Consider the following 144,179-nt stretch of genomic DNA (forward strand, 5'->3'; position numbering starts at 1 on the left):
GAACTATAGACCTACTTTGAAGTTCAAGTATAGAGCTTCCGGATATATTAGTGGATTCCTTTGACATGAGTGGAACATTGATCTCATTCAATGATTGTTTTAACTGTGGTACATTCAAACGTCTGGCCGTAACTGGAGATTATAAAGGATGTTTCCCGGTTACTTCATGAGTTGAGTGGGAGCTTTGGTTGCCATAAGATTGGATTGAGTCTACCTATTTAATTAGGAATGTGTCTTGGCTCCTTGAAGAGGGAGAATTTAGAAAATGCATGACCGTGCTCAAATGGATTACATTGTAACCATTTGTTTTGTAATTCTAACTCAGATTTCAAGAAAAGATTTGTAGATTAATATGATCACGACATAAGATGCAATCATATTATCAAATCGACACACATTGACTTAAGGAATTTGAATATTGCGCACTTGTCTCAGACAAGTGAGAGATTGAAGGAGTTATGTCTTCGATAAGTGCAATTACTAGATATATCAAGGATCACTATTATGGAGATAATAAGTTCGTTCTTTTGGGGTGTCATCCTCTGTTGCTAGACTATGAGAGATGATCTTTGGACTAGTCAAATAGTCCAAAGCCCTTTAGAATGGATCCTATGAGGTCACACAACAAGGGTATTGGGTTAAACAAGTAAGAGGCCCATTAATGGGCCTCATGAGATTATGACATACCATGTAGAGTGTTGGGCTAGAGTAGTGTGTTTTGGATAAGGGTTTTGGGCTTTTGACATGGGCTCTTATTTAGAGATATGATCTATAAGTAAGATCCATGCCTAGGGTTTGTAGCAAGCAGTCATAATTCACACACTGTGAATTTTGACATCAAGGCAACCAATCCCAAAACCCTAAAACACTCTCCTCTCTCACGGCCCTCCCCTCTCCCTTTCACGTCCGTACGTGCGGCGCCCCTCATGGTGGCTCGTGGTGTTCGTCGTGGTGGTTCATGGTTAGCTCGTGTCTCTCTTCTCCGTTGAAGGTTGATTGAAGCGTTCAGTCACGACTAACTAGCATTAGTGGAGGTTTAACTTGTGCCCGTGGACCAAGTAGAGGAATCACGCTTGGGGTTCTTTATCTCCCTTTGTTCTTGCTCGATCGCACGTGGAATCACGCTTCAAAGGTACAATTATTTGTTCTTTATGTTTTATGCATTAGATCCTTGGATTAGGTACTGTATGAATATGATTCATGTTATTTCCGCTGCGTAGTACCTATAAACTCCTACAATTAATATTGGAAGCAATTCAACAATAATAACGTTAGTCAAATCAGATAATAATAAACCTAATCATGATAATAGCAACAAGAATAAAATTAAAAGTAATTAAATGATAAATTACTCACTTTCCGCGTTTCCTTGAATTGCTACATCATTAATAAACTGTAAGTAACTTCAATAAAAATAAATCAAATAATTGAAATTAAATTAAATTAAAAGTAGAGTTGATTTAGTCCAAACCCTCAGTTAATTATACCTTCCACGCCTTGGTTTAAGTATAGAAATTCGGGTCAAGTATGGACTCCTTGGAGTGCTTAAGGGATGTATTATGAGAGAATAGGGAAGGCTAGAATTTAGGCTAAAGAGGGAGAAGAGAATGATCTTTGGTGTAGGGAGAGAGAGAATGATTTTTTGTGTAGAAGAGAGGAGGAGAGAATGATTTGATGATTAAGATTGTTGATGATTAAAAAAGGGGTGATATGACCTCTATTTATAGGGAAAAAAAAAGGGTTGAAGAATCAAGATCGATCTGAATTTAATCGGAATAAAAACTCGATAAACAGCAGTTTTTGCGGTTTTTGTTTTATCATATCTTTTGATTCATAAATTGGAATAAGATAAATAATATTTCGTTGGAAAGCTGTTGAAGTCTAATTTCTAACCCAATTAGAATCAGGTTAAAATATGGTGTAGAACAAACGATATGGGCGAAATAGTGGGACGGTGTCAGTTTTGTATTTCATTCATATCTTTTTCGTTATAGCTCAGAATTAATAATATAATACATCATTAAAAAGATAATTTCAAGGGATATCTAAATATCTGAAATTTAGATAAAAACTATGAGGCACAAAAATAATATCTGACTATCTTTGAACGTCTTTCAATTCGAATAGAGTTAGGACTTTCAAAAAGAGGAGTTTTATTCAAATTCAAACTCTTTAATCTTATCTTTTCAAAAAGGATAATTAAAATCTTTTAGAAACTTATAGAAGCTTCCAATTAATCCTAATTGTTTTAGGAATGGGATTAAATCCTTTGACTCTCCACATGATCATTGGGTAGTAGGTAAGGTGGGCTTAGGTTCGGTTTAGACTGAGTTTAGTATTTTGACCATAACTTATTCGTTATAACTCAGATTTGGGTTTATAATATACCGTTGGAAAGCTCTTTTCAAACCCCATCCAAATATTTAAAAATTGGACCCATATTATGGACCAAAATAAACTGGTACAAACGTTTTTGTAAAAAGGACACGAAATGAATTATTTTGGGTTTGAAGGCACGAAAAGAGGAAAACAAGTTATGGTTTGGGAAAATGGGCTATGAATTGGGTTGGCTTATAAAATGTATTGAATGGAACATGGATTACTCCAAAGATTAAATTCTCAACCCGACCAATAATGGCGGTAAAAGGTTGTTCATCATCGAGTTTGGTTTTGGGGAGACATTTTTAAGTATCTACACATGGCGGATTCCAAGAACTCCTTTCATCCGGACTTTACCATGTCAAATATCAAAAACAACATTCCCATAACCCTTGAAATGGAGAATGTTGAATATGCTTGGGCGGAACTATTCAATATTAACGCTCGATCTCACAAAGTTCTACACCATATTATTGCTCTAAAGAAGAAGTGGTTGCACCTTTGACCGATGAGGAAAAGGAGCTATGGTCACCTTTGACCGATGAGGAAAAGGAGCTATGGTCGACATTGGATGCAACGGTTCTTGGGTGGATTTATCAAACGATTTCGAAGGACCTTATGCACACCATTATGGAACTTGATTCAACGGCAATGGAGGCTTGGGATAGGTTGGGTAACATATTCCAAGACAATCAAAATTTTCGTGGCGTAACTCTTGTATATGAGTTCTCTAACATTGATATGGAATATTTCCCTAACATCTCGACGTACTGTCAGTGACTCAAAAGTCTCTTCGATCAATTGTAGAATGTAGGGGCACCAATGGATAACAACCGCCTTTTCCTTCAATTGATTTCCTGTCTCACGGAACCATACAATGGGGTTGCGACTTTAATTAGGCAAAGCAACCCGCTTCCTCAATTTTACTAAGCCCGCTCAATGCTCACGTTGGAGGAGGTATGCTTGGCAAAAAGCTGGCGGCTGCGGCGTCGGCCTCGGCCGCGGCTATGGTGGCGAGTGCTCCTCGAGATTCTGCAAATTCAGGAGGTGATTCGAGGGTGTCTTGCAGCAAAAATAAAAACCAGAAAAAACAGGGGGTCGCAATCAATCTAGTAGTGGTGGTGGTCAAGGAACCAGTACCGGCGGTGGTGGAGGCCAGAATTTCGGTGGTCAAAACTCCAGCCGCGGTGGGCAGCGGCAGCAGTAGCAAGGCTAGTTTGCTCCTCCCCCGTAGCAGCTGCCGTTCCAGCAGTTCCAGCCTTGGGGTTAGGCTCCTCAATGGGCAGCCCCACCTTGCCCATACCCCAACCAAGGCTTGGCTCGACCTCAGGGCCTAGTGAAGGAGCAGCCCGGTGTATTGGGTCCCCGTCAACAGCATGCCTATGCGGCTTCACAACAGCCCATGCCTTATGTTCCGACGGATATTGAATTGGCTATGCACGCCATGACATTGAGCCAACCCGATCCCTCATGGTACATGGACACCGGTGCAACCTCCCACATGACATCCTCCAATGGTAATCTCTCGTCTTATTTTAATTTGAGCAATCATCATAATGGTATCGTTGTTGTAGTGGTCATACAATTCAATTCATGGTTGTGGTCATACTACATCGCCTTCCCGAAACCCGCCTTTATCCCTCACTATTGTCCTCCATGCCCCCAAAATTATTAAAAATTTGATTTCTATTAGGAAGTTTACAACTGATAACTGTGTGACCATTGAGTTTGACCCTTATGGTTTTTCTATGAAAGATTATAAGATGGGGATGCCAATAATGAGATGTGATAGCCAAGGAGATCTTTATCCTCTCACTACCACTTTCAAAAATTCAACTCCATCAACCTTCACAGTTTTAGCTTCTTCTCTTTAGCATGATCGATTGGGACACCCGGGATCTTCTGTTTTAAAGGCTCTTAGTAGTAATAAAAGCATTGAATGTACTCATAATTCTATTGCTAGTGTTTTCCATTCTTGTGTACTTGGAAAACACATTAAAATTGTCTTAATTTCATCGAATTCTATCTAGCACTTCTATGCCTTTTGATATTATTCATAGTGATTTATGGACATTTCCTGTTTTAAGCTCATCGGGTCATCGTTATTATATGCTTTTATTGGATGATTATTCTAAATTTTGTGGACTTTTCCCTTGGCTAAAAAGTCGGATGTGTTTGACAAAAGCTTAGCTTTCGAAGCATTTATTCGTATCCAATTTGAAAGACGTATTAAAACTTCTCAATGTGATAATGGGAGGGAATATGATAACGGTCCTTTTTGGGCTTTGTGTGAGTACGTCTAATGGCATGTTATTCCGTCTTTCATGTCCCCAACATCTTCACAAAATGGAAAGGCCGAGAGAAAAATAAGATCCTTGAATAATATCATTCGCACTCTTCTTGCTCATGCTTCCTTACCTCCGTTATTTTGGCACCGTGCTTTGCAAATGGCAACATATCTTTATAATTTTCTACCAAGTAAATAAATTGCTAGAATATAAGTCTCCTATCCAAGTTCTATACCAAAAGGAACCTTCTTACTCTCACTTACGTGTCTTTAAGTGTTTGTGTTATCCCTTATTTCCATCCACCACCATTAACAAGCTTCAACCTCGATAAACACCATGTTTTTTTGGGGTATCCGCCGAATCATAGGGGTTACAAATGCTTTGATTTGTCTTCTAATAAGATAATTATTAGCCGGCATGTTACCTTTGCGAAATTGCATACTCCCCCTTCCAATGCATATGATTTCTTAGATGATGGATTCACCCCTTATGTTGTTCACCATTTGCACTCCTCTGGGCAGCCCTCTACGGCCCAATCCCCCTAACCTAGCTCTACCCAAACTGAGCCGCACACACCTCCCTCCCCTCCTAGCCCAGTTTGCTACCCAAGTCCTGGTCCCCCTTCTCCCTTTCCAAGCACGTAGGTCTCTAGTGGGCAGAATAGGGCCCCGCTGGACCGTGGGCCTATTCAATCAGCCACGGCCCAGTTGGTTCCTACCCAACCAGACGACCTAGCTGAGCTGCTTCCACAGCTCCAAACCCATCTTCTTCTAATCCACAGCCCCTGGCCTCCTCCTACTGTTGTCACCCAAAGTCAAAATGGTATATTCAAGCCAGAAATATAAAAATTTCAGTTCTATGACGACTAATGTTATGAAATACCCTTTGCCCCGTAACCCCATTTCTGCTCTTCGTGACCCAAATTAGAAATTGGCCATGGATGATGGATATGATGCTCTTATTATAATAAGACGTAGGAGTTGGTGCCCCGTCCGCCTAATGATAATGTTATTCGTTCTATGTGGATTTTTACTCATAAGGTGAAATCGAACGGTGATTTTGAGCGGCATAAAGCCTGTTTTTTAGGTGATTGCAAAACACAACAGGTTGGCATTGATTGTGGGGAGACTTTTAGTCCAGTTGTGAAACTGGCTACCATTCGTACGATTCTTAGCCTTGCTTTATCAAAGTCTTGGCCTATACATCAACCTCATGTCAAGAACGCTTTTTTACATGGTGAGCTTAATGAGACAGTATATATGCATCAACCCCTTGGTTTCTGTGATCGTACTCACCCTGATTATGTATGTTTGTTGCGGAAGTCGTTATATGGTCTTAAGCAGGCACCCCGAGCATGGTACAAGAGGTTTGCAGATTTTATTGCTGCTATTAGTTTTACTAATAGTAAGAGTGACAATTCTCGCTTTATTTATCGTTTGGGGACGAACGTGGCTTATTTGTTATTGTATTTTGATGACATTATTCTTACTGCTTCATCTGATACTCTGCGGTGTTCTATTATGTCCCTTCTTAGCTCGGAAATTGCTATGAAGGACATGGATCCTCTTAATTATTTTCTTGGCATAGTAGTGACAAGACATAAGGGTGGATTATATTTGTCACAACGCAAATATGCAAAGGAAATTATTAAACGAGCTAGGATGGCTTCGTGCAAACCTTCGGCAACACCGGTTGAGGCAAAACCGAAGGTTAGTTTGTCGGGACCCCCTTGTGCCGATCCTACATTGTACCATAATCTTGCAGGAGCCTTGCAATACCTAACATTCACCCGACCGGATATCATATGTGGTCCAACAGGTGTGCTTACATATACATGATCCGAAAGAGAGTCATATGGATGCTCTTAAACGGGTTATTCAATACACAGAGCACTATTGATCTGAGCATGGTTTGCATCTTTATCCGTCATCTCTTTCGACACTTATCTCATATACAGATGCTGATTGGGGTGGGTTTCGACACTTATCTCATATACAGATGCTGATTGGGGTGGGTGTCCCGATATGAGACACTCTACATCCAGATATTATTGTGTGTTTTTGGGTGGTAATTTGATTTCATGGTCCTCAAAACGCCAAGCTACTCTTTCTAAGTCTAGTGCCGAGGCAGAGTACAAGGGTGTTGCTAGTGTAGTTTCCGAGTCGTGTTGGATTCGTAATCTACTTTTAGAGTTACATTGTCCGATTAAAAAGACGACATTGGTGTATTGTGACAATGTAAGTGCAATTTATCTTTCTAGCAATCCGGTGCAACATCAACGTACAAAGCACATAGTGATGGATATTTAGTTTGTTCGAGAAAAGGTGGCACATGGTGATGTTCATGTCCTCCATGTTCCTTCTAGGCACCAAATTGCAGATATTTTTACAAAGGGACTCCCTCGTGTGCTCTTCGAAGATTTTAGGGATAGTCTAGGCGTCCGTGTTCCTCTCATTTAGACTAAGAGGGTGTGTTAAGATATATTAGTCAGAATATATCTTTGGTCTTTGTAAATAAATTAGTTACCTTGTTTATAGCCTAGGATCTTTTGTAATTAGCTATTTCTTTTTTAGTAGCTTAATTGGTGGCTTATGATAAGCTTGTATATTATTGTATACATATATACATATACATATATATATATATACATATACATATACATATACATATATTGACGAGATATTGTATATATATCCTGGACTATGGAATGAGAAAGGTTCGGAATACATTTCTTTCAAGAAGGTTCAATCCTTAGTTTCTTACCACCATATCAAATTTTGCTTGATTCGACAAACTTAGATTACATATTCATTTATTTATTTTTAGGAAATATTACATATTCGTTTAAATACATATCCAAAATGTGAAAGATTAGAATGTAATAGTACTAGCATTATAAGATGAATGGGTCAAAAGGGTTCAAACATTTGACGGTTGAGGTCTTGTCTTAAGGGTCCAACTGTTAAAGCACTTCCCCTAATCTCTATTGTACAATTATGTACATAGTAAATTCCTTTTTTTAATTTTTAAACATAGTAAATTTCATTTAATAAATAATAAAAAAGGCACTTTATTTTATTAGAAAAAATTGACTTTTGCTGTCAGTCAACCTTTTTGCTGTAATTTTGCGTTACCAGCAGCAACTCTATCAAGTTTCTAAGGACTTTTTTTTTTTTTTTTTTTTTTGATGCAAAAAGTTTTTTAGGGACATCGATTCATTTTAAGGATGTAAAGTTGAGTTTTGCAAGAAAATAAGTTCTCACTCAACTAGATACTAGGATTATGCATAAAAATCGTTGTTTTCTAGGACAGAAGCCAAGTCTTATTAGAACTATGAGTAAAGTCAACTGTCAAATGGTCAAACATTTCAAAGTATCACCGCCACTTTTCCTAAAGTGCCTATTAATTACTTCATTTGTTTTATTTTAGTTCATACATGTTAATTTTACACCAATTAAACATGTTATTAAATGTAATTTATGAAGTACAGAGTATATTTTTCTAAACATACACATTTCTTAATTTTATTTAACTAGGGTAGCTAACGCGCGCGATGCGCGCACATAGTTAGTCATATCTAGAGACTCTTTCGGCTTGGTCTTAAAATCATAAATTTAGTTGTTGACAGATTTAATGACAAAAAAAAATATGTAAACAACTATGTTTATGAGTATATAAATGTCCAAGACAACTAACATTAAAGCATGAGAGCAAATAAGTACATAATTAAATATTTTAGAGGGTATAATTGTCCAAACACTATTCATTAAAAAAAACTTGTATACATTAATGAGGGTATATATGTAAATAACATTTTAAAAGGTATACTTGTCATTACACTATTCATAAGAGTAATTTTCTACTTTTTATAAGGTAGGGAAGATACTTCAAGATATTAATGTTTGAATTTAGATCTTTTAAGGAACGATTGTAAGTGTCAAATGACTATTATTATTTATTGAATCATCCCTTTATTCCTATTCCTTTCTTTTAAAAAAAAAATATTAATATTTGAAATCATGCATTAGTAAATGTAAAGTATGTTAACTGAAATTTAAAAAGAAGAATATATTGTTCTAGATAAGATCCTGTTGACTTCAACTAAAATAATATTTTGTAAATGTAATTTATTTTGGTGAATGATATGCATTAAATAAAAATACATTATGTTCAGTAAATAAGTTAAGTAAAAAAATCAATAATTTTAAAGAAGGTATATAATAGAAAAATATAGTTTAAATCTCTAAAAAAAATTTAACTTCGGTAAAAATAATATCCGTTCAACAAAATAATTTTATATTATCGATAAAAAAAAATTATGATCCAGCAAAAATAATTTAAGTTAAGCAAAATAAAGTTGAAGAGAATATAGCGTAAATTAGTTAAATTATGTCGTCAATAAAAGATAAATTTATACATCTATGGCATGACATTTTCATTTTTAGCTTTGTTAATTTCAATTTTTTTTTTATACTCGCATATATAATTATCATTTCCCTTCATTTTTCAATTCATATGCATAATATAATCATCTTCTTATTTGTTCAAAAACAAAATATCATCATCTTCAATTCTTTCAACTCAATCTATTCTCATTTAATGATCCATTATTATAACATTCAATTTGGATATCTAAGCACAAAGTGACAAACTTAGTGTCAATCAAAGACTTTTCAAAATTCAAATATCATAATTATTTACTGTTTATATTAATGTATTCATTTTTAATTTAATGCACAAAATTTCCCTCAAAAAAATTTAATGCACAAAATGAAACATATACTGTCTTTGTTTTTTTAAGTATTAGTTTTGCACTTAAGCCTTGTTCATGTCACCTCTTATTTTTTCTAAGCTGAAAGTATTTTTACTAAACTTAAATTATTATTAATGAACATTAATCACTTTTACTGAACTGAAATTACTTTTACTAAAGCTATGCCCCCCAAATTACTTTTTCTAAGTTATTCTTCCCAAATTACTTTTTAAGCTATGCCGCCAAATTATTGAATTTCTAAGTTATGCCCCCCAAATTACTTATTTTTACTGAACTGAAATTACTTTTATTGAATTGTGTAAACACCCGATTGTGTCTCCCTAAAACCAAACCCAGTGATGAATATCTTTCATGTCGTATGATTTTCGAACGAAGTGAAAGTGTGAAAAGTCTAGTGATGCGGTTGTTTTTATTAAAACTCCGTCTTTCTGTTTTCGAAAACCTGCTCTAGTTATGAAAATAGCCAGTCCAGTTTAGTTTGGTTCATGATAAGGGTCCAATAATATTGTATTTGGATTGGTCTCGAAAAGAGTTTTCCACGATATATTATAAGCCTAATTCCGATGAATAATGAGGAAGTTATGGCCAAAATATTAAATTGGGCCCGATTTGGTTCTTACATGCGGCCCAATGATCTAGAGGAGTTATCATTCCTAAAGTTATTAAGATTGATTATAGTTTTCTAAAATAATCTACAAGGTTCTCTTAAATCCTAATGGAATTAGGATTGATAATTATGTTTAAAAGAGTTTTACTTGGAATAAAACAAATCTTTTTATGAAAACCCGATTTTAATTGATAAACACAGAATTTACGACTTAATCATATTAAGGAGGGGATTCCGCGTACAAAACATGTTTAAACTCTTAACCAGCGCGAGACGCTAGGCTCTGTCGTCTGGCGCTAACCCCTGTCGTCTAAGGTCTTTTATTCCGAATGAAACTCATGTCTTTTCTATCGGTTTCCGGACTATTTTTCTATAAATAGGGTCCTTGGACCTCCGATTTCAATCATCCACAACCATCAACAATCACCTAATTCTATACTTCTCTCTCTCGAGCAATATAGCTTTCTTTCTCCCTCTAGAAAACTAGCCTTTTTAAAATACACCATACCGCACTCATTAGTTCTAGACACACCGAGCCAAGTTCGAAGTTGCATTCGCCCCAGACGTGAAAGGTTGATACCTTCTGAGGGTAAGAAATAGGAGAAGGTACTATAAAAAATTTTTGTTTGGACCCAAAATCCAATCTAAACTTCTTAACTCTTTATTTCAATTATTTGATTTAATTATTTGATTTATTATATTTCATTGAAGTTTACTAACGCGTGTATTTTGTTATTAGAAAGAGGTACGAGAAATCAAAGTATGTAATCTTATTACTCTATTCTTGTAGAAAGCAGGCTTATTATTTATTAATTCCTAGTACATGTTAGGATGTTATTTAATGCTTTCTAGAATCATGTTTAGGGTGCCTCTTATATATTATTTCTAATATCATGTCAATATCATGTTAGTATAATATTAGAGCTAAACCTTTGATCTTTATATGTTTAGCGACATGCTACGGTTTGTTATTAATCTTGTTAGTATCATGCCTATAATCTTGCTATTAATATTATGTTTTGATGAGAATATGATTTTGATTGTAAATATGATGGTGGTTATTCTTGTGTTGCTTGATAAATATTATTATTGTTATTGCTGATCACGCCTTTTCTGCAGGTTTTTAAGAGAATTTGTACTTGAAATCACGCCTAATAAGATATTTAATAATTTGATTTAAGTTAATATAATTTTAATTCAAGTGATCGCCAATAATAGATTTGTCTATGCATTAATATTCAACCAACCTAGATTAAACATGTTTGGGGTTAATTTAATGATTGCATGTTAGTTAGAAAGCACACATGAATGTGAGCAGATCAGAATAAAGTAGAGGCCTATTTTTATAGGGCGGGTTCTTTCTCTTTTAGGTTGAATTCGTACCCTCATCTCCGAATATTCAGTCATGGGTCCAGACCTATGGAGTTAGCGATCTCATGGATCGTGAAGGGGTTTAACCTTCACCCTGTGAACGGTTTACAAGTTCCTAAAACTTGTTGGCGACTCTTTTGCTCTTGTTTCCTTTCCTTTGGACGCCACCATGCTTAAGTGTATGATCACTGTGGGGTTCAAGTTTGGGATGCTTGAAATTATTCCCTACAAATTGGAATTATTTTTGTTGAACTTAAATTATTTTTACAAAGGCCCTGTTCATTTCGCCTTAAGAAAATAATATTAAGTAATAAAAACTTTAGTTCAGTATTTCAGTTTAGTAAAAATAAGTTCAGTTTCGTAAAAATAATTTCATGCAGTTCAGTAAAATTCAGTTGCTATAAAGAAAAAATATAATAGAAAATAAGTAAAAGAAAAAAATTTCAGTTTAGCAAAAAATTTTTTCAGTTCAGCAAAATTAATTTCTGTTCAGTAAAATTTATTTAAGTTCAGTAAAAATAATTTTAGTTTAGTAAAATAACTTCAGTTCAACAAAAATAAGGTGAAGTGAACGGGGCCTAATTTTCAATTATATTTCTGCTTTGAAGTTAAGGCCTGTTCTGATTGACTGAACTAAGCTAAACTGAACTGAAATCATTGGAGCTGAACTTAACTGAACTGAATATTTTATGAGAGAAGGAAGTTAAGATAAGAACTGGACTGAACTGAACTGAAATAAGCTGAAGAGAACATGCCATTACTGATTTTTACTGAGCTGAACTTATTTTTACTGAACTGCACTAAGGCCTCGTAAGCTAGAGCAATAAAACGTTTACCAATTGGATGTTGGTATAGTGATGAATGAGAATACACTTGATAGGGAGGACCTATGTTTAATCCCCCGCAAAAACAATTGGGAGGGGAGTGGAACATAACCACCCAGAATTGATCCCCAAACAAGATTAGCCCAAAGGGTAAATCGGGTGGAACACAAAAAAATAAAACTTTCCTCTCACTTGCCCCTATGACGTAGCTAATGCATAGTTTTTTTTTTTTTTTTTTTTTTTTTTTTGTTTTGTTTTTCTGACATGAGCTAATGCATAGTTTAATTTGGTGAACCACACAAACTTTGAGTGGGTTCTTTATTGATTTCCATTTCTTTCCGCATATTTATTATAACAATTAAAATTTATATGAATTCAATCAACTTACGATATTACTTATTACAACAATTAAAATTTATATGAATTCAATCAACTTACGATATTACTTATTTCTTTTATTTTTTATTTAGTTTTGAGAAAAATTAATTACCAAATTTCAGCTTACCAAACACTTATCACTTTAAATTTTAAACATTTTTATAAATATTTCTAGCTAGATTCCATATAAGTATTCACATTTCACAATAATAATTAACCAATATTTATATACTCTATCAGAATACACTTATAAAATAAACAAATCTAATAAATCAAATTCTCAATCTATATGGAACAATGCAAACAAGATGAAACGGAGCACGAAAGTGACGAAACATCGTTGGTACATAATAAATAATTAAAATACATGTTCATCATCTTTCGTCATTCATTGAGTCATGTGCACAATTCCAATCTTTAATTTCTAAACCTTAAACTAAACGATATATATAGCACAAGCATCATCAACTCACTAAAATACAAAGTCACACCGAGACACTTGTTGCTAAACAACTCCTGGATAGTCAAACTAAGTTAACATTTCTTAATTACACCTTAATTATTTCTTAACATCTAAATTGCCACTTCTTCAAAGGAATCAATTAATTAATTCAATTATAGGCACTTGTACATTATCTTCAAATAAGCTTTAATAGTGCAAAACTATTTGAACAAACGTGTTATAAGATTATTAATAGTAATAATTAAAGTACAAGATGATTACTTTTATTGTATTACTGTTTGCAACGTCATTTATAATAGTTAATTATTGAGTTTAATTGCTTAAAGTTAGTTATCACTGTGTTTAACGTGGCACTTTTTGTTAGAAAAGACTAAAGAGCAAGTATACTTCCCACCCACCCCTAATTTTGAACACATTTAGACCGTGCGTGCTCTAGTTTATCAAATTTTTGGGGGGACAAATTTACATAAGATGAGTTTAATAAGTTTTCAATGTTTTGATAATTTGCTACAAGAAAAAACACCTTTAATATTTTAATTTTATAAAAGTATATGTTTTTGGCCATATTCCATCATTTCCACAATTTATTAAGTTATTATGACTTTTTTTTTTGTAAGATTGTCCATTTTTTAATAGAAAAAGGAGAAGATTAGTGTACATTCTTTAACAAGATTAACTAAAAAGGTTGAAATAGCTATAGGACACAAAGTACGAAAATATCACAACTTCCCTTTATTTTATTTTTATAAAAATCAAACCTTGAAATGAAAAAATAAATATCAAAATCAAAAAAATTAAAAAAGTTGCTTTGGACCGTTATTCTCTTTCAAAAAACTATATAGTTACGACAACAAATCTAATTAAGAACTTTATTACTCCATTTATTTCTTTTTCTTTTTTCTTATCTTTGTTCCTTTTTATTATTTGTCTCATATTGTAGAAAAATTCAATTAATACATGAAACATGAATGCATCTGATTAATAATTCATTGTCAACTAGTCCTATAACTTTTAGAAAGTTGGAATAGAACCCACTCCCCCATCAACCTTCGTTTGTTTGTAGGGGAATTCAATCCTTTGCTTCTTTGATTTCCATAAAAAATAGAAGCAATTCATTTAAATAATAAACTCTTTACTTGAGCTTACTTACTTTATAATATTACAATACATGCTCTTCTTTGATCAATTTTTGTAGTTTTATATATAAGAAAAAATAAATTCATGTGGAATTTTATCAAATTTGTCTTGCTATATACTATTTGTATGTTGATAATTTTTTGTTATATTTACTTATAAAGAGATAAAGTTATCTATGGTGACCTAATGTGTTCTTTTCATCTGATTTTCATTTATTGTCTGAACTTAGTTGAACTTAACTGAACTGAACAAACTTATACAATGATCTACGATTTTTTTTATTTTTGTCAAAATGATACAGAAATATATTACAAATTACAAACTACCTATTAAAGAGGATTCAAAACTTTGTAACTTATCTACACAACTATACGTGTATTCAGCTTATACCATTAGCCCATTAGGCCAAGAGTCCAAAAATTCATCACCTCAGCCTTGAAAACTATGTTTATGATTAAGGGTCTATTCACATTTACTGTATTGAGCTGAACTGAACTGATTGGAGTTTAATTGAACTGAACTGAACTGAATTGAGCTGAAATGAATATTTTATGAGACAGAAAAATTAAGAGCTGAACTGAACTGAACTGAACTGAACAGATTAGAGTTGAACTGAATTGAACTGTACTGTACTAAACTAAACTAAAATTAAGTAAATGTGAACAGGCTCTAAGTAAATCACTTATTTTAAATAATTGTATCTGAATAAGTGCATTATTTGCTTTATATATTACGTAATATTTCTCTATATTTTATACTTCTCTTTCCTTACACTAATTTTACTTGTTATTCTTTATCGTTTCTCTCTCTTCCTTTGGCCCTAAAAATACTTATTCACATTATCATTTTTCTAAAAAAATAAGATAAACTCTCACTCATCTTTTGATTAACTAATCAATTCTCAACTTCATTCATTTAACCATTAATATATGCACTTTATTTCACTACTATAAAAATTTGTAGATAATCTAGTGATGCACTTAAATAAATACGAGGCAGTAATTATGGAATACTTCCTCCGTGTTTTTTTAAGTGTTACAGTTTGATCGGCACATAATTTTAGGCAATTTAATTGACTTAAATAAAATAAGAGGTAAGTGGGGTAATTGAAGTATTAAAAAATTGTAAAAGAAAAATAATGGGGTTAATAATTTATTGAAAAGTAATGAATGTGAGAGAAAAGATATAATAAAAAAAATAGTAGTGAGTTTGGGTGGGGACCATGAGATGAGAAAAATATATGTAGCTTTTTACCAAAAAAGAAAGTGTAACACTTAATAAAAGACGATCGAAAATAAAAAGTGTAACACTTAACAAAAACACGAGGAGAGTAACACGAAATGTTATCGTACGGAAGCTGGTAGAAGGATAAGTGCATCATTTCCCCAAAGACCGGAAATTTTTTAAGGTAAAGCCTAAAAAGCAAATCGGTTGAAAAGTGACAAATAAAGTATATATCCTCCCTACTTGGTTACGCTCTAGCAAGCTTATCGCTTATAATTCATATATGATGATGGGACCATTTCAACTAGGCTTCATGAAAACTCAAATTCACGAAAGCTTTTGTAACTGTTTCCTTCGTCTCTGTTTGTGTACTTCAACTTTTGTAAACAAAACCATTATCTAAACATAAACAAGTTGTAAGTCATACCCTTTTCTTAGAAGGCATTAGGAAAAATTGTAAAGAAAGGTCCTACTTCTTTATTGCCACAAATCCACAATAGTTGCTCCTTGGTATCCATTGATAATTTGATAGTTGTTTTGATCATCATTTGTCAACAGATTTAGGGTCTGTTCTGATTTATTGAACTGAATTGAACTGAATAGAGTTGAATTGAATTGTTTATGAGAGAAAGAAATTAGAAATTGAACTGATTGGAGCTAAAGTGAACTGAACTGAACTGAAATTAAGTTGAAGAGAACTGATCCTTAGTATTAATTTATGATTATGATTTATTCAAAAAGATTAAAAAATTGTGGCAAGGAGAAATAGAAAATAAAACACATAATGTATAATAGGATGGTTATTTTTAATTTAGTTCATTTATTTACAATCCACGATAAACCATAGGTGGAACAATGTATCAAGCTGTCAACTAATCAATTGGAGAGTATTGAACATTTAATTAAAACTTAGTATATATTTTGACTATAAAATAGTAATCATAAACAATGGAATGTATTTTTTTACCTTTTTTATAAAAAATAAAAAATCATAATCAGTGTAATTAATAGCGTAACGTAATTTTTATAAGGTGTTTTAATATATGTAAGGGGGTGTTTGGTTCGATCATTATATTGGAATGGATTGGAATGAAATCTCATACTAGAGAGGTATAGATTCTAAAACCCATATAGCCTAAAGTTGTTTGGTTTAATGTTGAAATGGATTGTATTTCTTCATTAATAGAACGGATTGTGAATCTTAGGGGGGGGGGGGAAGTGTGATAAATGCGGGCGTGGGTCACACCCGCAAACCAAAAGAGAGTCCACTTCACAAGATCAAAGCAGGTTCCATCCCAAAACCATATGGCAATAGGAGGAGTAGCCCCTTAGCCTTATAACACTACTAGAAAAATGCTGATTTCCGACGGAATTGTTCGGACGGACACGAAATTCCGTCGTAAACTTCGAAATTTCCGACGGATTTTTATTCCGTCGTTTATTTTCGACGGATTTTAACATTCCGTCGGAATTTACAACGGAAAATAAATATGTCAGTATAAATACACTTTCCGACGGAAAATTTCGTTGGAAAATTAAATTTCCGACGGAATTAAAATCCGTCGGAAATTTCCGACGAAATATTCCGTTGGAATATATAATTATATATAAAAAAAAACCGGCCTTTTAAAAACCCCTAGGGTTTTCTCCTCCCCCATTCATTTCATCCGCCCTTCTCTCCTCACTCTCTCTCTAGCTTCTCTTTCTCTCTCTTCCGCTTCTTCTCTTTCTCTGTTTCTCTCTCTCCTCCGCTTCTTCTCTTCCTCTCTCCTCCTCCATCTTCTCTTTCTTTCTTCTCTTTCTTTCTTCTCTTTCCTTATTTCTCTTCTATTTCTTAGTGTTTTTATGGTCGAAAATCGGAATTAATGGTTTCTTTGGTCAAATTCGACCATGAAAAGTGTAGATCTAGTCTTTTCATGGTCGAATTTGGCCTATTTAAACCAAATTTCAAGAATTCGAAGCCAATTTTAGTAAATAGGTAAGTTTTTCGAGTCTTTAATTTTTTTTTGTTTTGGTTTCGTGGTGGCTTGTGTGGTGACTTGGTGCCGTGGTGGTTTCGTTTTATGGGTTAGGTGGGTGGTCGGATCTGGTGGTTTGGTCGAATGTGGTGGGTTTTATGGGTTAGGTGGGTTATAGTTAAATGGGTTAAGGTGGTGTTAGATCTGGGTTATTGGGTTAAGATCGTGGTGGGTGGGTTAGTTCGGGTTAGGTGGGTTAGGGTTGAATGGGCTAAGGTGGTGGTGGCGGCTTAGAGTTTGGCTTAGGGCTTGTGGGGTGGTAGTGGGGGTTGGACGTGGTGGTGTGGGGGTGGGGTGGGTTTTTTTTTATTTTTGACTTGTGGGGTGGCAGTGGGGGTTGGACGTGGTGGTGGGTGGTGGTGTGGGGTGGGTTTTTATTTTATTTATTTTTTTTGGTAGAAGTTTTCGATGGAATTTTCCGACTTACGACGGACTTTTTCAGGCCCCAACATGTCTTCCGATGCATGATTTCCGTCGAAAATGTGTTTCCGACGGAAATTCCGTCGGAATAGGCCATTTTTCCTACGAAGGGTTTTCCAACGACATGTTCTGACGAAATTCCGTTGGAAACCCTATTTCCGACGGAAAACAGGGTGTTTCCGAGGAATTTTTTCCGTTGGAAAATGGCACTTTTCTAGTAGTGTAAAGTGATTAACTCTCTCATCTTAAACCAATATGGGACACTTACATGTGGTGATACACTTCAACACTCCCCCTCACATGTAAGGTCCCCTTAGTTTACTCAAGGATCACTTGATCTAATTTAACTTGGCCCAGAATACTTAATGTCATTAAAGGTCCCAAACCATGGGCTTGGCAATATACTCAAGCCATTAAAGGTCCCAAACCATGGGTCTGACTCTGATACCATGATAAACCCGGGCCTAGGCCACACCCGCAAACCAAGAGAGAGTCCACTTCACAAGATCAAAGGAGGTTCCATCCCAAAACCATATGGCAATAGGAGGAGTAGCCCCTTTGCCTTATAAAGTGATAAACTCTCTCATCTTAAACCAATGTGGAACACTTACATGTGGTGATACACTTCAACAAGGTGGGTATGGGATTCCATAGGTATGAGTTGGATTTGGAATCCCTTGAGTATGAGATTCCATTACTAAAAAAACTCAACCAAACAAAAAAAATAGATGAAACATATTCTAACTCCTTTCTAATCCATTCCAAATGATCCAGCCAAACGATCCTCACATCGATAAATCTCCAATCTCATGCTCCCATTGAGCGGAGTTCCTTATTACTTCCTCAGATCATATCATATCAATAACCCAACTCCACCTAGATTTATTTTATGTCTTTCGTCCTTTTAACAACATGTTCCATTTCAGATCACTTATATCCCTCTTTTTTTAAAAACTTGCTCCACTTTCCATTTTTGGTCGTTCTTAAATACTTGCTCCATTTCCTTATTTGAAAAGCTTTTACAAAATTCAATCAATTTCTTTCATCTAATATAATGGACCAAACATAAATCATATTTTATTAATTTCATATTCTCTGTCCTCCAATTCTCTCAACTACACAAATTTTTATTCTCCCAACTACCCCACTACCTCCCTATTTTATTACTTTCTTTAATTTCTCCTAAAAGTCCGCGCATGGAGAAATGGAGCAAGTATTTAAAAACAGTGGGAGTACTTATCTTTTTAGTGACATTACAAATTCTTTAATAACGACACACATCATGCATGTATACTCTTTTTATACTTAAAATTATCACAAATTCTTATATGTGGCTGGCCACACCGTGTGGCTGGCCATTATAGGGGTTACTTTGGTAGTATTATATAGAGGACTTACTTCTTATTATATAGAGGACTTACTTCATCAATTTTGTAAGGGTTACTTGATCTATGTTATAGGGTAACCTGGTACAGTCAGTGTTACATGGATTACTTTGTTAATCTACAAGCGGCTTAATGCGGATCAAGCATCAAAAAGTTCAGAGTCAAGATTTATTTTATCGTATTCATATGATTTACTTAGAATAATATTTATCTTTTAGAAGATATTGTTAGAGTGTTAGGATTTTATTTTATCTTTTAGGTTTGTTTATCTTATTAGGCATGGGATTGTATGCCTATAAATATTTGTTTTCATTAATGAGAAGAGAGATATTGATTGAGTTTATGAAAATATGAAAGTTGTGAGTTAGTTTGAGTGAATCGATGAATTGATTTCAAAACGTTGGTTTCATTCGAAAATATCAAAATTTACGTTACTTTTCTTCTTGTTTTAGTCGAAAAGATCAAAACTTTATTAAATTAAGTTTACCCTAATTGCTAATATCCCTTTCTGTAGTTTAATCCACATCACGGCCGCATACACAAGATGCGCTAAAATATTATTCCCCATTCGCTTGGAATTTTTTTTATTTAAGATTATAATGCTTTAATTTATTTGTAGTTAAATACTTAAATTGCATAATCCCCACAACTAGTCTATGAATCCTCTTCCCCTACCATGCACACTGAAAGACATCATTATATTATATCCACTTGGGTAAAACTCTTGAAAAAGTAATTAGATCAAAGTACTTTTACAATAAAATAATAATTTTTCGCTAGTTTAAACTAATATATAACGAATAAAGTATCTTAGGATATGCTACAACTCAACAATGAAATGAAAAACTTTACCAACTTATTACCACACTTGTACAAGATAAAAAGTGGAGTTAAAAAAACACTAGTACTATGTAGATAGAACTAAAGAGGAATAAATAAAAGAAAAGGAATTCAAGTTTGAAACGATGATCATCTCTTTATAGTTTCACCGACAAACTCATAATAAGAGCAAACCCTCTTCGTTCTTTTTTTATTTTTAAGTGTGAACACATTTTTTAGTCGGCAACTGTTTTATCAATTTATTTGCTTCATTTTTATTATATCACATGTTCAATTTACATGAAACCATTTACGAACTATATATTATTAATTTTAATTCTTCTTTCTATTTATTTATTTTCTTATAAATTATTTATGAGAAAATAAATATAATTAAAAAGGTTCTGATAAAGCAGGACCAGATTCAGAGTAACAACTCTGTTTATTTTTCGGCACTACCAATCCGTGCGTGGGTGTTACCGTATATAATCCCACTCTTTTCTCAAATACATATTCTTCTGAAAATACTACAAAGAAATTATATAGGAAATTAAACTATTTATTTCCTTACTAATTTTGGATAGTTTCTTTTTTTAGTCTTTTTATTTAAATAAAAGTGGTGGAAACAAATTGCTGGTATATAAATAAGTTGTAATAATAATAACGTGTTTGTTAGTTATACATGTGTGTATCAAAGGTGGCGAACCAAAGGGAGTACGAGGGCTTTCAATCAAGCGGTGGAGGTGATGAAGAGAGAGCTAACACCGTAGGCAGCGGAGAAGAAGTAGCGGCCGAGGCGGAGGCGGAAGCGCCCGTGTTACGGACTAATTGGGAGACTTCGGCTATGGTTATGGCTTTGACCGACGTGGTTTCCGGCCGTGGTGGATATACTACTATGAGTACTAGTGGCGGTGTTGGCGGTAGTGGTGGTGGATGGAGTGAGTCATTTTATGGATACCCGATTACGACACCGTGGGTGGGGCAAAAGCGAGGGAGGGACGATAGCGAAAGTGGTGGCGCTAGTGGTAGCGGTGGTGGTGGTGAATTAGGGGATATCCCTTTGATGTTTGGAGAGTCAGCATCTACTGTAAGTGGTGGTAAGTACATATCTATCTATATTTTCCGATATCTCATATATCTAATAAGTAGTAATTTAATTTGTCCTTTTTCTAATACCACTATTATTGATTATATGTCCTATTTTTATTATAGAACATGGTATATTGGTATATGTAAGTTGTTAGATACGCATATTACATGTGCTCTTGCCTCTTGCATAAAATCAACCATAAAGTTATGTCTTTTTTCTTGGACTTGTTAAATAAACACATGTAAAATTCTATATTCCTAATTCTTATTCTTTGTAAATGATACTATAGTGGCGGCCCATAAAGCGCAAATTATACCGCTAAAAAGATTTAATTTGAAACGTTGTTGTCTCTTTTAAATGTGATTAATTATAATGACTAGTTAATAGTAGATTACGTTAAAGCGACTATTGTATAGAATAATTATTTTAAAGTAAAGATTGATTTTAGTAAGAGAAGATTTTTCATAGGTTAGATAACTTGTCAAACATTACATATTAGCACTGCACATACGTAGTGCATAAAATGTGAGTTAGCTTGAATATACTTTATAATAGAATAGTATTTTTTTTTTTCATAACAATTCTTTTTTTTTTTTTTTGAAATAATTTTTCATAATAATTCTTTTATTACTTTCTAAGAAATAGGAGTATATTTAATATAAATTGACATGACAATGAATGAAACTAGTCATCATATATTCATATGATTAAGGTTTATTATTAATTAGCTGATTAATTATGTAGGTCATATTTTATGTGATAAGTTAGTTTTTGTTTTCTTACAATTATTTTATTATTTTTTATTTCTTTTATTTTAGGTTGGATTAGTTTTATCCAAATCACCGAGGAGTTAATCTTCTTATCTAAATGATGACCAAGTCTACTTGTTCATTCAACTAGTTATACGTAGTAAATTATTATGTCGTGTTGTTATTTTCTTCCTTTTTATTTAATTCATGATTATTAATACATTGTTATACTTGATACATTATTGCATGTCGAGGAAAAAAAAAAATATTTGCTGAGAAAATATAAGAAACAATTTGTGCGTTATAAGAATTTAAAATACTCGTGCATGTTTGTTTTTTCTTTTATTTTTTTCTTTTTTTGTTGACCATCTTCAATTCAGTAGTTCAAATTTAAGTGCATGTTTCTTTTTTCTTATTGACCAGCAAGAGCAATAAGAGCATGTATTGCTAGATTCATGAATCAACAATTTAAGTGCATGTACTTGATATACATATGCATACAAAGCACTTCATATTATTTCCCGAACAGATTGATCGATCTTACGTAACACGTATTGAGTATTATCCATAAGACTTTACCAATTAAATAAATCTCTATATTTAAAGTCGAGTTAAGTCATGGATCAGGGCATTTTTAAATTTTTCGAAAATCGAAATTCTACAATAATACACTAGATAACAGTCCTTACGTAATAGGAAGTATATATAAGAACAAAGAAGCAACAATGTTTACGTACCTAAGGATGCCACTGGTCATGACCTCGTTCTTTGTCTATGATTATTATTGTAGAATAATCCTTTCAACTATAGCTAGGTGTCGTTAAGACGTTAAGTGGATACTTTTTGTTATAAAGAATTATTGTGAATTATGTAGAATAATATAAGCTCCTAATTATTATGACAAGATGTTTATTGCATGTGTTTCTTGATTTTTATGTATGGGTAAGAATTCATTGTTTAAGAACCAAAGATTAAACTATTTTCTAGTAATGTGATACTAATGAGGTATTTCCTTTTTTTGTCGCTTTTGCTTTTCAATATCTAACTATCTTAAACGTTTAAAAAAAAAACATAAATTAGTATAAGTCACATTAAATAAAATACTTCGTAATATTTTTCATTAATAAACTCGTGTTATATATCCTGTTAAACTGTTAGACCAAACATTTTTTATTGACTTTTCTTATGACTTATATTACTTATTCCATATAAATATTGAGTTTCCATTTTTATACTTAGTTTGCCAACAATTTGTGTTTATAAAGAATTTGAGTTGTAAGCTTGTAACTTTATCTTGGTTCTATAAGTAGGTACTAAATTTGCTATGTTCTTTGTTATCTGCAGTAAAAGAAGAAATGCAAACACCAAGTTCCATGCAACAAATACAATCCCATTCTCATTCAAGCTCAATAATGAGTACCACTGCCACACTAACCTCAGTAGAACAACAACCGCAAACAACCACTAACACCACCCCCTCAACCTATGAAGAAGCCCAAGGAGGAGAAAGGAAACGTCGATACAGGGGAGTTCGACAAAGACCTTGGGGCAAATGGGCTGCCGAAATACGTGATCCACACAAAGCAGCTCGGGTTTGGCTCGGCACATTCGACACCGCCGAGTCTGCCGCTCGTGCCTACGACGAGGCGGCCCTCCGCTTCCGTGGCAACCGCGCCAAGCTCAACTTCCCCGAATTCGTCCAATCCGTCCCCACACCCGCTCGTCCTACTCCGGCAACCACCGCCACCATCTCGACGGCGCCGGCGCCGGAATCTTATTTTCCGGCGAGCAGGATGTCTCAAACAATCCATTTCCAACCACCACAACAACAACCGCAACAGAGTACCATCGACGTGGCACGAGACTACTGGGAATATTCTCAACTATTACAAAGTTCCGGTGACTTCAACTTTCCTGGCTTAGAGCATATACTTTACCCTTCAATTTCCCGGCAATTAATGGGTCCTCCTTCTCTTTCCTTTTCCTCGCCGCCATTATCATCATCGTCGTCATCATCGTCTTTTAGTCCGGCTAATTATCAATTTCCTCAAAATTTCACCGATGATCAAACAACTTTCCGGCCACCGTCACAAGGTGGTAGCAGTGGCGGCACCACCGATGATTCGGGTGGTTATTGGTCTCAACCCGGTCCTTACCACCCTCCATCCTCCTCTGGCTAAATTTTAAATTCTTTGGTTGATTAATACTTTTATGATTTTCTGTTTTTAGGGGCAAAATAATAATTTCAATTTTTTTTTTTTCTTTTTACAATGGATGATTTGTATTACTTCACAAATGTTTCAAAATCACCACGTCATTGAGATATTGTTATGGTAGGTGATGTAGGTGCATAAATAGTAGATGTGGTGGTGATTTTGAATTTCTTTTTTATAAGTTCTTTGATACTTGAAATAGATAGGCTTTGATCACAATCAAGAAAACTTTGAAAGTTATTCAATGTAAATTTGGATGATGTTGTAAACAAAACCAAAGTTATTGATATAAAGAATCTTTAGTTCCGGAGTTTATACAAGTTGTCCCTCTAATTTCTTATGCTAGTAATTTTTTTATTTTCTATGTTGTATTTTTATTTCTAAAATTATACGAAATATAAGTATGTTATTATCTTAAATTGGGGGAAAAAAATTAATTATTAGGATAAAACCTTTACGTCAGTTCACTACAAATGAAAATGTTTGGATGATGCACTATCCTTTATTTCAAGCCTAGCAAATTATTAGGCATACAAAATTGACATGAATTTTTGTTTATCATTGATAAAAATTATGAAAAAGTTAGGATGATGCATTACCCTCTATTTCAAGCCTAGCAAAATAATTAGGTATACATTTATTGACATGAATTTTTGTTTGTCATTGATAAAAATTGTCATTAAATTAATCATTGAAGACACCAAGTGACATAACAAGCTAAGATACTAAATTACTAATTAAAGAAACAAAGACAATTCTAGTGATGTTTTTGTATCAATTATTTATATTAATTTGATTACAATGACAAGTTATTGTCATGAATGGTTGTAATTAATTTTGTAGTTGAGTAATAGTTCATGTCAATTGGTGTTGAAATTTTTTAATTAATTTTAATAAATTACTCTATAAAAATAATGTTATAAATTTGGACTACTATTAAACTTAATTAATTTTCAACAATTTTAAGTCATTAATAAAAGTCCAAAGTCATTATTCACATCATTTATTTGAAGAACCGAAATTTAGAATTCTCATTTTGACAAATTAAACACACGATAACATTCAGGCGGCAAGCTAGAAGAGCATCATACATAACTATTCTTATACTTCATGTAAAAGATAAAAAAGTATATAACAGAATATTTAAAAAGGACGACAAAATAAGAATATAAAAAAAAAACACCCAAACACGTATGTACTCCCTATAAAAAAGATCATTTGAATGGAATTTATGATATAACAAAATTAGAGAAATAGAATGAGAGACTTTTAACTTGGAAAGGACAAAGTAAGACGTCAAAATATCAATAGATTTTTGATAGTAACGTTTGTAAAATTGAATAATCTATAAACCCCCACAAATGATGATTGGATAAAGGAAGAGAGTTTAATGTGTTACTCATGGAATGCTACTACTTGCCTTTTCGAGAATCTAGGAATTTTGGATATTATTCTCATTGCTTTTTTATTATGGGATATCAATCAAATTATATCCACAATTTATTTACGAAGTAATTTTTTACAACCTTTTTTTGGTTTCTTTTTAGTATGAGATATCAAGTTGTAGTCTTTATTACTTACAAGTGTGTGTGTATTCAAAGGTTGAACGTTGATTTTCCGTACAAGTGGGCGCTTCAATTGAAAACTACTTATTTTGACAAAACTTTGTTTTGCTCTTTCGAATGTTGACCACCGTATTATATCTTTCGGCTAGTTTTGCTTACACATTGGATTAGCCGATCAGGGTGAACATACCTTGTACGAGTAGCAATTAGGGTTGTTGCATTGGTATGAGCTTTTATCGAATAGTAGTGTTCGCAAATTCGATAGTTGTTGGCTATGGTACCTTTAACGACTTTCAAACGATTAAAATGTGAAGTTGAATTAGGTTGACTTGTTAATACAATTTGCTAAAAGAATTTTTAAAAAATTGTCACTTTAATTAATTTAAAGTTTTTATATAAAGACAAATAAAAGCACCAGTAATTAAAGTATTAAATTAACTAACAAGTGTGCCACTTGCCCCGAAAAATATTTATGTTGGCGAGTAGGAATTTAGTTCTAAATCCTCCCAATATAAGAATAATTAGTCTAACTCAATTAGGTTTAAGATAGATTAAGTCCGATTTAGTAAGATCCCATATTCCCAATCGGATTTTAATTGGCATGGTCCATTCTGAACATTACTTGACAATTCTCAACTAAACTCAAGTTAGGTCACATGGATCAATTTGATTTGATCTCTAACAACTATAGAGGAGAACTATCAATTTTATAGCAATTATGATTATAATTTGTTTCCATTTCGATCTCTAATAAATGGTTGCTAGAGCTCCTCAACCCCTCTCTCTCTTACCGAGCTTTCGATAATGCCACAAGCTTCGTCATCATCGCCATCAGCTTCTCAAATTTATGGCAGGCGATATAATTTCTCACATATTTTCCGATATAATTTAATCTCATTCTAACAAGTTATGATCATTATTATGTTTAACCATAATATATTTATATACTCACCAATTCTCACTCAATACTAGTAAATTAAATGAAAATGTTAGAATACGCATTTAATCAATTAGCCCCCTTCAAAATTTGTTATGTGTGCTTTTAGTTTCTGTTTTTTTTTTATTCATTGGTATCTTCAGCCTATTTTGTTACTAGTTTTGGGAGTACTATATAAGCTATTTATGGTTTAACATATCCACTATTCTGCAATTTGTACAATTTTCAAGATCCATAAACACTATCTACTCACCAATTCATGGACGTAGCTAACTTATCATTAGCAAACCACATACAAAAATGTTTTCTTGTTTGTCGATTTGCTAATCTTTTGTGTCTTTAGCATAACAACAATCTTTACCTTTAATAATTTATTGATGAAGTCTTAAGGAGATCAACCCATCTATGTGGGGATAGAACCAATAGATATCCACTAGAAATTAAAGAGGATTAGCTATTTACCTAATAATTAATATCCTTTTTAGGCATAGATTTGGACAAGTGGATGTAAAGAATTGCTTTAAGCTTTGTTTTATTTTAAGTAATTAATAGAGACATAAGCCTAACGCTAATAATAATACTTACCAAATGAGAGAAACAATACAAAAATTGGTCTAACCTTATTACCTAAGGTTCTACGAGAAATGACCTAAACCAAACCTATACTTAGAATTTGTACAGATGAAGTGAACCATGGCTAAAACCTACCTTTGAGTTGGCAACTTCTCTTTCGATTCATGATTCTTTATAGTCCCTACACATTGATTGTGTGTAAAGTCTATCCGTTTTTGAGGGAATTTCTTGGCCTTTTTGGGTAAAAAAATAATTAATAAAACAAAAAAGTATTTTAATTTCTATTCTAGAAGGTTAAATGAACAAGGTAAATAACCAAGATAAGTATTATACATAGAACAAACACGATAACTAATAAAATGTGTCCATCTCCCCTCCCCCCCAAGTGATTCAAATCCTTATAGCCCCCAATCCTGTGATAAGATGGGGATCCCTCCCCTAATTTACCTTGTAACAACCTTTAATACTACCTGATGTATGTCCTAATAGTATTACTGATGAGATGTTTCTTAAAGTACTACTTAGAGTATATTTTATACTACATAAAGCATATATAGTACTATTGAGAATGTTAAAGCTGACAATATATTGAGGTTCTTCATAACAAATTACACTATAAATTCATGATCAATATTATAAATTTCTTTTTTTTAAGAGTTGTACCCAGTTAATTCCCCAGAGGGTTATAATCATCTTTTTAAGTATCAGTGGAGGGGTACATGTGTCTTTTCATGTACTAGTTTAGGGGTACATGTGTAATTTCCAAAATGCGGGTTGCAAACAGTAATAAAGCTCACCAAAAGTACTGAATAAACAACCACGCTTTTTCAATATATTTACCAAAATGCCACCAGATTAACAAAAATTTGTTTATCTGGCAGATAAAGTTGTATTTGCCGGGGGAAAAAAAAAATGCCACAGACAGGACTTGAACATCAATATTATGTACTCCATACTTCGTACGAAATATCATTTAATACTGTCTACCAAATGAATTAATTGTTCTGTATTTCGTATTTGCATACCTTTATTTTTTTTTTGGCCTAGAGCTTATAAGCCTAGAGTTCAAAATCTTTTTCTTTGATTGTTTCTTTATTCTTTTTGTATGGGAGACTACCTAACAAACAAATGTCATATTTGCCATTTCATTTGTAAGAATAATGCACAATGTGGCAAAATACTTACCAAAGGCTTTGGCTGCCTATAACTAAAGTGGGGCACTTGTCGGGCCATGCCTAGTGTCATACTGTCATGTCAAGTACATGCCCAAGTTTCATAAGCGGGCCAAATATATTTTAGCCCACATGTCATACCAACATGCCGGAAAATAATTTTGGCACATCATAAGTTGATTTTGACACACCTCTATATGAGAGTACAGTTTAGTCCTCTCACATAGAGGTGTGTCAAAATCAATTTTTCAACGAGGAACATGAAATAGAGGAAAGTTATGCATTTGTAAATGCATAACATTGATTAAAATATTTTAAAAACACATGGTAGAGAGAGAAAAGAGGAGAGAGATAGGAAGAGAGAGACTCGTAGGTGGGCCCCACCTATTTTTTGGTCGGATTGTATCACGTGATGGGGGACCACATGCTGGTTGTTCCACTGAAAGTTTGTATAGTACCATTGAATCTTCAGTGGTACTTTTTACGCATAAATTTAGTACAACTGAATGCATATATAATACCATTATGCGCATATATAGTATCACTGTGTATTCAGTGGTACCATTTGTTTATCAATGATACCAGAATATTTATTCGTTTGTACATATGCATAATTACATGAATACCCCATATTATGTATTTCTAAATGCCTAACATTCCTCCCTTTAAAATTCCTCTTTTCCAACATACCTCCTTAATAGTCGATAACTGTTTTGTTAATTTAATTGGATTAAATTGGGTAGGATGGAACATAAGCCAGCCTATCATGCTAGTGCTAGACTTGTGTCAAAATTCGAAAATAATGTCTATCACGTTTTTCTTTTTTTTTAGGAATAATGTCCATCACGTTGAATGACCCACAATTGCGTTTCTAGACGTACATTAGACCAGGTATTATAAGGTTTTACCGTTTTAGGCCCTAGTACCTTATTTTTGCTATAATTTATACAGCTCCCTTTGTTTTTGTTATTTGCAACATTTTTGTTTTCACGCAAGTCGATATTATTTTAATCGTAATATTTTTAATTATTTACATGTAAAATTATAAACATTTGATATTAAAATAGTATAAATCGAAATGAATTTAATACGATCACATATGATTATATGTTTGCTTATTTATAAATCACTGAAGCTAGGCAAAGTGGAGCATATAAATATTGTAAAAATAAAATTGTTACAAGTATAAAAAAAACATAGGAACTTGTATGCTACCTCCGCTAGCAAGAGAAGATTCAAATCACTATAAGCTAGTAATGGGACTCTTTACAGAAGAATCATCGCCTCACTGGTAGTAGTATGGCCCCGACAGGTATATCTGGCCAATCTGGGACTATTTACGGAAGAATCATCGCCTTGCCGGATGCCAGTAGTAATATGGCCCCGACAAGTTTATCTGGGGTAGGAAGCGTGATGGCAAAAAATGGAAAATGATTTTGACACACCTTTATGTGAGACTACAATTATCTATGCTATTTTCATATAAAGGTGTACCAAATTTTATTAATGGTGTGCCAAAATTACTTTCTCAAAAAATATAAGTAGTTTTTTTTAAAAAGAAAAAAAGAAGTCAGATAACAGTATTCTCCAGTTTGATCAATTTAGTTAATCTATGGCACTCCTCTGGCTACAACTAGCCAGCTGCTGCTACAAATATAATAATAATGCTTCGACCGCAAACATTTACTTCCTCTGTGTTTTTTTAAGTGTTACATTTTGACCGGCACATAATTTTAGGCAATTTAATTGACTTAAATAAAATAAGAGGAAAGTGGGGTAGTTGGAGTTTTAAAAAATTCTAAAAGGAAGCTAGTGGGGTATATAGTTCATTGAAAAGTAATGAATGTAATATGAAAGATATAATAAAAAAAAAATAGTAGTGGGTATGAATAGGGACCATGAGAGGAGAGATAGATAATATTTTAATGTAGGTTTTTTGTTAAAAAAAAAAAGTGCAACACTTAATAAAACACGACTGAAGTTAGTAAGTGTAACACTTATTAAAACACGGAGGGAGTAAAAAAAGTACAGAGCATGGAGGTCGCATACCAATTACAAAATTTCATCCAACAAATTCGTATTTACAAAAGAATTACCAGCAAGGCCGATATGATCCCAGTTAAGGTAACAGACCATGTCAAACTATATCTTTCTAGATCTCACACACGATCCTATTCACTACTGCTTCGGATATAATGTCAAAAAAATTGATGCAATAAGATACAACTTGGAGGATGAAATCCCTAGGCTGAGACTGAGGGGCAGGGGCTGTGCTATAAGAGACACCAACCAAATGGGGGTCAGATTGTTAAATCCCAGAGATCAAATGTACAAAACTACATCAACTTCCATCAATCACGATTCATATTAGAAGCAGCAGCATTATCCTTCATGTGCATGTCTTGCTGAGACATCAGGTGCAATTTCCCAGCTCTCACTTCTACCCCAACTAGAGTGTCTGATATCAGCGCGAATCGGAGCAGTATGATAATCCGAATGGACTGAACCCGCATAAGATTCACCCTCTGAACTATTATGAAGTACGTGGTTTCCTCCACTACGTATAGTATCCTCTATATCTTCAACATTACGGCGCTGTGAAATCTTTAGCAGATCTCCCCCGAAGTCCAAGTCATCTTCTACCTTGGTACGCAGGTCACCTGTATCATCCACAGGTTCATTTTCTGGCGTTGTACGCAAAGGTGGTGGCCGTGGTACCTCTTCCTCAACAAAAGCCCGAAACTTGTTTCTTGATGGTTTGATCTTTGAGAATAACACTTCAGCAAAATTATTGAAACACCCTCTATTATAGACATTGAGCCTGCTGTCAGTTCTATAACGGAAGTTCTCATATGTCGTCTGATGGAGGAATGAATAAAAGTACATCAGGTGACAAGAAGCAGTGACCATTTGATAAGGGGGGAAAACAAACGAACGAACGAAGTACCAATATTGAGAAAAGCAAGATAATATATGCATCTTAAACAAAGTCGAAAAATACAGATGGCATAGCTGATCTACAAGATAAATCACAAAAACCAATCAGACATATTGCTCACATTTGAACATTATATTTTAATGATCAGCAAAACACTAATATAATACTTTTTTTAAGTCGAGTAAATCTCCAACATTAGAGCCCTCAATCTTTACTTAATTATTATAGATCAGTAGAGAAAGAAAGTTATGTGCTATACTGCTATTGGTACATATGAAGTACCCCACATGTTAATCATTATCCGGTTTTTTCCCACCATATTACCAAGAATCTTAATTTGGTGGAATTTTTTAATAAAGAGTTCATTGCTTATTAAACAGCAAACATCCTTCTCCCTCAACCTAATCAAGTATAAGCTTCTTTGTAGCTCAAAAGTTGACTATTCACTCTAAATTCAGAACCTTCAGGACATCAAACTCATTAACTAGGAGATGAACATAACGATCAAGTAGCAGGACGACACTAATCAGTAATCACGACTAAAGGCAGTGAGTCCTATCATCTATCATCTTCTAATTATTCTTGCTCAAATATAACTCAAAACACCAGCTCAAAGTTGTTCCTTTCATGCTTATTGGCTTCTTTAACAAAAATGAAACTCATGTTTTAAAAGAGCAGTCACTTCAATACTCACCCCCTACACCCCAAAATAATATTGAGCTTATTCATTCGAACAAAAAATTAAATTGGAATAAAAGGACTTTGTTACTCGACTCTTTGATTTGCCTCATCATACATGATACACACAACTTTACGAAGCATCAAATACACTAAGACAAACCCTTTTGTAACAAAATTTGTTGTTCAGTTATTTTTTTATCAAATTAAAGAAGAAACAAATGAACCAAAAATGGTCTAGTAAACCAATAACAAATCTTTGTCATACACTTCAGAGCAACATCTAAGTTTTAGGTATCCAGAAAAACATGCATACAGTTAATGACTTCAAAGCTACTGAAAAACATTGGTGAAAAGATAAGGAACCAAAATGAGACAACACAATGCATATCTTTCCCAAAACCCATGCATGTATACCAAAAATTTCACCTAATATCTTTTTAAGTTTCAAGAAAAGATTGCAGCAAGAATATGCTTTCTCATAATCATCTCTAAACATTACTATGGATTATACAGATAGCCTCTAAGAAAAACCCACATAGCCAATGTAACTAGTATGACAGAGCTTAGTTGGCTACACCTAAACAATTGAAGGGGCTTGGGGATGAATAAGCAGCACTTCAAACTGACAACATTAAGAGTTAAACTGACAGAATATAAAAACAACCAATGACTAGAACATTTAAAATATATTAAGAAAAATATGAATTTGGGTGGGGAAAGGGTGAATGAAAAGAAACACAAATGTATTACTCCAAATAAAATACTCAGCTAACATGACGGACCTGATTTGTGCTGATAAGGTACAAATGGAAGCCAGTGAGTCCACCGACAAACCATAAAGATATGAAACAATAAGCCATAAGGACTACTGATGCTGGAGAATCTTTCATTGCTTTCCAAACAGTATAATGGTTGTCATTCATCAGAACCTTCATATAGAAGGCTGAAATGGCAAACACATAAATGCACAGTAGAGTAGCTGACGACACAAAGAGAAAGAAAAACCGGTAGTTGCGCTGCAAGAAAAACAAATTTATCAAAGGTAACCAAATTAGGTATGTATAAGGTAAATTACATCCGCCAGTATACCAAGAAGCAAGACAGTAGCAAAAAAATTACCAGACCAATACATTGGCCAACCCAAGGGCAATGGTGGTCAAAACGCTCCACACAGTTGTTGCATATCGAGCAATGAGAGCAACGCGGTGGTCGATAAAGCATACATGTGTCGCAATACTTTACCCTCACTGGAATTCCATTAACCATAACTTCTTTCGTCCGAGGAAACTGAAGGCCTGGTGTTTGTCTTCCACCAGTCTCAACAACAGAAGAGTCATAACGGAATTCTTCCTCTGGTGGATGTGAATTACGTGGCACAATCCCTGGATCCCTCGTCGAAGTACGCAACAGAAGAAGTAATACCTTTTATAAATAGCAACAAATATAACACAAGTAACGCATCAATAAACAGAAAAAACAGAAATAATAGGCCATAAATAAATTGAAGAAATACAGACTGTGAGACAGGCAAAAGTCTGGCAAAAGCAAAACATAATTTTGATGGTAAGCAATCTATTTTAAAATTTTCAATCTAACCAAGAATATGAAGACTTGGGCAACATGTAAAAGTTATATATGCAAACAATAAACATAAAAACCAAAAATAAGGTCCATCAAAAGTCTTACACATATTGTAAAAATAATGGCTACCACCATGATTGCATATCCAGCATTATACGAAGCAAATTGGTGACGGAGGTGCCATGCTACAAATATACAAAAGATGACACTTGGAACAGTGATCAGCAATACGGTGATAAGTAGTGATTTAGCATCTGGCCCTAGGATTACTCGTCCATTGCAAAGAAATATCTGCAAATGTCAGTAGAAGATTAAAACACTAAAATTTTCACTAAATACCACCAGTTAAAGCTGGAAAACAAACAGGAAGTCAGGAATCACAAGTAACCATAGAAGTAATAGAACATACTTTTTTAACCCCCGAGAGGGGGGGGGGGGGGGTGGTTAAGGAAACGGAAAAATAAACACATTAGATCATCAAATGCAAGAAAAAAAAAGGTTAAATGACCCAACAAAATGCCTCTGGAGGACAGGCAAGTAGGCAACCATATTTAGGTTCTATAAGGAGCGTATACAAAAACAGATAAAATCAAATAAAATATATCCATTTCCAAGCTAGGGATTTAGTTTCATTCTATTCGTTATCTGTTAGCAGTCAGATTGAACCTAGGGGTTCTGCTACATTCTATTCACTGATACATTGTACAAAATATCTCTTGTCCAAACTCCCAAACATCCTTTACAATATCATTTGGTATTTAATGACATATTTCTTATTCAGTCACGAAGAATGCTTTAATAAGTAGGCACCAAATTTGTGGGAAAACATAAAGCAGCTCAACTATCGACCATTAAGTGCACTCCATCCAACTAACAAGTTACTCTGCTGGACAAAAGTAAGATCATTTGTATAGGACCTTTGCATACTTCAATGGGTGATTACGTATCAGGCTATCAGCCACAGCATGCTTATACTATTTACTGACTAAAGCATTTCTTAAAATCAAATTTTTCAAAAAGATTGGACTATATTGTAAAGCTGGAAACAAAATAAATTCAGCATGGGAGATCTCTCTCTAAATCAAAGCAACTAAATATGTTCACTGTCACAAATAGATATAGGTCAAGTTATATGTATAATTCCTTGTGGGCCAGTACATATCAAAACAGTGTTGAATTAATAAAGCAAGGAAGCAATAATGGAGTCTTCAGGAAAAAATCTTTCTTATCATCCTGAAAGAAAGAATAATCAAGAACTTAGTATACACAAAGAAAAATGATACAAGCATAAGTCCTATTAGGTCCTATTCTTTTCAACTGACTATTCCTAAAATGAAATTTATTTATACTGACTCAACTAATTAAGACTATTTAGCTGATTAAAATTGACTCTTACTGGCTCTCTAGTGGTCTAGGGTTTTTGTTTTTGTTGTTAAAACTCATTCACGCTGAGTGCTGACCAAGCTGCAGTTTTTATGATTGAAACTGATACTCACAGATTAGAAATTTCCCAATTCAAACGCATTTAAAAAAATATAAAAAATTTAAGCTAAAGGGAACAGAACCTTATAGCTAAACGGTCCAGAAAAAGGAGCAAATAAGGGCAAATATTAAGAGACGGTCATTAAATCAATGCAACCACCAATTTTTCCCATACAGGCAGTATTTGCGAGGCCAGACATGAAAAGATAAACTTCAACCATAAATATGGCCACTTAATCAGTTCCTCTTCAATCCTAGGGCAGCTATCGGCAGAATCCAACTTGCAATGTACTCTGACATTTCATAACTTAGACATCTCGGCAATATCTTCTAATTAATAATATTGCTCCAACTCAAACTCTTAACTAAACTAATGAAGCAATAAGCTGCAACAGAATCATTTTGCCCCAGAAATCTTGAAATAAATTTCAGCCCATTTAGCAAACAAATCCAGATATAATTAGAGAAAAACACTGCATTTCAAACCAAGTTAGGTGCCGGTATAACCAAGAGAAAACAGGTCAGTTAAAAGGGTTCCTATAAATTCAATTTGTTTCTCCACTAATACAATCGTTTTCTAGACTAAAATCACATCAGTATGCCACACACTTTTTAATAACTTCTTACATAGGTTATTCCAAACTAGTAGAGAGAAAAAAACAGCGTAATCTTATATTTAAAACGTAAAACATAGGTTTGTCTCCCTACCTTCCATTTCACCCCAAAAAAAAAATTTAAAAAAAAAAAAAAAAAAAAAAAAAAAAAAAAAAAGAGGAATAGATCCAAACAAAAACTCAATTTACAGCTCTTTTCCTTGATTTACGTCCATCTTTGTTCTAAATCCAATGTGCAATAGGAATCCTAAAAGCTTCTGGAAAAAGCGTTATTTCAAAAATCTCTCATGAGATCCTTAGTTAAAGCCGCTTTGGGTATTCATAAAATAAAGATACAGTAATATTTCTGACACGTTTAATCCAATAGAGAAGCAAGAATAGCTCGACAAAGTCTTTTTTACCCCAACACAAGTTTAATCATCAACAGTCCCCAATTCAAACTCAAACACCGTTGCACCAAAAGGTTAGAAAACTTCTAGCTCTACGTGGAAAAAGCAAAATGACAAATGCAAAACATAAGGAGTGGGGATGGGCACAGGGATGTGAAAGAGGAAAATTGTAGATGTTCATGAAGGAAAGTTATAATTGAGATGTAACAATTAGTAACTAATTTATACCCTAGATATATAGAAAGAAAATGAACCCACCCAAATTAGGTCATTCAATATAGGTCTTAACAGTTACAAGTAGCCACCCTTGCTATGAGAAAGGGACCTGAAGAAAAGCCAAGGACGAAATTTCCCTGTAGACGTTATGTACTAAGAGGCTCCTCATAGAGAACTCATACTATTAGCTCTTCATAATAATTTATCCAAGGGAAGGAGATTTCCTTAGTAATTAGTTTTTGTCTAAGATCCTACAAAATTACAGGTTAGACCTTAAGCGCTAAGACCCTCACCAGACTTCAGTGATGCATACAGCACTAGTATAGGAGGAAGTAGAAAGGATAATAACAGTTTCAGTATCAAAAGCAACAATGGTTGCAAATGACAGAAGTGCACTTTTCTGATAATCGATACAGGGTAAGTGTGGGAGAGGACATGGCATAATTTTTTTAATTTGGTCATATCGCTTATTAACAGTGTGTACATCTCTAAAATTACCTTAATTTGCTCTACATGAAACAATATGTAGCTGTCCTTCAAGGGTCAGCATATTCAGGAAATTGGCTTGGGAAAGTGGGAAACTAAAGAACTGACACAGACACAGTTGCTAATACATTGCACAAATAAAACCAATTAACCAATTCAAACTCACACTACAATTTAAAAATTAAAAATTAAAAATTTTAAAAAAAATAAAAATAAAATGAAAAAAAGAAAAACAGACACACGGAGTACTACAAAAAGATGGCTAAGTGCACAATAAATTGAAAATGCTGCTGAATTCCACTAATTAAGTAGACAACAAAATTCTCTTCAAATGGTAATTAGTTTAGCCAAGGAATATTAATAAAATGAAATAAAAGAAAAAGGGAAAACAACAAACAACACACGTAAGTAATACTCTAATACAGTTTGCATCCTTATCTCAACACATCAACACCTGTTTTTTATATGCAAATCCTTTTAAAACCCATGGATGTTAAAACAGGAGATAAGACTTAAATGGCAGCCTATAGCAACTACAGAAGAAACAGATTAAGCAGCAAATTCGAGTTTGAACACCTTTGAAAAGCAATACTCCCCTCTACCCTAAGGAAATCGAAATGAGGGGGAAAATAAAGGGGTGGGGAGAACTAAGCAACAGCAGAATCCATGGAGGTAGTATTCTTCACTTTCTTTTTCTTTTTTTCTTTTTTTTTTTTTCTTAAAAGTAGGATCTCCAAGACTCCAAGTGGTATCCTTCCTTTTAATATTTCATTCCTGACAGAACCGTCGAATTCATTAGATTTAATATGGATTACTCTACCGAAAAATGCTATCTTCGTTTTCGTTTTTTTCTATACTCCATCATCTCTGTCGGGAGTCTAAATTAGACTATGAATTTGCCTGATCAGAAATGACTGTAGTTTATCAAAAAAAGAAATGACTGTAGTCATTGTACTCCATATCATTTTCATTTCTGTGGCTACAATTCAATATCGAGGAATATTACCATTTATATCCTCCTCTTAGTTCATTTTTGCATGCGATTTTTAATACTCTAGGTTCAAGATCAAATTCTAGGGTAGCCATGCAGATTGAGGTCTAATCCATCAAAGATTACAGATATATATGAGACTCTTACTTTTCTGTAACAGTACAAAAATACAGTCCAACAAGGTTATAAATATAGTTGAAAAGGATATAGATACTTACACACTAAATTCCAACAATATGGGCAGAAAAGGTAATATTTGGCATCTATCACCAAATGAGATTCTTAACTCAATTTGTTCAAAGATAATCCAATACAAAATTCAAATACATCTGAAAGCAAATAACCTCCGCTTAAGGGAAAAAATAAATTATCCGTGTGAACCCCCTCGTTCATCAAGGGCACTTAAAAGTATAAGCAGAAAATAACCACAATATAGTAAAAGATTTATGAATCTAGTTTCTCAGACTAGTCTCTCTTCCACTAGATCAACAGATAATTGGAAGTCTACAAATAGAAGATTTTAACAAATTAGTCGCCAATTTCACAAAAGCATGCTACTTCACTATAGATGGGCAATTGTGCAAATACAAAAATAAGTCGAGTGTTTCCATGCTAAAGGGTAAACACACGATCAAAAACAATTTTGCTCATTGAATGCAATTAAACAAGCCCATCCAATGAGCAGGACCAACAAGCATTCGACACTAAACTATAGCTCCAAAGCAACAGATACTCAAAATTCTCCCCAAGTAGGATTTGAACCTATCTCATTTTTTAATGCTTATGCAATCTCAATATGCTTGCTAATTCATCACCAATATCTATAAATCACCCCAAAATACAAGATTCTACCACCCGAAAATTCTCCCTATACTGTCAAAACTAGTAAATCCCATAACAAACCGATTATGAAGAAAATTAGCAACACTAAAACCCCAAATTCAAAAGCAGCAACTCCAAAATTACAACCCTAAGCAGCACTATAACCCATGTATTCATATCCAATTTCTCATGAAAGAGAAAAACCCACCATACTTCTCACTAAAAAAATACAACAAACCCAATAATTGTTAGCATTAACATACCATTCAAAGCAATATATACCCAATTTTGAAATTCAAATTCATGCCCAATTTACAGCGAAGAAAAAAAAAATCAGCAAAATTCCAACAAAATGCCCAGAAAAAAATTACAACAAACCCACTAATTTCAAGCATTAACATCATAATTAAAGCATAAAAATCCAACAAAAAACACAAAAATAAAACATGAAACACAAAATCAAATATGAAGAGCTATAACCTAACAAAACGCTTAAAAAATGCAGAATTCTTACATTGCTGCCCTTCCAAAGTTGATAAACGCGCTTCTCCATAAGAAAAATCAGGAATTATCAAAGAAAACCCTCTTTCTCAATCTCTTCTTCTCTCTGCTATAGCTTGAAAGTTGAAATTACACCCATATCAAAACAAAATCAACACAATTTTCCCCCTCTTTCCCAGAAAAATAGGAGAGAAAGAGAGGAAAAATGGTGATCGGAGAGAGAAAATGGCGGCGTCGGGAAATTGATAAAGGTGGGTGTTGTTGTTGGTGGTTGTAATGGAGGAAGAGAGAGAAAGAGAGGAGGGGTAATGGTGGTAATTTTGCAAATGAACACAGAACACCTCCAAACAAACAAACCCCAAGAAATTTACACTATATTTTTTGTATTCAACCAATGCTTACTTTTCGTCATTTATTCATCAATTTTAGTATTTTTAACCTTTTATTTTTGTATTTTTTTAATAGAAGAAGCATCGTTTCTTATACGGTTTGCCTCATAATAAATTCTTGGATTTTTTTGGGGTGTGCACAAATTTTTTACGTGGTTGGGGATATCGTTTGGCTGGGGTTACTTAGTCGATTAGGGAGAATTTTTTTTCCATTAGCAGAAAGAAGCGTAGTTTCGAAAGTCCTAACCTAACGTTCGAATATCCTTCATCGTCCGTTGATTAATTAGAAACTAATAAGGACATGTACACTTGAGAGTCCGAATAGACCAAAACTTGTAGTATAACGTTGGTTGACAAGTAATCACACAACATAGGCTGGCGAGCTCTCAAAATATACATGTAATAGGTTGACAAGTAAACACACCAAAATAGGTATCATGTGTACTCCTACTCCATTATGCAATAATCACAAGTGATATCAATTTACATACCATTGTGAGATAAATTGACTTTCACCAAATTTCCTCATAAGTCAACTTCCACTAAAAGATACAACATGTTAGAAGAATGCCAATTCTCGAGATTAATTTGAAAAGGTTTTCATTACCCTGACAAACTGGTTTTAGATTGCTTCTAATTTTTAGCTTTTTGAGAGTTGATTGATAAGGTAGGATTATAAAGATCTCTAAATTTAGCTTTATTTATTAATCATGATCATTGTAACAATGAAGATGATTGTAATTATCTAATTTGCTCATAAATCGGCAATTATGACTTTATTATGCTTGATTTATGTATCGCAATTTCCATTCATTTTATTAAATGTTGGTTGAATTTTTTGACCCTAAATTGCATGTATATTATACATAGAGAGAAATCTTATAAGTCATCTACACAATTTAAGGATTTTATTGGTTTTACATGTAGTAATCAAAAAATGAAACTTCGTGCATTTTTATTTGAGTACTAAAATGGATACATTCATTTTAGTCTGAAGTAATATGGCCCACATAAGTGCAATGGGCTCATGGCCAAAAGAGGTCATATACTTGGCCCAAGATTGCCTACATTCATAGAACATTCCTTGAGAACAAGGTTAGTTCATGGTCATTCTCTTGCCACAAAGAGGACCAATTATTAAAATTTGAACTCCAAATCTCCAATGGACAAAATTATACATACTTTAACTAGTTACAAGTATATTATTGCGAAATCCTGTTGATATAATTGTTGTAATTTTAATTGTAATTAGAACATTTAATAATTGCTTACATACCATGATACTCAAACAATTAAACCCACATGCCTTAATACGACAATCAACTCTACGAAACTTAGCGCTACAAGCCTAAAACTATCAAAGGCGCCACAAGAAACAACCAAGTCCCACCATATGAATAACGATTGTTCCCGTATCAACATTAAGATAAAGAGTTACTCTGTAAAGAAGATATGCAGTTGCACTTTCCTGAAAACAAATACTTCTGCTTCAATTTTTTATGGCCAAGATTGGCAGATGATATTGTACAACAATAAATACAATACAACTATGACAAAGGAAAAGCCCCTATATGTTTAAAACTCTAAAAAATGAGAGGAAAAAAATTACACAAATATGAAGCTGAAAGAATGCTACAGAATGCTATAATCTGAAAATTGCATATTTTACAGCTTTCCCTATCTCAGACATCTTTAGCTCTACTTCTAGCAATTTTACTACCGGCCACGACTAGATGGCCTACGACTTGATCCTCTTTCGAATGCAGCGTAACGGTTTCCTCCTTGTTGGGAACCATTACCATATCCTCTACCACCCCCTCTACCAGCATTGTGAGACTGGGGGCGCCCACCCCACTGATTATAGCCACCAACACCGTAACTTTGCTGATGGTAGGCTCCAGGTACAACAGGAGCTGCAGGCCCAGCAGGAGGGTACTGAGACCCATTTTGATGAGGTCCAGGGGGATAATATCCCTGAACAGGAGCTGAAAGATTACCTCTTGCACCATGGTGGGGACGGGAAGCAGGTGAACTGTATGGCCGACTGTGATGGATTTGTGCAACGCCAGGAGGTCGCTGATGTCCAGGGCTCGGATAGGCTGCTCTAAGAGGCGGCATTATCCCACTGTGTTCCTGACCATAGTAACTGTTACCTGGATGTGGGTTGACAGGTCCATAAGCGGCAGAGGCAGTTGCATAAGCTGGAGCTCTGGCATATCCACTCTGATCTGCCCTCACTGATAAACTATTAATCACCAGCCGATGTGCTGCCTCACCGAGCTGACGACCAGATATGCTCCCAGGGGGATTTGACCTGCACAGAACAGACAGATATATGAAGGCTTAATCTAAACATTATGGATCCAAATTGTCCACCTTCAGACTAAATTATTAGGAGAGAGATTAAAAAGTATACCTTTGACTTTCCGTATGCCGTCCTATATTATCCATATGCCTTCTTCCATTATCCATATGCCTTCTACCATTATCCATATGCCTTCTTCCATTATCCATATGCCTTCTTCCATTATCCTCATGCCATAAGACAGGCTCTTTTAAATCTCCCATAGAGACAATCTGCCATAAAATTTATATGAGCCACAGAAGATAGACATTTCGCAGCCAAAAAAAGGCAGAGGGAAGCTGTTAGCCAGCATGCAAACAAGAGATTGCAAGTCACACATGTGAGGATTTAATGAAACACATATCATTGTACTAGAGTACAGAAATAAGGAACCCATGACTTGTCAAAAACATGGAAATATCATCATCCAACCCAGACCCCGAAGTAAAATCTAGGGAAGATATAACCATACAATCAAAAACACAAACTAAAAAGGTATAGATGCAGACTACCAGCTACAAGAACAGTGAATGGGATATTAGCAACCTATACAAAATCATACTTAAAAAGGGCAGTACAAGAAAAAATTGAATGCTTCATTCAGGAAGGATAATAAAAACTCTCAAAATTGGCTGGATATTACAGAAAAGGATGCTCCTGCGGCACCACAGAAAAGAAGAAAATTGAAAGAGCCATAGCTGTATTCATGATTACAAATGTACAGTCAAGATGTAAAATTAAAGACTGGCAAGCACCTGAGGGAAGGTAAATGCTAAAAGCATGTACAAAACGTAATTCAAAGGGCAAGCAGGCTGAAGAAACATTTTGGTTGCTTGGAATATCTTAATTTACTAAAACGTAAACAGAACTGTTCTTCACAAGAGCTTTTCAGGGCCCAAAGAAGGCCCAATAAAAAGAAGGGGAACCATTCACTCAGGTGCAGAGCATAACTCTGCGAATTTACTAATGATATTTAACAGTTCATAAAGCAATCACTAATTTAAAAGAAACATATACTAAATTAAAGCAAATGTACTGGCAGCAACAATTTAGATTCTATACATGAGAACATTACCTTCGTTGGAAATTTCACCCCTGGTGGTGGCCGTGCTATGTGTTTGTGATACTCTGGGAGTTTGTATATTGCACAACTACAGAGAAACCATAAAATTAGAATGTCAAAGATACAGCATGTCATAAATAACCACAGGTTCACACTACAAAAGTGGAGGTTATATCTTACATGACTTGATTGTCTACAATATCTTCCATTCCAGAAACCGGGGATCTGAAAATAGGAGGGCAAGGGTCTCCAGCACAAAGGCAAATGTAACCATTCATCCCCCCACTGCAAGCAGCCCTAAACCACATCAGAAAATGTACGAATTGATCTCAAAACTCATTGATGACACACACTGAAATATGATTAAAATTGAAGTAGATAGCAGGAAAAAGGTTTCCAATGTGGAAAATGCCTAAGTAGATCACTTGGTCTAGAGCAAATCACAGCAACCACAAATCTCCATTCCCCAGAAGACAAAAGCCTTCCCTAGACTATATTAACCTGCTGAATGTGGATCATAAAAGACATGGATTGATGCAAAGATGCATCACTGCATCCCCACTCAAGAGAGAACATAACAAGCCCAAGAAAAGAAAGCAGTTTCCCACCCTCACCCCAATAAAAGGGGAAAGTGTTTGCGGAAAAAAAAAAAAAAATTAATCTTTTCAACATTATCTAGGTCGTATCCCACTATCCTCAGAAGCTGTACCCTAATATTATTCCTAGATTTACTAATACGTTTCAAGACCGAAACCAATATCTGACTCAGGCATGTGACAAGTACGACAGAAATGCAGCAAGGTAGGCGGAGGAACCGAGTAATGCAGCCTCAAAGACTTGGTTGTTTGTCAAAATTACTATCAAGGGATTGTGCACCATGTATATGCTCAACCTCAAATGGATAAGACAACATGATATACATATAAGCTAGAGATTATCACTAGTCCACTCAAAAAACTTTACTAGAGATTAATACATATAAGCATATAGGAATTTAGACACAAACACAAGCACAAGGACACAAATACCTAATTAATATTCAAATAGCATCAAGAGCCCCACAAATACCTGGCCTTAGGGTCGATTTTTTCTTTGACTAGTACTCTTTCTCCCTCTTTCATTTGCTTACAGCGATCATCAAGTGAAAATATATAAGGGGACAGTGGATGCGATACAGAAACAAACAGCATGTCCGACAAGATACTGTTCCTTCTCTTTTCTTCTGCCTATAGAAACACAGTAGATTATCAGGATTAGTACCCAGACAGAAAAACTAACATTGTCACGAGACCAGACACTACATCAGGTCATCAGTCTCTCTGAAACACATACCGTTAAAGTATGTTCAACTTTTGCAATTTCAGCAAGAAGGCGGGATTGATCAATAAAAGGCAATTTAGCAATGCCCTGTAACATTTCCAAGCAAAATTTGTCAAATTTCAAGGCATTATCACGTAGAAAGCCCAAAAAAAAATATGGCCAATGCATGAATAGAGACCTGCCAAGCAAAACGCTTCCCATTCATGTCCACTTCAAAATCTGAAAGAGGAACATATATGCATAGTTAAACATAATCTAGTACGCAGATTTACAATTGATGAAACACAGCTGTTAATCAACAATCATACTTATTTTCCCTTCATTTAAATTTCTAATTACCACTCATCTGCATGATCTAAAAGTAAGGAAATTATTTATTCAATTAAAAAGACCATGAATTTTCATCTCTAACCCAAAACCCTACAATGGAAAGAAAGCATTGATCATGTTCCCTATCAACAAGTCCAGAGTCTAGACAACTAAAGAAAAAAACACAAACATATATATCCCCTGCAATACATGAAATTGTCTCCTGTATAAGATTAATGCCCCTTCAAATCTAACCGCAACTTAGACAGGTTAGACCCCTTCCTTGTTACAAAGCTCAACAAAGCTGACCACCCACACACTCTTGTGTTAGGAATGGAGAAAATTAAAATAGAACATGTAGTGTGCAGCACAACAATGATATATAATGTCGGCAAGCTATGAATACCCTTTACATTCATGAGATAAGTAGCACCAAAAAATAAAAAATAAAAAGCGACAGCAACCTTTACTCTGTATTATTTAAATTGAAGCTAATTAATTTTCTTCACAGCTGTACTTAAATATTGAAACCATTCTTCATAAGATACATACCTGTTGGGTAGAAATCAATAATTGGTGAGTTAGGATCGCTCATCAACTTCCTATAAGTCTCAGGAAGTGCATGGGAACTGCAAGTAATCATTATTAGAACACTGTACTCAGCAACTAGAAAAGAGAGAAACAGTAACAAAAACAACCTCGCAGCAGGGAAGACTCCCATAAGCTGATCAAATGGCTTGAAGGGAGAACCAAGCTCAAAATTGATATCTAGGTGTGCAACATCCTTGATATCAGAAGCAAAGGGAGCATAATGATATGGATAGAACCTGTAAAGTAAACATGAGATAAAAAAAAATAAATAAATAAAATAAAAATAAAATAAAATAAAATAAAAAATTTAAGAAAATACATTAAACATGGGAAGAAAACAAACCAGGTGCTACTATTATATTTAAAATTAATGTTTCCAAAATGCCCACCCCAGTGTAGACAATCCGCTAAAAATGTAGTCATGTAAACAAAACAGGCAATCATTGAAAAATATCTATGTGCTCTAGCCCTCCCAAAGAATCATATCATTGCCTCATTGCGCAAGTTAGTCATAGGGTAAGTTAATTTACGACGAGCCATTTAACCTCATAATTCATTGGAAAATGGCGTGGGACAAGATAAGGAGACAATAAGTTGAAACAACTTTGTCAATTGCAAAATCATTGATGATTCAGCTTTAAAATTCTGAGTGCATGCCAAGTAGGCATTCCATATAACAACACCATTCACTCAAATGTGACAAGAGATTAAAACACATTTCTAATGAATTGTGTTCTGTAAATTGATAATTGACATAGGAGGCAACAAGATAATAAGACAAAAAATCAAGACCTGAAATAAAAACAAACTAACTCACCACTCCCATGAGCAGACTCCTTCATAATAATAATGCATAACCCAGCACAAGCCTTCTGTGTACTTCAAGACCTGAAACCATAACAATATTAATCTAATAGTCCGGATAAACTGAAACAGTAAACAAAACACACAAGTAGAGAAAGACTTCTACATAACACCATATAAAAATTATCTGGTCACAACCCATGTAAAGAAGGCATCTTGATAAATATTCTCATCACCTTCACAAGTATATTATCTTTTCTAATCCACATAAAACCCTAGTGTATACTCCATTTACAAAGAGTGTCAATGTTCCAACTTTGGCCATTAGGAACAAAACAGCATTATACACTCTTATCAATCAATCAATCAATCAAAGCCTTAATCCCATAATACACTCTTATGTATACACTAAAAGTAATTGAGCAACAACTTCGTGACATCCATATAGAGCATCAGCCTTCAATCCCACCCACTGACAGAACTATTTTTTATTCAACATTTTTTCGATTTCAATCTCTTAATACATAAACTAGACGCTCATGTACTACAACATTGAGCCCACTAGTAATGATCAAGGTCCCAAATATTGCTCAAGTGTAGCTAGTTCACTTGTCACCGTAAGCAAGGGTACGTCACAGATTCAGCTATTCCTACCAGCATAAGTCAAACAGTGACACAACAAGACTCTGCAGCATAAAAAATGAGGGAAAGTAATTCAAGAGCCATTAATTATTCCATTATGATACAAAAGCCAAGGATAGTCCATTATATACATAGCATCCTCGAAAATCTTTCAAAGAACTAGAAATTTTGCAATACATGGGAAGTAAGAACAAATTCGGGTTTCAACTTTGTTGCTAAAAGGCGAGTCTTAAAGGCAATTAACAAGCAAATATTGAGAATAACAATTGCAAGTATTCATTTATTCTACATCATCAACACCCAACAAACCCCATTAGACAGCTCAAAATAAGCTAATCCGAGTGTAAAAAACAAACAGTCATGACATTAAATGAAAATACAGATCATTATGCAAGAAATATGAGCTAGTAGGGCCCAAAATATAGGAAACAAACATAATCAAGAAAGCATCACCAAAGAAAATATGTAACAATAAATCTCAAAAAAGCAATCAGAGTAAACTTACAACATCCTTACGAATGCTTTCCATTTCCTCTAAAGATTTTGCAGAGAACTTCTCTTCATAGTACCTTTCCTTCCATCCAGGCTCTCCTAATTTAATCTGATTCAAAATGAAACGGTGTAAAATAAGCCAGATACTTCAAAACCGATACAAGAAATTCTTAAAACTTGATAACAACATATTAGCAACTAGGAATGAGAACGCTGGAAATTGGTAGTTAGACTTAGAAAAAATTTAACATCAGTAATTATGTCTAACAGATACAAATAATATAAACCACGAATAGAGAGAATTTTGACTACCAAATGTAGCAACTAGCATAACATCGAGAGTATAAGAAATCTATGGTACAATGAAGAAGAAAAGTATAAAAGAGAGAAAATTTAACTTAGCTAAATTTATTGTTTAAAGGTAACAACCCCATTTTTTCTCATATCACTCTAAACAAATTAAGATGACTACCTTGCGTACATCATAGAAAAATTTGCATACATCATATACATAACCTCAACTGGAAACTATAATGAATAAGGACATGAAGTACTGAGTTCCCATTACTGATTGCAAAGTACATGTCCTTCTAAAATTCATATTAACTTGACATTAAGTAGAGCTGTTTCCAATCAACCACTTGTATATTCAGTAACCACTAGAAACTGCTATAAGTTAAAGAATGGAGCTAAATTAGTTGAGGTACATTAAATTATATAAAATTATCGTAACTTACAATATCAATCAACAAACATTCACCTACTGCCATGGTACTGACTCCCTCAAACCACTATAATCCGTATGCACCAAAAGGTCCAAAATGAAAGAATCCTAAAATGTTATGTGGCACATAAGCTATGCCTATTAATCCCCAAATTTAAGGTTACGGAAATGATAGGGAATACAAGAACTAAAATAATACCAAAATTCTATAACTTGCATATTCCAGCTGAGTATAACAATAGACTTTACGCAATAATACTACTCGTACAATGAACTACTTGTATTTCAAATGTACCAGTTACATAAGGCATCTCAAGTAAACAATCCAACTTATATATTATTTCATTAATACCAGAACAAAAATACTACAATTAAAATATCTATCAGACAGAAATAGAGGATGGAATCAAGATAAACCTTATCTTCCTCCCGGACATCTGAGTTAAAACAATCAGACTTCTCACGAATGGACTCTTTAAGCTTTGCTTTCAAGTCTTCTTTATTTTCATGAGCCTTAAGAAACAAAGAAAAATAAATTATTTCAGAGTAATATGAAGACAGTAACTTCTTTAAAAGTACAAGAGACAATGTGTAAGTGGCTCAAAAGTAAGAAAACATACTTCCATTTCAAGACTATTTTCAGCCTGTACAATAGCAGCGCCAATTGTTGCTCCAGAAGTACGTGCCATTTTCTGAGGCTTACTTTCTGAACCCCCGCCTGGTCCCTTTTGGAAGGGGGAAGGTGATGGAGCTGAAGCAAGGCGAGAACCATGAAATCGTGACACAGGGACTAAGGACTCAGGCACAACTTGTGGTTGCATATCATCTCCTCTTTTGGCATTAGCTTTGTCTCTTTTTATCCTCTCTGCTTGACGCTGAACAATCAAGAAAAGCATAGAGTACTTATAAACTGCATTACAAGTTTCTACCTCCTCTAAAACTTTCTATAAAAACCGCACACCCTTTAATCCAACAAGCATTATTAATTACAACTAATATCAAAGTGCTTGGGAATTAAGGCAACACCTGTGGTACAGATTGTTGGAACAAATATACACCTATTTCCAATATCCAAACATGAAGGGAAACACGGCAGCCTAATAATATCAGCATCTACAATAAATTGATAACTCCTTCAACCACAACAACCCACTATTCTGCATATAGGAAATAACTAACCTGGTGCAACCGAGCCCTTTTCTGAAAGATCTGGTCTTCATATGATCCAATAGCTTGAATAAATTGCTCAACTTTACTTAAGTCAGGCTGCACATACACAGAGTAAACTTTATCCTACCAGCTATCCATGCAAAAAGCTTAAAAAAAAAAGGGCTACCGCCACTATTAACGGGCCTACATATAAAAGCACCCAATCATCTTTAATACCTTGCTTCCATTGGTCAGATACCCGCCAATTGCACTAAATTCCTTCTTATACACAGCCACCAGCAAGTTTATTGCACCCTGATAAACAGTGAAGATAAATGATGAATAAGAGACAGAAAATAAGGTCCGCGTTTATGTTCTTGCATCAGTGAAACCACCAACTTCCTCTCACACCAATAACCAAACAAAGGAAAAATAGTCTACTTAAAATGCATATACAAAACTGTCTCAAATGGACCTGATCCAGGGTAATTTTGCACTAGATTATTTTATTTTCTAAATTTGGTGTCTTAATACTAGAGTGTTTAATTTCTAAAAACGCTAACTCCAGCGCCTAAAAGGGTAGCATGAGCATGATTAATAGATAACAGTCACCTAAAAAAAGGATAACTTATGCATGGGTGCACAATAATCTTATTGTAGCCCCACACCTGATCCATGTAAGACCAAGTGAGATGGATTTAACACACTCTGCACTACCACACTCTATGTTACCTGGACACGGCATTTTGGCCGGCATACCCGGGTCGATACGACGCGACACCGATCCGGGTATGAAATCCGTTCCGGATACTCCATTTTGTTCTCGGGTACGGCGGCCATTGAAGGAGTTGAAGCTTTGAAGAAGATGAAGACGGTTCTCAAACAATTTCGAAGATGAACACGATTACGAGTTTTCTCAATGCAGTTTTCTCTCTCTTTCTTCTTTCACGTGTATTTACTTATTTAATTTCTGAAGTTTTTGACTTTTTTTCTCCCTCCTCTCTCCTGATTTACCTAGCAGTAACATTTTTTTTTTAATATATGTGCTTAAGGGTGGCGGCTAGGGTTTTGTTTTAATTGGTAAAAAGCTTAAAAGGCCTTAAACCTATGTTTCTCTATCAACAACTTGGGCTTTTTTTAAATAAACAACTTGGGCTTTTTATTTTGTTTACTTTTTTTTAGCAATCCACTCACCTAGATATAAAAATCTATCAATAAAAACCACCTATATAATTTTTGATATATTATGGACAAAATTATTGCCGTATCCGTACCCGAGTCCAATGTTAAGACGGTGTCCCCGTGTCCTAAATTTTTGAGAATGGCGTATCCGACACTCGGATACGTACCAATATCGGATACCCGTACCCGTGTCAATGTAACATAGACCACACTCTGTAGCAATATCGACCAAACTATAGCTGCCAAGAACATAAATTAGTTACAAGGCTAATCATATTGGCTGGTTTAGAATTGATATGCTATTGACTAATACAAATTCTTCACAAGAACATAGCAACAGATGGGCAAAAAACATATACAAACCTCACGGATTTCCAGGGTGGGCATGTGAGGTAAAAAGTCATTGCCAACAAAAAAGCAGATGAAGATGAAATCATCCACAATGCGCTCAAAATCAATCTTACAAGGAGGATTGGGAATCCTCATCTCATGCTCCAGGTACTCCCTGAGAGTCCACACATTCAGGAACTGCAACAAAAGGCTCAAAGTTATGGAATAATAGTAACGAAAAATGAAAATACACAAAAATTATCTGTTTTCCTACTTCCGTGAGGAAAAACAGTTCAAATATAAGATAATATTAATGGCAAACCTGAAAAGGTTTTTTGGAAACAGCATCATCACCACCTTTCTCATCAAATTCCCCAGCCTTCCTCTTTGCCTTGCCTTCGCAATTTGCTGCTAAATGGCCAACCTGGCCACATAGGAAGCACTTATCTTGCTGTCCGGCAACAAATACAACCTGCATTAACAATCAAAAAATTTCATTTTAAAATTACCACAAAATCAATGAAATAATCAACAAAAAATACCTACAGAAAGAAAAGAGAAGCAAAAGAACAGCATACCTCTCTTAGGATCGAAAAATGAACTTCATGGGTCGCCAGTGCCAACATGATCAAATCTGCATCCTGTCAAAAAATATTTATCAATATAAAAAGAGCCCATGAACGGTTTATTTTGGGTGCATCTACAGAAAATGAAGTGATAATACCAATCCATATAGACAATGTCGTGTATTTGGATCGTAACCAGGAAGATTCCTTTGAAGGCGTATGTATGACATAATTTTGTGCTCCCCTTCCCCAGGAACATTTGCATCAGATAATATAACCTTCAAAATTCAACCACGGAGAATTAGAACCCTGCACAACCACCAAATGCTCCAAAACAACCAAATGCCTGAATTTATTGCAAAAGCCTTAAAACTTTAAAGCAATACCTTGACAGATTTCCACCCTGGATCATTATTTATTCTCAGGTGAACATAATATTGTAATGCAATAGACAATACAGCCATAAACTCTGTTCCAGGAGTAATAATATTGGTATCGAAGGTTTGTGACTCCTCTTTTGGAGGAAGCTTTCTTCCCTCTTGTTCGAATTCTTGCCGTAAACGTTCTTCTTCAGCAGCCTAAATGAAACCAAAAAAATACACTAAGCAAGTTGATTATTCATGAAAAACAAAAATCCAGAAGTATCAATTATAATGAATCACATACAGCTTCGGCTGCATCTTTAGCAGCCCTGAAACGCCTTGAACGCTGCTGATTCATCTTGGCTCTAGGAGCAACACCATCTGAAAGCAGTTATTGTGGTATTAGTATAATTCTAATGTAGATATCCCATGCACGAGAATTTGAAATAATTGGTAAAAGATCAATAAACCCACCAATTGCCATGTATAGCAGCTTTCTAGGACGAACCATGTTAAAAAGCCTATCAATGTAGTTGAACATATTTTGAAACACCTCCTCAAATGTTGCTGGAGAAGGCTGAATAAAAATGAAGGAAAAGGTTCAGACATACTGAAAATGCACATAAAATATTAGATTTTTCAATGTAAAATATAAATCTCAAGCTTAATTGATCAAAACATTGATGTCCCGAAATAGACGAAAGACCCACTCAGCGAATATCTAAAGGACATAAGAAAGGATGATGGCCAGACACGATAAATATAACATTCAACATGAAAATTAAATTCCACTCACAAAGAGGTTTATGAATGGCGAAAAAAGGCTGCAACAAGAACACAGGAAAATAAGGAAACTTCTGGCCTTTTCCTGATACTTAATTAGATTCATTGTGCAGTGTTTTAACTTTAAATTCCATCAAATTTTAAATTTTGCTTCACCTCTTTCACATCAAAAGCAAGCTTCTACTTCTAATAATTAAATATAATGAGAAAACAAACCTATGAGTCTATGATGACTCTACATGGTTCGAAAATGCAGCCGCACCATCACGATTCAGGCGATTCGTAATGGATTTCATTTTTACCGGACCGAGTTTTAGCGTTTTGGTGCGGATTTCTGAAATACAGCGCATTTCGGACCGAATCGTCCGATTCGACCAATATACTCATACATTGCCCATGATAACGCCCAAATCAGGGCTTTTTTCGGAAATATTGCGAGATTCTTAAGTAGTTTTCCGGCGAGCTTCAGAGTTCTCCATTAAAGTCGGTTGTTTTGCAGCATAAAGAGATTTTTTATTGAAAAAATAACATGTGGTTGGGAGGGAATTGCATAAGAGCTGGAAAGGTTACCCTTTTATTTTCCTCTGAAATTTGACCCCACAAGCTGATTACTAAGTAACAGGTGGCTCCCCCATATCTTCTTCTTTTCTTTTTTATTTTTCCCGCGTGACGCCATCCTTATTCCCCTTATTCAATTACTACTCGTACTAGTCTACCACACACAATACTACAATAGGGGGTTTAATTTTTAAAATGTACTACAGTAGGTTTAATTTTTATAATGTAATCCATTAACAGTATTAATTAGTATTTATAAAAATATAAAATTTCCAAATATTATGAAAAAAATCATAATACATTTGTTCATAATAAACATAAAAAAAGTTTGAGTCAAAACCGCAATGCGATACGCAACAAACGCATCAATTCCGTTACCAAATTACACAACCGTTTCCGCGATCGCGACCGAACCCGCATTTTCTAACCATGTGACTCTATGATGCAATCATACCAAACCATTTGAAAAAATGGCACCTCCTCCCACTTGATCAACAAATTATCAACCTCCTCCCACTTGTTAAAAAAGTTATCAAGAAGCAAGAGGCAAAATACAAATACCAAAAGTACAAGAAAATTCCATTTTTTTTCTATTACATACAAGCTAATCCTCCACTTCTGGTGGTTTACTAATGACAATGTAGCAATGGTTATGAATTGATGATTGTGAATAAAATCCTCACCCCTCAAGGTATCAGTATTTAAGTTCAAGAGATCGACAATTGCAAACTGCTCATAATCAATCCTCCACTTTCTCCACTTCTGGTGATGGTGATCTACTGATCGACTATTGCAATGATCATCTCAAAAATCATTTAAGTTGAAGAGACTAAGCCAATAAGCCACCACCCTCAAGTATGATGGACATACTTGATGGCAGAGATAGAAAATTGTCCATTTCGTCTCAATACTCTTAACTCCTTCATCATGCCTATCTCCAGTATGATGGCCATACTTGATGGCAAAGATAGAAAATTGTCCTTTTGGTCTCAATACTCTTAACTCCTTCATCATGCTTATCTCCTATTGACTCATGCTCTGGCGATCCCGGTTGTTCCCCTATCGACAACAAAACATATCCCCTATTGTCTCACACTCTCACTGTCTCATGTACCTACGTTCTGCCAAGAATAATCTAGTCACTACAAAACTGATGCATACATTACACTAGTAGTAGGCAAACCTCCAAACCGCTTGAAGTATAATATGCACCATTGTTCTGACACCATAAGAGAGGGGGGGGGGGGGGGGGGGGGACATCTTCTAACCTATCTGGCAATCTGGCATCATTACAAGCCCAAGTGATCACACTCTAAGCATAAAAACTAATTTTAAAAAATATCTATATGGACTTATGACACCTTACCCCTGAATCAAAGGAGAGGCGAATTAGCATTGGCAAACTATTCCCTGGAAATCAAAAGCATAAATCCCAAACCTGCCAACTTTCATAGGCGAATTAGCATGTGCCAAAGTACAACATTGATTCCTTTCAGGCCCACTTTGCTTGTTCCATATAGGAGATATAGTTATCTTCTATCTTCATAGGGCAACATATATTTCACGTAATCAAGCCATCCAATCCACCCAGTAGCAAATTAACCCAACTATAAAACCATTAATCTCCAGCACCGTGCAACTTAACTCTAACCAAACTACTTCCCGAAAATCAATAGTGCCCCCACATTTCAATTAATCAATCCACCCATATCCTCTCCAAAGCAAATCACCCCAATTACAAAACCTTTACTCTCCAGCACAATGCAACCTAGACCTACCCAAACTACTTCCCAGATTCAAAAGCGCCACACATTTCAAATAAAAAACCGCCCATATCCTCTCCAAAGCCAATCACCCCAATTATAAAACCTTTACTCTCCAGCACAATGCAACATAGAACTACCCAAACTACTTCCCGAAAATCAAAACCGCAACGCATTTCAATCAAGCAAACCACCCTATCCTCTCCACAGCAAATTACCTCAATTTAAAACCTTAAATCTCCAGCCACATGCAACCTAGCCCCACGAACACTATTTACCGAAAATCAAAAGCATCACACATTTCAAGTAATTAAGCGATTCGTATCAACTTCAATAGCAAACTACCGCAATCCTAAATTTACAATCTCCATCATACAATCTAACCCCAGCTAAAACCAACAAATTCAGCTCACCTCTACTGAACAATCATAAATTTACAGAAAAAAAAAAATGAAATCAAAATTTCATGCAAAAATAACACTAATCAACTCCAAATAACATAACATTAAGCAAAAAAATAGAAAAAAATTAAATATCAATTACCCGGTCCTCAGGATGAAAGCAGGGATGAATGATTCCATTCATATCAAGATAAAGATTATCATACTCGAGATTAGGATTAGGTTTACTGGTATCAACTGGAATCTTAATTCCATCGATTTCAACTTCTTCTTCCTCGATTACATCCACAACAATCAACGGATATTTCTCCGCTAACCACCGATAAAACGCTGGAACTCCCATTGCAGCAGAAGTTCAATGTCGTAAACCCTAGATTGGGAGAGAGATAAACCCTAATTTTAAAAAATTAGGGGAAAATGGTTTAGATTAGAGAGAGAAAGAGAGGAGAGAGAAAGAAGATTTTTACGACGGCAAAAAAAAGTAGGTTAAAGAGAGAGAGATTTAGTTGGACGATTTTACCCTCATGTGCGCGCCCTCTACACGTGTGCGTTTGTACGGCTCTGATTTTTTAGATATTTTATTGATGCTATTTTTTTGTCCGTTTGATCTTCAATTGTTTGCCGCCAATGTTTTTTTTTTCTTTCATTTTTTTTATGCATTATGGATATTCTCGATCATCCGGATGTACTCTTTTGCTTTTGACTTGTGTTTTAGCGGTGCACTATAGTAAGAGTATGTACACTTCAGCTTAATTTCAGTTCATTTCAATTCAGCTAAACTCTAATCAGTTTAGTTTAGTTTCAATCAATTCAGTTTAGCTCAGCTCTTAATTTCCATCTCTCATAAAATATTCATTTCAGCTGTATTCAGTTCAGTTCAGTTCAGTTCATCTCCAATCAATTCATTTCAGTTCAGTCCAGTTCAGTTCGATTCAACTCTAATCACTTTAGTTTAGTTCAGTTCAGTTCAACTCTGTTCAATAAATGTGAACAGGCCCTAAGTCTCTGATAGGCTTGTATTCACGACTTATTGATATAGACTCGGTGTACCAATGTTGATTACAAGAGCTGGTCAAAGGGAGGTATATGTCCGAAATGTAGCGGCTTATGACATGTCAAGTGAATTGAGTAGATTTAAACCACCCCAAATGCCTTTATTAACTATTTATAATCAGCGGCAATTACATCTTCAGTTACATTTGCACGTCCGTTTTCCCAAACTCTAGTTAAGTGATCCATTAAGGTAAGATGAGCCATTAGATGTGTCATATTACTACACTAATAGGAAAATAAGTTATTTGCACTACTTATATAGGCCTTAAAGGCACCTATTGCAAGCGAGTGTAAATGGTTGGTACCATAATTAGTAATGTTTTTTTTAAAAAAAAAAAAAAGTTTATCAAAGTGTATATAAATATTTATTAATAAATGCTTGTATTATTACAATTTCATTCCTAAAAAATTTAAAAATTAAGATGATTCAAGACTGGTAGTAAAGCATAGTTTGGGGCTCACTCAATTTATGGCCAATAATCTTAATTCCACGTAAAAACAAAGAGAAACTCTCATTACCTCTTCGTCAATGAAGGAAAAAAAAAAGCTTTGCTTGAATTCAACCAAAGGAATTAGAATCCCTCTAAGTTTCTCTAATCAACGATTCAACACTCTATAATTAGGCTCGTCTTTCATCTTCAATGGTGGCCTAGTTGTAGCATCGTTTGCGTTCTCCACATTAAGAGAAAAAGTCCGTGTTTCTTAAACGAAGACATTTGCATCTACTTTAATTACTACACATAGATTTGTGCGCATTGAAGTATATGGATTTGCATGAAGATGAGGCATTGTATCGTAAAGGATGGAGGAAGGAGATTTTTGTCAATGACAACACTAAATAATCACTTTTGGTTCATGTAGCATACCCCATTTATGGGATTAAGGCTTTGATTGATTGTTTGATAGATTTGTGTGCATTATTAGGAAAAAGACAAAAATGTTGTTCATTATTTAGGGATTATGGGCGAAAAAGTATCCTGTGCTAGAATATGGAAATGTATTACATGGAATTTGGTTCACAAATTGGTAGCATCTCAAATCAAAGAATGAAACTAGGATGGTGTATATATAGTGTTGGTAATTGATTCTTAATACCTTGTGTTTGGTTATTAATATGTGTTTGGAATTGAATTTTTGCTTTTCATTTATTTGACGCTTGTTTTGGTATGAGTGACACCCACCTTTTCCCTTGTGTTTCTAATCAAACTTCATGCCTGATGGGTTTGAGGTTTGATGTTTGAAATTGAAAAATTATAAAACAAATACTTGGTATGGTGTTTACCATTCCAAATTATTGCCTCGTATCTAAAATTTTGGAACCAACTAACTGCTAAAAGGATTTAATAAGTATAAACGAATTCGTAAAAGAGAATGAAAAAATGTTCTACCTAAGAGAATTGAACCTTGCATTGCAATAAAAGAACATCTTAACTTCACTATTGAACTACAATTTAGCATTTGAACGTAGTTGCAACAAAAGTATACAAAGTAACATTCTTACACTAATTTGAGTAGGGGGCGAAACCAAGGAGGGGTTGGGGTGGACCTTGGCCTCCCCCTTGGTTTTGGTTATCTATTAAATGTTGGGATAAGATTATGTTAATTGTATTATGGCTGAGTTAAATTTTGGTGAAAATTGAGTTCTTTAGGTCTCAAGTTTGACTCTTCCCCCCCCTTTTTTTTTTTGGTCTCATTCTTTTTGACATCTCAATTAAATTTGTACTACTGCGTATTTCATGTGCGAAATATTACTACATAATTTGGCCCCCTAATAAAAAAATTCTAGTTACGCCACTGAATTTGAGCCCTAACAATTTTTTGACCATGTGCGATTGCACTACTTGTTCCTATTATAAAGAGGGATCCTAATTTTTTTCAAGAATATCCATAACAATCTTATCTTCATTGATATTACAATGTTGGACCCATGTATAGTTGTAACAACCTTTAAAAGTCTTATTAAACATCTTAGTGTAATAATGTTCAACATTCCTTTTGACAAACCATAACTTTAGACAAAATAATTAATATTATCAACATGCTTCACTAAGTTTGATGCAGTATACATTAATACTACTCTTTTTTAATAGATAATTTTCTCACTAGGCTCACTACATACAACCTTTCAAAACCAAATTTAAACATTACACAAAATAGGTGTCCAAAAAATCATGAGGATATCCTTTTCCTAAAGCACCATCGACTTTAGAATTTGAAGCATTAGTGGTTACACCCCACATCTGATTGAAAGGATTTCTCTAATATCAAATATTTTATCAAGAACAAGGGACCAACAAATGAAGCAATCATGTTTATTACATGCTTTGATTGGCGAACTTAAATTGCCATCCATCTTAACATATTGAAGTGCCTTACTCAAGCAATTTCCACTGCTAAAATAATAATGACACGCAAATCAATATATTTCTTCATACGCATAATAAGCCATTTGCGTTATTTTTTTCCAAATTTGAGCTCAATTATTTGGTTTAATTAGGGCTAAAATGACTCCCAAGACCTTTAATAGAACATCATTTCCAACATCCAAATCGATAAAAAAATTATTTGGTTCAATGGGTCACGCTAACAATGATTGAATCAACATAATTGAATTTGTTAACGGCATGATAAGGGCAAGGTTAATGTGTGGTCATTAATTACACTCGAGGGTTACAATGTGTAACTTTTTTTTTTTAAAAAAAATAAGGGCACAACATGGAAAAACCAACATTAGAGGGTTATAATGTAGAATTTCCTTATTCTAATACTAGTGACAAACACGCCTTTAATCTAATTATGTTTGAAAGAGCCTAATTTGTACATACATTTCTAGTTACAAATGATGTTGTTACACTTTTACTGTTAAAATGGGCAAAACCGCTATTTCGCTTTAAAATCGCTACTTAATTCAAGTAGTTGTTTTCCTCATAAATGGAAATTTTTGTAAAAAAAAAAAAAAAAAAACCCCGAAATATAAACACCCTTTTTTTTTTTACAAAATTATATAATACCACCTCCAAAACATAAAACCAGTAGGTATCACCACCCCTCCTCTATTCCGGCCTATTTTTCGACTAAATTAAAAGTTCCACGTTTCACCATCGTATTTTTTTATAACCCCAACCAGCCCAAGGCAGCCACCCCCTTCCCTTGCTTCTTTAATCTCGTCGCCACTACCACCTCCACACCTTCCCGAGCCCTCCGACCACCTAACCCAGCCACATACAACCTTGCTATGCCATACTACCACCCCACAACCTGTCTCTCTTCCCTGCCCTATTCTTTCACCCTCTTGTGTTCCTTTCTTTTTCCTCTGCGCCGCCCAATTTAGCTCCTGCAACATTGCTACGACATCGGTCAATTTATTTCAACAACCACAATTCGACCTCTAAACAACCAAAATCAGCCACCAATTCATTGCCTGATTAGTAATTCGACACCTAACAACATCATAACATCAAGGAGGTAGGGAGGGGGCTAGGTGGGGTTTCGTGGGCAAGAGTGAGGGCTTGGTGGGGTTTGTCAGCGGTTGGAGGTGGCTAGTTGGGGTAGGGGTTTTCCGACAGGTGGTTGGTTTGGATGGGGTAGTAGGAAAAGGGGGGTGGCTGGGGTTATTAGGGGGTTTTTTCAATTTTTTTTTTTTTAAAAATTTGACTTTATTTTTTTTAAATTTTGTTAATTTTGACCAATGGGGTAGTGATACGTGAGAAAGTTGTAATGCATAACAGTTATGCAAAACTAATTACACATAACAAACTTTTTGACCTCTCAGCGAAACTATTGTTACTGCTTAGTAGTACTACTAACACAGGTTCAATAATAGAGGAGCATGAAAAGTACTAATGAAAATTTTTAGTAGTACTTGTTTCCAAAAAAAAAAAAATAGCAGCAACTGCTTTACCTTTTAGTAGTACGTACTTTCAATTAGTTATTATTTACAAAATTGCCACTGATATGTATTTGTATGTACATAACTATTAAGCAAAATTATAATCATTATTGACAACAACTTTGGAGGGTGTTACACTTATTGACACCAACTTGTACCACTAGTTATATTGACACCAATTTTGAATAAAAAAAACATAAATAACATTAATGATACTTGAGTGAGGTCCACTTTGCCAGAATTTTATCATTTACTATATAAATATCATTTTTAGTAATTTAAAACAGATTTATTAAATCAGTAATTAAGTTTCATGTGTTAATTATAGTTTTTTTTTAAAAACCCCAAATTAAAATAACAAAACCCCAATTTTTTCTCTCTCTCTTCTCTTATTCAACCATTCATCTTCTCTATTGATTCTTCTTCCGTTTCCTCTTCATTGCTTACATTTCCCATCCTTCATCATCATCTTTCAGTGGAGATTTGAAGTTAATGGTAGATTATTGTAAATTAGTATGCTGTTTTTACCAAATTTGGAAGACAAACAATTTTTTTTTGAAGCTGATGATTAGGCTTTGCTTGCCGTGCTTGGAGCGTAAGTGGTAAGCTTTATAAAATGAGTTTTGTCTTTTTAGCTTACATTATTTAATTCATCAAACATTGATGAAATTTGGTTATTTTAATTGGAATTATGAATCCGTCCTAAATTTGCAGCCAAGATTGATCCTAATTGGTCCAAGAAAGCATTAACCAAAGTTGTCATTGAGAAATTTGGAGTGAAATTGGAAAGTGGACATGGTATAGAGTTAAAAAAAGAGGCTCATAAACTTCTACATGGCTCTCTAAAGCATCATTACATGAAAATTGGTTCTGAATTGAAAGAGCTAACAAAAAATGACCCCGAGACAATGGTGGAAGTTTTGGCTATAGAAGCAGAATCTGAGGGACAACCAAAAGTTTCCAAAGGTTGTATGTCAGTTTGTCGGGTTTGAGAAAAGGGATTCTGTAGGGTTGTAGGCTTGTTTATGTGTGGATGGATGTTTTATAGAGACATTTTTGGGAGGCCAATTACTAGTTGCAGTAGGAAGAGATGAAAACAATCAAAAGTTTCCAATGTGTTGGGCACTAGTTGAGGGAGAGAACAATGATAGTTGGCATTTGTTTCTTTCAAATTTAAAGGACCTAGAAGGTTTCCAAGTTGAAGGTGCAACTATCATATCTGATCAACACCAAGTATGACATCTCACTGCACCTTGTTGTAATTCATTTTCTCCTTGTTTGTTGAATCTAATTGATTTACTACAATTGAACATCAAATCATTATTATATGTTTGCAGAGCATTATAGCTGCCATTGCATCATTATTTCCCAATGTTGAACACAGGCTATGCTCAAGGCATATTTATGCTAAGTGGGAAAAAGCACACAAGCTAGGGGGATGCACACAAGGATGCTTTTTACAAGGTAGTGAAAGTTCACAATATGGCATCATATGAATTAGCTTTGGAAGAATTAAAAATGTTATCTATTGAAGTCGCATCGTAGAGCCTTTATGAGAACAAGTAGCAAGTGTGATTTGGTAGTCAATAATCTTGCAGAGACATTTAATGGATACATAATTGAGTCAAGATCAAAGCCAATTGTTAACATATTAGAAGAGATTAGGCTATTATTTAATAAGAAAAGGTGGATGATGAAACAAGATGATGATATTTGTCCTAGATTAAGGAAGAAACTTGAAAAAAAAAATAAGGAGTATATATGCAAGAAAGTGCACATTTGTAGCTTCAACAGATAGGCTATTTCAGGGTTATGACAACACTGATATATTGGTTGTCAATCTCCAGGAGCAAACTTGTAGCTGTAAATGGTGGGATCATTGGGGGACCCCATGTTACCATGCAGTTGCTTGTTGTAATTGGATGAGGATCGAACCTGAAATATATGTGCACAAATGGCTGACAAAAATTCTTACATGACGACATACTCAGAAGGGATCAGACCTATACAAGGTTGATTACCTACTTCAGCCACCACCAATCAAGATAGGGTCTAGCAGGCCAAAAAAGAACAGAAGGAAAAATCCAACCGAGAGGGAAGCAGATGGTCAGAAGAAGAAGAAGATGAACAAGCATGGGGTTGTGATGGTTTGTAGTTTATGCAAGCAGAAAAAATATAACAAAAGGTCATGCCCTCAGAAAGGGAAGCAAATACAACAAACTTCTTCAACACCCAATGCTCAAGAGAGGAAATGTAAGACGGGGAAAGGAACATCATCAATTGCAGAACAAGAACAAAAAAATAAAGTTTTAAAAGAACAAGCACTAGCTCACAACCTACTCAAACAGTTAGAAGGGGCAGAGTCTGCCGCCGCAGAGGGAGACCAAGAAAGAAAACCAACACTATTTTACATGAACATGTACAAGTGGAATTGGTGTGTAAAAATAAAAACAAAAATATAATTCGTTTAGCATCGCTGTGGTTTTCCGTTTTTTGGTTTTTTATTTTTTACAAGTATATTATATATTTCCTCCGTTCTATTAATATTGCAACAATGGACTTTTTGCACTATTCATCACTCTTGTTTGACCATATGATATGATTTATACGTTAAGCAAAAAACAATCATGTAGGATCTTGTTGGATTCGTCTCATAAAACACTTTCACAATATTAACTTTTTATAATTTTTACTCGTTCACAATTATAAATATTTAGCATATAAAATGTGTTTTGGGATGCGTAATTTTCTGCTCGTTGCAATATTAATAGAACGGAGGAAGTATGTCACATAATGAATCAAAAACTATTTAGACTTATTAAAATCATGATTATTTTGAAAACTGACAACAGAAAGTGGAAACACCTTTTTCTTGTTTCATGTTTTTGGTTTTTAGTTTTCAAAAAAATAAAAAACTGAAAACCAAAAATGATGCCAAACAAACCCTAATTTGTTTGCTTTTGCTTACATTATTTATCTCAATTTTTACTTACTTACACTTCTGTTTTTGTGGTAATAACATACCAGGTTGGGCAACATGGAGTCATTTTGATACGTCTCAAGCATCATCATCAGCATCATAAAAGTAACAACAATTTTTGGAAGAGTTTCAAGATTCAAGATTAGATATGAAATAGATATCCATATCAAGATTTTGTAAAAAGTAACAGATGTACTTGCTCTTTTTTGGGGTTAAGGTCAACATTATGTAAAGCAGCAACTTTATTTAACTTAATCATTTTTTGGACAATTAGTGGGTACGCATATGATGTAGAGCAACTTTTGAGAATTTATGGAATGCTACTTACTCTTTTTTTGGATTAAGGAGATTATAAGCAAAGAAAATGGCTGAATAAGAGAGGAGAAAGAAAAAAAATTGGGGTTTTGTTATTTTAATTTGGGGCTTCTTTTTAATAAAACTATAACTAACACATGAAACTTTAATTAGTGATTTTAATAATCTGTTTTAAAATTACTAAAAATGATATTTATATAGTAAATGTAAAATTTCTGGCAAATGGACCCCACTCAAGTATCATTAATATTATTTATGTTTTTTTAATTCAAAGTTGGTCTCAATATAACTACGACAAATTTATATTGGCCGCAACACCCTGAAATATGGCTTAGGTGCATTGAGCACCCTGAACTTTATTTGCTTAGTAGTCAAAACACCACCAACTAATGGTGTAAGGTGTGACGTGTGTCTTAAATGAAAATTTTCGACCACTTATTTCATCAAAGGAGGTTAATCCGAGCTTGCCAAGTGGATGAGAATTGTTAATTATTTATTTATACTATCCCGGAGAGTTAAGATTCACCTAATCCAAAGATATGTGTGGCCAAATTTTTTCATTCAAGGCATGTATCGCACCCTACACCATAATTGGTAGTGTTTTGGCTACTATTAAAAGTTCAGAGTGCACCTAAGCCATAATTTAGGGTGTTACGACCAATTTTGCCTATAACTAGTGGTGCTAGTTGGTGTCAATAATTACACCTCCCAAAGTTGGTGTCAATGGTTGTAATTTTGCGTAACTATTATGTCTTTAAACTCCCTCAGTTATACGTGGACCCTTTAGTCGGAACAAGCTGGAATAGAGGAGGGATGGTGATACTTAGGCCCTGTTCTCATTGACTGAATTAAATATTTTATAAGAGAAGGAAATTGGGAGCTAAACAAAACTGTACTGAACTGAATTTCAACGTATGAAAACAGGCCCTTAGTGAAAAAAAATAAAATAAATTTGAAGGTGGTATTTTATAAATTCGTAAAAAAAAGTGGTAAATTAGAAAAGTGGTGTATTTTGAGTAATTTTTTTAAAAATATAATTTCCTAAATGAATATTCCTCGTCATTTTTATTCTGTGTTTTGGACTTGTCAAAAAAAAAAAAAATTCTCTGTTGGAAATTTTCATTTTAGTTTTATTTTACAACATCTCTTTCCCTCTCTCTGCCATTGAAGCGTACTCTGAATTCTCCATTGAAGAGGCTTCTGAGCTTTCTCTCCGCCATTAAAGCAGCTTCTGAGGTAATATGCTTATTTCTTTTTCTAACCTTCGAATATAAATTTCGCAATCTAGGGTTTTAATTATTAGTATAGTCAATTTAGGGTTCTTTTAGTTGGATTAAACTATTGATTATTGTTAATGCTGAAGTTATGATGAATTTAACGAGCAATGCTGTTGCTAGAATTTTGCTATTTGCAATTTATGTTGGTATTATGAAGCTAGAAAAATTTTATGCTATTTTTCGAGCCTAATTTGATAATTGAGTAAAATTGATTGCAGGAATTTGTTCATAACCCTTTGATGCTAGGACGGAACTATGAAAATGGATCTTTTCTCCCGGGGACGGCCTCTCATCGTGCCCTGACTCAGGGACAGGCCTGCCAAGAAATCGGATACATACACATTGATCAAAATGAATTTTCATATAGGAAGTGAGATATCTTGCCTCTATTCTTTTCATCTTTATATATATGTGATGAAGGTCCATAATGTAGAGTATCATCGCGATTTAGTAGATTAGACATCATTTTAATAAGCAATTCTTGATTGGTTCCATGAATTTTATAGATTATTTATTGAACAAAGGAATCTGTAATTTGGCTTATTAATAGATTGGATTCTAAGCAACGCAGTTTTCGACTTTCTGGTATAACCTGTTTTGTCACCTCTCCATTTTACAAACCTCCACACTGCATGGTTTATCACCTCACCCTCCACCTCCACATGCCTTATTGCCTTTGGAATGCGACAACCCCCCATGCTTGCTTACTTGGCTATGTTCATTGTGCCTATAACATAGTAAAAATACGTAAAGGAATTGACTGATTTTCTAGCCTTGGTTGCTTAGATTCGTCACATATATTCAGAAACGCGGTGGCTTTAGCTATGAGTGGTGGCCATGGCCCATGATAGAGAATGGTTTGTTGGAGGAGAGACAGAGACAGTTTGATGGAGAATCAGAAATATCTATTCTCATTAGGGGGTAATTACTTGTATAATGAGACATCGATATGCAATCTTCAAATTACTTAAGTACTATACTAACAATAAATTGTTTTATAGGGGATTAACAAATCCTACAATTTTGACTTTTATTTAAGGGAGTAAACTTGTTGGACTACTACAAGTAGGCTTGGAAGAATTCCTTTCCAACTGAACTCTATATATTTTTTTATTCACATGATAGTAAAGCTGAAATGCATCTTGAACTATTACATTACCAATGAAGTATAAATATCTGAATTTCCTCATCCTGTTTGATCCAATTGTTACCTAATTTACCCCACCCCCTGTGAACTGAAAGGAGATTTATACTAGTGAATTGGTACTTTTTTTGGTCCAATATAACTGATTGGGTAGTGAATTACAAACCCGTACTGAATCTCATACTGATGAATTAGGTAACACTGCTATGATCACATATTCACATGTGTTCCTCTACATGTTTACCTATGGGAAATGCAAGATGATTCTAGTCTTTGGGTTGAGGATTGTATACATGTATAGTGAGATGGAAAAGAATGTTGCTGATAGGTTTTACTTGTTAAATAAACATGGTTGAAGAAGTCCAGTGATTTTTCGGAAAGTTTATTTAGTAATTATGTTTTGACTGGTGCTCCTTGTTAAAAGCATTTAGTATGCTTTGCTGCAGCTCATTTGTTAATTTGGAGATGATGTGAGTATGGTGAGAAGTAAGGACTTTAATAAAAGGTGATGTGATTTCTCTTCTTTAGTCGTAGTTTAGGCTTTTCAAACTTTGATCAACAAATGTCAGTATCCCAAGTACAAAAGTAATGCTTCTATCTAGAGAGGTGAATAAAGATAGACATATTGGCTGTTGCATTGGATTTGGAAGTATCTATTATAACAAAAGGGTTATCACTGCAGATTTCTGGGGATAAAGAGCTCTAATTTCTGAAGTCCAAATTCTTCTGGTGGAATCTTGTCTTGTTGGTCCTTGAATAAGTGTACTCTATGCCATGTTCACTGTGAGTAGTATTAAACAAGAAGTCTTTTGCCGAGATTCCTAGTTATAAAAATGTTGCAATCCCTTCAAGTAGATTTTATCAATCCTCCTAGTAAGGGCATCTGGCTACCTCCTGATATATCCAAACCATCTAAGTCTCTTTCTTTTTTGTGCCCATCTCTTCTTATGTGTTTACTTTCTTTTTCCTTGTCAACTACATCAATTTGACCTCCCATTATCATTCTTCTTGGGTTTATCATTTCTTCTCTTGCAATCCTTTCACCTTTACTTACTATAATAATTTCCCCCAACTTACGAAGCAAGAGGAAAGGGGGAAATATCATGCTTGAATCTTAATTTTTATTTTTTTCTATTTAGGGCCATGTTTTATGTAAACTTTAGCAAGGCTAGATCCCTTTTTGTCTGACTTTGCTGCAAGGAATCAATATTTGAGGGAGGGGCACATTTGTCATAGCCTATTAGTAGTGTCTTGAGGAATAAGTTAGAGTTAGTTATGAGACTTTTTCTATAATTAGGCCTCATTAGGAGTAGGCCTGATCACGGATCGGATATCCGATCCGAAAGTGGATTTCGGATCGGATATTCGAATCCGAAAATACAGATATTTGGTATCCGTATCCGAACCGAAATTTTCGGATATCCGAAAATCCGGATATCCGAAATTTTCGGATCGGATATCCTATATCCGACTACTTTAATTACAACTTTTATTTTAATGGAAAAGTTGATATTTTTTTCCCATTTTTTAACAGAGCAAAAATAGAACAACACTTGATTAACAGTTCAAAAAGCATAACTTATTAAGTTATTAACCTATATCCATAATTTGTAAGAAAAATTAAAACAATCACAACTATATAACCCAGAAATTGGTTTCCAAAATCAAAACTAAAACCGATTAACTAATTCAAATTAGTGGTAATAACAAATGAGAAAAAAATAGCAGCACAAGGGAAGCAAGCCAAGCCGCCGCTGGTGGAGGAGCGAGGGAGCGAACTCAGGTTGTCTCCGCTGGTGGAGGAGCGAGGGAACGAACTCCAGTTGTCGCCGCCGCTGCTGGTGGAGGAGTGATGGAACTCAGGTTGTTGCCGCTTGTGGAGAAGTGATGGAAGTTGCGATTGATGGAGGAGTGAGGGAAGTCGCGCGCGACGTACTGGTGGAGGAGTGAGGGTGTCAGGGTGTGAGTTACAAGGAGAAAAGAGAGGAGAAAGAGGAGGATCTGAGAACTTGAGAGGAGAGTTACATGTAGATCTGAGAAGAGGGAGGAGGGAGGAGGGAGAAGAGGGGGGCGGTGAGAAATGAGAATGAAGGGAATGGGTTAGGGTTTGTTCATTTTGCTGGTTTAGTTATTTGGGTCAGGGGGATATTTGGGCCTTGGGAAGTATATAAGGTTTGCTGGTTTTAGGGTATTTTTTCGGATATTCGGATATCCGAAATTTCGATATCCGATATCCGAAATTTTCATCCGATCCGAAATTGTTTTCGGATCGGTTATCCTAAATTTTCGGATCGGATGCGGATCGGTTTTTCGGATTTTCGGATTATCAGATAGTTTTGCTCAGCCCTAATTAGGAGGAATAATGTTCATGCTGAAAATATTGTTAAGCTTGGCTTAGTTTTGGAGAGCTCCTTTCCTCTCGAATGAAAGGTGTATTAACTGAGTTTCGCTAATCATCAATACAGCCTATCCTTCTTCTTCCTCTTAATTCTTCTGTTAGTCACTGAGTTTTCTTACAGGCTAGCTAATTCCCAGCATTTGCCTCTTCTCTTGTTAACCTATACATACCATCTTAGTCTCATTTATAGCATCATTTCATCTATAGAAGCTATTTCCACCTTATCTCTTATCCTTTCATTCTTGATTCCATCTCTTAATGCATGGTCTAACATGAGCTTGAGTGTAATGAGTCTGACTAACACCCATGATTTTAATGGAATTTATTATGGTTGAGAACCTATTAGGTATTCTCCATAGGGGCACCTAATTTACAATGGACAAGTGATTAATCCGTCTCTCCATTACCTATATAACCCCAAATATTTGAGACACTTTACTTTCATTCTATTATCTTCTCCAGTAATAACTTATGGTCTGAGGTATCCCACATGTCCATTAACTTACTAAGTTCTTTTTGATTCTTCAAAACAAGAAATCCATTGATTTTAAGGTTTCCCTCCTAATTTTAAAACTTGTGGCACATTCTTTAGTCTTGGAATCTCATACACTGAAACTGTAATCAGAAAATAACGTACACCATGGTAATGCCCCTTGGATGGTTGTTCTTAAGCTTGTTATTATTGTGAAAAGGAATGGACTTAAAGTAGGTCCTATCACTGTGCTTATCTGGGCTGATGTGTCTATATTTAGGCCGATTAAGAAGCTTTTCCATCTTTCCTTGATGTGAAGTTCATCTAGGGCTGTACCTTTTCCATCTTTGATGCATCTCACCTGATCAAGTTTGATGATTCCACCATAGCCCTCGCTAATCTAAATGTGTGCCTTTCTCCTTTTTTGTCCAATCTTTGGTATAACAGTTAATATTCCCTAGTTTGGCCAATACAATTGTTTTCTTCACTCTTTGGTTAGCCATCCTGTACTTGTTCTTGTTTGCTACACTTTTTATTTTTTATTTTTAAATAAATGCTATTACCTAAGATCTTGTATGCCTACTCCCTTGATATCTTGCCCTGAACTTCTTTCCACCTAAAATGATTTGGATGAACAGTATCAAGTATCCCGGGTTGTATCACCTCTTTGAAGGAGCCAAGGAGGGACACTTGTTGAATTGTTTAATGTGCTAGAAGAGAAAAGTATGGACTATAAGAGCATCTCCAATGGTTTAATATAGGGACTTGCTTGCAAATTTTAAAAATATTAAAGTTGTAGCTTGACCATTGGAACAATATTGGAAGGCCTGCTTCAATGAGCAACACTGCTCACTCAAGCAACACTGCTTGAAAATTTGAAGAAAATTCATTTTTTTTTTTTCTAATTAAAAAAAATAATCCAAAGTAATTTCCACCAATTGGAATACTATGCGTGTAAAATTGTTTTGCATGCAAAATACTACGGAGTAGATAGAGATAAAAAATACAATACTTAATGTGATAAATATAAAATATGTGATATGTTTCTTTTCTTTTCTTTTTTTTTTCTTTTTTTTTTTTTGGGTATTATCTCAAGAACTCAAACACTTAATCACACTATTTTCAAAAATTTTAATTTTTATGAATTAGAATTTGACTGTTAATTTTTTTTTTGTCGTATTATTTTTATATACTCCAAAAAAAAAAAAACCACAATCATCTATGATATACAAGTAGTAAATAAAAAATCACTATATTATCCAATAATTTTAATTAAATATTAATAAACATAAATTTTAAAAAAAAATTGTTTGATGAGGCAAGCTACAAGGTGTTGTAGCCAACCAATGTGGAACTTTGTAGCTTGAAACCTTTGTAGTTCAAAAATCACATGTTGGAGATGCTCTAATCTGCTTGTTAGTAGATTGTATTTAGCTACTGAATGCATTGAACATTTTGCACCAATTTTCATCTATCGCTAGGCAAATTGACACTGGAACTGTTTACTTAGCAATAATAGAAAATTGGTAATTGGTACCCAGAAGAAAATGCTACTCCCTTTCTCCCAAATCTTGTCCCTTTTGGAAACAGAATTTTTAATAAGAATCTTTGGATGCATTCGGCATTCTTATGAAATTATGCACTCATTGTTGTGGCTCTGCAACTGGAGGACATATATAACCAAAAGCTTCTACTTTCACCTACTGTTTGCTTATCTCGTTGTTATTGTTATCCATTTGTTTGTGTTCTTATTTTGTGACACTTAATTTTACCTTTAACATTTTATATGTTTTTTAGGCACAAGAAGCAGAAAGAGGAAGATATTGTCATTTGTGAATGCAAATTCAATCCTATTGACCCTGAGAGTGCTTGTGGCGATGGATGTCTGAATGTACATACCAGTACAGAGTGCACTCCTGGTTATTGCCCTTGTGGCTTAGTTTGTAAGAATCAGGTGATTTGCTGTGCTTCCCATCGTCATCTATTATGTCATTAGGATGTTTGTTTGTGATATCTTTACTTCTCCGTTCCAAATTGGGGTTCTAAAGTAAGCGTATCAGCTCACCTGGAACAAAGAAAGAGTTTGAAAAAGTAGGGAAGGAAAGACTCTGGCTGACTGCACAGATATTTTTTTTAACATAATGGCACGGCCGGCACGCTTCCCCTTGGTGCCATTGTATTGGAGTTTCATTTTATGATGTAAAGCGTTGCTGGGATGCTGTTATTTATCCCCTATTAATCCCTTCACAGAGTTTTTTTTTAGAAATTGTCATGTAGTCAACTTTCTGTTGTTGGGTACTGTGCAGTCAGCTTTTATCATTGCTAACAAGTAGTCTCTTAAAGAATTATCTGTGCTTTGTATGCCCATGATACAAAAATCTGTTTCCTCTTTCAATTCCTAATATGCATTTGCTTTACAGAAATTTCAGAAATGCGAATATGCAAAAACCAAGTTATTCACAACCAATGGTCGTGGATGGGGTCTTCTTGCTGATGAGGAAATTAAGGTATTGGTCATTTAAAAGCTTAAACAACTATCATCATTTTACTACTCAGGTACTTAAGTTACTTTACCAACGCTGTATGACCGGGTCCTGATGACCAGTGTGTCCTTTTCTGCATTCCTTTTCTTCGTGTAACTCTTGAAAGTGTTCGTAGCTAAGAATGAGGTTGCTCTACTGCTTTTGATGTCCTGACACTTTTTATTATGTTTATATTGATTTTTAAAAGTGAATTTATGACGGAACTCAATATCTGTATAATTAATCCGTGAAATCAGATAATCTGTGAAAATTCAATGTATGTGCAGTTTTTCTTACTTGCGTTAGTTATTTGTTATATTTTGGTGTCAATGAAGTGCCACCAGAATCTCATTTTTCACATTCTATTTCATTTCTCAATCCATCTAACTCCTTGGCTCAATCCCTCAGGCTGGACAGTTCATCATTGAATATTGTGGTGAAGTAATCTCATGGAAAGAAGCTAAGAGTAGAGCTCAAGCTTATGAAACCCAAGGTATGCTGTTTATCTTTGGCATTGGTAAATTTGAACTTAAGTTCTTTGAAAACCTGCTGTTGTTGATTGGAGGTTGCTTAATAAAACTTGTTATTTTTCTCACCTCAAGGTCTCAAGGATGCATACATTATATCTCTTAATGCCTTCGAATCTATTGATGCAACTAGGAAGGGAAGCCTCGCTAGATTCATCAATCATTCATGGTGAGACTTACACATGATTTTGTGACTTGTACAATCCTAGTATATTCCTCTCACTGCATTCTCTCTTTTACTTTGATTTCACAGTCATCCAAATTGTGAAACAAGGAAGTGGACAGTGTTGGGGGAAATAAGGGTTGGCATATTTGCAAAGCACGATATTTCAGTTGGAACAGAACTAGCATATGATTACAACTTTGAATGGTATGGTGGTGCAAAGGTGCGGTGTCTCTGTGGTGCTGCTAGTTGTTCTGGATTTCTCGGGGCAAAATCTCGTGGTTTCCAGGTAAATTAAGTGATGATTTGGAGGTTATGATTGCAATATTGAGGCAATTGAGCTATAATCTTTGTCTAGGATTCATGTGTCACAAGAATAAGCTAATATCATGTTATTTTAACTTCAGATATATTTTAAAAGAACGCTTAAACGCAGTAAGATCATAGGTAATATCAACAAAATGGGATGTTTCAGATCTCTTGAATGGAATAGGCAAGTTTTCTGTTGTAGGATATGTAATTCATATCAGCTAGCCACAAATATTCTAGTAAATTGGCTCCGTATAATCTATCTTGGTAAGTTCACCCATATCAGGCAATGCCTAGACATAAATAGGACGGGTTTTTTCTACTGTTTATTCTGAAATAAGAGGGGGCAGAGTTTTTCCATTGCAGATTCTGCTCTGATGGTGATTGCATTTTTGCTAGATATAATATATGTCAGTCTAGTCATTACCTGTTTTGTATTTTTGCATTTCTGATTTATATAACTTCCAAGGCTCTTATATTGCTCTATTAAGCTAATTTTTTCACTCTCTTATTCACACAGGAAGACACGTATCTGTGGGAAGATGATGATGACAGGTAAGATCTGATTACAGACACTACCGGTCTTGTGTGCAGCTTTCAACTTTCCATTTTTTTTATTTTTATTTTTTTATGTAGCATATATCTAATCTGAAAATTTTAAGTTGACAAAATTGGTTTCCAGTGATCTTGATTGATCTGTTTCTCATTTTTCCTTTTTAGTTTGAAGCTTCTATTTAACATTTTCTTCAATTACTGCTATCTTTTCTATCCTTACTGTCCTCCAGGACTTAAATAGCCATAAAAGACTGCATATGATTTTTCCTAATTTATTTTTCATGCTGATGTTTCTTTAGAGCTTGGTTTTCTGGAATATTCCATACTTACGCTGATTAGTTCTATAGTTTGTTATCGGAGCCCCTCCCTAGGCATGCAATTATCGTCCTTACCTTTTTGTGTAGGTCTATGTCTTCTATCTGACTATCTTAATTTACTTGTGCTGTTTTCCCTTTCTTTTCCTTTCTGGTGATATGATTGTGTCAAATCATGTATCTAGACATTAACCTATCCGCTTTTTTTTTTTTTTTTTTCCACAGATACTCCGTTGAGAAAATTCCTCTGTATGACTCAGCTGAAGATGAAGCTTCAATGCAAACGGTTACAAGTACAAACTCCTCCAAAATTGAATTTATGATGGATGCTGATCATAAAATTGATTCTACTCTGCTGAATATTGATCCGCTTGCTTCTATTCCAGCAAATGGTCTTGCATCCATCTCCCGAAACTATCCTCTAGCTAAGAAAAAGCTAAAACGTTTGCCCAAGGGAAAGTCTAAAAATTTGGCACAAAAGGAATTTAATGCTAAGTATGTTGTCTCCCTTCTAGAAGCAAAAGAAGCACAACAAGAGATCCTGATGTATGAGGTATAAATTGGAGACCTGACTGGCTTTTTCATAAATTTTCAGTTTTTCTTAGCTGCGTCTGACTGGTCTAATAGGCTTTAGTCTTAACACATTCTTTTAATTTTTCTTAGTCTCATGATGGTTTTCTATCATATCTGTCTATGATGTTAAGTGAAGTGTTTTTTCCTTTCTTGTGCGAGTGTACTCTAGGTGCCTATGTGCTTTTGCAGTATTTTCTAGGTCTAAGTATTTCACATGCGTGCTCCATTGGAGTATAATTTTGGCTACAATAATCGAACGTACTACTACCTTATTTTTGTGTACGATTTCACTACTTCTGCCTTCGTCATACCCTTTGTAAACAAATTGTCTTTTGTGGGCCATTTACAAAAAATCTTTCTACTAATTTAAATTGGTTAGGGGGTAACTGGGTTGAGTGGTGATGCCATTCATCCTGACTACATGAATGTATACTGAGTTTTCACTGTTGCTTTGCTTTATCAGGGCTGCATTACCAATGGTTAATAATTTATTATACCACGTTATGTGGGTTCAGTCTTTGGCTTTATTGATACTACATGGTTTTCAGTCTTTTTGGGATTATATGGCGGTAAATCTGGCAAGTGTAGATTAGTAGTCTTCTGGGTTCCTTATTAGGTTATTTTTAGTGGTTCTAGCTGTTTCTTTCTTGTACAATTTCTGATGACTTCCTGATGACTAGTACACTCCCAAAGTATGAAGGCAGCTTAGTGCTAGCGTCCTCAACCTATGTTTCCAAATACCAGCTTATAAAAACTCGAGTTATCATAAGATTCATAACTAGCTGTAGGTAAAGGTCTTTTCCAGGCTTTTTGTCTCACTGTTTGTTTATTGTGCAGGAAATGAAGACTGATGCAAGCTCCAATCTTGAATCTTTGTACAATGAAATAAGACCCGCTATTGAAGAACATGAAAGAGACACACAAGATAGTGTACCAACAAGTGTAGCAGAGAAGTGGATAGATGCAAGCTGTGTAAAATTGAAATCCGAATTTGATCTGTATTTTTCTATCATTAAGAATGTCGTGTGCGCTCCAAAGAAGTCTCGTGACGTCAGGCAACCAGGTAACGATATGGATAACGGAGTTATGCTATTGACTAATCAATGATATCATGCATATTGTTAATCTAACCTGTAGCTTCAATTGTTTCACACAAAGGTTGTAAAAATGAGAAGTGAATAGGAATAGGTTTGCCAACGGTTGTAGTTGTAGACTTGTAGGCAACCTCATTTTTATCCGTTGGAGTAGACACTAGACAATTGTACATTGCAATTATTCTTGTCCAGCAGAAAAAATAGAGGTTAGATACTTAGATGTACGAGATGTAAGATTTGAAATTTTATGTAGGAAGAATTAGTAAATCTATCAATTTGCTTGATTGCTCAAGTTTTGGAACTATATCTCTGATTAATGATTACTCCTTAACTTGGCTTTAAAAAGAAGTTTCATTATACTCACTCCATTTCTTTTTATTAGAATTTTCTGGGCTTCTGTAATTTTTACCACTAGTGGTTTTTAATGTTTCTGGGATTCATTTGTTTTGAATTTTCTGGGCTTTTGTTGTGCTGACTTTTCTAATTGAAAAGGATATTATTTAGGCTTGGGAGCTTGCGAATGTTGTGATGTTTCACTACTTTGGGTGTCTGAGATCAGACTAGATTTTTTTACTTTTATTTTGGCTCAGTATAATTTAAATACTCCGTACAAATTGTTGTTTACAGTACCTTTCAATTGATATAGTTTTCCTATAATTGGGTAGAACAATTGTGTTATTGTTAGATGGTCGGAGCAGCTATATCACTATACGAATAAACGAAACAAGCCGTATTGAAATATAATGCGAGTGTGTTCATATTGATTATCAACAATGAACTTGAATATGAATGGAACCTTATGAAGCCGTATCAACCCAAAAATAGAATTGGATTTCACCCTATAACAAGGACGATAAATAGCCTTTTAACTGTACTTTGTATGTTATGACCACATATAGCTGACGATATTAGTTAATTGACATGATCTCTTGGATATTATCAAGCATATATATTAATTAGGGTGGTCTTTTTGAAGGGTACATTGTGTATTATGTATAATATAATAATAATGATACTTATAGGCTATAGCTTTATTATTGTTGATAGATTGGTATTGGACTTTAGTACTATCGCTTCGTTCCTTAACATGTAATAATGACCATTTCTTTTTTCCTCTATTAGAAGATGAGTTTGTACTAGAGGTGAGCATAACTATCTGAAAATCCGATGATCTGAAAAACTTTGAACCAGTTTTTATCCAACTTAAAAACAAACATGAATGAACTTATAAATGAAAACAATTAAGCTGTTTGTGAGTAAGCTAAGAATACATAAATGTTCAAGGTAACCTTAGCTTGTTATATTGTTTATGAGCTTATTGTACAATTTCTGTGAATTATGATCGGACTTTTTTACAAGTGAATTGACTCATGGACATCTCTAACACACGTTTTCTAGGAAGCAATAGTATAAACAAAGAAATGGTCCAAACTAATAGTTGTATAGCATACAAGTTACTCGTACAATGTGATACTATTCTACGAAGTGAAAGAGTCCAATTGAAAGACCACCCCTAAATTCTCACTTACTTCGTCATCATTTCAAAAGGTACAACACTGACCGTTGACTTGTTGACCTCCAAAGTCAATGTGAACACCTTCCAAGAACCTCCCCTTGTTTTACTTGATCACTTCTTTGATTGAAAACATTCTCACTCACACATTATTAATCCTTCGTTTCCATTTTTATTACTCCTTAAAAAATGGATCAACGTCTTGAATTCTTCATTGCAGGACTATCTTGCATTATCATTCTTATCTCTATCCCCCTCCTCATCATCCTATGCACTAAATGCAAACCAAACCGCCACCACCGTCCTCGTGGCCAGCTCCCCGTGTCGCGCTCTACTTTGCCACCCGTCGATGGTTCGCCCTATATCTCCACCTCCTTTGACCCGGCTGTTCGCCAACTCTCCATGCTTGAGCTCTTTGAAGCTACGAACGGGTTCGACCCCAAGCTCATCATTGGGGATGGTAGTTTTGGCCTTGTGTACAAAGCTAAGCTTCCCTCCGGTGTCACTGTCGCGGTTAAGAAGCTAGGCGAGGATGCTTTCCAAGGGCTTCGTGAGTTTCAGGCGGAGATGGACACCTTGGGGAGACTTCGTCACCAGAATATTGTACAGATTTTAGGTTATTGCGTGTCTGGTTTGGATCGAGTTCTTATTTACGAGTTTGCTGAGAAGGGGAGTTTGGACCAATGGTTACAAGACATGTCATCATCGTCATTTAATTCTTGGTGGGTCCCTTTGTCTTGGGATTTGAGGGTTAAGATTATTAAAGGTGTGGCTAATGGGCTGGCTTTTTTGCATGGGCGGGATGTTGCAGTTGTGCATAGGGATATTAAGGCTAGTAATGTATTGTTGGATAATGATTTTGAAGCCCATATTGCTGATTTTGGTTTAGCTAGGAGGATCGAAGGGGCTAACTCCCATGTTTCCACCCAAGCCGCTGGGACCATGGGTTACATGCCTCCGGAGTACCTAGGGGGCTACACGACTGCTACCGTAAAAGGTGATGTGTATAGCTTTGGAGTTTTAATGTTTGAGGTGGCTACAGGGAGGCGACCTAATTTGCCCGTTCGGGAGAACGATCGTGAAATTTGGATGTTGGAGTGGGCTAAGAATAAAATAGGTGAAAGAAAACATGTTGAGATATTGGACATTAGTGTGCCTAGGAAAGATTTGAGAGAAGATGAGGTTTATGAATTTTTTAAGATTGCCAATTTGTGCACTAACCAAAGGCATTATGAACGTCCTTCTATGTGCAATGTTGTGGAAATGTTAAATCATATCAGTGTAGATTCTCTAAAAGTATAAGATTGTATGTAGTTTGGTAAAATAAAAATTATATTGATAGAATTCAAGTTGCGCAAAGAAGAAACATAATGAATAATGAAGTATATATTTAATTTTTTTTTAAAAAATGATGTATTTTTGCAACTAGTATGTAGAATTTTAAATGATGTATCAGTGCATTATTACACTCGTAAGTCGTAAGCCACTAGACCTGATCAAACCAAGCTGCGCCCGAAAAATTTCTCTGGTTTAGGCAGCCCAAAAAAGTTCTCTGGTTTAGACAGCCCAAAAAAATCCATTTTTATTTAATTTTTTGCTTGCCTATTAATATAGATTATGAGTTTATGACATTATAATTTTCATATTTGATGTGTATGTTTTATCAATTTTATTTGTTGGATATTCTTACAAACATTAGACTTATCGACTTATTGTGCACGGCACTGGCCTTAAGCTAGTTTTAACTACACTAAGCTCTCTCCTAAAGACTGAAATATTGGAAAGTAATCCATCAGATTCAGAATAATTGTCACATTTTAACAACTACACATATGCCAAATATAAATTTGACAATAATATATATGAAAATATAAATTAGTAAATAATCTAGCTAATAGTATGAAAATGTATAAGTATACTAATTTATGAATAATCTAAAAAGGCTCAATTATTATGTAACAAAGGAACTCCTTCCACCCTATCTAGTTATCATTTCTATTTAATAGTCAAACATTAATCAAAATGAACAATAAATCTCATTGATCAAGTATAAACAAACATATGATTATGTCGTTTAAAAAAAAAAATGATTATGTTAGATATTATTAAGTTCGTCTTAACATAATTGTTATATTTTCAATTTTTAATATTTGCAATTAAATATTAATATCAAAATAAAAGTTAATAAACGCCTCGGGGGTATCGGATAAGCTAGCTAAATGTAGAAAAATTAAATTAAAATTAATATTAATTACACCGATCAACGCGTAATTTGTCATGCTTTACCAAATTAATACCACTTAAATATTTCAATGGTTATCCAACGCCTCGAGAATTCGTTAAGAATATCCTAATATAATTAGTTTACATTATATTCCGTATGACGGAAGAGATTTTATTAGGCGAGTTAGGTTATAGCCTGTTTGTGACATATAAATACTTTGTCAGTAAATTCCCGCATTCTCTTTGGCCGAACTCTCTCGACCTCTTCTCCTACTGAAGAGCGTACTCTGAAATCTCCATTGAAGCGGCTTTTGAGCTTTCTCTCTTCCATTCAATCAGCTCCTCAGGTAAGATTTTTTTCATTTAAAATTATTTTTATTAATAATCGAATATCAATTTAACAATTTAGGGTTTAGTATCACTCTATCTCTGATTTAATTGTCAGAGCAGTCAATTTAGGGTTTATCTAAGGTTTATTATTTAACTGTTGATTATAATTATTGAAGGAAGTTCTGAATGATTATAAAGAGCAAATTTGTTGTTTGAATTGTTGTATGTGCAATTTACTTTGATACGAGGCGAAATTCTTTATGTGAATATGTGATTCTTTAATTTGTTAATTGAGTCAAATTTGGCTGCTATTGTGCTGCAATTTTAGCCTAATCGAGTCCACGAGACGAGTCGTTTGGCTTGCCTAAATCATATAGAGCTGAGCCAAGCCGAGCTTACTCGTGTTCGGGTTTTGCTCGAAGCTTTAGCATTTTTGATGAACTGTAGGAGTTAGATTATGAACAAGACATCAATATTATTGAACCATTTCAACTATTAAGCCTAATTTCAAAGGCATTTGTTGAAATTCCTTTTGTGTTAAGATGAAAGCTTTGAAAATGGGCTTTTCTCACTGTGCATAGGGCGGCCGTCTCTCCGTCCCTGGGGATGGGGTGAAAAATGTGAAGGGGGACAGAAATGGCAAATCGATGAATCATAAAACAATATAAGGGGTGTACGGGTTCGTGAGGAGCTTATGTTTATGATGGTAGTTTGAGGTCCGAGTCCTAGTACCAATAGTTTTGTGAATGTTTACCTATATTCAAATTGTAAAGGATACTACAATGATAAATTTACCTTTAGGAAGAATATGTATTACAATCTGCATTATGCGATGGAAATTGAGCTCGGAGTTTGAGTTCATGAGACTATGGGATTATCCATTACATTTCTGGTCTAGGTACATTGCTTGGCCTAAAATGGACTTTGCAATCTTATGTTCATCAATCTGTAGTAATTTGTACTTTTGGTTGTGTTTTTGTTTTTGTTGTATGCTTCTGAATGGGTCAATCAGGTCATAGAATCTTGTACGAATATTCTATATTGTCATTAAAAAGTTTAATGGCATAGTAAGTGACTGGGATGTGAATATGTGATAAGAACTGAGTAAATCTGAAATAAGGGAAATTAGTTCAAGTTCAGCTTTCATATCTTGCAACTGAACTGTACTTCAGTTCTGCTTCCTGAAAGGGTTGGATTGCACACTCCTGAACAAATGTGTATACTTGTGATGTGTGATTGTGTGTTTGGACAAAGGCTGTTTTTAAGAGTACACTTGCAACACCATTAATTTATAAGATCATTAGGTTGAGTTTTAGAAGATGTAACTATCTTAAGATCAAATGAGCGAGATTATGTAATTGAAGAGAGTAGCTTTAAAGATATGAAATCACTTGCTTGTCCTGTTACTGCTGTGCATAAAAATTGTTCATATTATGCTCTTGGAGCTTTTCTCCTTTTGCTGGTTGATACTATATTGGTATATTGAAATGTTCAAGAGAGCTTAGGAAGTTAGGATCACTCTATAAATGTATACCATCTTTTGCTTTGATGATAGATTTCAGTGTTGGAGTATCCTTGTTATTATAACTATTTTTTTTTGGCAAAATGTAAGTGATAATTAACAACTGAATGGTTTTGTGATGTTTTATTTTCTAGATTTCTCTGCAGCAGTGGAAATAGAACGAAAACAAACATGAATGCCATGGAAGTTGAGACATCAAACTTAGCATCTGCTTCTCTTCCATCAAAGCCCAAATTTGGGGCTTTGAGGGCTCATGAGATGTCTGATGGTCAAGTACAATTCAGAAAGGTGAGTGTTCCTCCTCATCGTTACACACCCTTGAAAAAAGCGTGGCTGGAAATCTACAACCCAATTTACGAGCAGATGAAAATTGACGTAAGGATGAATCTTAAAGATCGCAAGGTTGAGCTGAAGACAAGGGCTGACACCCCTGATGTAAGTAATCTGCAGAAGTGCGCTGATTTCGTACATGCCTTCATGCTTGGGTTTGATGTTACGGATGCAATTGCCCTTTTGAGGGTAGATGAACTTTATGTTGAATCATTTGAGATCAAGGATGTTAAAACACTTAAAGGTGACCACAAATCTCGTGCTATTGGAAGGCTTTCTGGTAAAGGTGGTAAAACAAAGTTTGCCATTGAAAATTCAACAAGGACGCGCATTGTAATTGCAGACTCAAAGATTCACATTTTGGGGTCTTGTACAAACATTAAGGTAGCGAGAAGCTCACTCTGCAGCCTAATATTAGGGTCACCTGCTGGAAAGGTTTATTCCAAGCTTAGAGCAGTCACTGCACGACTGGCAGAGAGATTTTGAGCTTTCATGCATCAATTTTTGCAAGGATAGGCTGTATTTTTGTTTTGGAGTGGGAGCTTGTCTCTGTCCAACCTTTGGAAGGGGAGGTGAACTACAGCATGTTGAGGATTGTATTATGATGATAATCTTACCGCTCAAAGCCTTGTTATGTTATGTTATTTAACTTGATTATAAGTATTATTGACTACAGTAGAGATGATTTTGTGGTGTTGGAATATTTATTTGTTAACTATTTTTAAAAATGAAATCATTCATGTTACCTAAAATATGCATGTTTCTGATTTGGTGATTTTTACTTGTGTATTTGAGATTATAGATTCAGGTAAAGTTCTCATTTCTTTGGCTGTTTCACTTCACTTTTAATTTAACTAGATAGATGCAAAGATTGCTCTGTTTCGAGTTGTAACTTATATATGTCCATGTGCACCAGAGTTGTCTAAGCTTGACACTAATTTATCCCACTAGTAATGATACTTGTTGCAATTTTCAGAAGGGCAGCCAAGCATAGCCTTAGCCAGAACCCTATCACGCAATGAAGTTTAGCACCTATGCGCTAAGCCATGAGCCATGCAATACTTGTTTTAAAAATTACAAACAAACAAAGAATTGTTTGCTCATTTGATAAAATGAACAAAGTATTGTTAATTATTTGCTCATTTCTAAATTTTGTTCCAGCTCACTTTGTTGCAAGTAAAGAAACAGATGTACATGTTGGTATCATATGAAGCATCAACATTTTCTATTTGCATTACAAGCATGCCAAAGGCGATTTAGCAAAGTAGTACCTGTAGAATGTGGTGAATAAGGAGCAAGTTGAGAAAGACAATTAAGAAGGTTTAAAGTTTCAAACCTTTCAAACAAGCATATTGAATGAAATGGCAAAGAAGCTTTATGAAAGTAGCCTAGATACAACACAGAATCCCTACCCCAATTCCATTCAAACCCCCCAACAAGGTCGGACACAGCCAGAAAAAGCAGAGAATGTCTACAGCTAAGAGCCCAAGGATGCAATTTAGAAATATATGCAAGTAAAATCTCAGATACAGTGACAAAAATGGATCAGAATCCCCTAACTGATGCCTATGCACTTTTTTGATAGCCTACAGATCTTCAACGTTATCCCTTCAGAGAATCGGCAGTCTTCCCAGATTTAGCATCAGTCCAAGCTTTAGCAATGGTTTTCTTCAGTTCCTCATCCCCTTCCTCATACATATTCTGCAAAATTGTGGAAGTACACTAAATCAAGCCCAAAGCAACAGTATAGCTTGCAGGATTGCCCATTAATCAACACCATAATATACAAAAATGTAAAGATTAGAATATACATTCATCAGATCCATTACGACAGCCATAGGATCCTTTTTGTTGTCTAGATTTGGCTTCAGCTGCATTAACCAAAACCAAATAAATAAGAAAACCACACATAACAATACTTAAAATATTAAAACTTTAACATGTAATTAGAAATCATTTTCATCAAATTGATTTAAACTTTCACCACCATCGTACTTTGAGATTCTTAGTCAACAAATATCATTCACAGCCCAAATGGCATGCAATATAAAATGAGGATAATGGTAATATGTTTTCACATAGTTTGACAAGGGAAGTCTCATGTCACATTGATTATAGCATGTGTACCCCCTGAGTATTTCAAGTTCATCGTGGATTTTTATCACCACTTAAAAGTTAAAACAACTACTAAAGTACTCCATAGTAATGAAAATTTATTCATACATGGTTAGGGAAGGGAGCAACATACCATGAATTGTATGATATAAGTTATTTACGAAGATATAATTAATGTTCTCTATTAAACAAGTCAAAAGGCTAATATGAGACAGTACAAAAGTCAGCTTAAAAATTTTAGAAAGTCGCCTATGATTTTGGAGCATAAAATTATGGCCTAATAATTTGGGATGGAGAGAGCAATTTACATCATAGTAACAGAAAATTACCTTGTCCTCTTTGTAATGCAGATCTTGCCATTTCCCTTCCGAAGCTTTGACTAAATGAACAACTACCCTTTTGGGCTTGATTATGACCTTGGTTTGGTCTGGAACAATCTCTTTACTCAATTTGGGTATGGCAAATTGATAATTTTTCCCCTGAACATCATGAAACTTGAACTCAATAGAATTTGGGCTTATGTTTTTCTCTATCTTTTCTTCTTGCACTCCCTTTAGAGACAGATGTATCTGCAAGATGCAGATATGAATATCAGTATCCAGATTTAGAAAGATCTGGCTCAAATACTTGATAGTCATATATTGAAAGTAACTGGTTAGGACTACTAATAAATAAAGAGCACAAAGCTGGGCTATTATGAGGTGGCATAAGGTTTATCAAAAATTTCTACCTTGAGAACAAAGTGCAGATTCTCACCTTTACTTTATCATTGTCCTGTCCCCAGCTGAAAGATGGAAGAGTAGAAAAAGTCTGTGCTGGAGAGTAAGGCTCCTTAGTCGTCGCCACAGGAATTGGAGTATGATGCTGGGGAGCTGAAGAAGAAGCTTTTTCTTCTGACAACTATGCACAAAAAATGTCATAGACAATCAGAATCAAAACAAAGATCTAATGAGTGTAGAACCAACAGTAACTGAAGCAAATTACCTTAAAATGATGATTTAGCTATCAGATAATTTGAGATTTGTACTCATGATTTCCCAAGAAGGTCATTTAAACTGTGCATAAGGTAAACAAGATGAAAGACATAAAGTAGATAATGATAGCCCCTGAATTCCTGAAAGCAATTTTATAATTCAACCTTTCGAAAGCTACTGCCCAATCACACATTGGCCTTCAGCTACCCAGAAAATGGCTAAACTCAATACATGATAATGATAGAACAAATATACACTCTTTAACAGTCAAGAATGGGTTACAAGCAGTAACTAAGTTCACAATCCTTAACTCCATACCCCATACTTTGCCAATGCTTGCAACAGCAGAAAGAAAGCACTCATAGCCAGATATACTCTCAAATCTCAATTCTATATGTAGAATTCAGTAGCATACTCGAATTCTTCATATTACATCAAGTATCCATGTCGAATCATGGATATAGGTAGGAAACTTTGTTCCTTCATTTTTGACCAAAATCATGAATCCTTCACACAAAATAGTCAGACACTTGACACATACCCATGTTGGACATGGGTACTTGAGTTTGAGCAACATTGCCCAGCCTGTAACACTATACAAATATCAAAATTAGGATCTTATACATTGTTGTGTGGACATTGAGCACACAGTTTGAACTAAGAGAAAGGCCTAAATGATACCATATTAACATAATGATGTTTACAAGAAATCTATCTATGAATAACATTTCAATAGGAATAGAGGGAGTATAAAGCCAATAAACATATTTAACAAGTAAATAATCCATGATGCAAGTACCGCATGCTTCCCGCAATGACTAAGTTAACTGTCAAGGAGTCCCTACTACTATGGTCCTCTTAAGATAGTCATGGTCAGACCATCCTGTTTCCCAAGGTCCTTCCAAAGCACACATCCCATGGCCACGGGTACCCATGGTTCCCACCAATGTAGGATCCATAGCCGGTGTTGACTAAGCCATGCTCGTTCTTTCATGGGGCGGTCTCCATAGTCTCCACCATGACAGATGACGGATATAGTATCATGAAGCACTTCCTTGGCATTCAAGTAATGAAAGCCCAAGGAAACAATATTCGTTAACCAAAAGAAATCTGTCTTAAATATCCTAATGAATGTATCAATGTGAATTAGGAATAAACCATCTATAGGAGTTTTGTTTGTTCCATTAATTCACCCAGTAATCTACCATTTAAAATTGTGATGAGGATCTGACAGAGTGAAACTATATGGTCTATATCAAATTTCACAAGAAAAACAGAATTGAGGGATCAAGTGGAAAAAAATAAAGAATTGACTGACTACTATAGCAATGTTTGGGTTTGCACAGCTACATACTTTTTTTCCATATACAAATATATTCTCAAGGTGTTCTAATAACCAGCAGACTCTGGCACTTTCTTTGATTAAGTCGAATACATGTCAGCCACCAAAGCTGTCTCGGACCGTGGTTAAGAAAAGCACTTATTGATCTGGGTCATCAGCAACTTAACTAAACAAAGGTGTTTTTCTTTTTGACATGATTTCGACATAATTTATATGAAACTCGGTTACCAGAGCAGAAATAAGACTCAAGTTCAATAAAATTTACATTGTAAGAGTAAAATTGCAACTTACAACAGTAACATATGGTATTCCAAATTGTAGAAAAAGCAAAGTGATTATAGGAAGGAATGTCCGATAGTAAACGAACAAGAGGCATTAAAAATCTATATCTAAAGCCATTTAATATCCGAAAGACTGACAATCAAATCTAAAAGCATTCTTTATTACAAGATTATTTATAATAGGTGCTTCATTCAACTCTACTTGACTCCACGAATGTCTCCAAACGACAAAAGCCGCCAATAAGGTGTTCAGGTCTAATCTTATTAAGGACAGTGTAGTATATTCTAATCATTAATTTCTAATCTGATACGCTTAATATAGTGTGACTAAACTTTAACCACTATTTTACAATAATGTATAAGAAAAAACATTAATATGTGGGAACTTATTATTAAAATCAATGTGCACCATGTATATTATCAAAAACTTATCAATATGCAATTAGAGATATATAGTTCTTGACTGATCAGATTAGAATATTTACGGTCTGGTTCGATTTTGACGAAAATAAGTATGGAGTAATAACAAGTTCTTAAACATTAGGTTAACAATCTAAACTAATCATTTATAATTGACCATTCAAATTTAGCAGTACTTCAAATCAGTAACAAGGCATATAAACTGTTCATCTATACAAACTAAAAATTGAATATTATATCAATAACAAATCTTAATACTAGTATATGAACAAAAGCATTGAGAAGTTCACAATCATTTTCTTGATCATTGTTAAATCATATATAAACTTCAAGATTTATCTGAGCTTGAATTGCATTCATCTTTGAAACTGAAAGCAAATATCATTGCAATTGTAGATTAAATACATGTAAACAGCAAATCAGGACAAAATATATGAAAAATTGAAATTGAAATTGGAATTTCAAACACAATACTCCGACACAAACAATTATTTACTTGTATTTCTTTCAAAAGAAACATCATAAATTCAAACACAATAACCCTAGAAATCAAAAAATACTTCAAATAACATATAAACATCGGAAATTTATCAAAAAGAAAGATGAAGAAGAACCTTTTCTAAGTTGTGAAGCTCTTCCAAGTTTAGTGAAGAATCATCCGCCATTTTTGCTAAATTCTTCTCTCAAAAATTCAGGATTAATTTGAAATGAGAAAATTGATTGACGTAGAAGATGACGAGTAGAGTTGAGTAGACTAGTAGAGTAGAGAATAGTGAAGAAATTTTTAAGAGAGCCTTTAGTGTGAAGTTTAGAGTGGAGTGCAGGTTTTAAAGGGGTTCTTAAGAAGATACAAATCATGAGGGGTGATCATGAAATAGGTATCGTTAGTAGTAACGGTTCGAATACCGATAACCAATATCACTTACATCGCGTCTTATGTACGGCTGACCACTTGTAAACTAACAGGGTAATTCCTATAACACTGACCTGTTATCCTATAATACTAATTAAGTAATTCCTGTAACACTGACAAATTAACTCTTGTAAAACTGAACTAGTAACCCCTATAACACTAACGAAGTAACCCTCATGATGAATGACCACACCGTGTAGCCAGTCACATATAAGACTTTATGTTTCACTAATAGTGATATTTCATAAACTGGATTGATAAGTTCGGATACCTAATAAGATATCCAATAATGATAATTAAACTTAATAATTAAGTTATTATTATTTTTTTGAATTTAATAATGTAGTTATTATGATACTTCCTCTGTTCTATTTAGTTGATGCGTTTGATTTAAGCACATATATTAAGGAGAGGAGAGAGAGTGATAGAGAATGAAAAAGCAAGTGGGGTAGCTTGTAAATGCAAGGTAAAAAATTTACCCAAAAAGGAAACGTGTCAACTAAAAAGAAACCTTCTAAAAAGGAATACGTGTCAACTAAAAAGAAACGGAGGTAGTATCATTTAACAATAACTAGTCTTCTTGGCCCGTGCAATGCACGGCTTGTTCATAGAAAATTGCATTGAGAGATGAGTGAGAAAATACCAATAAATAATTATGAGTGTAATATGTAAATGAAAACATAATTAAAGAAATAAAAATTGTGGGACTTTAATTGAAATGAGACTTAATAGAAAGAAGATGGAGGGACTAAATTCAAAGAGAGAAATTAAAAAGGTTGAATTAAAGAGGGGAGATGAAGATGAAGTGTTTAATGAAAGAGTTAAGAAAAATTGTATAATCAAAAATAAAAAATGTAAAACGACATGTGGCATGTTGAGTTGAAGCAAAAAGACTTGCGTGGACCTGGTCCACAATAATATTATTGTGGATCCGAGATTTATACACACGTAACTGACATTATATTGAACATAGTGACCCTTATATTTAACATAGTAACCTTATTTTTAACATAGTAACCTTTATTAAAACTTGTATAACATTTAATATTATAGTGAGCTCGAATACGACGTTATGACCCTAATTTTAACATAGTGACCTTTATTATTCATATTGACTAGTATATAAAATATTTCATCAAAAAATTAACCTCTTGTAGCCTATATATTACCAAAATGACTTTTTTTTCAACACAGTGACCTTATTTTTATTATAGTGACCTTTTTTTTATTAATAAAACAACCATAGTTTCTATAATATTAATGGTCCACAATAAATTAGTGTGAACCAGGTTCATTTAAGAATTTGTAGAGTTGAAGAAGAAGATAAGGAAGTGTAATAGAATGATGACACATGTTTTTTTTGGTTTGCTTTTTTAAATACTAATAACTAAGTATAGATAGATATAGATTAACAATAATACCACATGATTTTGACCAAATTATTAATAATATACATCATTGATATTATAAAGTGATTATGATGTAAAGTAAGAGTTTAATTTTTTTTTTGAAACAGATGTAAGTAAGAGTTTAGATTTTGAAAAATAGATTTAAGTAGTAAAAAAACAAAAAATGCTTATTATATCTTTCCTTTCATATTCATTACTTGTTAATAAAGTATTAACCCTACAATTCTTCTTTATAATTTTTTACTCCGTAATACTCTAACTATCCACTTACCTCTTATTTTATTTAAGTCAATTAAATTGACTAAAACTATGTGCCGGTTAAACCGTAACACTTATTAAAAAACGTTAAAACATGGAGGCAATACTAAAGGCAAAATCAGGAACGCATGTCATTCTTTGGTTGAAAATTTTCCCGCCATTTTATGTGTGTGTGTTTTTTAAATCTTCATTTTTTTTTGGCAATTATATGTATGAAGTATATTCTATATTGCATTTTACAACTTTTTTTAAACATATCTTTATTTTTTACACTACGTATAAAGGTGATACATTAGAATAATAGAATGTACTATCATTCAACTTTATATAATTTTTTTGAAAGTTTTTTTTTTTTTTCTCCAACAGGGACTGACACTTAGCTTAGTATGTTTTTATTGATTTATTTATAGAAATAATAACATCGATATTTAATAACCATAAATATAAATTGATCATTAACTATTGCAAAAAAAAAAAGAAAAAAAAAGAAAAAAAAAGTCACTTAAATATGTTCTGTCAGTCAAAGTAAGCCAACAAAATAGGGATGGATGGGGAATACAAGAACATTGCACGAGATAAATTTTCATTATAATATAAAAACCTACAATCATTAAATTTCTTACATTGTTTAAAAACGTTTAATAATGATAGATAACTTTTGACATTACTATTTAATATAATATTCAAGGTTTTATTTTTGAAAACAAATTCAAGTTATTTTGTTTCAATTGAAGACATAGTTTTTAATTTTTTCCTTTTTTTTTTTTGGGTTTTTCTATATAGTAACCCTGTAGTATCGGGTTTTCTAAGGTGTGCCCACCCTTTTGAGAAGTTCCACACTGTAACCCCATGGTGTAGTTAGTAACTCTACGGTAACCCGTGTCAGCGACATTTAAGACGGACGTTAGAGGAGCATGTACTCCATCACCTAATCTACACTTTTAACTGTATCTAGAGGAGCATGGTTTATTGAAGGGCGACATTAGCATTAGTCAGAGGAGAGCAAGGTGATGACGGTGTAACTCTGCATCTAGCCACTTGAAGAACCGTATTCATTGCAATTGAAAAAAGCTTTCTTTGGCCTGGGGTGCGACATGTTCTTGATATCGTAAGCTTCGCAAGTTTGGAAGGTGAGAAATTGCATCATGGGCCTAAAAATTCCAACGCACAAGTCGAATTTGAGGAGAACGAGCAACAAAAACTGTACATGATAGTTGGTGAATGAAGAACACTATAATGGAGTTGTAATATATTAATATTACAAAAGGATGGGGGATTAAAGCAAGGGAAAGTAGGACTTAAATACGAGGAAGGAGGGAAGGAAAAATTCCCACCAAAACTAACAACCAAGTGAAATGCATGCTGGAAGAGCATAAAAACATAACTCCGTTAAAGATAAACTAACAGCAAGGCTACCGTAGAGTTACTAACTGTACCATAGGGTTACAGTGTGGAACTTCTCAAAAGGGTGGGCACACCTTAGAAAACCCGATACTACAGGGTTACTATGCAGAAAAACCCTTTTTTTTTTTTTTCAAATTGTTGTTAAAGTAACATTAAAATTATTCATAATTAGGTTAAGTAAAACCGTGTGTTGCACGGGACTTAAGCTAGTCTATATATATTTGTGATATCATTTCGTTATTATAATATATAAACAAAAATGGACTCCCCTATACCCGTAAATACAGTTGAATATTTGAATATTTGATTCAGATGATTAGTACAGGGTTACATAATTTATGTTCAAGTTGTTTCCTCAAAAAAAAAAAAAAAAAGAAAAAAAAAAGAAGATAAATGAAAATAAGTAGTCAATTATTATATATCTTTGGGTCATGGTGCTTTTGGGCTGTGTTATGGTGAAGTTGCAATTTGCTTGGTTTGAGTTGTTGGTCTTGAAAATTGCAAAGTTTTAGCGAGGGTCGCGCCTAGCTAGCTTTGGCTAGAGTCGCTCAACACAATTGAGCATTTACTAGGAAAAAAAAAATGAACATTTATAAAAAAATAAAATTGAATATTTATATCTGAACAATGCAATGTATAAAAATAAACATTTATAATATAAGAGTAAAATAAATAGACTATGAAATTGAAAAAAAAAAATTGTACATTTAATATTATATAACTGATCATTTCAGTTGTAAATAAAAATGAATATATAATGTTATTGCTTATTCATCAACATTTTTTGCAGTTTCAAGTGAAAAATCTTGAATTGCTCAATTTACTTGAAGGGATATAATTCGCTGAGCTACATGATTTAATACTAATTAAATAAATCAACAATATGTTTTTTTTTAATAATGAACAAAATGATAATGTCTAATACTACGTATTATTAATGCTAATGAACATCCTTTACTATAAAAACGAACATTTTATACAGCAGAACAAACACAACAATTTGTATTAAATAAAAAAAAATTGAAACATATTTTTTATAAGAATGAACATCATATGACATGAGAATGAACATTTATTTTATAAGAATGAACATCATAATGCATGAAATTGTACACTTGATTATTGAAAAATGCAAAATTATTGTAAATGTGTTCAGTTATAATCATTTTTATTGTAGTAAATGTTCATTTTGATGGCGGCCTCATAAATAGGTAGCTGGGCTCGGCCTCAGCTATTAAGCAAGTTTGTTTGGGTTTGAATATTGTTGTAGGTGCAATTCAATTTGGATTAATGAGGCCTAAGTCAACTTGTATTGGGCCTTATTTAAGGGTGTATAATAGCTTTAAATTTGGTTTTGAAATATTGCTTACAATCTGATCCATTTTCTACTAAATCCAATTTGATTGTGAATCTTTGCTATGCCAATTACTTTTTGCCTAATGGCCCCTAAAACTAAACCAATAATTTTAACATTGGCTTACCATTTTAACTTTTTTTCCCCCTTATGCAATAGTATAAATATATGGTTAATGTTTAATTATACAAGGTCAAATTAAAAAAAATTAGTCAAGACTAAATTAGACCATAACATTTTCAATTGGATAGTACAAGTTCTTAGAATCTAAACCATCTACGTAGTATTTTTATACGATGTAATTGGAATAGGTTAAGCTTGATTTTGGATTACTTTATCGGACTACATACCTTGGATTAGCATGTAAATTGAGACACTTTTAAGTCATGAAGCTCCTGATTCATAAAAACCTTGGGCAAAGTATAAAAGTGTAAGCTAGTATGTAAAAACTAATTAAAGGTAATAATTTTTTGAACTTTATCATTCCCTTTTCTATATGCATTGCATATTCAATATTCTAATCTTAAATCATTGTATAATAAGACTTCGATCAAATCACCGTAAATAATGGTTGAATTTTCAATCCAAAATTTAAAGTCAATAAATCATAAATTAAAACAAGTACACCCATAATAAAAGTTGGAAGAAAAATAAAATTGGTAATAGAAGTAGCTGCCTCAGATCCTACTGGTCATAATCTTCATGGATCATTTTTCTAACAGTTAGTTGATTATCTAAAAAACATATAAATAATTGTCGGAGCCCACTTCTTGACGTGGTCGATTATTAGCAAAAACCTAATCTTACCATGTAATTATCATCTTCTTGATTAAGATATTAAGTTGAAGGCAATTAATAAGAATAACTTGTGGGATTAGGCAAAATCATTTAATTAACCATAAAAATACGTTATTTCAAAAAAAAAAAAAAAAAAAAAAAACCATAAAAATACATATGACATCCATGATCCATGGTTTCAAGGAAATTTTTATATATTCTGCTATCAATATATACGAGTATATGACTATTCATTTTTTGTTTTTACCAGTTTTTAGATTATTTCTATTTAATAGAGTATAGAAACAATCTTGTGACTAGTCGTTCAGATACTATTACTACGTACCTGTTTTTTATGGTTTCACTATTTCCATTATCTTGTGTTTTTAATACGTTGTATTTTAAATAGTTTCTTAGCTCTTCTTGTGAAGCTGGATTGTTTTGATTAATATATCTTACTTTCACACTCTCTCAACCTAATAGTGACTATATAAGTGGTTGATCTTTTGAGTCAACAGAGTAAAACTCAAGTTAATACAGAGAAAATTATGAACAATCTATATCTATATATCTATACTATATATTAAAAGGCGTTCATTTATAAGGAATGGTGCCACGTGGCACTCTTCACAGTATATGTGTCATGTCACAATATCACGTCACCATCCAAAGTATATATGCGTCACGCGTAAGCTAGCCACTTCATTTAGCAAAATAAAATATGCTTTGAACAAGATTTGAACCCATAACAGTGACACCCGAGACAACGCCTAAACCACTACACACGCTAACTATACAAATAGTCGAACATAATTATTAAATAAAAGTACACAAACTAGCAATCCGGGGCATCGTCCAGAGTACACACTAGTATTATTATTAAAACCCAATGTGAATACATGAGCTCGCCACGTGTCATCATGACTAGGCATATTATGTGGCGCCATGTCATACAACCATTATAATTTTTTTTTTTGAGGTGACAATCATTATAATTTAATTCATTAAACAAAAATAATGAATTATTAGCATTAAAGTTCGAATCTGAGACCTCATGCTTATTGTATATTAACTTCAACTACTACTCCAATGGCACATATCATAGATCAACAATGTTCTGTTAAAAATAATTAAGCATATTCTTAACTTAAAGTCGAAAGAAACAAATTAATTTAATCTTTTAAGTTTGATACTAGATATTTTAGGGAGTGAGGGATAGCTCAAGTACGTGGTTAGATCGAGTTCGTCCCTCCTGGTTAGAGTTCTCACCCCCGACCTTATGGCTCTCTAAACACCAAAAAACTAGATATTTTGGATAATATATTTTAATGTTCAACGATAATTGTAAAAAATATATTTAAATAGTACGAGTGAAGTAAATGTAACTAATTTAATCTATGTTTATATTTATCACATAATTTTTATTATAAAAGCTTATTTATAATATACATACAAGAATAACGTCCCGGTGCATTGCCCTGGTTAAAAACTAGTTTAATTTATATAACCATTTGTAGTTCTTTACGCTTAACTTTAATTTGGTCATCATAATTTTAAAACTTGATTAATATAATTCTCGCAAATGACAAAACGGGCAGTATCATGCGAGATCATATTGAATGAATATGTTAAAGTGTATATTTTAAATTTTATTCACTCAATCATAATATTTCTTATGTAATACAAGTATTGAATACATGATATAAAAAACATGTGTATTAGAGAATGTGAAAACCAGAATGAAAAAAACGCAAATGTGACATGAATATCTTGCATTAGTATGCTTCTAGATACTACATACTCCTAGATTGTAACGTGACATGAATGTCTAGCTTTATTTTTCTAAGTGGAATAAAACGCGCCATAAGTTACAACATGGAATAAATTATTGCATACTTAACTACTTATTCCCTACCTTATAAAATCCCTACCTTATAAAAAGTGGAAACATTCTCTTAGGAATAGTGTACTACCAATCATACCCTCAAAACTATGTACAAAGTTATGTACAAAATGTGTATTTACTTTAATACCCTCATTAATATGTTTACTATCATTAATATATTTAATGTTTTTTTTATCATTAAACATGTCATCAATTAATTTTGTTTTTGTTAACAAATAATTTGTAATGATTTTTTTTCAAATAAAATAATTCTAATGCTTTACACTTATATGATATTATTATTATTATTATTATTTAAAAAGAAAAAAATTGTATGTACAATGAAACGGTTTATTACCAAGTGACTGTTTATTTTTACTTTTTCATAGTTGCTCTTCTTATTTCCGCAAAGTCTCTTGACTCTTGCGAACTTTGATTTGGAATAAAATCCTACTAACTTATTATCCCCCCCCCCTCCAAAAAAAAAAAAAAAAAACTTGTCGTTTTTTAATTGCAACTATTGTTAAGGTTTATTAGCTTTGTTTTGGTGTTTAGAGAGCCACAAGGGCGAATGATGAGAATCGATCCAAAGATCTCTTGGACCAGGAGGGGAGCTCTAACCACTTGAGTTATCCCTCACTATGTGGTTTATTAGCTTTTTAAGTCTACATATAAACAACATCCATCATAGAATTTGAATGGGATTCATATATTAATTAAATAGTTTGGTGATATTTGAGCAGGCGTATGTTATCAAGAGGTATAAAGAACTAAATATCCTAAAATCAAGGGAAATCGGTGGTAGAAAAATTTGGTATTAATTATGAAGAGAATTTAAGATGAAAAATATAACTAATTGGCTATTGCTTTAGTATTGATATAGATATTAGATGGTCGTCGTGGAACATTAAAGAACTTGTTTACATATTATTACTCCACATGACCAAAGCTCACAAAAAAATTCATTTGAAGAAAAACACGATAGAAGTATTATACTAAGTACTATTGAAACATGCACAACAATCAAGAGTTCTAAACTAACAATGGCCGCTTAAAATACGAAGGGATGGAAAACAATCAAATATTATATAATAATAATAATTTTGATATAACACTATCAAACTTTTGAGGATTTAAAAAATAATTGTCTTAAAAGATTTTGGTGGCTTTCTTATAATTCTACAAATTCACCACATATGCAAATAAATCAAATAGTCAGTTTTAAAATTACTAGGTCTACCATTCTAACCAAAGGTGTAAATACACGCCAATACAACTTCTCCGCAAGAGCTAGCCCGATGCGCGCGTAGGATACCCTAGTATAAAAGTAAAGTTAAGAATGACATATTTCCTCATTTATTTATAGTATTGTATGACGTCAAAGCAAACGAAAAGTCACTAACTATATGACACTACATATAGTAGTCACCTAAAGTGTTCGTTTTATTATTGTATGATCAAAATATTATCGATTATTTAATTAAAATATTTGAATGGACCGTCAGATAGATTAAACGTGTTTTTATAACTTTTTGCTTTGCATAATTATTTTACAACACTTGTTAGCTTGTCCCCTCGACTTTCACAAGTTGTGAATCTTGTGATGTGGTCTTTACTTTTTCTTTCCCTTTTTTTATAATATTAAAAATTTATGTGTTAATTTGTAATTTTATGATTAGTGGATAATGATATGATCATTACCAAATTCCTCAAATTTTCAAATGTTAAGCGGAATTTAAGTGGTATACCCGGAAGGAACGAACATTAGCCACGCCATATCATGGTTTTACTATTCTCTAGTTGAACTAAAAACACTATTCGACCAATTGGGGCATTTGTGCATTGGAAAGGATATGATTTTTATAGATGATAGATAATACCTCTCTTAAAACAAAAATTTCAGTTAACAAAGGGCGTATTTAACAAAATAAAGCTCTAGAGGTTTATCCACACCTTCCTCTTTTGACAAAATATTTTATGAACAAGGTATTTCAAAAATTAAATAAAAATATAGGGTGATCACAAATAGTTATGTGTTGTTGGCCACAATGCTATGAGGGTCACTTTGTCAGTGTTGTAGAGGTTACTCGTTTTATTTTACAAAAGTTATTTCGTTAGTGTTATAAGGATTACTCGGTCAGTATTATAAGGGTTACTCAGCTCGGTCAGTGTTATCAGAGTTATTTTTGTTCTTTTACAAGCGGCCACATGGTGTGACCAGCTGCACACAAGACGTACTGTATTGTGATAAAAACATGGAACAAATATGATCTTACGTTAATTTTTTGCCAATTTTAAGCTCAATTTGGGTTCTTAAAGGACTAAAACGGCTGTTGTAAAAAAAAGGACTAAAACAGCCGCTAAAACCATAATCGAACTTTTTTCGACACTCAAACCGATGAAAAAATTGAATTAGGTTCCAATTTACAATTTATTACAACTTTTGGGCTGAAATTTGCAATATTTTTAAAATGACAGCAATTTGCAAAATACTAAGTTTAAATGGATGCAATTTGCAAATTTTCTGTTTTTCTAGAGTAACATTTATTCTTGGGTGATCAGTTTCTTTCTTGAAAATCTAATCTGTTGATGACTAAGATAATCCGCTAATTTTGAAAAACTATTATGTTTGTTGAGCTAAGATGATCAAGTTACACGAACGTGTAGCAGGAGGCAAGAAATCTCGGAAAGTAGGTGAATCAATTACGCTGTTGTTTGAAAACTTATACTCTTTTCCTCCCCATTAAAATTTTCTTATAGTATATATGAGGCTAAGACTGAGCCTATGAACACCGAAAACTTTATCTTATACTCCATAACTAGGATCATGCTAGTCGTACCAGAAAAGAGTAGAAAAATCTAGAGAGAGAAAATCAAGAAAGATAATCATGATGCACATTGTGTTTTGAATGAACAAATAGTTCAAAATTATGAACATTTATTTGTATAATTATGAACATTTTGGTCATATTAGTTTATATTGTAAAAAAAAACTTAATCAATGAAAATGAACACATGTTTTAAAGATTATGAGCAATAATTGAACATATATAGACATATGATTGTAACTTTGAAACTATATACATATACTTGTAATCATTTGGAACAATGGTATGCATTGTAGGCGTATGATATATGATCCTATATATAGAAATGTGTTAAAAATATATTAAAAACACAATGGAGATTTGTAGTAGTATAATTTACAAATTCCTCCAAAATTAATCAATTTAGGTCTTCTTCTTTTATATTAAACTAGCCTTCTGGCCCGTGCAATGCACGGCTTATTCATATAAAATTGTATTGAGAGATAAGTGAAGAAATATCAGTAAGTCATTATAGGGTATAATATGTAATCGGAAACATGATTAAAGAAATTAAAATTATGGAACTTTAATCGAAAAAGAGGCATAAGTAGAAGGTGGAAGGGCTAAAATTAAAGAGAGAATAGGAAAAGGTTGAATTAAAGCGGAGAGATGAAGATGAAGATGAAGAGATGAAGTGTGCATGAAAGATTAAGTATAAGTTTAATGAAAGAATTAAAAAAAAATGGTGCAATAAAAATTTAATAGTGTAAGATGACATGTGGCACTATGGTTAGAGAAGTGTAATAGAATGGATGAGGACATGTGTCTTTCTTAGTTTCTTGGTTATAGCTTTTAAATACTAAGTATAGATAGATTAATGTAACTAAATTACCAACGAACTTAAATATAATAAAATTCAAAAATTTGTTGTTGTGGTTGTTGTTAATTTCAATTTTCTAAACTAAAATCTTGAAAAATAAGTCCAAAGAGCAAGATTAAACAAATATTTATATTCAAATTTTACAAAACAATAGAAGTTACAAAAAAAAAATCCTTTTATTTTTCTTCTGTGTTGAGACTTGAGTACGTGAGCCACAAAAAACAATGATATAGACATAATTCAACCTTTGTTTTTTTTTTTTTTTTTTTTTTTTTTTTTTTTTTTAATGATAAGATTGAGTTATTGAATCAAATAAAAAAAATTTTCTTTTTACAAAGATAAGATCATGGTTGCATACCAATTTTTTTTATACCCTCTTTTGAATTCATATCATGTCTTACAATCTTGTTCATCAATCTAGGTAATTGTGAAGATAAATTCCGTATGATTCATCCGATTGTAATTAAAAGAATAATCTCTTTTTTAATTTGCATAAATGTTTGGAAATTTTGACTTTTGCTACCTGTCAAACACATCAAATTCACTTTTGCTACCTGTTTTACTTTACTACCTAACATATGCCCCTAATTTAAATTTTGCTACCCGTTAACGGAATCAGTTAGGGTTCCGTTAAGTTTATTTTTTTTTTAAATAAAAAGTAATAATAAATTAAAAAAAACCAGCCACCCCTCCCCTCAACTGCCACCGCTTCCCCCCCCCGATGGTCGGCGCCTAGAGCTTCGGCCGGTGCGAACCACCCCCCTTTCCCCCACCCTACGCAGCCCCCCTTCTCTTTCCCCAGAGTTCTTGCTGCCCCGACCCCCCACCCCAAACCAAATCCATCCCTCTTTCCCCTTCCCCCCACCGAAATCCACCCCCAGCCCCGTTATCCCCACCGAAATCGACTCCCTCCTCTTCCCCCACCGTTTTGGGCCTTCCCTAACCCTTAACCACCACCCCAAAACCACCCAAAACTAAACCTTAAATTCGTTTAAAGTGGTTTTGGGGTGGTGGTTTAGGGTTAGGGAGGGCCTAAAACGGTAGGCGAAGGGGAGGGGGGTTGATTTCGGTGGGGGGAATGGGGCTGGGGGGGCCGGATTCCGGTGGGGGGAAGGGGATCGGAAGGGGAAGGGGGTGGTTTTGGTTAGGGGTGGGGTCGGGGCAACGAGAATGTCGGGGAAAGGGAATGCTTAGGGTGGGGGAGGGGGGTGGGTTCGCGCCGGCGCTGACCGAAGCTCTAGGCGCCGGCGGGGGCGGGTTAGGGGGTAGGGAAGCGGTGGCAGTTGAGGGGAGGGGTGACTGGTTTTTTAAACTTTTTTTTAATTTTTTTTTGGTGGTTGACGGGGAGGCATTTAAAGTGGCTAAGGAGGGAGTGGTGGCCGGAAGGTGGTAATGAGGTTGGCTGGATCTCACTAACGGAATTATTAACGGATTCCGTTAACTGGTAGCAAAATTTTAAAAATGAGATTTGATAGGTAGTAAAATAAAATAAAATAATACTTTTCCAAGGTAGCAAAAGTCAAAATTTCCTAAATCTTTACCCAAAAACAATTTGTGCTATGGTGTATATCGGTATATACTAAACTCAAATTATTGAATGAAGTTGAACAACTTCCCCTACAAAGGAACTTATTGCACTAAAATAACCATCTTATTTTTTTCTTAATACTACACAACGTATTTTCTTTTTGCTTAAAAAAATACTCCATCGGAACCTTCAAAACATTTACATAACCTTATTTCTTAATTTTTTTTTTTTATTTTGATTTCTCATATTATTAAGTTATCAATATATCTTGTGCATTTACATGGGTACATGCACTCCAATGATTGTGCATACATAATTTACTTAAAGTGGAAGTTTTAATAAGGATTGAATAATGCTATATTGCTATGAATTTATAAAAGCCCTAAAGTCTCATCGAAAACATGAAAAAAAAAAAAAACCAAGTCGTGTGTCTGCCATACGTCTATACGCAATAGTGTATAATTTTGACCTAATGCAAAGGATAATAGGATGAAATAACTCCTAAATCCTCGCACAAGCTAACTAGCTAAGTCATCAATAATGTAGAATACAGACAAAATATACACTTAGTCAATATCAAAATTTCCAACAAACACCCAATTTTTATTAGTAGAAAAAAATGATCTATTTACGTTAATGTTCATTATTTTTCTTATATATATGGTCCCATGCAATGAACCATATCTCACAAGTCTAAAACAACTAACTAGGGTTATACAAGAGAAAAAAGAGATCATAAAAACAATGGCCTCTACAAAAATTGTCCCACTTTTGCTAGTATTGTCATCCTTACTAGTAGGAATTTCAAAGGGTCAAAGTAGTGTACCAGTTGTGCCTGGGCTTTCATACACATTTTACTCTTCTAGTTGTCCAAGTTTGGATTCCATCATTAGAAATCATCTTTCTCAAGTTTTTCAAAGTGATATTACCCAAGCCGCTGGCTTACTCCGTCTTCATTTTCATGATTGCTTTGTTCAGGTAAATACTTAATTATAAAAATTCAAAACCTATGTGTATATCTTGTTGATTTTTCCTCTCTTTTTTAGTCGTAATAACTAGATGTGATGTTTAGAGCAAAGATAACTTATAAATTATAATTGTAGCATATCTTGGTTACATTGTATAAAATTATTGTTAATCATGACTTCTCATTAATTATTAATACGTAAATTTTAAGGGATGTGATGGTTCCGTATTGCTGGATGGATCAGCCAGTGGTCCAAGTGAGAAGGATGCTCCTCCAAACTTGACGCTTAGGTCTCAAGCATTTAAGATTATAAATGATCTTCGTGCGCTTGTGCATCAGCAGTGTGGACGAGTTGTGTCTTGTGCTGATATAACTGCCCTTGCAGCTCGTGATTCTGTTTATCTGGTATTATTACTTTTATACCCTTATGGTTCATTGAATTAGTAGGTGGTAAATATTTCTATGGTTTCAAAATATATAAATATATATTTTGAACCTACATTTGATCTTAATATCAATAATTAGCTAACTTTTACCCCCTATATTGTTCTTAAATTACTTTTACATTGTCTATTAAAATAGCTTACGTACTTTAACTTTCAATTCTTTATATGTGTGCCGCCCTAAGTCTAGGAAGACAGTTATTAAAGAACGAAGGAAGTACAAGATTCCATATTAGTTGATTGTTTAACAAATTATAAGTAATTCTTTCCATACTTAACATAATCTTAACAATAAATAATACGTAATATAAATTATTAATAAATTTTCCATATTAAACTTTTTTTTTATAGGGTTTTTGTTTTTGTACTTAATAGATGTCTTAAAATATACTTGTACATATGCTGCTAAGTACATTGTATATATTTTTGCAACTTAACATGTGCCGCCCGTGATTTCACCACATATAGTAGACAAAAACAAAAAATAAATAAATAAAAAAAAAATTTTTAAAAAAAAACCATCGATTCCTTTCCAACCTTCTCAAGAAATCAATAAATAGAAGATTTGTTATTTATATGGAATATATGAGTGCGTACATTTTTATCAAAAATTGATAATGTACATTTGGTTATTTTATACTTCGTATACATATTTAGATAAAAAAAAAAAGTTCTTTTAAGTACATATCCATTATGCTTCACTCTTATTTGCGCATATATGCTGATATGCATGGTTAATATGGAATTACTTGATCAAGTTCCTTTACTATAATTACACTTTACACGGTTTTGGGATTGCGAAGATGCATACACAAGGTTGATATGGAATTTCTTGCTTACCTTCCTTTACTATTATAACACTTTACATAGTTTTGTGTTGATAAAGAATATTTCCGTATATTATGTAAGAATATTTTTTGTGTAATTATGTGAAGTTATCACGTACTCTCATATGCGGTCATACGGAGACCAAGAGTCAACATTTAGATAAATAAGATAATTGCTTGATCTTAAGTCAACTACCGCAAATGATGTCTAGTGTGAAAACAATTGGCTTATCATGAGAAGTAGAGGCCGGACTTGCTATTAAAGAAATACGAGGACTTCGCACTTATAATAATGTATAGTTTGTCAAAAAAAAAAAAAAATAACAAAAAAATAATAATGTATAGAAAACAATAACGAACCTATCTGACAAAATTATAAATTCTAATACTATTATTTTGTACGATTTAAATATAAGAAACCAAAGGAATATTAGATACTTGTACTTTTAATTTTTTTTTATTTTATGAGTTATTTATTTATTTATTTATTTTATTTTGCCTTAGCGTTCTATTGTAGTTAATTATCATATTATATTCACATATTCTTACTTTGTTACATAAACTGTTATATTTTTAGGCAGGTGGACCATTATATGGGATACCCTTAGGAAGAAGGGACGGACTAAATTTTGCTACAAGAAATGCAACACTAGCCAATCTACCACCTCCCTTTTTCAACACTACACAACTCCTCAACTCCTTTGCTACCAAGAACTCGAATGCCACGGACCTTGTTGCCTTATCCGGTGGCCACACCATCGGAATCAGCCATTGCACCTCGTTCACTAGTAGACTCTACCCTACTCAAGACCCTACCATGGCCCAAACCTTCGCTAACAACCTTAAACTCACTTGTCCAACTACTAACACTGATAACACTACAAATTTGGACATTCGTACTCCTAATATTTTCGACAACAAGTATTACGTTGATCTTATGAACCGCCAAGGCTTGTTCACTTCCGATCAAGATTTGTTTACTGATTCAAGGACTAAGGGAATTGTCACAAGTTTTGCGGTTAACCAAACCTTGTTCTTTCAAAAGTTCATAGACGCGATGGTTAAAATGAGCCAACTTAATGTATTGACGGGTTCTCAAGGGGAAATTCGCTCGAATTGCTCCGCAAGAAATGCTAATAGTAACGTGAATCTCAAGTCTATGGTGGATATGGATCAAGAACAAGGAAGATTGTCACAATTATTTTAAGGAATATTTGTACTTTAAGTGGAGTATTTGGAGTTTAACTATTTATATATGTATGTTAAACCAATCTCTTACGTGTAAGGTGTGACGATGTCTAGATGTGTGCCTTTGGTGTGTTATCTATATTACTATATATAATATGCATGAATAAATAAGATTTAATCTCAATGAATTCCATGTTCAAGTTGTTTATTTTAAATATGTTTCTCGTATCATAGATAGGTAACTTGTTAAGTTTCTTTGCTCCCATTTTTAGTAATAATTTACTTGCAATATTCTGACTTTGTATACTTGTACTATTATTCACATACACTACCTTAACTACAAAGAATATTTGTTGGTTTTCAATTAAGTGGAAAGAAGTAATCACATGGGATCACATTGGATTTGCCTCTCACTTGTTACCTTGATGATTCAATATTAAGCCATTTAATTTATCAATCCTAATTAATTTTTTCTTCTTATATACCCTTAGTGAGTGTGAATCGTGTGATCATTGCTTTATCTAATGATAAACCATGCTGGTAGAGTTCAGGGAGAGGATATTAAGTCAAGATTAGAAGCCACACAATCATGTAACAAGATTTGTTACATAAACTACAATAATTCTATAATCATCAATGACAATTCTCCTTTTCACTACAAATAATTTAGAAATTCGTGCCATGATCTTTTCATCTTATTAGAATAATATTCAAAAAAATTTAGTTCAACAAAAATAAATTCAGTTCAGTATAAATAAGTATTAATCAGTAAAAGTAATTAACTTTAAAGAACAAATGTAATAGAGGACTAGTAAAATAAGTCAAATAAGTATAATTTGTAAAAATAATTTTTGTTCAGAATAAGAATATTTTAATGCCCAGTTATGTTATCCTTATCTAATAATGTACTTCGTACAAGATTGAATTATAATCCTACATATATATGCTGTACAATAATATATTCAACTTGTTCCTAATACATAATTGACTTTGATGGTCAGTTTACATCAACTTTGACAATTGATTTCTTTTTAAATAATTTTTTTAATCAATATACTAAATCTGTAATTCTGTATCACATGATCTATTACCTAATGATTTTAACTAAAATTTGACCTTGTATTTACACTAATTCATAAGGGAAAATATATCAAATGAGTTATTAGATTTATTATAATGTGAATTAAAGATATTTAACAATACAATACAAATGTGCATATAAAACGATAAGGTTTGATTCGATCTTATTTTTCTAATGTGATCTGAATCTAAAGTATATAATAAAGTAATGAAATGAGAGTTAGGGCTAGCTCAAGTGGTTAGCGTTTCTCCCCCGATCCCAGGAGATCATGAGATCGATTATCCCCTGCATCTACTTATGGCTCTCTAAACACCAAAAAAAAAAAAGAAAAAAGTAATGAAATAAAAGGTGAACTAAAAATATAATAGCCTAAGAATATATTAACCTTAGCTCGCTTATTATACTCCTCTATTTACCTTCTCACCTTTTTCTTGTACTTACATACACCTTTTTATAATCTTTCTACCGTTGTCCATTGTTTTCTTGCACTAAACCCCCAACAAACCAAAAAACCTATAATGGAAAGTTTCATAACAAGATCGTTTTGAAGTAAAACTAACATTAGAGGGGTAAATTTACATATACAAAAGTTTCTAATACCATTTCATTTATTGCTAAGTCTATGTTTTCTCTCAGATTAAATAGAAACTAAAAGAAAGAGACTTAAGCATAGAAAAAACTTTTTTCTAAATTAAATATATGATGATTTTGTAAAATATTCTTATGATCATGTAACCAAACCTATGACAAATAATGCTATGCACTAACTCGAGACAATGACCCCTTTTTTTTTTTTTTTTTTTTCTTTTTGAAAGATAGACAATGACTTTTTTAATAGGCAACTTGGTATTTTTTGTACTCTCTTCATTTCATATTATGAGGAATAGTTGAATTCTTACATTTATAGAAACATCCAATTATTACACATAATGTAAAACGGATTTAGTAGATGATAATTTATAAGTGATGGCTTTCAATCAATAAATTATCTATTCCCTTCCTCTTAAAAATTGATAACTGTTGAGCAATTAGGTTTTGATGATTATAAACTAATGATGATTATCTATCTAACGTGTATGTTAAGTTGTGCATAGAAAGAACAAGTTATGTTTGGAACAGGATACAAGGAACCTGAGCAATGTCAAGTATGTATATAAGGAACTTGAGCAATATAGGATAAGCAATAGAGGAACAAGAACAATGATAAGTGTTACGGTTGATAATCATGATGATGGCTAAGGAACCATGAAGGTAACTATGTAAATAGGTGTTTACATATGTTAGCTTCACGAGGTAAGTATCCTATACATATATATGTCATGTATGTGTAGAAGTCTTTTAATTTAGTTTAGTTTTCTTTACTGTTTTTATAAATGAAAAAACTAACCTTCTGAGTTACTTTGTTATCCTCAGAAGTTTGCTCAGTTTGTCATTATTAAAAAGGGGCAACTTGTTGACCCTTATGAGGTTTTGATGATGATGTTAAGAATTGAGCAAACTTCCATTTAATAAGGATTTTCTAGTGTTGTGATGTTTGCAGGTTCAATAAGCGTTGAGGGCTGAAGTAGGAACTGAAACAGAGGAACTTTAGAAGATCCATGAGGATACAAGTAAAGTTAGAAGAAGAGTTCCAGAAATGGAACTTCCAGAAGTTTCTTAACAGGAACTTCAAAACAGGTTGTAACGACCTGGTTCCGGTGTAGTGCTGGGGCAAACCCTAAGATCCAGAATATATCAAGACTACAGGATTCCAGAACAAGAGTTTCAGAGAAGCAACATGAAGACAGAGAAATAGAAGTATATTGCTCTAGGATTCATGTAAGTATGTTGGACATAAAAGTCGGTCTGGAACAAGTCTATATGGAACCAAGGTGAACTCCAAACAGTTAATGAAATTAGAGTGACTGACTTGTCAGGAACTCAGAGACTGTCAGAGTTCATGAACCTAATAGGAACTTAAGTATGCACGTCGTTACAAGTCGGTTTTAATGATATATATATTTACCTAATACGTGCATATCTTATAGGGATTTGGTTTTACTGAATAAAGATATTTATCTTCTAATAAATCCCTTTTGGAAAAAGATAAATTTCGTTTAAAAAGTATTTTTAAACTAAAAGATAAGATTGGAATAAAAGCTGATTTTATGCTAAGTTTATCTTATTATTATTGACAGATTTTATTCTTAACAAAAAGATATATTTTCGGAAAACTTGTTTTTAGAAAATATCTTTTAAACTTATCTTTTCAGAAAATCTATCTTTTTCAAGATGAAATGAATATTTCGAGTGTACTATAAATATGCTCATAAGTATTCATTCAAAGTTGAGGCTGACGAAGTGTAGTGGTCGTGCTTAATGGTTTTATCCTTCACCACGAAGCTAAGTCAGTTCTCCTGGTCAAAGTTCCTATCAGGTTTTGGTTACAGTACGTCCAGTGAGTTCCAGACAGGTCTCGAGTGTCCAACATATTAGTTTTATCTCTTTATTCATAGATATGTATTTAGGGATATTCAATGAGATCTTGTAATGGGAAAAAGGGTTTTGAGTGTTTTGTATTTTGGGGTGAGATTGTGGATTCTCTTAAATTCACACAAGTGTATGAGTTTGAATTCTCTAAAATTCGAGTGGTAGTTAGTCACCCCGAGTCTGTCTTGGGTTGCAAGTGGGAAAAAGGAACCTGAGTGTGTCTTAGGTCGAGAAAGGAACCTGAGTGTGTCTTGGGTCGAAAAAGGTGCCTGAGTTTGAGTTTGTCTTAGGTCTGATAGGATAGGTTCTTATCAATTAGCAAGTGTCTTAAGAGGAACTTGCGAAGCAAAGGTCTGTGTAATAGGTTGTACTAGGAGAGTTGCCTATTATAGTGGAATTTGTTTATAAGTCCCAATAGGGCCGAGGTTTTACTTCCAGTTAGGCACTGGATGGTTTCCTCGTAAAACTTGTTGTGTGCTTTAAGTTCCTTTACGTTTTAATTGGTTATTTCCGCTTAAGTTCCGCGATTGGAACCTACTACCATTCACCCCCCCTCTTGTAGTAGTTCATCTAAACTAACAATAACAAAACTATCAAGCTTGTGTCTACCACACGTAAGACTTTTGACCAAATGCCAAGGCAGATAAAAAAAAAATACCTCAAGCCTGTGTCATTCATGCATGTGGAATATATAATAATCAAGACAAAAGGATATGATAATTTAGTCAATTTCCCTATTTCAACTAACCATATACAAATGATACACCAAACAATCAAGACTATTACTCTTTTGTTTTTTTTTTATTTTTTGTCCTACCTAGAATCTTAAATTTGAAGATAGAGAAAATTTATATATTTATGTAACTATATTGAGTAAATACTATCTCCGTTAACATTTAGTTGTAACTTTAGATTATTTACTTAAAATTTTTTTTGATGAAATATATTTATATGTTGAAACCATGTATATAACAAATGGAGCAAACTAATTAAAAGAAAGGGTGATATTTTTTATATACACCCGAATACAAAATGCGATTAAGGTATATTTTTAATCATTTGATTTTCTTTTTTTTCCTCATTCCAAAGTCTTGCAATAAGCAAAAAATTATCAGATGAGCAAAAAGGCGCCCTTAAGTGCACCTACCTCTATGTGCACCCGAGTAAGGAGTACAGTCAATAGAGTACAGTCCACAGAGTAGCTCATTATTATAATATTATTACATTACCAATAATATATTTTCTCCGATTCTCTACCTCTTTTTTTTCTTATATATTGGCTTATGCAATGGACAATGTTTCCAAGTCTATCTAAAACAAGTTGAGATGGCAGCCTTAAAATTTCTGCCTCTATTCCTAGTTGTATCATCTTTGGTAATAGGAGTCTCTAAGGGTCAGAGTACAATACCAGTTGTGCCTGGTCTTTCATACACATTTTATTCATCTAGTTGTCCTGGTTTAGATTTCATTATTAGAGGTCATCTATGGCAGGTCTTTCAAAGTGATATAACCCAAGCTGCTGGTTTGCTCCGCCTTCACTTCCATGATTGCTTCGTTCAGGTATATATATATATATCTACGTCCGTCTGAATTTAATTGTCACGTAGCACTAGTTGGTGATGATTTAATCAACGTGGGTCAATAATTGTCACTACGTACGATTATATGACAAGTACATGATAGAATAGCGATATAAGCTTGATGGTCAAGCTAACCAACTGATAAGGTCTACTCTATATAGATGGCGAAATTCATAATGCATATTTTTAATGAGATGTTGTTGCTTTGATTTTAAGGGATGTGATGGTTCAGTGTTGTTGGATGGATCAGCCAGTGGTCCAAGTGAGAAGGATGCACCTCCGAACTTGACTCTTAGGGCTCAAGCATTTAAGATCATAAACGATCTCCGTGCCCTTGTGCATAAACAATGTGGCCGCGTTGTCTCATGTGCTGATATCACTGCACTTGCTGCTCGTGAATCCGTATTTCTGGTATTGTTATCTTCTTTTTGTACATAAGTCAAGTCATTTAATCTGAGATTAAAAAAAAATAAAAAAAAACATATTTCTTAGATAGATGTTCAATTATATATATAATTAGATAATTTTTAACTAGCCGTCCAATAATTTTTTTTACAATAAACTAAACTACATACGTCATCAAGACCAAATATGTCAATAATTTTTTACAATCAACTACATCATCAAGTGGTATTAAATGTAGTGAAAAGTAACTTAATTTGTATGACACAAAGTTTGAATAAGTTTTTAAAATTAAGCAATACTGACAGCTAAACTTTAGAACTTATCATACTTTATTATTTTCAAACCTAACCTCTTGTTTCTCGATTTTGTGAAGTGGAGTATGTACTTATATGATTTATCCATCAAAAAAAATTTGTACTCACACTCTCATACTTTTCTATGTGATTTTTCAGTCAGGTGGACCATTCTACTGGATTCCCTTAGGAAGAAGAGATGGCCTAAAATTTGCTACACTAAACGAAACCCTAGCCAATCTACCACCTCCCTCTTTCAACACTGACCAACTCCTCAACTCCCTATCCAACAAAAACTTGAACGCCACGGACCTCGTCGCCCTCTCCGGAGGCCACACCATCGGGAAAAGCCATTGCACCTCCTTCACCGATAGGCTCTACCCTACTCAAGACCCTACCATGGACCAAACCTTCGCTAAAAACCTTAAACTCACGTGTCCAACAAAGACAACCGATAACACTACTAATTTGGACATTCGTACTCCTAATGTTTTCGACAATAAATATTATGTTGACCTAATGAACCGTCAAGGCTTGTTCACTTCCGATCAAGATTTGTATGCTAATTCTAAGACAAGGGATATTGTCACAAGTTTTGCTATCAACCAAAATTTGTTCTTTGAAAAGTTTATTGATGCAATGGTTAAAATGGGACAACTTCATGTGTTGACGGGTACACAAGGAGAAATTCGCGCTAATTGTTCAGCAAGAAATGCTAATAAGTATGATGAGGACATTCAATCTGTGGTGGAAGTTGATCAAGAACAAGGAAAATTGTCACAATTTTAAATAACGAACATTGTACTAAAACTTCAATTAGATATGTATGTTTGGCTAGCCTCCTACACGTAAGGATCGATGTATTGATGTGTGTGTGTGTTAGGTATGTTATCTTATATAATAAGGTGAGGTATGATGTCAATGAATTTGTTTGGAGCGTTTATCTTGACTTCTTGTATTGTTGGGTACTTAGTAAATGGTTTGTGCCTACGTTTTGTTTTAAATAATCGAATCTAAAGTGGATTAGTAGAAAAGATGCGATATGGAACAAGATGTTAATAGGTAAAAGTTAATCTTGTTCCATAATTAGGTAGTAATCATATAATCGTATTTGACTATTCTAGCTATATTTCGTACACTTGTAAAGAGAGTATACACAACTTCCATGACTGATGAAGATGATCCTATGATTTCTATCGGTTAATTTGGTTGTGCTAGATCATTGGCCGGTACAAGCTAGATATGGTTAAAAAAAGAAAAAAAAAAAAAAAAGAGAGAAAAAAAAGGGCCCATTTTAGGCCAAAGTTTCGGTCAAAAGTTTGCGCCAAACTTGCTACTTTTCTTTCTTTTTTTTTTTTTTTTTTTTTAGTAAAACGTCCAAACTTGCCATTTCAAGTAAAATGTAGCGATATTAAGCACAAGGTATACTAATAGGCACCCCTTGTAGCCATATCATATCATCTTCACCCTTTCAAATATATAATCCTTTCTTCATACACCACTTTGAGCCTCGTCTAACGATTGACCTTTCTTTCTTCAACCCACATCTACCTAACCTTGGGATGGGATATATGGTGTGCAACTTATGCAACTTTCAAAGAACAAAAGCTTGAGCGAAAAAAGAGCAAAATAGCAAAATAAAGCAAAAAAATAAAAAAATAAAAAATAAAAATAAAAGTGCACAAAAGGGTAAGTATTCCAATGTCTTTGACATGAGCATTTCTTTGATATGAACACGTCTCACATTGCGTATCTTATCGAGTGCTCGATACCGTTCCTGAGAAACATGAATGCCAAGTGAGTGATAGACCGCATGATCGACATTGCCCACATTTACAAAAAAGATTCAAAATAAAATAAATGCAAAAGCAAAAGAGAAAGCTAAAGAAAAAAAGGAGTTAAAAGCCTCAAACATAAAAATACAAAGATTCAAAAGCAAAGTTGCACACCTTGGGGGCTTATCTAGGGTCTTGAGCCTTTATTCCCCTCTTCTTCAACCTTTAGCCTAACTACGTTACAATCCTAAAAAAGACCTTTTTGAGGTATACACACTTGTGCGAGATTCGGCTAGAGCTACATTCGGCCTGATTCCTAACGGATACGTAGGCAACCTCACAAAGAAGTGCGACCATAATATAATGCATTCATATTATTTTCACACACCCATTCACAAAGAAGTAAAACCTCGACCCTCTAAGGGATTTCCAAAACCAAACCAATCCACTATATAGGGCAAACACACAAGTTACAACTTATTATACTCATACCTTTACTCACAACACTAGTGGAAAAAAGCCTATCCGTAATGGGCAAAAATAGGCTTTTCGTAACGGGCAGCGGGCGTTACGAATACCGCCGTTACGGATAGAAATATTATTCGTAACGGGCACTTGTCCGTTACGAATAACTAGTTATTTGTAACGGGCAGGTTAAGTGCCCGTTACGAATAGCCAAGTATTTGTAACGGGCAGGTTAAGTGCCCGTTACGAATAATCAGGTATTTGTAACGGACAAGTTGACTGCCCGTTACGAATAGCCAGGTATTTGTAACGGACAGGTTGATTGCCAGTTACAAATAGCCAGTTATTTGTAACGGACACTTTGACTGCCCGTTACGAATAATGTCTTGAAAAATCAAAATATTAGGGGTATTTGTAACAGGCACCTTTGAGCCTGTTACAAATATCCCTTTTCCTTTTCCATTGACATCTCAAATTATCATTTATAATAATTAACAAATAAAAACCCAAATACTGATTTCCATGCCACAAAGGCATACAAATATTATCAAAATATGGCACACCAAATTTTAAATTTACATCTTAAAAAATTCGTAGAATCTTGTAAAATTAAAAATGCTAATGACAATAAATCCGAAAACCTACAACAAGCCCACTAGTAACTGTCTCTGATATATTCTCCGCATCTGAGGCAAGCTCCAGCGTCATTTCAGCTTGAACTTCCAACTGTTGTAAATTAATGTGCCCACTGCCTTCTCTTGACTGATTTACATTAGCACATGGACCAACACCAGCATTTCCTTCAACATCACTTTGTTCACAAGTCCCAGCAAGGATCTCATTTGCAGACTCATTTTGTTGAGCATCATCTAGGATCTCATTTGCAAGCTCATTCTGTACTTGAGCACCATCAAGAACCTCAATATAAGGATCAATTGGTACATGAGTACTGTCAATGCCCTCATTTGTGCTGTTAGCCTGAGTTTGATCATCTCTAAAACTATATATGAGGATTGTTTTCCAAAGAACTACCAGACAGGTCACTTGCTTGAACTTGAAAGCTGTCCAATCTGGATAGAAAACCTCCCCTGTATATTACATGAGATTAGGACAATAATACATAATATGTGTAGACACCCATTTGTGTCTCCCCAAAACCAAACCCAGTGATGAATACCTTTTACGTCGAACCATAATCGAATGAGGTGAAAGTGTGAAAAGTCAAGTGTTGCGGTTAGTTTTTATTAAAATCCTTCTTTCTGTTTTCAAAAACCCACTCTATTTTATGAAAACGTCTGATTCAGTTTATTTTGGTCCATGATAAAGGTCCAATAATGGTGTATTTGGATGGGGCTTGAAAAGACCTTTCCAACGATATATTATAAGCCCAATTCCGATGAATAATGAGGAAGTTATGGCCAAAATACTAAACTGGGTCCAAACCGGATTTTACCTACGACCCAATGATCATGAGGAGGGTCCAAAGGTTTAATCTTATTCCTAAACTAATTAGGATTGATTAGAATCTTCTATAAGTTTCTAAAATATCTTAATTATCCTTTTTTGAAAAGATAAGATCATAGAATTTGATTTGAATATAAACTTTCCTTTTTTAAAACTTTCCTAATTCTATTCGGATTTAAACATGTTCAAAGATAGTCAGATATTATTTTCGTGCCTCATATTTTTTTATCCAAATTTTATATGGTTGGATAGATCTTGAAATTATCTTTCCAATGATATATTATAATAATAAATCCGAGCTATAACGAAAAAGATATTAAAGATATAAGAAACTCTATCCAAAACTGACACCCTTTCACTATTTGGTCCATATCTTTTTATCTATAAAAGATTTTAATCTGATTCTAATTGAATTAGAAATTAGAATTCAAGAGCTTTCCAACGACATATTATATGACTTATTTGGACTTCTAGATCAAAAGATATGATAAAAACAAAATCCGCAAAAACTGTCTCTGTCGCCAAACGACAGGCTTGTCGCCTCGCGACAGACTCTGTCGCCTGGCGACAAGATAAATTCCTGGCGACAAGGTCGGTTTGTTAGCGACAGAGTGGAGTTTTATTCCTTATCAAATTCTATGATTTTCCGGACTTTTTCCTTATAAATAGGGTCCCGAATCTCTGTTTTTCATTCATGATCAATTCTTCCTTAATTCTCTCTATTCCCCTCTCAAGAATTACTTAATTCTTTTCTTTCTCTCTCTTTCTAAACTACCTTTTTATTAAACACAATATTCCGCATTCACAAGATCTTGAGTCTCCTAGCCAAGTTCGAAGTTGCCTTCGCCCTAGACGTGAAAGGTTGATAATTTCTGAGGGTTTGGTCCAAAACTAGTCAAAAATTTATTTAACTTGATTTCAATTTGATTCTTTAATTATTCTTTATTATTTTCATTGAAGTTTACTAACTTGTGTATTTTGTTATTAGAAAGAGGTACGAGGCTTCAAAGTAAGTAGATTAGCTTACTCTCTATTTTCTTTCACAATGTAGATTGCATGCTTATTATTGTTTAATATTTCTAGTGTCATGTTAGGATGTTATTTTATGCTTTCTAGTATCATGCTTAGGGTGCTTTTACTCTTTCTAATATCATGTTAGTACCATGTTAGGTTTAAAGCTTTGATCTTTATTGTTTAGTGACATGCTAGGGTTTGTTATTAACCTTGTTAGTATCATGCCTAGGATCTTGCTATTATTATTAAGCTTTATTATGCCTTATCATGCTATTATCATGATTATTATTATTATTTAATATCGTTTATTATTATGTTGCTTGATTATATCTTTATTGTTATTGCTTGATCACACCTTTTATGCATGTTTAAAGGGAATTTGTACTTGGAATCACGCTTAATAAGATAATTAATAATTTAGTTTAGGCTAATGTGATTTTAATTCAAGTGATCGCCAATAATAGTTTATTGTGCATTAATATTCAACCAACATAGATAAACAGGGTAGGTTTAATGTGATGTTTGTATGTTATTCGAAAAGCACGCATGAATACGAGCAGAACAAAGTAGAGGCCTATTTTATAGGGCTGGTCCTTTCTTTTGTAGATTGGATTCGTACCCTCATCCTCGGACCCTATTTGGTTCAAGACCTTATGGAGTAGTTGACGGTCCTTTGGATTGTCTTTTGGGTTTACAAGTTCCTAAAACTTGTTGGCGACTCTTTTTGCTCTTTTTCTTTCCCTTTGGAACGCCACCGTACTTTAGTGTATGATCACAGTGGGGTTCAAGTTTGGGGTTATCGTAATGCTTGAAATATTCCCTACAATATGATACAGAGAAAGATATTAGGAAATGGCTGCCTAATATCTAGGACAAAGCATAAAAAAACAAAATAAAAATAAAAAAAGTAAAAGTAACAAATCAATACACATCACATACAGATGTTTGACTGATATGTCCCCCAACTATAATTTACTATGCACCCAATAATTCAATCAGCAGCTTTTCTCCACTTAAAAATAGTACACCAAAATTCAAACAATTGCAAACCACAGCTAGTGTTCATTTATCATGGGCTTTCACAGATACTTAAGGTCAAAAAAAGCATGAACCTAAAGTCCTAAACTAACTGAGCAAAACTCACAAGAATATATGATGAACTCAAATCTGTTTCCCACCAACCTGCTTTTTACTTTTATAATTACTCCTTGAATAAAAGTAATGCTGCAAAGTGACTATTTTGTCTTAGGACTAAGACATCTAATCCTTGTTTGAACCGATCATTAAATGCACTAGTTTTGCATCAGCAATAACAATGAATTTAATGAAGCAACATACCTAAATCTTGATACAACTTAGAACGACAACTGCAGTAACAACATTAGCAAACCAACAAGCTATTAAAAATTAAAAGCTCTCATAAGACCGTCTCATCTTGTGTATAAATCGTGAGAGTAACCAAGTGCACTAATAATTCTTCATCTTATTTCAGGCATACAGATGGCATTTATAATTACATTGACAAGTCCACACAAGTATACAAGCCATTCATCAGCATAGAAGATCATATTTGAAGATTATATAACACTAATGACAATTTGACACCAAAAGATACAACATACAGGTAATCGCATATTCACCTGTTAAATAACAGATAAGTTGAGAGTAAGAACATCAAGCAATGCACATCAGAAAACAATCAATAATTGTAATTAAAACGTAACAAGGGATTCAAATATGATACTTAATATGCCTCTGCCTGATAAGCACCTTAGCATGGTGAACAAACTTGGCCATACCATACTTGATGATGAGGGTCTGAAGACACATCTCCAAGAAGTTCTCAACGGTAAGACCCAACGTGTAATTTGGCTTGTTTTGTCCTTCATCTAATAGCCCGTACCTGTTCATCCTCCTCAAAAGAGCTTCTCCCTCAAAGATACGGCGAGGGTTCTTCTCATCTAGAGTAAGAAGATGCCTAGCAGCATTACAGATACGACTCAAAGCATGGTGAACTCAGAATCCAGTCACTCCTTCTCATAAGGATGACGTGGCTTCTTAAATTTCTTCCCACCTGTACACCATCCATTTCATAAAATCATCACTAATAATTCAACTATATACTAAATTCCTCCCTAAAATCTCAAATATAGCATGAATTATGATAATTAAACAAAACACACTACTTTTTTTAACCTAATTAGAAGAACAAACCAGCAGAAGCTATCAATTTGCAACATTACATATATAAAAACAGATCATTACCCTAACATGATAAACCATAAAATTCCAAATCAAGTAAAATTTACAAACTTTACAACAAAAACAAGGATTTGAAACACAAAATCACAAACCCTGAAAATTTAGTTTATCAATCAATCAATTCAAAATTTCCTAACTGATTTCAACTGTTTAAATTAATTAATCCAGTAAAAACAGAAATAGAGCACAACAAATAGATCAAAATCAATGAAATAAAAAAAATAATCAAATATGTATATATAAAAAAAAAACAGGTGATTTCAAATGTTTAAATTAACTAATATACACAACAAAATATCCAGAAAAATTAACACAAACCTATCAATCATCCAAATCAAGTCACACAAATTAGATCAAACAAACCCGTATATTAAAAAAATCAAAACGAATCCAGAAATTCAAACATAAAAAATAATAATCAAAACCATTACTCAAATTCATCAACAAATCCATTACTCAAAACCGCAACAACAAAACCAAAAAATTCAAAAAAAAAAAAAAACGAAGATCTCATCAAATTCGAAGCAGATTCAGAAACTAAACCACAAATTCAACAAAAATTCATCAAAATCACTCAAATTAGAGAGCTAAAAATAATTGAGGAGATTAAAATACAAAATGAAGATAGAATTGGAATATAATCAGAAACTTTAGATCTAAAAAAAGACAATAATCATTCCTGAATTTGCAAAAATTCAGCACAAAATATATCAAAAATCCAGTACTAAGAAACTTAAATCAATTAAAAACAACATAAATTTCAAAATATAAAGTTGAATCAACTCAGACAATCATCATTTACCACATTCAAACTGATAAATCTTCCAACATTATATTCGATGATTACAAAGAGAAAAATCTTACCTAGAAACTTTAGATCTAAAGAGGAAGAGTCCGTCACCGCCGGTTACACCTCCGCCCAAAAACGACGCCGCTTGGAGGCTCTTGTATGCAGCAGCCGGTCAAGTTGCTCGTCTCCGCAATCGCTGCTCAAGTAAACCACCATAACAGAATGACGGAGAAAGAGGAAAGGAGAGGAGAGAGGAGAGAGAGAAAGGAGAGGAGAGAGAGAGGAGATGAAAGAAAGAGGAGATGAGAGATAGAGGAGAGGAGACGAGCAACCCTAAAAAGAAAGAGGAGGGAGTTAGGACGGAGAGAGAGAGGAGAGGAGAGAGAGAGGAGATGAAAGAAAGAGGAGAGGAGATATAGAGGTGAATGACGGAGAGGAGGGAGTGAGGGAGTGAAACCCTGAAAAGCCAAGTATTGGGCTCTCCTCTCATAAGTTGGGCTAAGTTTGGTCATTATGTGTAATATAGTATTCGTAACGGGCAATATAGTGTCCGTTACGAATACTTACTTATTCGTAACGGGCAATATAGTGTCCGTTACGAATACTTACTTATTCGTAACGGGCAATACTTTGCCCGTTACGAATAAGTAAGTATTCGTAACGGACACTATATTGCCCGTTACGAATATCTTAATTGTAACGGGCAAAGCTTTGCCCGTTACAAATAGCCTGTTACGAATGAGAAATTTTCCACTAGTGCAAGTTCCAGACTGAACTTGCTACACAATAGTACCCTATCCAACCTAAGTCCCAAACTTAGATTCACTTGTACTCCTTGAGCACTCTCTCACTCAGCTTCAACCTTAAAGCCTACACAACTGCATGCAAAGATAAAACACACACAGACACCCAAGAACCCAACCAATACAAACTATTGACTCATAGTATATGAAAGGTAAACTACGCATGAAACACGAAACTAATATGACAAAGTATGGACTTGGCAATAAACTTACACAATTACGCACACTTCGAATTCTTCACGCATAAACTCACATAAAATTATGAAATGAGATTTCTACAATTTATACAAGACTTGTTCGTATAGAAAGTAGGGTTTTCAAAAGATAAATATGTTATTTTACCAAAATCCCAAAACATGGTTTTATGTAAATCTTTTAGAAGAAAATCTTTTTAGAAAAACTTATCAAGGATAAATAATCAAAAGAATAAAAACTTTTGATTATATGCTTTTAAAAAATAAATCATTTTAGAAAATCTTTTCTTAAAACTTATATTTTAAAACTTTCCTATTTTAAGCTTCCCAAGCTTCTTTTGTCACGTTTCTAATAAGTTTCACGCGTAAACCTAACAATCATATTAACAACAATTCTATAAGATAAAAACTTAACAAAACTTAATTGCCTCGTCATTAACTTATATTCCAAAGTTCTTATAGAACTTGCTGTCTTCAACGCAGACCAAGTCAATTACTCCAACTTGGTCTTCAAGTTCTTGTTAGGGAACTCATATAGTTCTTGTGAGAGAACTCTTCTTCTACCTTCTTTAACTTTCCTTGGAAGCTCCTCATGTCTTCTTAGTTTAGGTTACTCTTCTACTTCCAAAGTCTACTTCACCTGTTCTAATCATATATAACACTTAGAAAAACCTTTATTAGATGAAGTTTGCTATTTTGTGTTCATCATCATCAAAACCTTTAAGCTTCAACAACTTCAATAATACTTGCCAAGAACGATACATGTTGATTATTTTTATTCATTTAAAAATTAGTTATTGAAAATCACCGTACATGGCACGAGATCTAATCTAGTAACCATGAAATTAAAGTTTATGTACGATATTACGTAACTACGTAGCATAAGAGCATGAAAATGATGCTTTTTGGGATGAGTTAGGAAAGTGTACCATGGTAGGTGCAGAATGTAGATTACAATATTATTACATGCATGGCGTGTGCACTTTGAGAGTATTTATGGGTTTTGTGCATTTATTATTCTCTTGAACATCTAACAAACGCCCTGGAATTTGAGTGTTATGTATCAATATATGGTGTTGTAATACTTAGTTAATAAAAATGGTGTTGCAATAAATGTTGATGTGGCAAGGAAAACAATCAACAATTCCTTTTTTTTTTTTTTTTTTTTTTTTTTTTTTTTTTTTTTTTGGTGAAAGAGAGGGGCAAGCCCCAATAGAAAAAAACCAACTACAAGAAACAAAAAGCAACAGCTAGAAAAATAAAAAACAAACAGCAAAGAAAAAAGACAGAATAAGAAAAACTAAACAGCAGAACTAAGCTCGACACTAGACATGTGAGGGATCGGACGATCCTGCAGCACAAGCCTCGCACGAGCAACACCACTAAGGTCCTCCAATAAAACGGCCCGAAGACCTTCGGGGATCGCCTCAAACATCACCAACTTCTGATTAGAGTGAATGCCATAATTAGCTAGCCAATCCGCCGCTTGGTTTGCTTCCCTATAACAATTCCTCTAGTTCTAGAAGATGTTGTCCTCGGATACAACCCTTCCAAGGATGTTCTAATAATGCCTATTGAGATTTGTACTCAGAAGTATATTACGAACTCCGGTTCTTGTTACTTACAACAAAAAAATATTTTATGTTTTATAAATATATATAATACCCCTTTGTTGCAAGTAATAACAATGGAGGTAGTACTGTTTTTTTTAGGAAGTATATTATTACTGTAAGATTATATAAACTACCTCCAATCCTTTACATTTACAATAAAAAGGTATTATTTGCGAGACAAAAAAATTCGATCTTTTGTTACAACTAAAAAGAAACAGAGGTAATATTAAAAATACACAAATGCTTATATGCAATTGGCCACACCGTGTAGCCAGTCACTATAGGGGTTAGTTCACTAGTGTAATGGGGGTTACTTGGTCAGTGTTATATAGGTTACTTCATCATTGTCATAGAGTTACTTGGTCGATGTTATAAGTGTTACTCGGTCGGTATTATAGGGCTACTTAGTCAATGTTATAGAGGTTACTTTAAATGGTCACACGGTGTGACCGGCCGCACACAAGATGGGCTGTTAAAAATATTAGTCAGATGTGTGGATGTGAGATAAAGGTGATAATTTTATTTGTTGATGACTAATAATAAAAATAGTTGAAGTAAGCATATAAATGTAACAATGTTATCAGAATTGGGATCCTACTTAGGATCATTGAGCCGGCATAATCGAATGGTAACGTAGGATCCTACCTATTTCATGTGAAAAAAAATCTACATTATGCCACTTCAAATAAAGTAATTCGACTAATTTTAATATGAAAAACAATTACTTTGCTCCATTTAATTCGATATAATCTAAGTATCTAACATCAATTGTTAAATGATATATTATGTTCAACGTTGTCGAAACTCAAAATAAGGTTATAAATGTCAAGTAATCAATTGGCTAAGTTATTTGATTTTTTTTTTTTTTTTTTGTATGTTGGAATCCAATTTGTATCACTTATGAGTGTCCCACATTGGAGAAAGAGGAGAGGTGGTTCCACTTTATAAGGTAGAGGAGTTCCTCCTACTATTGCTAATTGGTTTTAGTATGGAAGCTCCAAAGTTTTGTTTGTGGACCTAATTCTCCAGTACCTTGTCTTTTAATACGCTTAATAACTTTTTGCAGGAATTTTTATAATAAATTCTGGATGGTCACAAATTTGTAATGTTTACAACTTGCAAATAAAACAGACTAATATTTGTTAAGCAAATTTAATACATATTATTACTATATTTATAATAGTTCTTTTGATATTTTTTATTTATAATAAAATAAGTTAGAATAGGTGTATAATTTGAACTTGAGTAGTACTTTCATCAGGTCCTAGGGTACCCTACAGATTCCGATTCCAAAGAATTGAAAATTGATCTGGAACCCGTTGTAAAAGGTTCTCCATTTTACTACCTGGAATCAGAACCTGCGATTCCTAATAGGTTTCAGTTCCTGTTCAGGGTACCTTGATTTTTTGCTCACCCCAATTACTTACTATATATCCAAATCCTTGTCCAAAAAAAAAAAAAAAAAAACCTATATATCCAAATGGATCTCAAAATTTTACATCACACGATCGTAGAATCGCAGTATCGCTTTTGTCAGAAGAAAAAAAAAAAAAAAAAAAAAAAAAAAAAAAAAAAGAAAAAAAGAAGAAGAATCGCAGTATCAAATCGTGATTTTAGTAACCTGTTGTAAGGACTTGTAACTTGTAACTAATGAAAATAGGAATTAAAATAAATTTGTTACTCTTTACCGGCTTACAAAGCAAAATAAGATGTATGTGTACAAACAAGATGGCGAAATCAGTTGAATAAGAATCCCAGATGTGTCCATACCATATGGTCCAATAAATTAATTCGTAACACATGTACAACAAGATCATCTTATTAAAATTCTCCCTTATCAGATTACATTTTTGTGGAAGACAATCAATCTCAACTCCTTTAGTCGCCTTATAAATTTGATTCATGCATAAGGTCATGAAGTAGTATAAGATATTTGACGCATATGTATGTCTTAAATTTCATGTCAGAAATACATTTATGCGAAAATCTTGTATGGTAGTACAGTGTCACTAAAGAAACTTAATTATATCATTTTAATGAGAAGATATTATATGAATTCAAATTCACAATAAGATGTAAAAAAAGTAAAATTCACAATAAGATGTAAAAAAGTTATAGGACATTTTGCTAACTTCTTGAATATCTCAACTTTTGGAATTTGAATACACGCGTTTCGGCGTTTAAAGATTTTATGTAAGTAATTTAAATAAAATATCCCATACAAATTGTTCGACATATTTAATAATTTTTGAGTGGGTGGATTACGATGAACGAACTCATCTTATACGTACTTTGTTATAGAGATACGATTACTAAACGTGTTGAATACAATCCAATCATTAAAAATTCAACTTTGCAAGTAGCCAAGTAGGTGATATGAATTGAAGTCACTAAACGTGTTGCACACAATTCAATAATTGCATATATACAACAGTAGAAGAAGTACCTTACGTAAGTTATACTTCGTATGAGCTTAATTATGACAAAATGAAGAGGAAGATAAACCCTAGCTCACCAACACTATGCAAGTGGAATAACATGATTCACAAACTTAGTCAATCCTGAAATAAAAACAAAGCTAACAAAATTTCCTTAAAAAAAAATAATAAAATAAATAAATAAATAAAAAAAAATAAAAATAAATAAAAAAGGAAAAAAAAAAGGGAAAAAACACTAACAAATTTTATTTACGTGAATTACGTCTTATCTCTATTTTGCCTTTTATAAATAGGGTTGTGCATGGGCAATATCTCCAAGATAAAAATAATAGTTAGAGTTTAAAAGTGACAAAAAATACAAGAGAAAATTAATAGTATGGTGCTTTTAAAAAATTTCTCTTTTTTCTTAGTTGTTATATCTTTGGTGGTAGGAAAATCAAAGTGTCTTCATAGCTCAGTTCCAGTTGTGACTGGTTTATCATACTCATATTATCAAAATAGTTGCCCTGATTTGGAATACATTATTAGGGATCATCTTTGGGAGGTTTTTAATCGTGATATAACGCAAGCAGCTGCTATACTCCGTCTTCATTTCCATGATTGCTTTGTTCAGGTATATTATTATGATATTATTACGAGTAATTTTTAACTACCAACGTCGCATAATTTAGTGCCTATTTCATTTTAAGTGGTTTTCAAAATATATTTTTGACCATCAATATCTTTAATTATACACTTTCAAAAAGACATTGAGATATATCTAACAATATCTTTCACGACTATGTATGCTTTGTGTTGTATATATTAACGAGAATTTGTAATCGAAGCTTTTATAATTTGATCCTCAAAATAAAAATAAGCATTATTCATATTATTATAATTTTTTATAACAATGAAGAGCTTGATATTCATGTGGGAAAAACATTAGAATAGATAGATCGAAGTAAGCAATAACATAAACTCAAGATTTATCTAGGCTATTTTTAGCAAATTAAGGGTGGATAGTATTAACCTAATTTCTTTGAATTTAATTACTAATTTAATAACAATGGATTAAATATATCTGATTTTTAATTTATGGTTACACCTAATTAGGCTGTATAAAACCTGGTTAGGCATGATTAGCCACAAAACTTTATTTTTTAAAATTTGAATGTAGCACATCGTAAAATTTTGTTCCCTTCATCTTATTTGACTTGATTAGGCATGCAAATGTTTACTATTGGTGGTTTGGTTCTCAATCATATTTACTAGAATTTATATTTATAATATAGTAGAGACATGCTATATATTGTGTTCATATATACAGTGGCGGATCCAGGATTCCAAATTAGGGGTAGCACTAAATGTTAGAAGGAAAAAAAAAATACACCTACTAACTTGAAAGTTGAAACTCAAATTAAATTATTTAAACTGGTAATAACACATCAAGTTATTTTTTTTGCATAATATATTGTAATTCTGTATTTTTTTTAAAAAAAGTTGTCATCAAATTTTAAACATCTATAGATTTTGCAATGAGCTGTTATCATGGATAAAATTATGTACATCATATTAGTTATTAAAATACTATTATTGTTGTGAACCATTTTTTTTTTATTATGAGAGTTATTTTTATCTAATGTTTGAACATAAAGTCAAGAAAGTGAAAAGTTATTTGGGGAAGAATCAATTTTTCATGGAAACCATTTATATCTAATCTATTTGAATATAATGTCAAGAAAGAGGAAATTAATTTTGGGGAAAAAAAATAATAAATCATTGATATTTTTTAGGAAAAAAAATATATCAAAACAAAAAAAAAACAAAGACTTAGAAATGAACTAAAAATTCCTCAAAAAAAAAAAAAAAAAAAAAAAACTAAAAAGTAGGTGTATTGTGTACATGAAGAGAATCGAACAGCTGACCATTGGGCATTGGGTACAAAAAGAAAACTTTATGCACCTACTTTGATACCACTGAAGCATCCTTAGTTATGCTAAACAATACACATGGTGTAATTTTTATATTGTGTTTCATAGGAGGATTTTTTATAAACATTTTTTTTTTGTTTTGGAAGGGGTAGCACGTGTCCCCCCCCCCCACCCCCCCGGGTCACTATGTAGATCCGCCTCTGCATACATATGAAGAATATAGTCGATAAACATAATTTAATTTCAAATGTTATATATAGATTCTATTAATGATTTGTCAAGTTTTAGTAATTATTTCTCCTCCTCAAAAATTGATATCAATAAAACTCCAAATTTGTTAGGGATGTGATAGTTCAGTACTTCTTGATGGATCACCTAGTAGTCAAGGTGAAAAGGATGCACCTCCAAATTTGACGCTAAGGCTTGAGGCATTTAGAATTATAAATGATCTTCGTGCTCATGTGCATTACTATTGTGGCCGAGTGGTATCTTGTTCTGATATCCTTACCCTTGCAGCTCGTGAGTCCGTTTATCAGGTATTAATATTTTCTACCCCTTTTAAACTAACCATGTCAATTTCAAATTAGTTGACAAATATTTAATTTTAGCTAGGTCCATTGCTAATTCATAATTAGACCACTAATATTATCAATTTTGTTTCTACTGGTAAATTGTATAAAATATTAATATTTAAAATATATGGTGACACAATCCTCTAACATTTTATAGTATTTATGTGTTTGTATATCTGTAAATAAAAAAAATATTCAAAGCTACGAATAATAAAATAGTCAAATTAAAGTGCAATGACTAATATTGTAAAAATTAATAAATAGATTATTAATAAGACAATATAAGACAATTATGTTAAAATCGAACTTGATCTTTATTTGTATAGGTTGCTTTCTATATACAGTATTTCCATAAAATTATAATGCAAAGTATTGATAACTTTCTACGTATTTGTAGAAGTACTTGCATCTAGAAATGTCAATTCGGATGATCGGATCAGGTAAAATTTTAAAGTTAAGTCATGCTAAATTATTGTGTCCACACGAGTCATAAATTGGATATTTTTCGATTCGGGTCGGGTAAACTGTGATTTTGACACCTCTTACATCATATAACAACCAAGTTCTCGTCAACAAATAAAATAAAAAAACAACCCAAGTTTTTTTTTTTTTTTTTTTTTTTTTTTTTTTTTTTTTTTTTTTTTTGAGGGGAAAAAAAAAAACTAAACAACCCAAGTTAATACGTAAATTAACAACTTTTGTATTTGAAGAAAAAGCAATTAAGTTAATGAAATTTACTTTTACATATAATTTGCTACTACTACAAGAAATTAATAAATAGCAAGTAAGTTCGAGTCCCACCAACTACATTTGCTTAGGAATAGGGGGATTTCCTTACCTCCCACGTACACTCTCAAGCATTGAATTGACTTTTATTTTCAATATAAAACAAAAGATAATGATATTTATTTTTGGGAATTGTTAGAATGAGATCAGAATGGGAATATGAGAAAACCACTAATCCCTTGATACATCATCTTGGTCTAAAATTTAAATTTCCTCCTCTTTTTATTCTTAACTACACCATTTAATTTTAAAAGTCATAACAACTGTTTTATACAATAACTCAAAAATAAAATAAAAAAAATACCATGTACAACACTAACATTATTTTAAACTAGTAGTCTATCAAAAAAAAAAAAAAAATTAAAAATAAAATTGTATTCAAGTTTTAACTACCGACCGTGTAACCTTTGAATAAGTAACCCTTGATCCCTGAATAAGTACTCCTGATCAAATGAGTAATGCTTGAATAAGTAATACCTATAATTAACTCTGACCACTAGCTCAATATGGACAGTCACATATAAAAATTTGTGTATTTATTTTAGTTGGATTTGCTCGAGGATTAACGCTTTTGTCTTTATTTTATCTTCCTTATTGTAATTTTTTCTAATTTATTTTATCATATCCCTTCACAATTACTTTGTAATCTAATTTTCTAGGCTGGTGGACCATTCTACGATGTTCCCTTAGGAAGAAAGGATGGCCTAAGCTTTGCTTCAAGAAACGTAACACTAGCCAATTTACCACCACCCACTTTCAACACTACACAACTTATCAACGCCTTCGCCGCCAAACGGCTCAACACCACGGATCTCGTTGCCCTCTCGGGAGCACACACGATCGGACTCGGCCATTGCAACTCCTTCACCAATAGACTCTACCCTACTCAAGACCCTACCATGGACCAAACATTTGCTAACAACCTTAAACTCACTTGCCCTACAAATACCACTAATCGAACTACAAATTTGGACATTCGTACTCCTAATGAATTCGATAACAAGTATTATGTCAATCTTATGAATCGTCAAGGCTTATTCACCTCCGATCAAGATTTATATACCGATTCAAGGACAAGGGGCATTGTCACAAGTTTTGCTACTAACCAAGACGTGTTCTATGAAAAATTCATCGACGCAATGGTGAAAATGAGTCAAATTAGTGTATTGACCGGGACACAAGGCGAAATTCGTGCAAATTGTTCTGCGAGGAATACTCGGATTAATATTGATCTCGAGTCTATGGTAAAAGAGGATCAAGAACAAGAACTATTGTCACAATATTAAGGATTATGTACGTAAAACATCTTCTAAGTCGGGTTAGGTTGTAATAATCTTAAGCATGTTTGGCCAGCTTGTTGCGTTAAGTTTAAAGATCGATGTCTTGTCGTATGTGTTTTAGTACTACGTATATATGTTATGTAATGGATTAAATGGAATTTTTTCTTAAGGAATTCCATGGTCTAAATAAAGGATTGTATTCATGTTATAGTTATACATACCCATACTTTCTTCGTTAAGTTATCCATTTTTTGTTTCCCCCAAATTTTCGCTTGTTTCATTTGCCTATTTGCACACTTTCAATATAATGTGTACCTCGTATATTTGATCACCAATATTTTCAATAACGTGTTATTAAAAATTTTGTATTTGGTTGAAATTTTGTAATTACAAGTTAATTTTAATTAATTAACAAGATTTCGCATGAATGTTTTTGTTTTTTGTTTTTTGTTTTTTTTTTGTTTTTTTGTTTTTTTTTTAAATATAAATATTGAAAATTTTTCATAGATAAAATTTCTCTTTTTGAATGAAAGATCTCAAAAAGGATGAACAAAAAAGAATAAAGAGAATAGTGTACAACCTACAATTGTAATTTTTTATTCACATCTTCACTAGTTTAAATGTGGATTATATAACGTTAAACGGTTAAAGACTCTAGGGGTATTTTGTAACTTGCATTATTTAAGTAACAAAATGAGTTGTTTCATTTTCTTAACACCTCAAGAAAAATAACCTATAACAAATAATTTGTGCATCAAATAGGCCAAAAGGCTAGTTAATTAAGATAATACATAACCTTATTCTAGTCTTGGAGATGTGCACAACCGGCCTTTGGCATATTGATGACTATTCGATAAAGCTCAAGTTGGCATATACGAAGCTGCAATATGGATTTGTTTAAGTAATTAAAAATAAGCTACTGTGTTTAAGTAACTAAATATGGATTTGTTTAGACTAGTTCCTCAGTTGACAACGAAAAATAGTTCGCACGTTAGATCTATTACAATAAGTTTTAAGTAATAATTTCATAAGTTTAAATCAAGATTCGGATTAGAGTTCAAGATATAGTATTGCAAATTGTTTTTTTATTATTATTTTTATATTTTTTTACTGATTAAGTGATTTACTTGTTCTTGCTGCATAGATATATATTAGAAAACCTTACTAGTAATTGACATGTATGTAGGTCATCACCATTTAATATCAAATTTTTAATACTGTATCAAAATTTAAAAAATTGTCAACTAAAACTATGATTAATTAGCTCACCAAATTTGATTTGAATTATTTAGACTTTTGATTTGATATAATCTTGTACTACCTCTATTCCTGAAAGTTCGACTCCCTTACTATTCACGTGGTCAAAATAAAATAACTTTGACTACATTTTATGATTTATATAATCTAAATAAATTAAAAAGTTTGATCTTATTAGATTTCCCTTATGCTATATTTTTCAAATCAACTTTTTAAATATATTACTTGTACATAGTCGAAATTATTAATGGTCAAAGATGTTCATTGGAGACCGTGCAAATACAAAGTAAGTCGAACTTTCAGGAATGAAGGGAGTATGATTCCTTAAGTTCTTTGACTAAGCTTTGACTTTGTTTGTTACATTCAATTCTTGTTAAGTTAATGTGAACTTTTATATGAATTTTTCATATGTTAACAAAAATACTAAGACATTTAAATGAATAAATATGGAGTTGTCAAACTTAATTATTTAATCTGATTATATTTGAAATAAACATAATTTATTTAAGTATATTGATCTAAATATATAAAAACACATCCTAAATAGAATGATATTCTATATGTTGAATGTGATATCAAACCTCGTCTATATTGTTGTGTTCTATACCTCGATCGCCCTACAATTAAAATTAGAATAGTTACAAACACCAATGTTATCATCTAATTAAGCTTGATCTACTTAAATTATGTGTAAGAAATGTGGGCATAGTTAAAATGCATGTGCTTTCACCTGGCCATACGTGGTCATTGACCAAACTACGAGGAAGATAAAATTAACCTCGGAACTCCTCTATATTCTAACGTATATTGACAATGTCAAAGATTATTCAATCTCAACTAATCATTAAAATAACTGTAATATAATTATGCTTAAAAACCCCTTACTTTGTAATGAGGCTCTTGGCCGAATACATAGAGTACAGTAATAGTAGAGAATCCTAGCTATGATAAATGATGTAGTGCATCTTGGCGCATAACGGCTATATTTTGTCTTTGCAAATTTGGACGGTGAAAAAGTAATTTGGTATTTAAAATGGTACTTTTTTAGGGTTACAATAGTACATTTTTGTACCACTACGCATGTATATTGTACCTTACAGTAGTATAATATTTTAATGTATCATTTCCATACTGATTTGTACTATTAGCAAAATATTTATACTACTAAAACACTTAATGATACTATTTACTTATGATTTGGTACTTTTTTTATGGCCTATTGATGAAAATATACACAGGTGCTATGCGCCTAGAGTTATTCCATATTTTTAATTACACATCTCTATCTTATAATATTAAACCAAATCTCATCATATCTTAACAATAACCCATTAAATTAAATGATCCACGATTTTCACACCAAATTGGCAATACCTTAATGTTTTTGGCTATATATTGTCAAACACAATGCTACAAAATTCATTATAACAACCAAAGTTTTTCGTTGAAAGACATATCACAAAAACAATGGCCTCTTCTAAGTTTATTTCACTTTTTTTAGTTTTGTTTTCTTTTGTTGTAGGAATATGTAAGGGTCAAAGCACAATACCAGTTGTGCCTGGACTTTCTTACTCGTTTTATTCATCTAGTTGCCCCGATTTGGATTTCATTGTTAGAAGTCATCTTTGGGAAGTTTTTAACAATGATATTACACAAGCCGCGGGTTTGCTCCGTCTTCACTTTCATGATTGTTTTGTTCAGGTATTATACATCATGAACTATAGTTTTCTACAATTACTTACCCGTTTCGTTAAATGTAAAAGCGAAATGTCAAGACTTGTTGCGAGCAATAGGTAGGTAATAGATATTAACATGAGTGGTAGAGCGGGTTTGAATTTAGATTTATACCCACTTATGTTAGTTTGTATGTTGAAAATAGAGAAATATTTGGCCTCTAATAACTTAAGTCATACCTGGAATTAAAATTGTATTAAGATTCTATCAATCACAAAGATTTTTATTCATACCAACAAAACTTTAATCTATTTTTCATTTGTTGGTACCAATAAATAAGTACTTTGATATTATGGTACTGATATTATTTAAGCACAATTTAATACCATCGAGTACTAAAAGAGTTATCATTGACTCAAACTATTAAGTGCCGAGGATTTCTAGTTGAATATGTACCTACTAGGCCATTACTATGAGTATTGTGTAGTACGAGTAATATATGTTTATAACTTTATATGTGCCTCTAATCCTCCAATTCATGCCCCCTTTTACCTTATACGAAGTATCCTACTTAACTTTCTATCTTGAAAATTTGTGTTGCCATAAATCTCACATGTTTTGATTCTCCTCGATCATCTCCTATGTAGCACAATTGATAATTCTAAGGAAACCTAATTCATCATGATTTGCCCTTCAAATTTATGTTTTAGGGATGTGATGGATCAGTATTGTTGGTTGGATCGGCAAGTGGTCCAGATGAGCAAGATGCACCTCCAAACTTGACGTTGCGAGCTGAAGCATTTAAAATCATAGAAGATCTTCGTGCTCTTGTGCATAATGCTTGTGGCCCAATTGTCTCTTGTTCAGATATTGTAGCCCTTGCTGCTCGTGAATCCGTATTTTTGGTAGGTTTATCTCTTTTTATAAATTACTAATATTACCAATTAAAAACTAAAGTACATCAAAACCCCTTCATATATTCAACAATAAAAAGTCAAACATGGCTCGAGAAATGTCTAATTAATAACTTGTGAGTTAACAATACAAGTTACATGGTATAGTCCTTATCTTCAAGCTTTCTCCAAGTCAAAAATTTTTTCATGTAACCATTTCTTATAATTGGTCATGTAAATTTTTGCAGCCAGCTGGACCATACTACGAAATTCCTTTAGGAAGAAGGGACAGTCTAAACTTTGCAACAAGACCTGTAACACTAGCAAACCTACCACCACCTACATTCAACACTACAAGCCTCCTCAAAGCCTTCACGGACAAAAACTTGACCACAACCGATCTTGTAGCCCTCTCAGGTGGTCACACCATTGGTCGCGGTCATTGCACCTCCTTTGCCAACAGACTTTACCCTAATCAAGACCCTACCATGGACCAAACCTTCGCTAAAAACCTTAAGCTCACATGTCCAACAAACACTACCGTTAACACCACGAATTTGGACATTCGTAGTCCTAACTTGTTTGACAACAAGTACTTTGTCGATCTCATGAACCGCCAAGGATTGTTCACGTCCGATCAAGATTTGTACACTGACTCTAGGACAAGGAGCATTGTAAAAAGTTTTGCTGTCAATCAAACCCTATTCTTCGAAAAATTCGTGGAAGGGATGATAAAAATGGGACAACTCGAAGTATTGACGAGTTCACAAGGGGAGATACGCACGAATTGCTCCGTTAGAAATGGTGATAGTATAAGGTTGGCGTCTGTGGTTAAGGAGCAACAAGAACAAGGAGTGTTGTCGCAATATTGAGGACTTATACATGGATTTTGAAGTGGAATAAATGAAGTTTGTGCTAATTGTATTATGCATTTGTACGTGTGATGATACTTGTACGTACCTTTTGTATGATTGAGATGGTATTTGATCCATCTTTCATGTATTCGAGTGTTACTACTTTTGTTTTCATTGGAAGAATGAAAGGTGTATTTGAATAATTGAATGTTTGAAAAAATGCCCCACTTGATTGGATTAATTAGCTGTCGCAAAATGAGTAAAACACTCTATAATGCTAAGGGGTTATCCCTTATATTGCCATATGGTTTTTGGCGAATGGAACCTCCTTTGGTTTGAAATTGTGGAGTAGATTGATTGTGGGTGCAGCTTATACCTCGGCCTGTAATTGACAAATTTTTAATTTAAGGTCTTAATCTGCTTGTTTGAAATTTCTCTAAAATTAATAAATTTGATATTTGAAATCACACATTAAAATGAATATAACAAGATTTCATCACTTGATATTTTATTTTTATAAATTAATTATGTACAAATACAGTTAAAAGTCGGGCACATCATACTTTCTTCGTTCCAAATTAGATGACATAGTTAGACTTGATGCACTATTCACATAACATCTATTGAATTCGTTTTGTGATTTTGTGTTGACAAAAAGTATATCCATGTGAGGTCTTATTCTCAACATCTATCTTTTAAATATCAAATTTAATTTTATGATTTTTGCTAATATATAATCAAAGATATCTGTATTAGAAATTATGCATTGACAAACATATATGCCTAGATAATATGTCACTTAAAGGATATACATTGACAAAAATATATAAATTAAATGAGTCATTTAATATGAAACAGAAGAAGCTAAGTATTAAACATGACCAGAGTTTAAAAATTTAAACATAATACTTATTTTATGCGAAGAGAACAAAGCCACCCAAATTGAGGAAGAGTCACATTCCTGTCACTATCAATTGATCATATGCTTACATTAATCTAATTAAAGCTCAATTATATGCTTAATCAAGGGACCACATGACATATATATATTTTTAAAATTCAAATTTATAAAATATCGAGTGCAAGAATTTAATAATTTTGATGCTAATTCAAAGGCAGATGACCGGAACGAATCATAGGACAATATACAAAAGCTACCTTTTCTTTTGTCTATGAAAGAATTTTAGTTGGATTAATGTAGTACCTTGTTAATCATATCCCTCGGATATTCGGACAAACTTTATCTTAGTACATTGCATGTTAATTATTTGCTACTTGCTACCTAACTTTATCTTAATATACATGTTGAATGTTGATTATTTGCTACTTGCTAGCTATTCTTTTGGTCAATAATAAATAAAGGAGCATAATTCAACTCGGGTTATAAAAAGTAAAAAACATTTCAAAAAGCATGTGCCCACCATACGCACCATTGTACCGTCGTCTCTGACCCCGATCTAGAAGCATTTTAGTAGTAGGGGGTGCTTTTAACAAGCCGCCGGTGACCTATGCTCCCTTTTCGTATTACTCTTTTTGATTCGGTTAACTTGCCCTATTGTCGTTTATTTACAATATTTTACTGATAAATTAACATTTAATATTAAAATATAAGAATTGATCGAATTATAAAGTAATATAAGTGAGTTCTGTTTGGGGATATTTGCTAGGGTTGTCCGTTCGGTTTTCGGTTTGGATTTAGGCCAAATCCAATCCGATCCGAAATATGATACGGTTTTCAAATTTTCAATCTAATCCGATCTGAATTACTCTCTCGATCTAATCCAATCCAAATTAATGTTCGGTTATTTGGATCCGATCCGAAAATCCAAATTAAAATACAATCCAATACAATACGTTAATTTATAGCGTCTAATAAACTAATACGATAATATAAAAATAAGAATGCAATCAAAAAATTAATATTCAAAAATTCGATTTTCGGTTTTGTTTCAATCCGATTAATGTCAATTCGATCCAATCCAAAAATCCGAATTTACAAAAAATCTTAATCCAGTTGGATACTTGGATCCGAACTTTGGTGTGGATTGAATTGGATTTCGATTTTAATCCGAATTATGGACACCCCTAATATTTACGGAATTTATTAAAAGAAGAAATTGACTGATATGAGAAATTTGTATTATATCAGTTATCACTTACAACGTTTGCACGTATGTAAAAATTATACGATGTTTAGTATGTTAACTAGCTTTTAACAAGAGTTAAGCTGGGAATATTCTTATAAGGTTTTTTGTGTATGTTTTAAATATATTAAAATTTAAATTACACTCTCACCCCAACCCTCCTCACTTTAGATTTTCTTATGTATTAGTTTACCTCCCAATGTCATTACTCATATAAGGTAGAATAATCTTTTATAGGGTTGAACAAAAAGCAGATACATTATATTCAATCATGACATACATTTTCATTTTTTTTCACCTAACCCCTCACTAACCATAACAATTGCATAAAAATATTATTAATCAAATATATAAATCCATCACCTTTTTAATTTCATACAAGGTAAAAAAAAAAAAAAAAAAAAAAAAAAAAAAAAAAAAAAAAAAAAAAAAAAAAAAACAAAAAACTATCCACTTTAATTTTGATTATATATTGGCCTCAGAAGTTGGCAATATATTCTACCAAGTGATTAAAAATAACAACTATCATTAACATTATTTCAAAGAAATAATGCCTTCTCATCACTTAACCTTATTAGCCATAGTTGTATTTTCATCTTTGGTAGTAGGAAGTTTATGTAGTGTACCAATTGCACCTGGACTGTCACTCTCATTTTATTCTTCCAATTGCCCAAAACTTGAATCCATTGTTAGAAATCATCTTAAGCAAGTTTTCTCGAAGGATATCACTCAAGCTGCTGGTTTGCTTCGCCTTCATTTCCATGACTGCTTTGTTCAGGTACCATCTTACAACATTTTATTACGTAGATATTGTTCGTACATGTAGAATATTTGGTTTTAAAATTTTTTTTTTTTAAACAGAATATTTGGTTTTTTTAATTATTAGTATCATGTATGATTGTGTTTTTCGATCGGGTTCAAGTTGGGTTCGAGTTATACTAGGATTTTTGTTCCACACTTCAAGAGGATAAGGAAAATAGAAATTCAAAATTTTATGCATTTATTTCAAATTAGTGTATCTAACTATATATGTTCCTTTGTATAATGGTTGATATTTTTTGTTTTATGGAACTTAAATTAGGGATGTGATGGATCTGTATTGTTGGACGGATCAGCAAGTGGTCCAAGTGAACAAAATGCACCACCAAATTTGTCACTAAGAAAAGAAGCATTTAATATTATAAATGACCTTCGTGCCCTTGTCCAAAAAGCATGTGGTCAAGTTGTTTCTTGCGCAGATCTCACTGCCCTTGCAGCTCGTGATTCCGTTGTTTTGGTATAATCCTTATTTCATAACATCTTTTTTAATTCTTTATGTACCAATTTGAATTATCAATGCCTTAACAAATGTCTCGTTTGGTTTTGTAGTCAGGTGGACCTAACTATAATATCCCATTTGGAAGAAGGGATAGCCTAAACTTTGCAACACAAAATGTAACACTAGCCAATTTACCTAGTCCTTCTAGCAACACCACAACCATTCTCAACTCCCTCTCCACCAAAAGGTTTGATCCCACTGATGTAGTCGCCCTCTCCGGGGCACACACCATTGGTCGCAGCCATTGCTCCTCTTTCTCCAATAGACTCTACCCGAAACAAGACGGGACTATGGACCCATCTTTTGCAAAGAACCTTAAAGTCACTTGTCCTACTTCAAACACCGATAACACCACAAATTTAGACGTTCGTACTCCTAATGTGTTCGACAATAAATATTATGTCGACCTTGTTAATAGACAAGGCTTATTTACTTCCGATCAAGATTTGTTCATGGATTCAAGGACAAAAGGGATTGTCAATAGTTTTGCAAACAACCAAAGTTTGTTTTACGAAAAGTTTGTAAATGCGATGTTAAAAATGGGACAACTTGGTGTGTTGACGGGTAAACAAGGGGAGATTCGTGCAAATTGCTCTGCTAGGAATGCTAAAAGTGTGGACTTGTGGTCTATAGTGGAAGAGGGAGAACAAGGAAGATTATCACAATTTTAAGATATTTTTGACTAAGATTTTGAATGGAATTGTAATAAATTGTGCTATTTAGTTTTGTGTTTAGTCATCGTGTAATCTTTATAATTTGTGATGTTTGTCATATAGCTTTCATTTTATCATTTGCATCCTATTTATGCGTGTTTAATACTAGTACTACATAATACTCCCTCCGTCCCCTAATTTTGGTCACTTTTGCAAAAAAAACACGGGAATTAAGGAAAATTAAACAAAGTACATGGAAACTCAAACTCAATCATTTGTAAAACAAAAAAGAAGAGAGAGAAAATGCTGCATTAAAAAAGGGGCGGATTACAAGAGAAACCAATGGTTTTTCTGTCTTTATTACACAGCCAATGAAACAATTGGATTTCATTACAAATCCATGTGATTATCTGTTAACCAATCAAATTAGAACAAAAAATGTAGCCAGCCAATAAAATTAAAGTACACAGATTGCTGACTATGCACATCCTTAATCTACAATTATAAAAACCCTTTCCTCTCATTTTTTCAAATCATTTGAGAGGGAATTACACTGTGAAATTTACAGAGTGAACAACCAAAAAAATTTGGAGAAAAAAAAAATCGAACCCCAAAAAAACATCATTGCCTCCTAATCAAAATGGCTTCAGACTTCTCTTTTGATTTGAACGATGATTTGGCTATGGCTTCTGCTGCTTATGATGCTGAAATGGCAGATGTCTTTGAGTATGATCTCAACTTTGCTGATGAAGATGAGAGTGACACAGAGAGGGAGTATGAACATCACATAACTGGTTCAACAGAGGGAGCTCAGCAAACAGGCAACCAACATGAGACAGAGGATTTCAACCACACTCAGCAAGCAGCAACTAATCAGCAACAGCAAGATAACAACAACAACATTGAAGAAGGTCATCATCAGCTAAGGAGGCTCAGTAGTGGGGCCAGACTCAACATATTAATATGGCTGCTGACAAGGTCAAAAGATGGGAAACTCAAACATGGATCCATAAAACAAGCGTCCATTCATTTTAATCTGTGCACAAGAACAATTCTCAAAATCTGGAAGAAGGGAAAGCAACAAAGAGAAGCAAACCAGGACTACAACATGTCAACAGGATTTCACAACTGTGGAAGAAAGAGAATCATCTCAATTTCAAATGAAGACATCAGGGCAGTGGCAATGGGGAACAGATCATGCCAAAGGGACTTAGCCTCAATGCTTAATGTGAGCAAAAGCACAATCCAAAGAATGATAAAAAGAGGGGAGATCAGACCACACACAAATGCATTGAAGCCAAAGCTTACACTTGCAAACAAACTTGAAAGGCTCAGATTCATTCTGAACAATATCATAGGTGATTCACCAGGCACAAAAAGATGTTGTTCACCCGAAAATGGCTATGATGTTGTTTTTGTGCCTGGTGAATCACCTATGAATGGCTCTTTTTGTGAACAAACTTTATTTTAGAAGCATACAATCACTTCAACACAAGAAAATGGCTAAAACTCCAGATCAGTTGATCAAGGCTGTGGAGGATGCATTTGAAGAGCTACCTCCAAATAGGTTGTTCAAGGTGTGGGTGACTTTATGCCACATCATGAACCAAATTCTGAAAAACAGAGGTTCTAACAGGTTTGAGCCTCCTCATGTGAATAAGGAAAAACTTAAAAGAGAGGGTAGACTACAAGATGACATAGAAGCTCCTATGCGTGGGCTGTGATTGATGCATGGGAGAGAGTATACATGGATAAGCCAGATTCAGGTGATGAAGAAGACATTGAGGAGCACCACAATGAGAACACACAGGCAAATGAAGAACAGAACACACAACAAACTGGGAACACAGAGCCTTATAGGCCTGATATATATGGCTAATGATCATGAGGCATCAACCTCAAATTTTAATGCAAACTAATGCATGGTGGAGCAAGTGTTTAGAGTTTATGGGAGTAATTCAAAGTATAGCAAATGTAAGGGGGTCACTTATATGTAAGGGGGGTCAATTAAATCATCTTTGTAAGCAAGTAAAAATTAATGAAATGCAACATGCCTATTGATTATGCAAAACTTAGTGCTCATAAAATGTCATTGCACTTTTTTAAACCTAACTCAGACTGTCCCCAAGCATCATTGACAACTCAAACAAACAAGTTCACTAACATTCTATAGTCAGCAAAGGAAATAACTCAGTATGATGCTGAATTATCTTCTAAGGACAGCAGAATGAAAGGACAGTTACAGTTTGGTGTCTCAACAAAAAAGACTCATCATAGTAAAAAAAACAGAAGGGTCTCAGTGCTTAGTACAAATGTATGTCATTGAAGGAACAAGGGAATAAAGGCTACAAAAGTTACACACAAGATAATTCATCAACTCAACAGGAGAGTGCAGCACAATATAAAGAAACATGGCAAAAACAGAAGCCTTTTTTAACATCATACTCCCATCATTCATCACAGACCACTACAAGTCCCACAAAACAACATAATATTCTCTTACCAAATGGAATACTTGTAAACTATTCAATGATCTAAACAGCTAAACAAGAATCCCATTTGCAAGATAATACTAAGTCCTCAAAGGGACATTTTCTTATAGATGAGGTCTCAGACTTTTTAATTCATTTCATTAAAGGCAGACTGAGCAGCCAAATGTAACTCATATCATGCAACACATTTCCTAAAGGGAGATGATACCTTATGGTCATCATTTTAAACACAATATCCCTAATTCCTTCTCAATTAACATAAGCTTTCATCATTGACCACATTATGCAACATAAGCAACAACCAACATATACAGCCAGAACCAGAACCAACCAACATAAGCAACAACCAACATATACAGCCAGAACCAGAACCAGAACCAACCAACATAAGCAACATAAGCATGTGCAACAACCAGAACCAACATGTACAGCCAACCAAAGCTTGTGTCCAAAGTCAATAGGAAACAGAATATGACAACATATACAGCCAACCAGAGCATTTGCAACAACCAATAATCAAATCAAAGGGCAACAACTACAAGTAATAGGAAAGAACCAAAGTAAACAAGAACCAACAACTTAAAGCCATTACCAAATTATAATTTGTCCAAACAACTACAATGCAAAAGGAAAGAACCAACCATCAAGATCAAATGGCTAAAAAGTAACAAAGACAACCAATAAACAAACTAGCAATCTGTCCAACAACAAAGGCTAATAAAAAACTTAGCTTTTTGACTCAGCATCAGAATCCTTTTTATGGGACAGCTTAGAAGGGGAGCAACCACCATCATCATCATTAGAGTCTGAGAAATCAGACTCCCAATTGTCATAGGCTCTAGGCAAACCCTTCTTCCTTGCTTGCCTTCTGTACCAATTATGAGGACAGTAGTTAGAGTCTGCAGGAGGCATGCCTTGTGGGACAATTCCAAACCTCAGTCTCAGAGTCTCATTGCTGTAACTATGCTCCCCATCACACCCACTGCCTAACTCACAGTCCCTATCAGTGCATTGGTAGGTCTCAGATGTGTAGTGTGATCTAGACAGAGCAAATTGTCTAGCATATAGTGAACTAGTTTGTTGTTCAAGAGGAATCCTGACAGGGGACTTCACAGGAGATTTGTGAGGAGTCTGAATTGGTGATTTGGGTGGAGGTTTGGCTGGAGAATTGGATGGTTTAGTAGTAGGTAGAGATTTGACAGGAGATTTAGAAGACAATTTGGATGGTTTATCAACCTCATCTCTAGCAGCCCTCTGCCTTCTATACATTTCATAGTTGTAGGTGTGATGAGAGTGTGATTCTTCAGAACCAGGGGACTCACTCATGGTCACAAGTAACCTGAACACAAAACCAACCAAGGGACATAAACATAGGGTGACATAAACAATATTCATGCAAGCTTAAACAACACAAAACCAACCAGCAAGCAAGCAACCAACACAACACACAACCAGGCAACAAAACAGCATACAAACCACCAAAATCCCACCCAGAAAGGTATCAACCATCATACCAACCAACCAACAAGGACCAACAACACACAGTCAACCAACAGTCTACATACACAAATAATCCAAACTCACTGTCAAATACATGCATTATTTGTCTGTGCTTCAACCATGAAACATGCAAACAAAAAATTCATGTTTTAACACTGTCACTAGACCAGATAAAGAGAACCTCAACTAAAATGAACAGGACTGCATGTGAACAGTGAAACCCTAGACCAGATAAAGAGAAGATTACAAATCGGAACTAAAATCATCAAAGTAAGCCACCAAAATTAACATATTCTACCTCAGAAAATGAGCAAAATTAAACAGTGAAATAGATCGACAAATATAAAAGATCAAAATCAGCGACATGAAAGCGAAGAACAACACATGTACCCAATAACAGTAATCAACTCATGTATTCACCCAAACAAAATCAAATGACAGGAGTATGTTCAAAAAATTGAAATTTGCGAAATCTACATGGAATCGAAGAACAAAATCGAAACTTATCACCTGAAAAAGGGGCGGATTCACAAAATTTATAGAGGGCTTTGATCCGTTTGACAAAGTGAAGCACCGATCCACAATTTTTTCGCAGATTTTGAACCTCAAACACGCCAATTCGAAGAGAGAGAATGAAGAAACTATGGTTCTTCAATGGAAGAGTGTAGAATATGAAAGAGAAATGATGAGAGAGAAACTAAGAGAGAGAAAATAACGTTGCAAAAATGAGAGTCAGAGTACCAAAAACCAAGGCTGACCAAGAGTTAAAGCATGCACAAGAAACATGGCAAAAATAAGGGCATTTTAGGAAGCATAGGTAATAAAGACAAAAATAATGAGGATAAATATGTCATTTGGAATATAGATAACACCTGAAATTGTGAAATGTGACTAACATTTTGGGTTGCCAAAAATAGTAATAGTGACCAAAATTAGGGGACGGAGGGAGTAATTAATATGGTATGTTTGGCGAAGAAGTTTACATTTGGAGTTACTATTGTGTTTGAGATTTGATTTGTGGGGAAATTTATGATATTTAAACTATGGCCTTTATAAACAGGAATGCATTTTGATAAAAAAAGTATAAATATAAAAAATTCTAGTGTTTTGGGCCTAAAACAATCACCTAATAAGATGGATTGATTTGTTTAGTCATGTATTGTGACTTTGTGAGTAGGCTCTGATACCATGTCAGGAATTAATTTCCCTTAGTTTGTAATACTGTAGAGAAGCGTATATATACAAATAAATCGGGCTTATAAACACATATAGCTCAAAGAGCTAACTATACAATACACTACTAAAATACACGGCCTAACAAGTTATAGGCTTAAGGGGTCGAGCTAAGTACCCTTTATCAGTTATCATGTCATGGTCTGGCATAAAATACTCTCTCCACTTTATTATTTCATTGTATGTCATAGACTTGGTGCTTACATACTTTGCTAGGACTTATGATTCTTATCTCTTTGTTGATAATTGATCGAACATCATTCGAGGATGGACATATAAGCTAATGAATTGAATGGGTCAATTTTAACTGGGCATATCCCTCAATATTTTGAAGTTTAAGATGATTCAAGTTGGACTTCAAGAGCTTTCGAACAATACTTTATAAGCTTAATTCCAATAAGAAACGAGAAAGTTATTGTTTTTTTTTTATTTTTTATTATGAACTGTTTGTGTTGACCAAATATATAGGATAGCACGTTTACGTCCGTGACAAATATATCTCGTCCATGTTGCTGGAGTTCATGATGATTAGTAGTTCAGTACGTAGCTATTGGATTGAATAATCTAGCTAGGCTATCAATTCTGTGCTAACCTAATACGTTAACCTAATATGTCGGGGGAATAACCCATTTGGGGCTATTTAATTATTATTTATTCACAAATTAAAAGGAACATATTGAGAGGTAGGGTTCTTATTTTTGTAACCCTCATTCAATTCTTCAGAGTGAAAATTAATGAGAGATTACTCATTGACTATTGTTCCACACAAATCAAATACAATAATGTCTATTTGTAAGGGGAAATACTAGTTGATGAGCCTGATTGACATAAGAAGTAAATCAGGGGGTATTCTCGTCTTTTTTACGTTTAAGCATGGGTAAATATGTAACTCTACAATAATGTTGCTGAAACGTTAACTTGAGTGTCGTTAGTCAAAGCAATTCACTTCTCTGTTTACTTCACTTTCCCAAATTGATAACTCTAATTGAATTTGGCTGCGAGATCATCTTCTCCGACCATTTGAGGAGTGATTTCGGTTATTTCTTCGACGAATTCTGATTCGTGTCATGTAGTTGGGTACTTTTTTGACCAATTACCATTGGTAAATACGAATTTAGATGGTACTCAACGAAGATTTTGCGGGATTTGCGAGAAATTGTGCGGAGAACATGCAGTAGCGGTGTACCAGGAACCTCGAGGGTGTACCGGGAACCTCGAAGACCTTCGTCTTCATAACTGAGTTCAGCTTTGGTGCCTTTCTTGAAAATATCTTCGTATTCGGATTCGGGTTCCGCCATTGATGAAAGCTTCAAGTTAGGAGAGAGAAAATAAGAGTGACGATTCAAAGGTTACTTGGCTACTTGCCACCGTGACTAACGGGCATTTTCCATCCGTTAAAATAATTTGTACAAATGAATATAATACTATTATTAGGTACAAAGTATGGCCCACAACAGCGGCTGATTGACAAAATTTCGTCAATCAGGCTGATTACCTGGGGCTGCCTCATTTCGTAACACGTTATGCACTAGTCCCTTAAATTTGGAATTCTAATATTACTATTTTAGGGGTTATTTGGCTGAACTTTTTTGAATGAGGTGTGTAGAGTTAGATTCCATTTCAACTATTTTTTATTTTTATTGTTTGGTTAGACTTTAATTAGGAACCTCGACCATACCAAGACGGTTATAACTCTAGTAGTCAGTCTAATTAACATACAAAATAATTTTCTTAAATAATTTGTTCAGATCGATACATCTTACGGTTCATGTTAAAATAGGTTACAATTTTAACTTTTTTAAGAGAAGACTAAAGATGATGTATAAAGAAATTGTGTGAGACAAAATAATGTACGAGTATAAAGAAATACGAGTAGTATACTTTTATACAGTACCATATAGGATTCTTATCGGTTATGGATAAGCTCATCACATTTATGCCAGCAAACTAGAAGCATATGCAATTACATTGATTGGCATCACCATTCACCAAAGTGTTTTGAAAATGGTGAAGGGCTAATTAATTAGCTATGTGCACATGCGCTTAGTACCTTGGATCCGACACATGTACTTTACTGCTTTTATGGCCGACATTTGAGAATTTTATTCCAGATTCCAGATGCTTGTGCCAACCATAAGCACCAAATACTTTTCTGCAGGATGCATATATTTTCAGGATGCCTATATTATTAACGCAAAACATAACCAACGTTTTTGGAGCGTTGAATAAGATAACAAAAATCAGAAATATTGTATTGAAGTTAATACTTTATCTTGGAGCGTTAGATAAGTTAACAAAAATCCGTATTACTTTAGTACTCTAGTTTTAATTCTTTATCTAGGAGTGCTTGTGAACTTTTGTCACCAATTAATGATTATTTCTAAATTATAGATTGAATACAATTGTTGACTTAGTTAAGCCGCCGGTGGTTTTTTTTCTAAGCCACCGGTGGTTTTTTATTAATCAACTTTTTTCTTTTGCTTTTTAATAATAGTTGTATTTTATTTAGTATGGGAGTACTCCCTAGATAATAATAATGGCCAAGTAAAATATAAAATTTAGTTTGAGTTTATAAACCAACTCCTAAAATCCTCTCTCTCTATCTCTCCCATAAACCACCGCCGCCCCTCTTCTTCTTCTCCGGCTATGAGGCTCGTCGGCGGGCGTGTGGCTCACCGCCCACGCCACAGCGTCGGCGTCTCGGCGAGCCTCCGATCTACCCCTTTAGCTTGTTTATTTCTTTTTCCGTTATGGTTTTTCGTTTTTTTAGCTTTTCATCTTGCGCCGTACCGCTCCTTCGTCCGCCGCCGTTGTTCTTCTCCGACCGTGAGGCCGGCCTGCCGTCGTTTCTTTGTACCGGCTCCCCGCCGCGCCTTCGCCCCACCCTCTTGTCCGTTGCCGCGTCGTGGTTTACGAGAACGGGGAGGGGGAGTTTTCTCCCTCTAAGTCCTTCGTGTAGGGCCGTTCTAAGTCCCTCGTGTAGGGTTGTCGTTGCAGCGGCTCGGGGGCGTGTGGGGTTCGGGCTTCTCATGCGGTCCTCGGTGGTCCGTGCGTTTCTTTCCGGCGGTTCGTGGGCTGGGTTGGTGGTTCCGAGAGCGTTGGTGGTGGGACTCGATTTGGCGGCGGGGTGGGATGTTAGGGTTTCGTTTTTTGTTTTAGGTTTTAGTTTTCGTTCTATTTTTCCTTTTAGAAGTCGTTGTGTGCTTTTTAGTTTTATTATTTTTTCTGTTTGTGTGGTGTGTTGGAGTAATATGGGGCTTGCAGATCGGTGTACCGATCTTCTGGTGCAGGATTTAAACCGGGTTTTTTGGCTATGGGGCTTCGGTTTGATCTTCTGTTGGTTTGGGCTAAAGGGTTTTGCTTCCATGCCGATATCCGTGTTTGAGTCGGAGTTGGTCTTGTCTATGGTGAAGTGTACAACACCAATTTTGATTTCTGGTCGAGGAGTACGGGATTCTGAGCCAATGAAGGTTCTCGTCAGAAATTACATCATATTGCCATACCCCCTTGCAAGAGGCTGCATAGGACAGCGTTATATGAGCCAAGGGTACTTAAGAATGTCATTCTGCGCGTGCAATTGTAGTTTCTTTTATTTCGAACTTGTAATTGGTTCGGTTGTCTTTGTATTGTTCGATTACGATCTCTTATGTAAGTGCCGTATGACTTTTTATTAATGAATTTAATCTCCCCCCTCAAAAAAAATAATAATGGCCAAGTTTCCTAACACTTTTACCTTAATAATGGAGACACGTAAGATCATAATAAATTTATTCATTTTATTATTCTTTTACTACCTAAAGTTAGAAGGAAAAAAAATCCGAAATAAACATAGACTAAATTTGTGTTAATTATTTTCTTTTCTATGGTTTTCTTATTATAATACGGTTGTTATTTTTCTTAAGTGTTATACTGCTATCATTATTGAGATAGATTCTATCGTTTTATAACAAATATTTTTCTTTAAGATGATTTTTGAGTACTTTCTTTTTTTTTTTTTAACAAATTATTACACTTTAAAGTTGTACTTTTTTTTAAAAATAGTTCTGTTGAAGTATATCCCACCAAGTAACACATGTAAGAGTCCCACATTGGTTGAAGAAGAAAGAGTTAAACACTTTATAAGGCTAAGGGGCTACTCCTCCTATTGCCATATGGTTTTGGGATGGAACCTCCTTTGATCTTGTGAAGTGGACTCTCTCTTAGTTTGCGGGTGCGGCCCAGGCCCGCGTTTATCAAATTCAAACACACTGTCGCTAGAGCACTGCTATCATTTTTATTATTTCTCCTCTTTCACATTCCTTTCTTTTTAATAAATTATTACCTCCGCTATGTATTCTTATAATTTTACACAGTCACCTATACACATCATAATATATATATATATATATATATATATATATATATATATATATATATATATATATATATATATATATATATATATATTAAATTCAATTAAATTACCAAATCCTATATGTCGGTTTTTATAGCACTATAAACTAAGGGACATTTAGAAAATACTACTTGTAGTATTTATTTTCCAGTGGTTACTGGTGACATTATGGAGTAAAAAAATCTCATAAGTAGATAAAGACTTTTCAATCCTGACTATCATATTCAATTTTGTTCACCTAACCCATAATAAATACCCAAATAGTTCATATAATAAAAACAAGTCCAACACCCTTTTTTTTTTTTTTTTTTTTTTTTTTTTTTTTTTGAAACCCCTTTTTTAGCTTATATATTGGCCTTTAGATTTAGCAATCGATACTACCTAGTGAAGAGCAACAACAACAACTACGTACTATAGTTAAGGCATTAAACTAGGTA

The 144,179-nt window shown here is 33.7% G+C and overlaps 12 protein-coding genes, 1 long non-coding RNA gene and 1 pseudogene across 17 annotated transcripts in view; 11 read left to right on the top strand and 3 right to left on the bottom strand.

The window, feature by feature from the left end:
- Window positions 1-20,481: 20,481 nt before the first annotated feature.
- Window positions 20,482-24,403, top strand: LOC145615331 (uncharacterized). The gene is made up of 2 exons (XM_081670398.1): window positions 20,482-21,184; window positions 23,271-24,403. Exons 1-2 carry the CDS (start codon window positions 20,770-20,772, stop codon window positions 24,104-24,106), a joined length of 1,251 nt encoding a protein of 416 aa, XP_081526524.1. The 5' UTR covers window positions 20,482-20,769; the 3' UTR covers window positions 24,107-24,403.
- Window positions 24,404-30,423: 6,020 nt separating this feature from the next.
- On the bottom strand, window positions 30,424-39,452 carry LOC145613274 (protein S-acyltransferase 8-like). The gene is made up of 5 exons (XM_081668347.1): window positions 39,101-39,452; window positions 33,692-33,877; window positions 33,125-33,427; window positions 32,788-33,021; window positions 30,424-31,245 (listed from the first exon to the last, which is right to left on the bottom strand). Exons 1-5 carry the CDS (start codon window positions 39,137-39,139, stop codon window positions 30,769-30,771), a joined length of 1,239 nt encoding a protein of 412 aa, XP_081524473.1. The 5' UTR covers window positions 39,140-39,452; the 3' UTR covers window positions 30,424-30,768.
- Window positions 39,453-40,934: 1,482 nt separating this feature from the next.
- On the bottom strand, window positions 40,935-55,319 carry LOC145613161 (5'-3' exoribonuclease 3-like). 3 transcript variants are annotated; one of them, XM_081668223.1, is made up of 23 exons: window positions 55,002-55,319; window positions 51,829-51,931; window positions 51,659-51,735; window positions 51,379-51,570; window positions 51,151-51,270; window positions 51,005-51,067; window positions 50,749-50,898; window positions 50,460-50,624; window positions 49,152-49,229; window positions 48,945-49,031; window positions 48,386-48,640; window positions 48,183-48,278; window positions 47,055-47,150; window positions 45,921-45,991; window positions 45,211-45,339; window positions 45,065-45,141; window positions 44,382-44,422; window positions 44,216-44,290; window positions 43,952-44,109; window positions 43,064-43,168; window positions 42,896-42,971; window positions 41,893-42,053; window positions 40,935-41,790 (listed from the first exon to the last, which is right to left on the bottom strand). In XM_081668223.1, the coding sequence occupies exons 1-23, from the start codon at window positions 55,200-55,202 to the stop codon at window positions 41,193-41,195; spliced, it is 3,174 nt and encodes a 1,057-aa protein (XP_081524349.1). In that variant the 5' UTR covers window positions 55,203-55,319; the 3' UTR covers window positions 40,935-41,192. The 3 variants fall into 3 exon arrangements, with proteins under 3 accessions (XP_081524349.1, XP_081524348.1, XP_081524350.1); XM_081668222.1 differs by having other exon boundaries at window positions 43,064-43,180; XM_081668224.1 differs by lacking the exon at window positions 55,002-55,319 and adding an exon at window positions 52,354-52,621 and having other exon boundaries at window positions 43,064-43,180.
- A 4,846-nt stretch (window positions 55,320-60,165) lies between these two features.
- Window positions 60,166-62,124, top strand: LOC145615487 (uncharacterized). The gene is made up of 4 exons (XR_014107285.1): window positions 60,166-60,403; window positions 60,516-61,034; window positions 61,139-61,265; window positions 61,649-62,124. It is a non-coding gene; the product is annotated as an uncharacterized LOC145615487 (long non-coding RNA).
- A 2,060-nt stretch (window positions 62,125-64,184) lies between these two features.
- On the top strand, window positions 64,185-74,727 carry LOC145614418 (histone-lysine N-methyltransferase ASHH1-like). 2 transcript variants are annotated; one of them, XM_081669474.1, is made up of 11 exons: window positions 64,185-64,332; window positions 64,592-64,743; window positions 70,185-70,341; window positions 70,808-70,894; window positions 71,318-71,402; window positions 71,512-71,605; window positions 71,690-71,888; window positions 72,429-72,463; window positions 73,003-73,070; window positions 73,164-73,330; window positions 74,188-74,724. In XM_081669474.1, the coding sequence occupies exons 2-11, from the start codon at window positions 64,613-64,615 to the stop codon at window positions 74,455-74,457; spliced, it is 1,293 nt and encodes a 430-aa protein (XP_081525600.1). In that variant the 5' UTR covers window positions 64,185-64,332; window positions 64,592-64,612; the 3' UTR covers window positions 74,458-74,724. The 2 variants fall into 2 exon arrangements, with proteins under 2 accessions (XP_081525600.1, XP_081525599.1); XM_081669473.1 differs by having other exon boundaries at window positions 73,003-73,330; window positions 74,188-74,727.
- A 1,252-nt stretch (window positions 74,728-75,979) lies between these two features.
- Window positions 75,980-77,301, top strand: LOC145614898 (leucine-rich repeat receptor protein kinase EMS1-like). Its single transcript, XM_081669967.1, has one exon. The coding sequence runs from the start codon at window positions 76,147-76,149 to the stop codon at window positions 77,257-77,259; it is 1,113 nt and encodes a 370-aa protein (XP_081526093.1). The 5' UTR covers window positions 75,980-76,146; the 3' UTR covers window positions 77,260-77,301.
- A 1,115-nt stretch (window positions 77,302-78,416) lies between these two features.
- Window positions 78,417-81,114, top strand: LOC145615068 (uncharacterized; annotated as a pseudogene). Its single transcript, XR_014107219.1, has 2 exons — window positions 78,417-78,527; window positions 80,167-81,114. The product of XR_014107219.1 is annotated as an uncharacterized LOC145615068 (transcript).
- Window positions 81,115-81,964: 850 nt separating this feature from the next.
- Window positions 81,965-86,159, bottom strand: LOC145613738 (uncharacterized). Its single transcript, XM_081668805.1, has 8 exons — window positions 86,109-86,159; window positions 84,156-84,166; window positions 83,993-84,036; window positions 83,717-83,841; window positions 83,234-83,377; window positions 82,807-83,046; window positions 82,174-82,233; window positions 81,965-82,063 (listed from the first exon to the last, which is right to left on the bottom strand). Exons 1-8 carry the CDS (start codon window positions 86,157-86,159, stop codon window positions 81,965-81,967), a joined length of 774 nt encoding a protein of 257 aa, XP_081524931.1.
- Window positions 86,160-99,414: 13,255 nt separating this feature from the next.
- On the top strand, window positions 99,415-102,249 carry LOC145614644 (peroxidase 12-like). Its single transcript, XM_081669710.1, has 3 exons — window positions 99,415-99,687; window positions 99,887-100,081; window positions 101,524-102,249. The coding sequence occupies exons 1-3, from the start codon at window positions 99,454-99,456 to the stop codon at window positions 102,151-102,153; spliced, it is 1,059 nt and encodes a 352-aa protein (XP_081525836.1). The 5' UTR covers window positions 99,415-99,453; the 3' UTR covers window positions 102,154-102,249.
- Window positions 102,250-107,010: 4,761 nt separating this feature from the next.
- On the top strand, window positions 107,011-108,751 carry LOC145614508 (peroxidase 12-like). The gene is made up of 3 exons (XM_081669563.1): window positions 107,011-107,244; window positions 107,481-107,675; window positions 108,122-108,751. Exons 1-3 carry the CDS (start codon window positions 107,011-107,013, stop codon window positions 108,749-108,751), a joined length of 1,059 nt encoding a protein of 352 aa, XP_081525689.1.
- Window positions 108,752-121,093: 12,342 nt separating this feature from the next.
- On the top strand, window positions 121,094-125,577 carry LOC145614169 (peroxidase 12-like). The gene is made up of 3 exons (XM_081669177.1): window positions 121,094-121,393; window positions 123,035-123,229; window positions 124,711-125,577. The coding sequence occupies exons 1-3, from the start codon at window positions 121,157-121,159 to the stop codon at window positions 125,335-125,337; spliced, it is 1,059 nt and encodes a 352-aa protein (XP_081525303.1). The 5' UTR covers window positions 121,094-121,156; the 3' UTR covers window positions 125,338-125,577.
- Window positions 125,578-128,030: 2,453 nt separating this feature from the next.
- On the top strand, window positions 128,031-130,027 carry LOC145614460 (peroxidase 12-like). The gene is made up of 3 exons (XM_081669516.1): window positions 128,031-128,289; window positions 128,973-129,167; window positions 129,404-130,027. The coding sequence occupies exons 1-3, from the start codon at window positions 128,056-128,058 to the stop codon at window positions 130,025-130,027; spliced, it is 1,053 nt and encodes a 350-aa protein (XP_081525642.1). The 5' UTR covers window positions 128,031-128,055.
- Window positions 130,028-132,703: 2,676 nt separating this feature from the next.
- LOC145614433 (peroxidase 12-like) lies at window positions 132,704-134,215 on the top strand. Its single transcript, XM_081669492.1, has 3 exons — window positions 132,704-132,931; window positions 133,235-133,429; window positions 133,522-134,215. Exons 1-3 carry the CDS (start codon window positions 132,704-132,706, stop codon window positions 134,140-134,142), a joined length of 1,044 nt encoding a protein of 347 aa, XP_081525618.1. The 3' UTR covers window positions 134,143-134,215.
- A 9,886-nt stretch (window positions 134,216-144,101) lies between these two features.
- Window positions 144,102-144,179, top strand: part of LOC145613406 (peroxidase 12-like) — a 2,867-nt gene continuing 2,789 nt past the window's right edge. Inside the window, exon 1 of the mRNA XM_081668503.1 lies at window positions 144,102-144,179. This exon is cut by the window's right edge and continues 242 nt beyond it. The gene's annotated coding sequence lies outside the window, so the exon portion shown is untranslated.

This window comes from Chenopodium album, chromosome 25 (assembly GCF_948465745.1).
Source record: "Chenopodium album chromosome 25, dcCheAlbu1.1, whole genome shotgun sequence".
Taxonomy (NCBI): domain Eukaryota; kingdom Viridiplantae; phylum Streptophyta; class Magnoliopsida; order Caryophyllales; family Amaranthaceae; genus Chenopodium; species Chenopodium album.

What these genes read in the sequence shown, in the direction of transcription:
- LOC145615331 (XM_081670398.1), top strand. Translation starts at nt 20,770, where the DNA reads ATGTGTGTATCAAAGGTGGCGAACCAAAGGGAGTACGAGGGCTTTCAA. An exon ending in AGCATCTACTGTAAGTGGTG is followed by an intron (nt 21,185 to 23,270) that starts GTAAGTACATAT and finishes TGTTATCTGCAG; the next exon opens with TAAAAGAAGAAATGCAAACA.
- LOC145613274 (XM_081668347.1), bottom strand. Translation starts at nt 39,139, where the DNA reads ATGGAGAAGCGCGTTTATCAACTTTGGAAGGGCAGCAAT. An exon ending in CCATTATTTTTACAATATGT is followed by an intron (nt 33,428 to 33,691) that starts GTAAGACTTTTG and finishes TATTTATAAAAG; the next exon opens with GTATTACTTCTTCTGTTGCG. An exon ending in ACCTTATCAGCACAAATCAG is followed by an intron (nt 31,246 to 32,787) that starts GTCCGTCATGTT and finishes TTCCTCCATCAG; the next exon opens with ACGACATATGAGAACTTCCG.
- LOC145613161 (XM_081668222.1), bottom strand. Translation starts at nt 55,202, where the DNA reads ATGGGAGTTCCAGCGTTTTATCGGTGGTTAGCGGAGAAATATCCGTTG. An exon ending in TTTCCAAAAAACCTTTTCAG is followed by an intron (nt 50,625 to 50,748) that starts GTTTGCCATTAA and finishes CTTTTGTTGCAG; the next exon opens with TTCCTGAATGTGTGGACTCT. An exon ending in CCACCCTGGAAATCCGTGAG is followed by an intron (nt 49,230 to 50,459) that starts GTTTGTATATGT and finishes ACTGTTTATCAG; the next exon opens with GGTGCAATAAACTTGCTGGT.
- LOC145614418 (XM_081669473.1), top strand. Translation starts at nt 64,613, where the DNA reads ATGCTAGGACGGAACTATGAAAATGGATCTTTTCTCCCGGGGACGGCC. An exon ending in TCAAGCTTATGAAACCCAAG is followed by an intron (nt 71,403 to 71,511) that starts GTATGCTGTTTA and finishes TCTCACCTCAAG; the next exon opens with GTCTCAAGGATGCATACATT. An exon ending in AGATTCATCAATCATTCATG is followed by an intron (nt 71,606 to 71,689) that starts GTGAGACTTACA and finishes TTGATTTCACAG; the next exon opens with TCATCCAAATTGTGAAACAA.
- LOC145614898 (XM_081669967.1), top strand. Translation starts at nt 76,147, where the DNA reads ATGGATCAACGTCTTGAATTCTTCATTGCAGGACTATCTTGCATTATC.
- LOC145613738 (XM_081668805.1), bottom strand. Translation starts at nt 86,159, where the DNA reads ATGGCGGATGATTCTTCACTAAACTTGGAAGAGCTTCACAACTTAGAA. An exon ending in AGTACCCATGTCCAACATGG is followed by an intron (nt 83,842 to 83,992) that starts GTATGTGTCAAG and finishes TTCTACATATAG; the next exon opens with AATTGAGATTTGAGAGTATA. An exon ending in TCGTAATGGATCTGATGAAT is followed by an intron (nt 82,064 to 82,173) that starts GTATATTCTAAT and finishes ACAATTTTGCAG; the next exon opens with AATATGTATGAGGAAGGGGA.
- LOC145614644 (XM_081669710.1), top strand. Translation starts at nt 99,454, where the DNA reads ATGGCCTCTACAAAAATTGTCCCACTTTTGCTAGTATTGTCATCCTTA. An exon ending in TTCATGATTGCTTTGTTCAG is followed by an intron (nt 99,688 to 99,886) that starts GTAAATACTTAA and finishes GTAAATTTTAAG; the next exon opens with GGATGTGATGGTTCCGTATT. An exon ending in CTCGTGATTCTGTTTATCTG is followed by an intron (nt 100,082 to 101,523) that starts GTATTATTACTT and finishes TTATATTTTTAG; the next exon opens with GCAGGTGGACCATTATATGG.
- LOC145614508 (XM_081669563.1), top strand. Translation starts at nt 107,011, where the DNA reads ATGGCAGCCTTAAAATTTCTGCCTCTATTCCTAGTTGTATCATCTTTG. An exon ending in TCCATGATTGCTTCGTTCAG is followed by an intron (nt 107,245 to 107,480) that starts GTATATATATAT and finishes TTTGATTTTAAG; the next exon opens with GGATGTGATGGTTCAGTGTT. An exon ending in CTCGTGAATCCGTATTTCTG is followed by an intron (nt 107,676 to 108,121) that starts GTATTGTTATCT and finishes GTGATTTTTCAG; the next exon opens with TCAGGTGGACCATTCTACTG.
- LOC145614169 (XM_081669177.1), top strand. Translation starts at nt 121,157, where the DNA reads ATGGTGCTTTTAAAAAATTTCTCTTTTTTCTTAGTTGTTATATCTTTG. An exon ending in TCCATGATTGCTTTGTTCAG is followed by an intron (nt 121,394 to 123,034) that starts GTATATTATTAT and finishes CAAATTTGTTAG; the next exon opens with GGATGTGATAGTTCAGTACT. An exon ending in CTCGTGAGTCCGTTTATCAG is followed by an intron (nt 123,230 to 124,710) that starts GTATTAATATTT and finishes CTAATTTTCTAG; the next exon opens with GCTGGTGGACCATTCTACGA.
- LOC145614460 (XM_081669516.1), top strand. Translation starts at nt 128,056, where the DNA reads ATGGCCTCTTCTAAGTTTATTTCACTTTTTTTAGTTTTGTTTTCTTTT. An exon ending in TTCATGATTGTTTTGTTCAG is followed by an intron (nt 128,290 to 128,972) that starts GTATTATACATC and finishes TTTATGTTTTAG; the next exon opens with GGATGTGATGGATCAGTATT. An exon ending in CTCGTGAATCCGTATTTTTG is followed by an intron (nt 129,168 to 129,403) that starts GTAGGTTTATCT and finishes AAATTTTTGCAG; the next exon opens with CCAGCTGGACCATACTACGA.
- LOC145614433 (XM_081669492.1), top strand. Translation starts at nt 132,704, where the DNA reads ATGCCTTCTCATCACTTAACCTTATTAGCCATAGTTGTATTTTCATCT. An exon ending in TCCATGACTGCTTTGTTCAG is followed by an intron (nt 132,932 to 133,234) that starts GTACCATCTTAC and finishes AACTTAAATTAG; the next exon opens with GGATGTGATGGATCTGTATT. An exon ending in CTCGTGATTCCGTTGTTTTG is followed by an intron (nt 133,430 to 133,521) that starts GTATAATCCTTA and finishes TTGGTTTTGTAG; the next exon opens with TCAGGTGGACCTAACTATAA.